The following is a 144179-nucleotide window of genomic DNA, read 5'->3' on the forward strand; positions in this document are numbered from 1 at the left end:
GACCCAAGGTGTTTGTGTCACTCCCAGTCATTTGAGTCTTCCCAGCTGTAGCTCCAGATATTGCAAAACACAGAAAAGCCACACCTGCTGTGCCCTGTCCAAATTCCTGATAAACAGAATCCCGGAACATAATAAAATGGTGATTGTTTTATATCCCTAGTATGTGGTAATTTGTTATGCTGCAATAGTAATTGGAACAGTGGGTCACAACTCATTAGTGTGTTGTAAAATGAATTTAGTGGGATATCAAAATTTAACTAAAAATTAAAAATATTATATTCTATATCTTGAGATTTTTAATGTAAATATAAATTTTCTGTTAAAAGTGATTGCATTTTGTCTCTGTGGTTTGGAAGGCTGTGTTAGAAAGATTATTGTTGTTGTTTAGTCACTAAGTTGTGTCCACTCTTTGTGACCCCATGTACTCTAGCCTGCCAGGCTCCTCTGTCTATAGGATGTTCCAGACTTTTGAACTGTGGTGTTGGAGAAGACTCTTGAGAGTCCCTTGGACTGCAAGGAGATCAAACCTGTCAATCCTAAAGGAAATCAGTCCTGAATATTCATTGGAAAGACTGATGCTGAGCTGAAACTCCAATACTTTGGCCACCTCATGCGAAGAACTGACTCATTGGAAGAGACCCCGATGCTGGGAAAGATTGATGGCAGGAGGAGAAGGGGATGACAGGGGATGAGGTGGTTGGATGGCATCACCGACTTGATGGACATGGGTTTGGGTAGACTCCAGCAGTTGGTGATGAACAGGGAGGCCTGGTGTACTGCAGTTCATGGGGTCGCAAAGAGTCAGACATGACTGAGCGACTGAACTGAACTGAACTGAACTGAAGTTATGGTGCCAACTAGGATTGCCAGTACATCAATAAGTAATATCAGTGATAGTGGGACTCCTCTTTCTAAGCTCAAATGGAAGCTTTGAATTATTTAACACAAAATGTAGTATTTACTATAGCTGCTGGTGGTGAAAGTTGCTCAGTCATGTCTGACCCTTTGCAACCCCATGGACTGTGGCCCACCAGGCTCCTCTGTCTATGGAATTTTCCAGGCAAGAATACTGGAGTGGGTAACCTTTCCCTTCTCCAAGGGATCTTCCCAACCCAGGGATCAAACCTAGGTCTCCCACATTTTGGATGGATTCTTTACCATCTGAGTCAAATTTCTTTGTCAAAATAATGGAGTTTATTTCTATTTCCAATTTGTTAAAATATTTTTTTTTAATCATGAAAGAATGTTGGACTCTATTATAATCTTTTCCTTTATCTACTGAGATGGTCATAATTTTTATTCTTTAATCTTTAAATGTAGTATATTATATTATTTAGTTTTATAATGTCAAACCAACCTTGCATTCCCTGGATAAGTCCTACTTCATCATGACTTTAGACCATTTTGTTCCATTTATTCCTTTCTCTCCCAGATTTATTTGCTATTATTGTACTGTATTTTAGTTTTACCCTTTAAACATTATAGAATATTATTATTATTAATAGCTTATAAACTCAGTATTCCTTTGTTTACTCACATGTTGATCACTTTCTTTGTTCTTCTTGGATGTTTGTCCTTAAGAAATCATTTTTCCTGCCTCATGTGCATCCTTTAAAATTTTCTTTAGAGTGAGTCTGCTGCTGCTGCTGCTGCTGCTAAGTCACTTCAGTCGTGTCCGACTCTGTGTGACCCCATAGACAGCAGCCCACCAGGCTCCACCGTCCCTGGGATTCTCCAGGCAAGAGTACTGGAGTGGGGTGCCATTGCCTTCTCCGTAGAGTGAGTCTAATGGTGGTAAATAATTTTTGTTGGCTTAATCTATCTCTTTCTTTGAACAATACAATATTATTTCTGTGTATAGAAATCTAGCACAACAGTTATTTTCTTGTAGAACATTCGAGAACCCATTTGTTGGTCTTTTGACTTCTACTATGGCTGTTGAGAAGTCATGAGTCCATATGCCACTCTTTTAATGATAACCTCATTTTAACACACTTTTTGTCACACTGTCTTTGTGATTGAGAATTTGGGATTGGCATGTACACACTGCCATATTTAAAATAGACTATCAATAAGAACCTACTGTACAGCATAGACAACTCTGCACAGTATTCTGTAATAACCTAAAAAAAAAAAAGACACTTTCTTTGTCTTTGAACTGCACATCCATAGGGTGTATCTGGATATGGATTTGTTTTCATTTAACTTGTTTGAGATTTATTGCAGTTCTTGAAGCTGTGGATAAATATCTTTCATAAATTTTTGGAAAACCTCATCCCTTATCAATAAAAATATTACACTTGCCCTGTTTTCCATTTCATTGTGTTCTGGAGTTCAAACTGGATGGTTGATAAACCATTTCACTTTATCCTACGTTTCTCAATGTTTAGTTTACATTTTTCACCTTTTTTTCTTTCTGTTATGCATTCTGGATACTATCATCTGGACTATCTTATTCACAAATTCTTTTTCCATTTGTGTCAAATGTGTTTGTTGTGTTTTTAAACTCAATTATTTTAAATTTCATTTAAGAAATATTACTTGATTTCTGAATGTCTGCTTTGTTATTTTTCAATCAATTCCTTTTACCTGCAAAAATATTCCAGTTTTCAGACTTTCCTTTTATGTCCTTAAACATAGAGCATGTTTTTTCATAATTTGCATTAATAATTCTATTCTATTAGTTACTTAAGGTCTGTCTGTGCTGTCTGTTCTTTCAGGTGACTGTTGTTCACAGTGCCTTATTTCCTTCTGTCCTAATTATCTTTGTGTACTGTTCATTTCTTCATGGAAAATTAGTTGTGGTGATGCTTTGTATCATAGGATAAGGGTGCCTTCTTCCAGGGATGATTTGGTTTTGTTTTTTCTCTGTGCCTAGGAGCACTAGGACTGGAGACTCATTTTAAGCTAAATTCATAGTTTGAATTTTATCAGTTATATAAGTGATGTATGTTTTCTCTCATACCATGCTTTTTAACTTTGTTTACAGTGTTTTTTCTTTTTAAACTAAAGTGTTTTTTTTTTTTTTTAATCTTCAGGGGATCATTATATTTTTTTTGTAGTTTTATTTTTATTCCTTAACAGCTCCTTTCCTACTCCAAGTTATGTGTTGTATATTTTTATCTAAAACAATAAAAAGTTTTGATTTTCCCAACTATAGATTATTTTAAAATATTTACTTAAATTTACCTATTTGGCTGTGTTATATCTTGGCTGTGTCATGGGGGATCTTCCATTGTGGTGCACAGACTCTAACTGTGGCACTTGGGCTCCATGCCCTTGGGAGCATGCAGGTTCAGTAGTTGTGACGTGGGGGCTTAGTTGCTCTGTGGCATGTGGAATCTTAGCTCCCTAACCACTTGAAAAGGTGTCCTTATAGATGTAATTACATTAAGCATCTCGAGACAAGATCATCCTAGATTAACTAGAAAAGCTCTCAATTCAACGATAGTCCTCCTAAGAGACATACAGAGGTCTTCTCCTTGTCTGTATCAGATATCCACAAGTCAAGGAATGCTTAGAGCCACCAGAAGCTAGAAGAGGCAAAGGAGGATTCTTCACTAGAGTCTTCAGAAGGAGTATGGCTCTATGGACACTTTGATTTTGGACTTCTGACCTCCAGAACTGTGAACTAATACATTTCTATTGGGGAAATTTGTCATAACACCTCTAGAAAACTCACAATATTCTGGTTACTAATTCTTTTTCTATTTTCTTTTTTGCAAACCTCTTCTATGAGCCTGTCTCTTGTCCTTTAGTGGAATATGGGTGACCATCATCTTTTTCCACACAATGACTCTCATTGTCTTCCAAAATGTCTCTGAGTTTGTTTTTTTTTTCTAGAAAGATTTGAAAATATTTTTCTGAAATTATGGTAAAAGTATCACAGTGGTCACTTGGAAAGGTCTGTTTCTTCTTAGAGGCACTGACAGCAAGAAAGTTAAGTTGTCTCCTGACAAAAATACAAATCAGCTTCATAGTCAATATAACATTATCGACAGCTGTTGTTCAGTCGTTCAGTCATATCCAACTTCTTGCAACCTGATGGACTGCATGCAGCACACCCTTCAGGCTTTCCTTCAATTTCTCCTGGAGTTTGCTCAAACTCATGTCCATTGAGTCAATGAAACTATCCAACCATCTCATCCTCTGCCACCTGCTCTGCCCTCAATCTTTCCCAGCATCAGGGTCTTTTCCAATGAGTTGGCTCTTCACCTCTGGTGGCCAGAGTATTGGAGCTTCAGCTTCAGCATCAGTCCTTCCAATGAATATTCAGCGTTGATTTTCTTTAGGATTGATTGGTTTGATCTCCTTGTTGTCCAAGGGACTCTCTTAAGAGAGTCTCTTAAGTCTTTTCCAGCACCACAGATCAAAAGCATCAATTCTTCAGCGCTCAGCTTTCTTTATGGAGCGACTCTCACGTCCCCACATGACTACTGAAAAAACCATAGTTTTGACTATATGGACCTTTGTCGGCAAAGCGATGTCTCTGCTTTTTAGTACATTATCTAGGTTTGTCCTAGCTTTAATTCCAAGGAGCAATTGTCTTTTAATTTCATGGCTGCAGTCACCATCCTCAGTGATTTTGGAGCCCTAGAAAATAAAGTCTGTTACTCTTTCCATATTCTCCCCATCTTTTGTCATGATCTTAATTTTTTGAATGTTGAGTTTTAAGCCAGCTTTTTCACTCTTCTCTTTCACCTACATCCAGAGGCTCCTTAGTTCTTCTTTGCTGTCTACCATTAGGATGGTGTTATCTGCATTTCTGAGGTTATTAATATTTGTCCCAGAAATCAAGACAAAGGACTGTACTTTCACATGGCATATGTAGGCAACATTTTTATTAACCTAGAAGAATCAGAGAGGGAAAATAAATCTATAAAAGTAGCTGAAGTTTCTACATTGAGCATGTGCTCAGGTGAACAGTTCTGTGTGCATTCATGTGTGTGTGTGTGTTCGTTTTAAAGTGTGATGGTTTACAGTATTCAGGATGTAGCCTTTTGTAATTTCCTGTGCATTACTTTTTAAAGTCTGAGATACAACTGTTTTTTTAATAAATATTTCCCTTTAAAATGACTTAAATTTGCAAAATCTCGTACAGATAATATGGTACCACTATTAACACGTGACTGTTCATCAACTCAGAAATTAAGTATATTATGTATAAGTAGAAAATTATTTTTACGATTTCTAGGATGGTATTAAATTGTCATTACTCTCTGAAAGCATGGATCTTCTGCTACTTTAGATCACCAGTATAGGTCCTTCCCATGCATTCCCAACAATAAGTATTTTTCTCATTGACTAAGAAAATTGATATTTTGGGTGAGTGCTTTGGAGAGAAGAAGCTGGAGTCTTGTAGCTCTGCATATTATACAGTAGAGCTCAGAGACAGGTATGGTCCCCTCAAGTACTTCAGCTTGACCTGAACTACTGGAGTTCAGCTTCAACTTAATTGCAGCACAGCAAGGAGTCCCTTCTGGAAACCAGCTGCTTGATCAGGGATTCATTTATCAGGAGGATTATGACTCCAAACATTTTTCTAAACTGTTGTGGCCATTTAAAAAGGGAAAAAAAGAGGAGTCTGGGGAACTAATTAGGAAGGAGTGGCTCCCCTCTGAGTCTTGACCTTAACCCCACTGAGAAAGTGTGGGATTTACTTTACCTAAGTAAGGAAAGAATATAAATAGTTGGCAAAAATGCTTTGTGGTATGAGTTCCAGCAAGTCATGAATTGGCCTGATACAGAGATGGAGAGAGGTAACAAAATACAAGAAAAACTCCAAAAGCTTTAAAAGTAACAATTAAATGCACCATTGTAACACATCATTATTTTGTGCTTTCCTGATTACAGGAAAATAAAATAATTTGAGTCTGTGATTAGTATATAAAATACGAAAACATTTTTTTTGGTTTTTGTCAGATTATGGAGTGTTATCACAGTAAGTCTAGGTGTCACTTTCTATTATTCCACTTAGTATATTGTGTTTTCCTATCTGCATTTTAATGGTTTTTATTAATTTGGAAAATGCTCGAGCTTAACCTTGTAGAATTCTTCCACATCTTCTCTTCTTTCTCCAACTCTTTGTTACACCTTATTTTTTATCTTCCATGTTTCTTAATCTTTCTTTCATTAAAAAAAAATCTCTTGGTATATTTGAGTTACATTCTGAGTAATTTCATTATATCTATCTTCCAGTTACTGAGCTGTTTCAACTGGCCTTGATTTTACACTGCTACTACTACTACGTAATCCATTCACTAAGATTTTCATTTCAGTGATTGTAATTTTCATTTATGAAAGTTCCATTTTAAAGAAAAGCACTGTAATTTTTTGAAAGTTTTTAGTTTTATGTTGTGAGGACTTTATACAGTTTGCAAAGCTGCTAGGAGCAAATATTCACCCTTTTTCAAGTTTATTTCTGCCATACTAAGTAAACTGTAGGAAAAATGTAGATATAATAGCTAGGAAGCTGAAATGAAAAAATGAGTACCTCCCGGTATAGTCTGAAGAGTTCTTCAGATTATCGGCATTTAATTTGGTCAAAGTACCCTTGTGAGGTGCTTATTCTTATTTCCATTTTATGAGTAACAAAACTGAGACTTACCCAAGGCCTCCAAGCTGGTAATAAGTAGAGCTGAAATTAAACTCATATGACTCTCATTTTATTCTATATTTCTTCCAATATTTATCCTTAAACATTTTTTACATGTATGCCATGGGTTATTAGAGTGTCGAGTAAGTAGGTAAAGGTGTACTATATTTCGCTATGACACAATTAAACTTTCTTTGAGAAAAGCTACTTAGGCTCAGCCTAAGGTAACTCAAAATGCTTCCTGAGTAAATAACAATGGGTTTTCAGAATAATTTTTTTCCCATCTTTTTTTTTTTTTAATTTCCTTACTTCCTACTTTGCTTTTCTACATTTCTACCCTCTTCCTTAAGCAGGGTCTTATATTCTGTAAGGCAATTTATAATTTGTAATTTATAATAATTTAAAGTGAAAGAAAGTGAAAGTCACTCAGCCATGTCCAACTCTTTGCAACCCCAGAGACTGTAGCCCTTCAGGCTTCTCTGTCCATGGGATTCTCCAGGGAAGAATACTGGAGTAGGTAGCCATTCCCTTCTCCAGGGGATCTTCCTGACCCAGAGATAGAACCTGGGTCTCCCTGATTGCAAGCAGACTGTTCACCACCTGAGCCACAAAGGGAAGCCCATAATAATTTGAGATCTACTACTTTTTAGCTTGCTGGATCATTATGAGGGTGAAATTAGATCATGTATATTCCTGTTCCTCATAAAGTATTTGGTTCATAACAAGCACTCAAAAACAGAGAAATTCTTCTATATGCAAAGGTAGCATAAAAAGTAAACCATAGAGCCTATTATACAGAGTGATGTAAGTCAGAAAGAGAAAGATAAATGTTGTATACTAATGTATATATATGGAATCTAGAAAGATGGTACTGATGAATTTATTTGCAGGGCAGCAATGGAGAACCAGACATAGAGAACATACCTATGGACGTGTGGGTGGGGGGGAGGAAGGAGAAGGTGAGATGCATGGAGAGAGTAACATGGAAACTTACAATACCATGTGTAAAATAGATAGCCAATGAGAATTTGCTGTGTGACTCAGGGAACTCAAACAGGGGCTCTGTAACAACCTAGGGGGTGGGACGGGGAGGAAGATGGGAGGGAGGTTCCAGAGGGAGGGGACATATGTATACCCATGGCTGATTCATGTTGATATTTGGCAGAAAGCAACAAAATTCTGTAAAGCAATTATTCTTCAATTAAAAAATAAATTAAAAAATGAGTAATCCAGTGAAGTCATAATTCCATCACATGTCAGGGTTTCTGCAGAGAAACAGAACCATTAGAGAGTGTGTATATGTGTGTGTGTAAAGAGAGAGACAGAGAGAGATGAACTTTATGGAATTGGTCCACTTGACTGCGTTCGACTGGCATGTCTGAAATTTTTCAGATGGGTTCCTTGAAAGAAAAGTCATGACAAACCTAGACAGCATATTAAAAAGCAGAGACATCACTTTGCCAACAAAGGTCTGTACAGTCAAAGCTATGGTTTTAGCAGTAGTCATATATGGATGTGATAGTTGGATCATAAAGAAGGCTGTGCATTGAAGAATTGATGTTTCCAAATTGTGGTGCTAGAGAAGATTCTTGAGAGTGCCTTGGACTGCAAGGAGATCAAACCAGTCAATCTGAAAGGAAGTCACCCTGAATATTCATTGGAAGGACTGATGCTGAAGCTGAAGCTCCAATACTTTGGCCACCTGATGCGAAGAGCCAACTCATTGGAAAAGACTCTGAAGCTGGAAAAGATTGGGGGCAGGAGGAGAAAGCAGTGACAGAGGACGAGATGGTTGGATGGCATCACCAACTCAATGGATATGAATCTGAGCAAACTCTGGGAGATTGTGGAGGACAGAGGAGCCTGGCGTGCTGCAGTCCACGGGGTCACAAAGAGTCAGACACGACTTAGTGACTGAACAACAGCAGCGACAAAGCAGACTGGAAACTCAGGCAAGATTTCTACATTTCAGTCTTGAGGTAGAATCTCTTCTCCAGGAAACTAGTTTTTCAAAATTAATGGTCACACAGAATGTAGTATTAACCCATGGCTTTTCACATATAGGGACTCTATCACATTTTATTGAATTCAGTTGTATTTTTAGAAACGTGTTTCTCATGTATTACCCCAAACTTTAATTTATTCATATTTAGTCAGAAAGTTTATTCTCTGTTTACTCAGCTTCCAAAAAAGATATTTTAAAAATATTACCATCACTGGTTTAACTGTATAACTTGACTTTGATTTATTGGCAAAACTCATTTGAATATTTATATTCTAATGTGCTTAAAGTGAAAGTGTTAGTCACTCAGTAGTGTCCAAGTCTTTGCGATGCCAAGGATGGTAGCCCGCCAGGCTCCTGTGTCCATGGAATTCTCCAGGCAAGAAGACTGGAGTGGGTAACCATTCCTTTCTCCAGGGAATCATCTTGACCCAGGGACTGAACCCAGGTCTCCTGCATTGCAGGCAGGTTCTTTACTGCCTGAGCCACCAGGGAAGCCCAGTAAATAAAAATGTGCTTATCTGTTTCAAAATAAGACACTTTAATAATAGGGTCTAACGTAGATTTACTGTTGTACTAAGCATTGTTGTTGTTCAGTCGCTAAGTCGTGTCCGACTCTTTGTGATCCCATGGACTGCAGCACGCCAGGCCTCCCTGTCCCTCACCATCTCCCAGAGTTCCCCCAAGTTTAGGTCCATTGTATACATACATACATTGCATTGTATACCTACATATAATGTATGTATGTATAATATTGACAAACCCTATGAAGAAAGAATATTACTATAATCTCTGTTTTATAGATGAGGAAACCGAAACTCATAGAATTTAGATTACTTGTTCAAGCCCGTAAACTTGACCACAAATGAAAATTAAATCTCTTTGACTCTAGGCCAGTGCTTTAACCACTGTGCTTGAGTAGATCTTCATGTCCTTACGATACGAATTTATTTGAGTTATAATTGCAAAGGCACTGAGAAAACTTTAAATACGTTCTGAATCAAAACATTTATCAGCAAATCGAAGTCTTCACATGTGTAAGGAGAAACTGAAATCTTTTTAATATGAATTTTGTATAATAGAGATATAAGTATTGAAAATCACTTGCTTAACTGCTTTTAAGATTTCTTTATTGGAATTTTTTAGTTTTGGGTTTTGTTTGATGTGGACAGTTTTAAAAATCTTTATTGAATTCATTACAATATTGCTTCTGTTTTGTGTTTTGGTTTTTGGCCATGAGGCATGTGGGATCTTAGCTCTTCAACCAGGTATTGAACCTGCACCCCCTGCATTAGAAGGTGAAGTCTTAACCACTGGACCATCAGGAAAGTCCATAGTTGTAGAGTTTCTGAAATAATGTTTTATACAACATTAATTCTATGCAATCTCAGTACAATAGAACTTTGGTCAAATAAGTTTGGGAAATTTGGGGTTAAAAAAAGTCCAAAAGAGTGCTTTTGGCAATATTCTCAGAGTCTGTTATGCTCACGTGCACCATCATGTTACAAAAGTGGGGTAGCTATAGCTGTTTGCAAACTTTATTTGAAAAGCAACTCATGGGACTAGTGTCCCAAAGAACTTGCCTTTGGAAAATGCTATCCTGAAGGCAAGATAGTGTTTTGTAATACCACCTTACTTGTCTGAATGTCTGAAACCTAATTTCAAAAACATAGGTAAACTGGAAATCCAGATGATGCAGCTAAGGGGAGATTACAGGTAAAGCAGTTATGCTATATAGAGGAAAGCTGAGGAAAACAAGGTTTCTGAAGGGATCAAAGCAAAGGATATTATGTCTTGAAGAATATATGTACCACTGCCAGTGCATGGAATCTGGAAATTCAGATTTTCATTAATACTCATGGAGTTCTCTATGCTAGTTCTTGATGGCCAGGGAAATACCCATCCCCAAAGCTCCCACATTCAAGTTCCAGGTAGTATTTTGCATTTATACTGCAGCTTCTAATTTTTTTAGGATGTTTCAACATATATTACCTTATTTAACTGTGCCAGACTCACTGGTAGGTTGTAATAGGTCTGGTTTTCACAGCTGTGGAGGTGATTTGAGAACTCTCCTGCTTTACAAATTTTGGGTTTTGTCTGGAGCTTTGCTTTAGCATTCAATGAAGCACGTCCCCAAGCAATGAGGCAGAACTGTGGACAGCTGGGAATCTGCAGCTCACACACCAGCCTGGGGTTCTCTTACAAACAAGATTTTTTTTTTTCTTTTCAAACAAAGGCTCTTAGATGATTATGAAACTAACAGGTTTTCTATATTAGTGGAATCTTCTTGTCACACAATAAAGTTCTCATCTGCCCACAGTGAAAAGGGTTGTAGGTAACTATTTAATCTTTTGTTGTTATTGATGTATTTTTGCATGTTGTTTTTCTGACTGCAACATACATTCACATTTACTATAAAAAATTCATAAAATACAGAAATATATAACATGGAAAATGATAGTTTTCTATAATCTTGCTACTATTAATGGCTATAAATAACTTGGCTTAGAGTCTTCTAGATTTAGTTTTACTCTACATTTGCTATTAACCATGTATGTGTATCTTTATAATTTTTTTTTGGCTGGGCCACGCAGCTTATGAGATTTTAGTGTTCTGACCAAGGATAGAACCTGGGCCCTAGGCAGTGAGAGTTTGAAGTCCTAACCTCTGGACTGCTGGAAATTCCCCAGTATCTTTATCTTTTTAAGAATAACATACAAAAAATTGCAGTAATTTTTAAAAATATACCTAAGTGAAGTATGAGAAACTGGACAAACCAGTAGGCAACCCACCAGCCAAGTAAAAAAAAGAGAGTGATACCAGCACTCTAAATGCCTCTTTTGTGCCTTGGTCTTCATCATTACCCACTTCTTCCTCCCCAGAGGTAACCATTATTCTGACTTCTAATACCACAGGGGTTTTCTTCAACTTTATATAAATGGAACCATGGAGGATGTACGCATTTGTGTCTGGATTCTTTCATTCCACATTGTATTGATGAAATTCTTCCATATTGTAACATAGCAATTTATTCATTTTAATTGCTGCATGATATCTCATTATGTGAATATGTCACAATTCAATGGTTGATGGACATCTGATTATCTTCCAGTTTTGGAGCACTGTGAATAATGCTGCAATGAACATTCTCGTGCATGTCTTTAGATGCATCTTGACTGCATAGAGAAGGGGATGACAGAGGATGAGATGGTTGGATGGCATCACCGACTCACTGGGCATGAGTCTGAGCAAGCTCTGGGAGTTGGTGATGGACAGGGAAGCCTGGTGTGCTGCAGTCCATGGGGTCGCAAAGAATTGGACACAACTGAGTGACTGAACTGATTGGACAGATACTAAGAAATGAAATTTTTGGACTATAAGTGAAGAGGAACTAAAGAGTCTCTTAGTGAGGATAAATGAGGAAAGTGAAAAAGCTGGCTTAAAACTCAACATTAAAAAAACTAAGATCATGGCATCCAGTCTGACCACTTCACGGCAAAAAGAAGGCAAGAAAGTCGAAACAGTGACAGATTTCATTTACTTGGGCTTCAAAATCACTGCAGATGGTAACTGTAATCATGAAATCAAAAGACACTTGCTCTTTGGAAGGGAAGCTATGACAAACCTAATTGTTGTTTGGTTGCTAAGTTGTGTCTGACTCTTTGAGAGTCCATGGACTGTAGCACACCAGGCTTCCTTGTCCTTCACTATCTCCTGGAGTTTGCTCAAACTCATATCCATTGAGTCAGTGATGCCATCTAACCATCTCATCCTCTGTCACCCCAAACCTAGTCAGTGTATTAAAAAGCAGAGACATCACTTTGCCTATAAAGTCCTGTATAGTCAAAGCTAGGGTTTTTCCAGTAGTCCTAAATGGATGTGAGAGTTGGACCATAAAGAAGGTTGAGTGCTGAAGAACTGATGCCTTTGAATCATGGTGCTGGAGAAGACTCTTGAGAGTCTCTTGCACTGCAAGGAGATCAAACCAATCAATCCTAAGGGAAATCAACCCTGATTATTCATTGCAAGGACTGATGCTCAGTCTGAAGCTCTGGTACTTTGGCCACCTGATGCAAAGAGCCAACTCTTTGGAAAAGACCCTGATGCTGGGAAAGATTGAAGGCAGGAGGAGAAGTGGGCAACAGAGGATGAGATGGTTGGATGGCATCATCGACTCAAAGGACAGAAGTTAAAGCAAACTCTGGGAGATATTGAAGTATATAAAGCCTGGCATGTTGCAGTCCATGGGGTCACAAAGAGTTGGACATGATTGAGTGACTTAACAACGACAACAAGAAGGTCATATATGTCCAACTTTATGGACAACCTGAGGCCTAACAGGTTGCTGAAGGAGTTACAGAAATTTATGCTTAAACCAGCAGTGCATATAATGCTCCACATTTTCAACACTTGGCAATGTCAGTCTTTGCAATTTTATTCTGGTGAAGGTATAGTGGTAGCTCATTGTGGTTTTCCTTTATATTTATCTGATTATTAATGAAGTTAAGATTTTTTTTAACATTATTGTCTATTTTTTGAAATGTCTATTCAAGCCTCATGTCTAATATTCTATTGATTTATTTGTGTCTCTTTCTTTTTGAACTTGGTTGTTGTTGCTTAGTTCCTAAGTCATGTCTGACTCTTTTGTGTAAACCTTTTCAATTCTAGATACAATTCCCTTATGAGTTATATGAAATGAAAATATCTTCTTCCACTGGTAGGGTTTTCATTTTTCATTTCCTTAAAGATTTTTTTGATGAACAGAGTTTTAGAATTTTAGTATAACTCATTTAATTAGCCTTTCCCTTAATAGTTGATTGGTTTCTTTTGCATTTTCTCTAAGAAGTCTTTGCCTACCCCAAGACCATGAAAATATTTTTTCTAATCTATCTTTTCAAACCTTCCTTATTTTTAAACTTAGCTTTATAAAATGCTCGGAATTGCTATGTGAATATGGTGTAGAATATAAACTAGGGTTCATTTTTGTTTTATATAAATATCCAGCTGATCCAAGATTATTCACTGAAAAGAGAGTCCATTTTTCATTGCTCTGAGGTGCCACCTTTGTGGTGCAGCAAGAAAAAAATTATCTCTTGGAACTCCAGTTATATAGTTTAAAAGTATTCTGTATATCTCTTATGGTCTTTTCTGTAATTTCCTCCCCACTGTGTTTGTGTCATTCATTTATTTTCTTCTGAGTTATCGTCTGCCTTATTATTTCTCTCTTTAACTGTGTCTAATCTGCTATTAAATTTACTCATTGGGATTATTTCTGTTATTGTATTTTTTATTGGTACTTTCCACTTGGTTCTCTTACATTTTCAACTTCCCTGACCAAATTCTCTAGCTTGTTATATAAGTCCTTTCACATATCAGCTATTTAACAACCATATTTTATGTGTCCATTATCTGGATGTCTGTGGGTTACTTCTGTTGTTCACAGTTTCTCTTGATTTTTGGTTACAAAGGTTTCGACTGAGTGCTAGATATTGATAGTGAGAAATTGTAGAGATAATTTGACCCTCCTAAAGAGAGAATAGGACTTTGTTTCTAGTACTCAGGGGCATCAGCATCTCAGTTCAATGAAGAATGAGGTAACACAAACACTGGCTTCAGTTTCTTTGGAGGTGATCTATTTCCAGTTCATCCACCCTAACTCTTAAGATATAGCTTTTCAGGAACTTCTTAACCTGAAAAATGGGGACTGGTTTACAAACGTTCCTCCTTTGTGATGTGCCTTGACCTTCACTGTTTCTATTTTATAGTTTTAATTTATTTTTGGTTGCACTGGGTCTTCATTGCTTTGTCAGGGCTTTCTCTATTTTCTGGAGAGTGGGGTCTAATCTTTCTTGTTGTGCAAGGGCATCTCATTGAGGTGGCTTCCCTTGTTGTGGAGTACAGGCTCAGGGTGCTTGTGCTTTAGTAGTTGCAGCACTCGGGCTCAATAGTTGCGGCTCACTGACTATAGGGTGTGCGGGCTTTAGTAGTTGTGGTACACAGGCTTAGTTGCTCTGAGGCATGTGGAATCTTCTTGCCCCAGGGATTGAACCCATGTCCCCTGCATTTGTAGGTAGATTCTTAATCAGTTTTGCCACCAGGGAAGTCCTCATTGTTTGTTTTTTTTTTTAATTTGGCTCCGCTGTGTCTTCATTGCAGTGTGCTGGCTCTTCGTTGTGGGCTTTTCTCTAGTTGTGGTATGCTGGCCTTACTTGTTGTGGAGCGCAGGCTCTAGAGCACGCAAACTCGGTAGTTGTGGTACACTTAGTTGCACTGTGGCATGTGGGATCTTAGTTCCCTGACCAGGGATTGGACCTGGCTCCCCTGTATTGCAAGGTGGATTTTAACTCCTGGACCACCAGGAAAGTCCTGACCTTCACTGTTTGCACTTCTTCTCCCAGCTCTATGAGACTGTTAAAGTGCTACTTATTCTCTCTCTTGACTCTAGTCTTGAATCAGCAAGTACCTCCTGGGGAGAGTGGGCCTTGGTGCTTGTTTTTGATCTTTGGGCTTCCTTCCTCTGAGCTCTATAATTACCCATGTCATAATCTGGTAATTCTCTGATAATGTCAAATAGATTTAAAATATATTATGTGTAACTTTTCTAATTTTCCTCATCTATTTTTTTTTTTTTGGTGGAAGCTTATATGATCATAATGGCATTTTTTTGCCACGTAAGTATTTAAAATTTTATGTACACCTAAATATGTAATTTTTTTTTTTTTCTTATAAATTTATTTATTTTAGTTGGGGGCTAATTACTTTACAATATTGTAATAGTTTTTGCCATACATTGACATGAATCAGCCATGGGTTTACATGTGTTCCCCTTCCTGGACCCCCCACCCACCTCCCTCCCCATCCCATCCTTCTGGATCATCCCATTGCCCCGGCCCTGAGCCCTTGTCACATGCATCGAACATGGAATGGTGTTCTGTTTCACATATGATAATATACATGTTTCAATGCTATTCTCCCAGAACGTCCCACCCTCACCTTCTCCCTCAGAGTCCATAAAATTGTTCCATGCATCTGTGTCTCTTATTCTGTCTCGCATATAGGGTTATCGTTACCATCTTTCAAATTCCATATATATGCATTAGTATACTGTATTGTTGTTTTTCTTTCTGGCTTACTTCACTCTGTATAATGGGCTCCAGTTTCATCCATCTCAATATGTAATTTTTTGACTGAGCTTCATGCCATGCCTATATGAATTATTTCCACTCCATGCTATAAATATTTACCTATTTTTCTAGTTTGTTATGGATTCATTAAAAATATACTTATTTCATGTGGAATTTATTTTGGAATAAAGGAGGAGGTGGACTTTCAGTTTTAAAAATCAACACTTTGAGTGACACTATATTTTCCCCACTGATCAGCAACACCCCCCTTTGTTGTTGTTCAGTTGCTCAGCCACGCACGACAGTTTGTGAGCCCATGGACTGCAGCACACCAGGCTTCTCTGTCCTTCACCATCTCCTGGAATTTGCTCGAATTCATGTCCGTTGAGTCTATGATGCCATCCAACCATCTCATCCTCTGTTGCTCCCTTCTTCTCCTGCCCTCAATCTTCCCAGAAAATCAACTTGAAGAGTTTTCTTTGGAATTGGGAAGTTCTGTCTTATTCCAGAAGTCATACTCAATACCATTGGCTGGAATTCTTAGTGAGAGACTTCAGCTCATCTCAGAAAGAATGTATTAATAACCAGTCCCTTGGACTGCAAGGAGATCAAAACAGTCAATCCTAAAGGAAATCAATCCTGAATATACACTGGGAGGACTGATGCTGAAGCTCCAGTACATCGGCCACCTGATGCGAAGAGCTGACTCATTAGAAAAGACCCTGATGCTGGGAAAGATTGAAGGCAGTAGGAGAAGGGGACGAAAGAGGACAAGATGATTGGATGGCATCACCTGAGTTTGAGCAAGCTCCAGGAGATAGTGAAGGACAGGGAAGCCTGGCGTGCTGCAGTCCATGGGGCTGCAAAGAGTCGAACATGACTGAGCGACTGAAAAACAACAACAAATCTGTCCAAAGTCCAAGTTGCTTCATGAGAGAATAAACTCCTTGAATCAGGATATATACAACAAAGTTTGGTTTGTCATCTGTTAGGGATATTAGAAAAGATATCTTAAAATTCGGTGGAAAGGCGGTTTTACAGATAGCAGACAAGTTTATGTTGTATAACTACTTTTACCTCTTATCTAAAGAACCTCAGTTTTTTGAAATTTCTAGAACCCCTCTTTAAGCATTGTTTAATGTATTCATTTTGAGACCACTTAGAAAGACTCCCTTAGTGTGTGACCCTGTTGTGTGCATTTACAGAGGCTCCACAGGGACATTCTTTCCTGTGCAGCAGTTCTGTTTCTCTTTAGAATGGTAAGGCATCCTACCAAAGCTTTCAGTGCTAGCTAGCATGGTCTTCCACATAGGAGGAATACTTTTTCATACACACACACACACACACGGCTTCAAGTCTTTAGATCTAATTTGCAACTTGGAATTTTGCCACAGATATGGTCACTGAAAGAATACAGTTGTTTCATGCAGCAATACTGTCTGAGGGATGAATCCATACCCATATAAATGATGTCTCTCCAACAACGCAGTTGTCTAGGAAACTGGTGACTAGAAAATGGCAAGTTTGATCAAAATCCAAGGGCCTTAACTAAATCAGGTTTTTAACCAAAGTACTGGTGCCAGTTGAGATGTTTTTTTGTGTGCAAGTAATGGAATACATCACTTAAGTATCTTAGTATTATTCCACAAAATAAGAAGCCTGGAAGGTAGAGTGAAGAATACTATAGCAATTCCAAGCATTATGTCTTCATCCAAGTATGACAGCAAAGGAAGGGGGTGGGGATAGCCTGCCTTCTGCATCTCTTTTCTTATTTCTCCTCTTCTTTTTTTTTTAAATCAGAGGGAAAAATCTTTCCTAGATGTCTCCCAAAGGATATCCTTCTGTCTCATTGGCCAGACTGGGTCATGTAACCATTTCCATTAGATAGGAGTGGGGAAGCCAATTGCAGCCACATTAGCAGACATCATGGACAAGAGGGGCTAAATTTGTCCTCATCAGAAACAGATCCCTCAACCTAACATTTACAAAGGACTTGCAGAGCTTTTTCACTTACCTTTTTCTCCTAATTTTCATGAACACACCTAGTGATGTAGACAGTTGGTAGTGATGGTGGTGGAGTGGAAAAGGGAAAGAGTTGGGGACTAAGAGCAACTGGGCAGTGACTATTGCGGATGGCTCTATCTACAGGTGAAGGGACTGAGGCTCTACATTGGCGCCCTGGATGTAAGGTAACATGAGTAGAAAGCAGTGACGCGTCGACATGGACCATATCTAATGATGTCGAGGAGGGTGATACTGGTTAGTACTGAGTGCCTATTATAAGCCAGCCATTATACTATGTTATTTTTGTAGTGGTTACTTTAATTCTCAACCCTACGAAAAAGGTGGTGCCTCTCTTTTATAGATAAGGAAACTGAGGCTCAAGGTCACACATCTAGTGAGTGAGGGTCTGTGATTAGAAATTCAGTTCGGCTGCCAGCATGAGTACTTCTTTACTCTGTACTGCTTTCCCATTTGAATTCCCATATTCTTTGAGAACTACTGCCTCTGAGCTAAGTTTTTTGTGACTTAAGCTTCCTAATCTGTAAAATGAGATAATTCTACCTAGTTTATAGGGCTCCCAGGAAGAGTGAATGTGATAATCCATGAGAAGTAATTAACAAGGAGACATAGTAGGCCGGCATTAATATTGTGTAGTTTATCTGAAACATTCAATTATGTTCTTTACCTACTCTAATGGACTGAGATCCTCCATTCAGAATAGCAGTTCTCCAAATTTTGAGGTTCAAGGCCCCCCTCTACCCTCTTAAGAATTATTGTGGAACTCCAAAGAGTTTTTATGTTAAGTTATAACTCTCATTATTGCACTGAAATGGATACCGAGGAACTTCTGCCCCTTTAGCTCTCAGTGGTGATGCCATACAGATTATGCATCCTCTGGAAAACTTCTAGGTATATCTGTGAGCGCACGAACGTGAAAAAGGAAAGAAAAATGAATTATTAGGAAAGTAGTTTTGACTTTATTGGTACTCCCGCAGGGTACCCCGGACCACACTTTGAGAACTGTGGCTCGAGCTTAAGCACTTCGTGAAGGAACCGTTTGGCTAAGAAAACCCAGGGTCTGAAAGGCGGAAAAAACAAGAAGGTAGCGCCAAGCCGACATTTCACTCTCGCAGCATCACTCCGCGGCAGTTACAAGACCTTAGCCGTCGCTTGCTCCTTGACGGCAGCGCAGTTCTTCCCGACGCGCGACCCTGAGGACCCACCCGGTTCCGAGGCCCCTCCTCCTCTGCGCGCGTTCCTCCTGGCAACCGGCGTCCCGGGCGCCCAGAGACAGGCCCCGCCCCGCTGCCTCGCCTCCGGGTCCTGGCTTCCATGGCAACCGCGGAGCGCAGCCTCGGTGTCACCCCACCCACCCGCCTTGTCAGGCTAGACCATTCGCTTCAGGGATCTCCACAGGGGCAGATGATGGAAACAGGGGGATTTCACAGAAAGTCTATGCGCTACTCTGCTCCTGTTTTTTCTACCTAGTTTAAATTATAATTTTTTTTCTCTTCATCTCGCTACTCCTTGCGAGGGGTAGTGTCGCGTCTCGCCTACTCGGTTCGAAGGCCCCTCGGCCCAGGCCGGCACTTCGGCCGGCCCGCCAGGGAGGCTCGCGGTCTGCGCGGGTTGGCGCAGAGGCGGGGCCGAGCGCCTGACGTAGCGCGCGGTGGGGGCGGGGCTGCGCATCCGACGTAGCGCGCAATGGGGGGGCGGGCCCGCGCGCAAGGGGCGGGGCGGCGGGCAAGACGGTGTCCGGCGAGTGATTGCCCTCAGTTACCTCCAGCGGCTTCTGAGACACTGGGGCCGGGGGTGGGGGGAGTCTGTCCCCGCTGCCGGCCTTCCTCCTCTACCCCGCCTCCGGAGATCCCCCTCCTTCCCTTCCTCCTTCTACTTCGCGGGGGTGGGGTCGGTGGGAGGGAGGGGAGGCGGGCCTCGTTCCTGGGACACCATGTCGGACTCTGAGGAGGAGAGCCTGGACCGGCAACTGAAAATCGTCGTGCTGGGGGACGGCACCTCCGGGAAGGTCAGTCCTCTGGTGCGCCCGCCGTGCCAGGCCTGCAAGGAATCCCGGCGCGGCCCCGGCGCCCTTCAAACCTCCTCCTCCTCCCCGTCCCCCCGGGCGTCGGCTTATTTCCGCGAGTGCCGGGGCGTCTGGGCTCAGGCCCGCCAGGAGGTGGCTTGGGGCCCGACACAAATTAGACGCTTGAAGTCCGACGAGAGCTGTCCAGCTCCCTTAAAAAAAAAAAAAAAGTCATTTCCTAATCCCTGCCTGGATCGCGAACTCCTACTTCTCTTCAAGACCTGAGCCAGCATCGCCTCCCTGGGAAGCTTTCCAGCTTCTCGCCTCTGAGAACTAGCAAGGATCTGCCAAAACATCTTACCTGTTTTTCCTTTAGTCCAGGTCACACTTTGCGCCTTCCCCCCACCCGTTTACCGTTTCTGATACCTCTGCTGCACTGGGAAGCTCCCAAGAGCTTGATTCTGGAATCAGGCTCTCTGGGTGAGAGAATTGGGGCTCCCGTCACTTTACTACTGGTTGGGTCACTGGAGGGCAAATTTCTATCCCTATTTGTGCTTCATCTATAGGATGGGTTTGTTGATAGGGGTTCCTTCGAAGGGGTGAAGTGTGCGAATCCGCATTAAATGTAAACATGTACAACCACACAGAGTGCACGCAGTAAACGTTAGTTGCTGTGTTAGAGCATCATACCTGTTCATCTCTGTTCCCCAGCACAGCACCTGTCAACACAAACATTCATTCAATAAATACCTCTCGAGCTCCTCTTCTGGCCTGGGTGCTGAGGGCAGGGCTGCTGGCATGACATATGGCATCCTTGCCTTAAATCTGTCCTGTGATGACAGTTGATTGAATGACGTGAGTGCGTGAGAATATCTGGCCGCCAGTCCCCTTTATCTCCGAGGCAGGGTCTTTAACCCAGGGTTGTGGAGCTCCTGAAACGGGGTAAACATTGCCCGGTCCTTGCTCTTTGAAGACCATCCGTAAGATCTTGAAGGATTCTGGATCCGCCCCGCCCCCCAAATAAGGAGCAGAGCCTCTGCCCAGGGAACCTTCACACCTGTCGTTTCTGTCAGGGGCGCCAACGCTGTCTCTGGTCATACTGCTAAAGTTTGTCTCTCTTCTTCTCCCGTCCCTTTTCCCATCCAGAGGCTCCAGAAACGCAGGTTTATTATTGTTACCAGTGTTCTGTTTTCCACTCGATGTTTCCGTGTGTCGGGTGTAGTTTGGACGCTGGTTTCTGTGGTAACCACTGCTCGATACATCTTCCCTTGGCAGTTGGCACTGCACAGCTGTTCGCCTCTTTCGTGCTGAGATTTCAGTTCCTAGGGAAAGGTGTCATTCATAGGCAGAGTTTGGAGAATTCTGTTCATTTCTTTCTTGCCATCCGTGATACTTTGTTACTGATTTTTACTGTTGAGAAGCAATTCAGTATGCTCTGATTACTTTTAAACATTTTGAGGAAGAAAAGAACTTGGGATCACTTTTCTTAGTCAAGTATTAATTATATGACTTTTTGTACGTTTATAACAAGTTTTTGAGTGGGTGAATTGTTTTAAATAAGTCAACATTGTTTCTAACACACTCAATAAAACCTTTAAGTTCTATTTTTATAGTTTTTCCTCATCATTCCTATTTTGTTTTGAATGCCTTCTAATTTTTCACTTCCTAAATCTTTTTATCGTTAACTCATAAAAATTTATTTCCTGTTTAAAGTGATAATGACTATAATACTAATACATCTCAAAAAAGACAAAAATTGTCCATTATCCTATATTCTATCATAATTCTTTAACATTTTGTCAATTTTTTCTCCCAGTACTCATCTGTTATCAATGCATGCATTTCTCAACTGAAATTTGTTCGTAACTTTCTACCTAGGTTTTTCATCTAGCCTATCATGTATTGTCCTCTTTTTGCTAATTTAGTGTGAATAATTACGACTTTACATATCTGTCTAAAATTTCTGTCTAATGTGTGACAAAGTGTATTTTTTTCATTCTACATTATGGAATTAGGGATATTATTCTGCTCCAAAGGATAATGGTATTCTTTTAGTCTTTGTCATCTTGACTCATCTGTTTTAAAATTGTAAAAATTTTTTTTCTCTCAGAAATTTCTGGATGCCAGCATCAGACATCTTACCTTTTTTCATTGTTCATGTATCAAGCTGCTATTTTTTTCCATGCCATATTCAGTTTTCAGATTATTGGCAGCTACCAACATTCCCATTCTGTTTCTTCTATTGTCTTTTTCTTTTATGAATTCAGCCTCTCTTTCATTCTTACTTGTATCCTGATTTAACTCTTGTCCATTTTTTCTAACATGAGTGTTTTTTTTTGCTAGTTCTAATCAGGACATTTTTATATACCTTTACAAAGCAATAGAGTATTGTGATGACCACTCACAGTTTATGCAAGAGAAGTTTAGCACCTCCTTCCATTAACACATTTTTCTATTTCTTTCCTGTTTTGATTCATTTGATTCATACTTTGAATTTTATTATATATTAAGATTTTTTTTGAGGCAAAATATCCTTTTATGGTGTCTTTTCAGTATTAGTAAAGGTAATATGGTTAAAAATTGTTAGCAAGTGTTCACGAAACAAAAAATAACTATAAAGAATCAGAAAAAAAAGTTGCAGATTTGATAGATGGTTGCTCACTTCATAATTGTTTAAGAAAGGTATTTCTACGATGACTTCGGAGAAATTATTAAATGAGACAGATAGCATGGCATCTAGATAATAGGAGAGGAAGTACTTCTTTCCCGCTGATTCAGATGCTCTTCTTTACTTTTTGTAGTAAGATGTCTGAAGATGATGTAAGAACCCATTTTAATATTCGTTGTTCCTAATGACCTACACTTTTGACAGATCATACTTTATTCCAGTTGAAAATTCTAGTTTTATATGTCTCAAAAGTGTGAGGGTAGGGCTTTCAAAATCCATAAGTCCTATTTTTAGGAAAAGAAACACTCTGCTGAAGTTACATGTGCCTTGAATTCCTCTTAGACTATGAAAGCGTGTCAGCCATCCGTATATTAAACATTTTGAAATCTCTGTAATAGTATATGTAGTGTTAATTGTTTTTCTTTAGAACCCTTAGCCTGTTCATAGATAGTTTTGTGCTCTAAGTTAAATGAGTCCAATGGCATAAACAAGGCTAAATAAAAAAAAAGCTTTAGAAAGGAATGCTTACATTTTTTTTCTCCTGATCTCTTAGTTTTTATATTATCAAGGAAGCCAAATGAATTTTCATTTTGGTGTAGTAAGTTTATTTCTCAGAGTATAGCAGAACATCTTTCTTATGGTGCTCAATATATATTTGACCAAATATTTTAGCAATTTCTTACAAATGCTGATTATTTAAGTATTAAATGAATTGGAATTAGTGTGTGCAAATTGCCATTTATCTCAAAAATATGGTTCTTATGTCAAAGGAATTTTAGGGTTTTTTGAAAGAATTAAAGTTTGGCCCAGTTTTCTTTTGCACTACTGTACTCATATCATAATTATAATAAGCTATCTTGCAAATATTAGGTTTCATTATTTTAGGAGTTGACATCTAATTTTACTTTTAAAATAAAAAGAGTTATTTTTCTTTAACTTTGAGAATTTGTCTTGAAGAGCAGAAAAGCTTCATGACGCTCCCTTTCTCTTCTTTTAGGGGATGTTTACAAATAAATAGTGCATTACAGATGTTTAAGGAGCTTTTTAGTTATTTCACTAGAATGATTAATTATTTGTTTGCATTGGTAAGAAATGGTACTGTAAAGAAACTCTAGAATTTTGAATGTAACTTTGAGTTATTATTTAAAAAATGTAGATTTACATTTGTTCTAGTTATAATATTCTTGTGACTGTTAAGCTTTCTAGTTCTTGAATGGAATATATTTATTTTTGCCTGATTAATATTAATCTTAAAAATTTCAACTTCTTACTTTAAGAGATAAATATTATCAGTTCTATAGAATCATTTTCATTTACCATTTTTAATGTAGAGAAAAATTAGACATGTTTCTTAGGGGGGAAAAAAGAAATTGTATAAACAGGTTCTCCTTTCCTTAATTAGTTCTACTTCTTATTAGCTGAGGACACAAACTACTCAGATGTTTGACCTCAGAAATGAAACATCTGTGAAAATTGTGTTGAACTGATATATAGGGACACATAAGATTCAGATATTTAATCATGTTGTTTTAGTTTTCTCTGTTGATAAATAGAAATTCTAATTTCTAGCAAGGAATAGGAGGTTGACAGTCAGGAGATGAAAAGAGATTTAAAGAGATTTAGCTGATTAGTCTGTTGTTGCCATTGATAGCTGGTTGGCAAGTGAAATATACCTGGTGGAATGAAAAGTCCCTCTTCCCCTTGTAATTGATTAGAACTGCTTAAAGTTGCTTGTTGGTATAATGGGAGTATAAATATTAAGATTACTTAATAAGATATAGTAGTGATTTTGTTTACATTTCTAAAGCCAAAGGCATTAATTTTGATATTCTGTGCATCAATTTTTTAGACCTCCTTAGTTACCTGTTTTGCTCAAGAAACTTTTGGGAAACAGTACAAACAAACTGTAGGATTGGATTTCTTTTTGAGAAGAATAACATTGCCAGGTAAGAGACTAAAATGTCTTAACATATAAAGTTGTTCATATCTGACGATAAGAGACATAAGCAGAAATGTGTAACATTTGGGTACTGTTTCTGTGTGAAAATATATGTAATCAGTAAATGTGTCTTAGGGAGGTTCTTTCATCAGCATCTATCGTGAAGACATACTGTCCATGTGTGTAAGGAAAAAGTTTATATACTCCCCACTCTCCACTGTTTTTGACTGTTGCACATTTTTTGAGGATAAACAATAGTTGCTTATAAAATTCTAACCTTAAAAACAAAATCAAATGCCATATAATTATCAACAGATATTGTATAAACTAAATGTGAGAGGACTGGAAAGGATTATTTTTTTAAATGTTATTTTGATTAGCCTCTGCTTCAGTTTTTTGTTTGAGAGAAAGTTGGAACAGAAGTATAATGTAGCTATGGAACTTCTGTGCTCTAATATGTGAATGCTGTTTTATGCAAGGCAGCATGAAATTGCTGGCATTTAATAGACCACTAAAATTTAGGGTCCCTAGGCACTCATAAAAATACAGTTTGAGCATTCAAGATGTTTCAGTTCACCATGCAAAGAAACTATTTAGATGCCAGTTGCAGCACATTTTGTGGGAAATACAGGGAAATAATAACAAAAAAAGAGTGGTTTCTGTTTTAAGTTAGTTTCTGAACAATTGGGGCTTTAAAATGCTCTGTCCATTCACTTGTGCTTAAATTATGTGTTTAAAGTATTTTATTAAAAGCAGTTTGTCTTGATTGACTTCATAACCAGTCCATCTCTCTCTCTTCTCTGAGGAAACACATTTGAATAAAAACAGTTGCAAGTGTAGTGTCAGATTCATATACTGGAACGTGAGTGATATAGTGGGAAGGGGTTTAATAAATTCTAATATTATTGAAATATGTTAGTCTCTCAACTACTCCATCTATTAGACAACTCTCTATGAATATTTTAGAACAGCTAATGAAAACTCTTGGTAATTGAAGGTATTCTGCATATCTCACTAGTAATATACTCTGTTATATTTTGATGGTTGTTATTCGACTACCAATGAAAAGAAGATATAGCTTCAGAAAAGAATTCCAATTACCTATTACTAAGTTATTGTTCAGAAAGAGGTTTAATGAGAAACATGTGTGTATTTTGTTTCATTTGTATTTTTGTATGTATTAAAAACTGAAAATCTCCGTTTTATTAATAGCTTATTGATAGGTTAATGCTGATATAAATAGAATATTTACCCCAATCACTAGCAGAATACATGTAGAAATCAGATAATATATTTACTGAAAACTTATTTTACAACAGTTTCTTCAGAGATGCCAGCTGTACACAGAGAACCTCAGTATGTATTTAATTACTATTTTGTTTCAGTGCTAACTAGCAGAAGCACTAACTTTCTGTATTATGAATATTGTTTAATTTTTCTGATTTTTCTGTTCAAAGACTTAAGTAAAGGAGCAAGCACCTATTCAGACATTAAAAACATTTTAAGGCTGATTCTAAACATTTTATATGTGTAATACATGTTGATGATTTCTAGTTTTTTGCACAATACCAGCCATTTTTGAATTTTGATAACTTTGTAAAAAGTATTTGTTATTTTTGAAATCCAAATTTATAATATATTTTAGAGTAGAAAGTAGTTAGGTTAAAGAAATGACACTAGGAAATGCATACTCTTATTGAATGTATATTTTAATTTTCCTGATTAAGCTTTTATTTTGATGGGCAGAGTTCCAGAAAAAAAAATTTTTTTATATAAAGCAGTTGGTTTTATTCTGTTTAGTGGATTTAAAGTTATTGTATAAATATTAGTAGGAAAAAGTTGTAGCTTGATTTGATATTAAAAGGTATATTAAGAAATAATATGAATAAATTAAAGGTTTATAGTATACCCTTTGTATAGTTTAATTTTAATTCATTGTGCCCAGTGATTAATATTTGTATCATTTGCTGAAACATTATAGGCAGCATTATTAAATTTATGGTATAGCCGCACAGGAGGCAAATCTAGTATTTGTTAGTATTCTAGTGAGTCTTCTATCCGTTCAGATCGTTAGAGGTGTAATACCTCCTGTCCATCTATTGACATTCTCTTCATGCAAGTTTTCAAGGTCATTACTTTGCAGATACTCATCCATGTTAGTATATTTCATGATCTGGTATGCTGTATAGTCTGGATGCAACCACTGTGCAGATTTTACTGCTTAAAATAGTGTATCTGTTAGTCAGAGATTCTGCTGATAGAGCTTCTTAAGAGCCTTAGTCAAAATACTTTCAGGAAGCTTGTGGGTACAGTCCAGTAAACAGCGTTCTACTGTGAAAAGGATTTCTAAGTCTTTAGCACAAGAAGTGGGCAGACTTGTGTTTTTAGTTCCATCTTGACTATGCGGCACTTTAAGTAAGGTTAACCGAGGCACCAAGTGTACTTTTACAAGGTCACTGTTGAATCCTCTTGGTGGCTTTGATTCACACCAAAAGCAGCTTACCTGTATTTTGTCACCTCATTTATTTATTTTTTCCCCTAGTTAAATGTCATTTCTTACAGAGCAGCAGGAGTAGCATTTTGCATTTAGGATTAGATTGCTGACAGTTTCCTCCTTAACATTCTTTATTAGTTAGAAATTTATTTTAATGGGTTCTTGGTTTTTAAAAATTTTGCAATGTTGATCATTTGAAAATTCTTATTTAGCTTTATAGGCTTATCATTTTGAAAATATACTAGAAGACTTCATATGTTTTTGCTTGTTAGAACTAAAGGGAATATTAATTTGAATGTATTATTTTGTTTCCCAAATAGAAGGACCTCTGATTTATTTTTATGTGTTACTAAGCCTAAAATTCAAATGTGGAAGTTGAAAATACATTTCTAGATACATGAAATAACCATGAAGTTAATATCATTTGTTGAAGCTGTAACAAGAAAAGTTGTTTGTTTTTTGGTTAGCATTGTATATTAGTGGGTTATTAGTAATACACAGCTATTTTTATCTGAGGCACTAGCATATGTATAAAGAAAAACAAGCTAAGAACAACAAATAGTGTTTATTTGGAAAGGTATGGATTTAACAAATATTCCCTCAATACAGGAATATAAACCTCTCAGGTGGGAGATAGTTGAATAAATGATTTCAAGTCTTGAAATTATATTGTCAGAATTTGAAAGCATGTAGTGAAGATGATGTTTCTAAAGTTATAGATAGGATAGGGTCTAAATATCAGAACGTAAAGGAAAAAAGCTTCATATTTCTTGATACGAAGTTAAGTTTATTGACTTTGAAGAAAATGATATTAATGCCCTTTATTAAGTGTTGCCTAAAATCTTTAAAAAGTTAACATTGTTGAGAACTGGTTTTTGAAGTAAACATAACTAAAGAGTTTTGTTACTAAAGTGAATAGAGTACTGCCTGTTTATCTAGAGGCTCCTGAAACTATTTGACATACTTCTAGTGTCAACTAGCCCTTTCTCCCCTGCTTAATTTGAGACAGCATTGTAGGAGAGTGAATTTTGAATTTAGATTTCTTAATTTTCTTAGAATTTAATTTTCTTAATTAAGTTTTCTTAAAATTTCTTAAAAATTTAGATTTTTAAGATACTGGCTTTATACAAGTTGTTGGGTAAGTCTTCATCTGTGACGTTTAGGTTTTTGTATTTGTAGAGCTCTAAGAACACTTTAGTCATTACTCTGTGAGGGTTGAAAGTATGTATATGTGGGAAAGATGACGGGTGATAAACTTCAGTAGCTCTCATTAATGCTAATGGAAGTTCCTCATGTAAATCCTGCAGGTTGGCAGATGGAACAGAACTACATCCAGATAATGGAAAGATTGTAATACAGACCCTACAAAACTTAGAGTTAAGGGTAAAAGTTGACTGGTTAATCTAGTATTGTACTTACTTTCCAGTTGCAAAGTTGAATGGTGTCACTAACATTCTCCAATTTTAGTGTTATGCATTGGTATAAAAATTCATATCTATATAATCTTTTTTTGGTTTGTTTTTGAAGAGACTAGTCTTTTAGTATCTAAGTTTTTGAGTTTTCCTGATTTGCAAATCATTCAGGAAGATACATTTTTGGTGTGGGGGCTCATTTTGAAGGTGCTGATTGAGATTCTGTCTACCTTTGGAGAAAACAGCATAATTTTATTAGGAGAAACAGTCTGAAATGTTAAATTACAAAGCATATTGAACTGGTCTTTAAATTTTATTGTTTAGTCACTGATTGCATTGATAACAGAGAATAACGTTTCATAAATTTTTTATCAAGTAAGTATTTTGCAAAATGGATGAAAGAATTTTAAAGATTGCCTTTTAGTAATTTAGAATGCTTTTATAATGTTTGTATGAGGAAGAGATTTGTTAAATCATCAAATAGATTTACTCTATTTTATGAGGACTTTGAAGCACATCTTATAATTTGTTTCAGTGGAATGCTTTGAACAGATATAAATGCATCATAATAATTTGTGATATACTGGGTATGTATCCTACATCAGTTCTGAAGACGGCCGTCAAAATGTTTATATTTTATAGGTTAAATTTGAAGACATGTAATTTTAAAATTATGTTCACTATTGTATATAGTAGCTGACATTCAAATTTAAAACTGCATTCGAATTGAAACTTTGAGACCATTTTTGTAGTCTGTTGGTAATTTGTGAGTTTTATTTAGAACCTGTAGAGTTTAGAAGTTACAGCAAAATTCATTGTATGCAATAAGGTAGATTAGTATATAAAGTTCAGTTTTAATTTTTAAATTATATATCTTATTCCACATTCAAGTGCCTTATTGTTTTAGTCTCTGTTTAAGAAAAACAAAAATTTAAGGTTTAAGATGTTTGTGAATTAAAACTTTATTTATTTTCTTTTGTTTTGAAGGTGATTATAAATGTGGTTGCATGGAACTGGGGTAAAGTGTAAACCTAAATTCCCCACTATTAATCTCTTTTGACAGCATTATTTCACAGTTCCAATTATGTGACCATGCAGAATAAACATGCGCATTAGGTTCAAAGTTTATCACTGTGACTTAATGTTCTGTGAAACTGCATTCGGTTGTTGTATTGTTCCTGTTTTTGTTTTCTTATTTTTATATTCTGTTTTATATTCTAGGAAGCTTGAATGTTACTCTTCAAGTTTGGGACATAGGAGGGCAGACAATAGGAGGCAAGATGTTGGATAAATATATCTATGGAGCACAGGTATGAAATGAATTCTATGATTATTCCAATACTGAATATACTCCCCTTACAAGCACACAGGCAGGTAATACACACACCACACACACATATGCTGTTTCTACCTTGATTTTTATATCATATGTAGGGAGACCGATTTTACATTTGTGCTAATCCTTTGATTTCATCCTCCCCAAAGTCGTGTTTGGAATGATTTGGGTCAGGGAACTGGGTAAATCTTAATAGATTTCATATGCTACTTGTATTACTAATATTACTGTCAGAAGTTTAATACATGTAGTAATAAATGATATTTTGATATTTAGTAACTGATTTTGGTCATATTGACCACTTACAGGATATATAAATTGAATGAAAATTATTAGAGAGGAAAATTTGATTTCATTTTAAATTGTAAGGACAAAAACCATACATATATATGTATGTATTTTTTATGCTATGAATTAGTTTATTAAATATTTATAAGTGTTCAGATTTAATAGATATATTGTATCAGAAAACTAGGTATGACTAATTATATATATGAAGCACATACAGTTTTTTAACATGATAGTCATGTGTAGTGTCTTTTCAGAAGAAAGTCTATGTAGAGTAAGAAAAACTACTTGAATAATTACATAACAAAAATTCTTTGGCAGCATGAGCTTATTATATAGATATATAGATTTTAAAATTAAATTATGCTAATAGAAAATATACATAGTAGTAATTAATGTACTTAATTATTGACATGCTGTTTTTTTTGCTTTTTCTTCCACTTTGAGTTAGTGTGTATCTTTCATATCATCATGAGGCATTGGGGGGATAATATTCATGATCCCCATTTAGTTCTTTGTTGGAGTCCTTTGATATTTTAAGTGGAGAATCAAAACTTGGTTATGTGGAACTGTGTTGCTCATAAAAAAATGAATCTAGAAAATGAAGGCAGAGTATTAAGTGCTCTTCTATATGAAGTTTGATGCTTAACAAATACCATTGCCTTAATTTTGGATGGAAAATAGATTCTGAGTTATTTTCTAAAATATGCAGAGAAGGCTGAGGTTCACATGGTTCTTGATTATTTCTGAAGGCCCTTGAGCTGTGTGTTTGCATTGTTGATGTATAGATCAGGCTCTTAGGACTCCTCTTCACCTTTTCTTCTACATGTTCTTTGTCTCCTGGAAAAAATTTCACCTGTAACCATATGTCTTAATATTTTATGCCTGTTCATTTTTCTCTTAAAAAATATGTCTCAGGTTTTTGTGTCTGGCTTTTTTATTGTTGTTTCTTTCTGTTTTAAACTGATTATGTTTAAAGTAGATAGTAAGGTAAAGAAAAATTATTGGGCAAAGGTTTGTGGAAAGCCATAGTTCCTGTTTCATTCACCTAGTTGGTAAAATAGGATTTGAAAAATGACAGTTTCTTTTCTCTTTGCTCCATTAAAATCTATCTACATGGATATGTATTTGATTTAAAAAAATGAGAACTAGATTAGTCAAGCTTCTAATGATCTTTGACTCTGAATGTAAAATAGAATAACTTTTTATGGTTCATAGATATATCTAGAGTTAGTGGTGAATGGGAAGTTTTTATGCATTCAGAGTAAATAATACAACATTCAATTAATAAATTTTTCTTCATTTAAAAATTAGGGGAATATAATGTGTGTGGATTAGACTCTCTTAATTTTACCTTACTCCAAATCATTTAAAAATTTGATATATTTAGTGATGGTTAAAACAAAATTTATCAAATTTATTATGTGATTTATAGGAATTTAAAGTTTATTAATATTATAAAATTCTTATATAAAATTAATATTGGTATGAAATTCACATAGTATAAAAACAAACATTTTCAAAGTATGTAACCAGTGATATTTGGAACATTTACAATGTTGTGTGACCATCCCCTCAAATCTTTATAGTTCTTTACAATGTGTGTTTTATGCTATTATGTAGCTGCTTAAAGTCAGCAGACATTAATGGGCAAATCTATAGAAATTTTAAAAACTTCCATCATTTTTGAGAATAGTTGAGTTTAGTAAAATGTCTGTATTCATTTCTAATGTAATTCATATTTTGAGAGAAAGAGAATGTGATCAGAATCATGAGATTCCTGTTTTGAAGGTACTTGTTGGTTTTCTTTTTTGACAGTGCCTTACATTGTTTATATATTATAATCTCTGTAAAGCATATACCTTGGTTTATTAAAACAATGCAGGAAAGTATTTCTAGGAAGTACATGAACATTTTCATGAAATCATTTTAGGAAAGTAGGAATTCTGAGATGATAAAATGAATTGTCATAAATTTTCTCTGCTTTCCAGAGATTCTAAGTTAAATGCTATATACAAATACAATAAAGTACAGTAGTTTCTTTTGTTAAAATATGTGTAAACTTTTTTACCCAGACCAGAGAAGCTCTGACTACAGTTCTCTACTATAAATTGGGGGAAATGTTACTTTTAAAAACAATGCTTTCATAAACATTTTAATAGTGTTTAATAATTTTATATAATTATATAACTATTCTTCAAAGTAGATTTGTGTTTAGAATCATTGTGGATGCTGTATATTGCCCATCTAATGAATACTTCGGATTTTTGTGCACACATGCTACAGGGTAGAAATCTTTGAGAAATGTTTTGACAAGCTGTTTTGAGGACATCGGTATAATGTATTATTTAGGGTTTTATTCTAGGTTCTCTAACTTATGTAATGTGAATTATACATAATTGGGCTATTAAGGTGTGAATCTTTTTTAAAGCATTTCTTATCATCCAGGAAAAAGCTTATTTGTAGGCTAGGAATTAACTTAGATTCAAATCAAACAGATTGTTTTACCTTCTTCACTTTTTACAATCTTTACTTTTTGTCAACCAGTAGCATTAAATTTTAGTGATAGTGTATTGAATAGTGTTGGTTAAAACAAAACTGAACTGACATCCATGAAAGAACTCGTGAGGCAGTTTGTCAAAAACTAGTTCTAAGAATTGAAGTATGTCCCAGTTAAATTCCCCAATTTTAAATTAACTTAAAATTTTCTAGGAGTCTTCAGAAAGATGTTATAGGCTATTTTTCATAGTGGTTGCAAGCAAACACACAGCACATAGTGTTTAGTGCCGTGTAACCGGTGGCTAGCAGAGGCTAATAACAAACCTCAGAGAAGGACTGGATGTTTCGTTTTTGTAGCTCTTTCGTCCTGGAATCTAAGTGGTTTGCAAACACTGCTCTACTGAGTATAAACTCCATGAAGTGCAGTCATTTGTGAGGTAGAACATAACTACTATTGTGTGCCAATGCCCCACGCAGATGAGCCACCTTGTTAGCCACCAACAAAAGGATATGGTGCTTGTATGACAGCTAGGGAGAGAACAGATCTTGAAGTTGGACTCCCTGAGACTCTGCTGTCTTTTACTTTGAATTTTTTTTAGTTGGGTATTTGCCAACTTGTAACTGATTATATTTATAGTCCTTTCTTGCATTAGTGTTCCTTCTTACAGGTTGTACTTATACAGTAAAATATATGTTGTTACGACTATTGTATAATCTATATGATTTAATTCATTTCTATAATTAAAATCTAAAGTAGATTATTTGTTGTACAAATAAGCAAGAAAAAAATACCTACATTTTGGGAGTGAGGAAACTTTCATTAAGTTGTATATATTGTATCTGTTAAATTTTAGACCTAAGTTTTGAAATACCTTATAATATTTTTAAGTGCTGCTATGGTGTTTGTTACTTCAAGACTGCTGTTGGTTATTCCTTTGAAAATGGTGTCCATTTGATTTACTGACTCATCATACTTACTTGATATAGTGATAAGTGAAGCAGATGAAAACGAAGTGCTATCTAATATATAGTTACCTACTAAAAGTCTTAAGGTTTGTAGAGAGAAGAGTTTTTTTTTTTTTTTGACAATGGTGAATAGAGGAAATTTTTATGAAGGGTTCATTAAAATGTAGAGGATTGATTAAACTAAAGAGTCTGATTTCCAGAAGTCATGGCAGAAAGATTTGGAAAGAGGAGGAGCATTTGGAGGGTCAGTAGGAAGAGGAAGCACAGGGCAGTACAGGGATGAAAGCATACATAGCAGAAGGGCAAATGGTGGGTAGACGTTTGATTGAAGAGGGTATCAGGGACATGAGACATGGTGGTGGCTTTAGATGGCTGCAAGGTTGCCAAGAGACAGTTATTCCCAGCAGTTCCCTGGAGATTCTTCTCAGACTTCAGTTTTTGCCAAAATGTGTTGCATTTCTGAGGGAGTTGTACTTTCTGATAGTTTTCTGGAAGAGGGCAGGATTGATTGATGTGATAAGAGACTAGAGGCTTTGAGGTGCTTGTATTATAGGCTCCCAAAGAGGTGAGTACTTAGAGGTCTGGCTTTGGTGTGCTGAAGCTGGTGGGTAGAAGCTCTGGGAGTCTGTGGCAGCTTGTATGAGTTTTGGGAGTTTGTGTGTTTCAAAGAATTGGTTCATTTCATCTGTGTTTTCAAATTTTTGGCTATGAAGTTATTCATCTTATTCCTTCATTATTCTTTTAATGTCTCTGGGAATCAGTCATGACCCCTCATTAATTTGTGTCTCTCTCTTTCTGTCGCTCGCTCTCTCTTCTTGGTTAGCCTGGCTAGAGGTTATCAGCTTTTGCCTTTGTTAATTTCTCTATTGTTTTCATCTTTTCAATTTCATTGATCTCTGCTCTGATTTTTATTATTTTTTCTTCTGTTTGCACTAAGTTTACATTCCTCTTTTCCCTTAGTTTCCTAAAATGGAAGCTTAGATTTTTGATGTTTCTTCTCTTGTGATATATCACAAGATATATGTATCACATTCAGCGCTCTGTATTTTCTTCTAAGCACTGTTTTTGCTGTATCTTAAAGTTTTGATAGGTTGTACTGTATTTAAGATATTTTAAACTTCTCTTGGGACTTCTTTTTTTTGACCCATGTGTTATTTAGAAGTATGTTTAATTTCCAAATATTTTGAGTTTTCCCAGCTATCTTTCTATTATTGATTTCTGGTTTAATTCCATTGTAATCTAAGAACATGCTTGGTATGATTTCTATTCTTATAAATTTTGTTAAGTATGTTTTATGGCCCAGAATGTGAATGTTTGATGAATGTTTCATATAAACTTGAGAAGAGTATACATTTTAATGCTGTTGGATGGACTTTTTTATAAATGACGAGATTAGATAAAGCTGATTGTTAGTGTTGTTCAGGTCAACTTTCTGACTTTCTGCTTGCTTGGTGTATATCAATTAATGAAAAGAGTTATTGATATCTCCAACTGTACTAATGGATCTGTGGGTTTTGAATTCCATACAGTTCTGCCAGTTTTGGCCTCCATATTTTGATATTCTGTTGTTAAGTGTATATACACAAAGGATTATTATGTCTTCTTGGAGAATTAACCCCTTTATCATTATGCTGATCTTTATACTCATGATTTCCCTTATTCTGAAGTCTGCTTTGTCTGAAATCTATATAGCTACTGCAGCTTTCTTTTTGCTAGTGATTTCTTTATCCCCTAACTTTTAACCTGTATCTTTATATTTAAAGTGTGTTTCCCGTAGTCAACATACAGTTGAGTCTTGGTTTTTTGGAGTTTGTGTCTTGCAGCTCTTTCAAATGCAGCCTTCTACTCATACTGGAGGCCTTTTGGTGTGTGGTGAAGTATGGAGGAGGGAAAACATTCTGTACTCTTATGATTAAGTCACAGCCTTGTGTGACTTAAGCGTTTGTGTCCTTGAAAATGTCTTTTAATTGGTAGATTTTGACCGTTCACATTTAAAGTGTTTACTGACATGTTGGGTTTATAGCTTTCATGTTTGTTTTCTGACCTTGTGCTTATTTCCCTCCCCTCCTTTCTCTTTCTGTCTTTTCTCGTTTTAGTTGAGCATTTTATCTCTTCTCTTAGCCTGTCAATTATACTTAAGCATTCTTTTTTAAGCAATTGCTCTAGAGTTCACAATATACATTTTAAACTAATCTAAGTCCACTTTCATACAATATTACATTGCTTCCTGTGCAGTTCACAAAATATTTCATTAAAGAATATTCTCAGTTCATCTCTCCTGTCCCTGATGACATCAGTGTCTTTCATTTCATATGCTATAATATAATCACTCAATACATTATTACTGTTATAAAATAGTTATATTTTAGATTAATTAAGAATAAGACAAATCAATGATTTTATTTTACCTTTTCTTGTTCCTTCTCTGATATGCTTCCTTTCTTTATATGGAACTGAGTTTCTGACCTGTATCATTTCCTTCTTCTTGAAGAACCTCTTTTAACATTTCTTCCTAGGCAAGTCTTTTGTGAATTCTCTCAATTTTTGTCTGAGTAAGTCTTTTTTCTTCCTTACTTATGAAAGATGATCTTACATTTGGAATTTTAGATTGATCCTTTTCTTCCTTTCAATGCTTTAAATATTTTACTTCATTCTTCCCTTACTTGCGTGGTTTCAGATGAGAAATTCTGTATAATTCTTATCCTTGTTCTTCTACAGATAGGGTATTCCCTCGTTGCCCTCAGCTTCCACCTTCTACCTATTCTGAAGATTTTCTCTTTGTTTTTTGTTTTATGGAGTCTAAGTGTATGATGTGCCTAGGTGTAGATGTTTTTATATTTATCCGACTTGGTGTTTTCTGAGATTCTTGGCTCGGTGGTTTTGTGTCTAATTAATTTTGGCAATTTCTTGGCTGTTATTACTTCAGATATTTCTTAAGTTCCATCTTCTCTTTCTGATATTCTATTCCCATGTATGATACACATTCAGAGTTGTCCCACAGTTCTTTGATATTCTATTTTATTCATTCTTTTTTCTCTTTTCATTTCAGTTTTGTAAGTTTCTGTCATGTTCAAATTTGCTGATTCTTTCCTAGGTTGTGTCTAGTCTACTGATGAGCCCATCAGTGGTCTTATTTCTTTTATAGTATTTTTGATATCTGGCATTTCCTTTTAATTATTCTTTAGAGTTTCCATCTCTTTGTGTACTTTACTCACCTGTTCTTTCATGTTTTCTACCTTTTCCATTAGAGTCTTTAAAATATTATTCCCAATTATTTTAAATTCCTGGTCTGATCATTCCAAAATCTGTCTCATGTTTGACTCTGGTTCTAATGCTTGCTTCTCTCTTCAAACTGCCTTTTAGTATACCTTCTAATTTTTTGTTGAAAGCTAGACAAGATGTTTGGAGTATTCAGTTCAGTTCAGTCGATCAGTTTTGTCCAACTCTTTGCGACCCCATGGACTGCAGCATGCCAAGCTTCCCTGTGCATCACCAGCTCCTGGAGCTTGCTCAAACTCATGGCCATAGAGTCAGTGATGCTATCCAACCATCTCATCCTCTGTTGTCCCCTTCTCCTCCTGCCTTCAATCTTTCCCAGCATCAGGGTCTTTTCCAGTGAGTCAGTTCTTCGTATCCAGTTGCCAAAGTGTTGGCGTTTCAGCTTCAGCATCAGTCCTTGCAATGGATATTCAGAAATGATTTCCTTTAGGATGGACTGGTTGGATCTCCTTGCAGTCCAAGGGACTCTCAAGAGTCTTCTTCAACACCACAGTTCAAAAGCATCAGTTCTTTGGCACTCAGCTTTCTTTATGGTCCAACTCTCACATCCATACATGACTACTGGAAAAACCATAGCTTGGACTAGACAGACCTCTGTTGATAAAGTAATGTCTCTGCTTTTTAATATGCTGCCTAGCTTTGTTATACCTTTTCTTCCAAGGAGCAAGCGTCTTTTAATTTCATGGCTGTAGTCACCATCTGCAGTGATATTGGAGCCCCCCCAAATAAAGTCAGCCACTGTTTCCATGGTCTCCCCATCTATTTGCCATGAAGTGATGGGACCGGATGCCGTGATTTTAGTTTTTTGGAATGTTAGGGTTTAAGCCAGCTTTTTCACTCTGCTCTTTTACTTTCATCAAGAGGCTCTTTAGTTCTTCACTTTCTGCCAGAAGGGTGGTGTCATCTGCATATCTGAGGCTATTGATACTTGACCTGGCAACCTTGATTCCAGCTTGTGCTTCATTCAGTCCAACATTTCGCATAATGTATTCTGCATATAAGTTAAATAAGCAAGGTGACAATATATAGCCTTGATGTACTCCTTTCCCAATTTGGAACCAATCTGTTGTTCCATGTCCAGTTCTAATTGTTGCTTCTTGATCTGCATACAGTTTTCCCAGGAGGCAGGTAAGGTGGTCTGGTATTCCCATCTCTTGAAGAATTTTCCACAGTTTGTTGTGATCCACACAGTCAAAGGCTTTGGTATAGTCAATAAAGCAGAAGTAGGTGTTTTTCTGGAATTCTCTTGATTTTTCTGTGATCCAACAGATGTTGGCAGTTTGATTTCTGGTTCCTCTGCCTTTTCTAAATCTAGCTTGAGTATCTGGAAGTTCTCAGTTCACATACTGTTGAAGCCAAGCTTGGAGAATTTTGAGCATTACTTTGCTAGCATTGAGATGAGTACAATTTTGTTGTAGTTTGAACATTCTTTGGCATTGCCTTTCTTTGGGATAAGAGCTCAAATAAATAGACTTTTAATTAATTTGAGGTTTTATCTTAATGTGGCCAGGAGTTGGCCTGTGTTTAATGCTTACTGAAGCTTTAAATGCCAGAGACATTAAATTCTTTTAGTGTCTTTGTTTTTTTCCCCTCCCCTGTCTTTTTGGACATCTTGAACTCTTCCTTAGTTGGAGTTTGTGTCTTGCAGCTCTTTCAAATGTAATCTTCCACTGTTATCCTGGAGCCCTATTGATGTGTGGTGAAGTATGGAGGGAGGGAAACATTCTGTACTCTTATGATTAAGTCACAGCCTTGTGTGACTTAAGGATTTGTGTCCTTGGGCTATGGCTTTCATAGGTATCTTTTAGCTTTTCTCATTTATGTGAGATAGGTGGGCTAGATGGGGCTGAAGTTAGAAAATGCATGTGATAGAAGACTCTGATTAAGCTTTTTACCTGGAGAGTATGCCTTTTTTTGGACAATGCTGTGGGCATATTTTATAATGGTTACTTTCTCTTTCCTCCTACCAGAGCTATGAGGGTATTTTTCTTGATTCTTCACCAATAGGTAAAACCCATGAAAGTGTGCTGCTAAGTTGCTTCAGTCGTGTCTGACTCTGTGTGACACCATAGACGGCAGCCCACCAGGCTCCGCCATCCCTGGGATTCTCCAGGCAAGAACACTGGAGTGGGTTGCCATTTTCTTCTCCAATGCATGAAAGTGGAAAGTGAAAGTGAGATTGCTCAGTCGTGTCCGACTCTGTGCGACCCCATGGACTGCAGCCTACCAGGCTCCTCTGTCCATGGGATTTTCCAGGCAAGAGTACTGGAGTGGGGTGCCATTGCCTTCTCCGATGAAAGTATGAGGGTATCCCAAAAACTATGTCCCCCAGGAGTTTCTGATCCTTAGGCTAGACCATGCTCAGCCTTCAGCAGTTTGTCAAAATTACCATTTAAGTATTTCTACCATTTACTGGTTCTAGTGACCTTTGTTCCAGGTAAGTGGGTTTTTGATGGTGACTCTCTGAATTCACTCCTCTTTCTCTGGGTTTCAGGGTGTCAGTTTGCCCTACAAACTCAGCTCTCCGTTTTGTCCAAAAAAAGTCTTTGATTTTTCATTTGTCTGGCTTTTTTCTTAACATAAGGACAAACGTGATGACTTCCAAACTCTTTACATGTCTGAGCTGAAACCGAAAGTCCTAGAACTTCTCTTGCTTTAATGTCTTTGGCTTTCTCATTTTCCTTTTTCAGTTTTTCACTACATTGATGCAATTCAAAACTGGTGCAAAGTTGTCATGTTAGGAGCAAAGATAAAAATCATAATTTTTCATTAAATGATATTGAAAAAGGAATATATGAACTGATAGATATTTGGGTTGCTAGATTAATGGAAAGGTGTTTATCCTTCTATCTTTCTTATGAGTCCTGGACCAATTCATAGGTATTGCCCATTGAAGAATATTGGGATACATCAGTTTAGATGAGAAATTGGCAAACTTCCTTAAGGAACCAGATAGAAAATATTTTAGGTTTTACAGGTCAGACTCTCTTTGTTGTGGCTACACAATTCTGCCATCATAGTGCAAATCAGCCATTGATAAACAAGTGAATGTGACTATGCTTCAATAAAACTTTATTTGCAAATATAGGCTGTGAGCTGAATTTGACCTTAGGGCCATAGTTTACCAACTCCTAGTCTAGATCAGTTATAATTTTTATTCTTTGGCTCTGGTCTAGTACTGATTATCAAAAGATACTGGCCGTATTTTAGTTTGCATATATTCTATTATGTTCAGATATTGACCCATGTTGTGATGACTGTTTTAATATATTACTTAGAAGAGTTCTAAAAATTTTCACATTTAAGAGGCATCATAGGTCAAAATCAATGCAGATCATGACTGCAGCCATGAAATTAAAAGATGCTTGCTCCTCGGAAGGAAAGCTGACGAACATAGACAGTGTGTTAAAAAGCAGAGACATCACTTTGCTGACAAAGGTCCATACAATCAAGCTATGGTTTTTCCAGTAGTCATGTACGGATGTGAGAGTTGGACCGTAAAGAAGGCTGAGCACCAAAGAATTAATGCTTTCAAATTGTGGTGCTGGAGAAGACTCTTGAGAATCCCTTGGACTGCAAGTATATCAAACCAGTCAATTGTAAAGGAAATCAACCCTGGATATTCATTGGAAGGACTGATGCTGAAGCTGAAGCTCCCAAAGTTTGGCCACCTAAGGCGAAGAGCATTTCATTGGAAAAGACACTGATGCTGGGAAAGGTTGAGGACAAGAGGAGAAGGGGGCCACAGAGTATGAGATGGTTAGATAGCATCACCTACTCAATAGACATGAATTTGAGAAAACTCAGGGAGATAGTCACCCCACTCCAGTACTTTTGCCTGGAAAATCCCATGGACAGAGGAGCCTGGTAGGCTGCAGTCCATGTGGTCGCTGAGTCGGACACGACTGAGCAACTTCACTTTCACTTTTCACTTTCATGCATTGGAGAAGGAAATGGCAACCCACTCCAGTGTTCTTGCCTGGAGAATCCCAGGGATGGTGGAGCCTGGTGGGCTGCCGTCTGTGGTGTCGCACAGTCAGATATGACTGAAGTGACTTAGCAGCAGCGGCAGCAGCAGCAGGCAGATAGTGGAGGACAGGGAAGCTTAGTGTGCTTCAGTTCATGGGGTCACAAAGAGTTGGACTTAGTGACCATACAACAAATAGGTCAAAGCTCAATTTATGGGAGTGAAAGCTACCTCAAAGTTACCTTGAAAATGATTCATATTCATTCAGAATAATAATAAAAATGTTCCCAGTGATTGTGTAGTATCTTATTTTTAAAATAAGTCCGTTTTTATTACTTCACTTAATCATGACAGGTATTATAAAGGTGGACAATAGAAGCATTGCCCAAGATCAGTAGATGGTAGGGCCAGGACTATAATCCAAAGGTGATCTGACTTCCACGTCAGAGCTCTTTAAGCATAATATATTGTATCACTCATGTCAACTGGAGGTGGAGTCAATGGATTGAGTAGTAGCTTTGTTCAGAGGCTGTTTCTGGGAAGTTACTTTTAATAAGAAAAGTTGGATTATACTTATTGTTTCAAATAATTCTGTGCTGAGCATTTAGAAATATGGAAATAGGTTTGTAAGTTACTAAAATAAATCAGACACAGGATTTTGCATAAAGATTATAGAGTCATTAAACTGAAAAGGACCATAGAGAGTGTTTAGGCAAATAACCTGAGACTCAGAGAAGCTAAGTGACTTGGGGGAGCCAATGTAGTTTAACGAACGACTGTGCAATATATGTAAATGAAACCTTTATGCTGTACGCCTTAAACTTGTACAGTGATGTATGTCAACTATTTTGTGATAAAACTAGGGGAAAAAAAGAGCATAGTACTGAAAAGTCATAACAGTAGTGAGCTAGATCTGGATTGGAAGAGTCAATTGTTAGATTTTTAGGAATTTTTTTGAGCCGATTGTTGGAATACATTCATGATTACAATATATATATATATACACACATATATATATACTCATAAATTATATTAAAAACAAATATTTATATGATCAAAGTGTATCACTTACTGATTATTTTACTATATATTTCTGTTGTTTGTGCCCTTAAAGTTATTTATATCTAGTGTATCAAGTGTATCTGTATAGTGGAAATGCTATGTGGTGATGTCCTACCCAGCTCTGTTTGGTGAAGTGACATTGATAGATTTTAAATGACCACAGGAGAGTATTTACACTACAGAAATTGGCAAATTCTACAAATCACCCTCTCTCATCCTTTCCTCTCCTTACCGTGCCTCCAGCTGGTTAATTAATATTTATCAGCATACCATTGCTGATGAGTTTTGTGTTACATACTTGTCTGTTTGTGTGCCTGGCTTTGTTGCAGGGCTTTGAGCTCCTTGAAGCTGGAATTTATGTCCCTAGTACCCAGCACAGTGCCTGGCATATAGCTGACCGACAAATGTTTAGAGAGTAAATGAGTGGACTTTATATTCAGTCCTTGATTCAAATTCTGGCTCCCTGTGACCTTGTGTTTATTAGTGAAAATGAGGATAATACCATTCTTGCATGATTTTTTGTGAGGATGAATGAAAAGATCCAGATATCTCTCTGGTACATAATAGGTGTAAGAAGTTGTCAACATTTATGATTATAACTTGAGAAGGAGGAGACATAAATGCCATTAGGGTCCAGACTTATATATGCAGAGCTTTGTATTAAGTGTTTGACCACAAATTGGATGAGAATCAAGAATGTAGCAGTGTTATTTTTGTGTGTGTACATACTTCTTCTCCTTCCCACACAAAATAATGGGATGTATTAAAACGAATATGATATATAAGAGACAGGAAGCAATCCCTCTGTTATATTTGGCTTTGTTCAGACTCTTATTACAGTATCATGTCCAGTTTTACATTGCTCATTTTAAAGAGGATGTCAAAAAACTATATGTAGCATGCCTTGGGAAGAACAAACAACTATGATTAAAAGGATAGAAAATAGGTCCTTTGAGGGAAGTTTAAGGAATTGAGTTTGTTTATTCTGGAAAGGAGATGGTGAAGGAGTTACTTAACTATCTTCAAGTACATGAAGGGTTATTACAAGGAGGGTACTCTCATGTTGTTCTCCTAATGCACAGAGGACTGAAAGAGGAAGTCGACTTATTTCATTTAAAGAAAATTGTGTTAAATGCTGAAATTGACTATCAAGGGATGTCATGGGATCTCCATTTTTGAAAATACTTTAAAAGAGCAGCAGCAGATGGTTATTTATTAAAAGGTTTAAATGTTTGACCTCATGAAAGTGACAGGCAGAATTGTAGACCTTGCAGCTTTTTCCACCTCTATAAGATTTTCTTACATTTATTGAAACTTATCAAGTGTATCCCAGATATCTTATTGGGAAACCACTTACAGTTTGATAAAATCTTTCTTTATCTTGCTTTGTATCTTAACATCTTGAATGAAAACATTTAGTATTATCTGTCTGCTAATAACAGAATTAAAGTCAGATACACACAGTCCTTGCTTGTATTTTTTATACTCACATATCTATTACTTACGAGTATTTAGTATTAATATTTTTTAAAGCAGTATATTACAAATGTTCTGTAACTCTTTTGTAACAGGGAGTCCTCTTGGTATATGATGTTACAAATTATCAAAGCTTTGAGAATTTAGAAGATTGGTATTCCGTGGTGAAGAAAGTGAGTGAGGAGTCAGAAACTAAGCCCCTTGTTGCCTTGGTGGGCAATAAAAGTAAGTTACAAATGTTTATATGTAGTAAATTTATTTGCCTATTCTATAGTTTTTATCTCGAAAAAAATGATTTTTAGAAACATAAGTAGCTTTTCTGGAAAAACAGCTTTTCTGGAGTGAGCAAGTTGAGAAAATTCGTAAAGATGTGTGCAATCTTTTCAGTAACAGTTTTGATGCTCGACCTGTCGTAACTGCTCTGCTGCTTTGGCCAGTTCCTTGTTAAGGTAAGTTGTGTTCTGACAGTGTGTGTGTTTTGGCTTCCTGTGGTCTAAGAATGCAGCGTGGACTATTAAGAACGGCAGCACAGCTGCAGATTTTTATGATATTGCACTGCAGCTTTAGCTCTGCCCCAGAGATTTTGAGAGATACATTTCATTAAATGGTACCCTGTTCAGGGGAAGGAAGAGGTGTCTGCATGGAATTCTGTGTGTATTATTCCTTGCCCTCATCGCTCATAGACTTTCTTTTTCTAAATTTCTGAGGTTTGTTTTTACATTGTAACTTTTTTTTTTCTTGAGAAAGTATATTATTGTGGGGAAAGAGTGGTGCTTTGTAGAAATGATGATAATTTTTGAAATCTGTCTCTTGGGCTATGATATACAGCATGTAAGAATTATAAGACTGAATTCAGTATAGGATTGTTACTTGGTTTGTAGTCCTGCAATTAATTTATCCTGGAAAAGGGAACCTTAATAAGAGTTTTCAAGTAGATATGATATGACCCAATCTTCTACAACTTATTTGAGGTCAGAGAAAGAGAAAATGAATTTAAATTATACCATGGAGGATTCAGGTCAGGAACTGTTTCCTGACTATAAGCATTGTTAAATCAGTACCCAAGTGTACTACCAAGAGAATTATCTCCTCCAGAAGTCTTTAAAAATATAGTTCATTTTTTGGGGGGGGTGTAATTTTTTAGGAAATAGTACTTCCTGAAGGACCAAACCATGGCTTCTTCATTATGTGGTTTTGCACACTTAGATGAACATTTAATAAATCCAAGCCTTGCTTTAAAACCATTACAAAACAGGTGTGAATATAATTTCTCTGAAGAGTTAAAGATATAAATTTTATACTACTTTCTAGAAAACAGTATACCATATCACAAAATGGATGAAAACAGTTTTTATTAAGCTTTGATTAAATTTTGCTCATCTATTTTATAAATCTAAGTGAATCAGATGCTTTTCACCTCATTGAAAACTCATTTTACAAATCATAAGTTTTGATGAGCTTAGGTTCTATTTTTGAGTATAGCTTTTCATTTTAGAAGATCATTTGTTAGTCATTTGTCATGTCACCAAAGCGTTGGCATATGTTATAGTTAATTTGTGCTTTATTAGAGGTTTCCCATCACCTTTTGGGAAATTACAGAGTAAGGAAGTAATGGGAGTTATGATTTGTTTTCATTTCTTTCAGGATATAATCTAACTACATCTGGAGTAATGGTGTGGTGGCGCACAATTATATACATTATGTTATGTGTTTATGCTATCCTGTGAGGCCTTCATCATTGGTCACTGTCAGGATGTTGGACTAGATGGGCTATTGGACTGTGCTGGTGATGCCATTCTGAGTTTTAGAAACAAACATTTACATAAGTTATATGAACTTATGCAAAAAATTGTTACAGTGTTATATTTGAGATTTAATAGCATGAAAATTGAAAGAATTTTTTTACTTTTGGCTTAATCCTTTGCTTGTATTTATATTACTAATATTCTGTTTCAGAATGAGATCATGTAATAGAGTATGCAATCATACAGAATATTATATATATGTAAAATTAAGTGATTAGAGATGAACATTTATCTGGATATTGTTTACTATTATCTGTCACTGGCCCGGTTTCATATGATCAATATGTTCATATAGTGAATGATCTTACAATTTGTTTCTAAGATGTAAGGCATTACATTATAGTAATATTTTCTTTTTGGGGAGCTATAATTATATTAAAAAGCAAAGTTTTTTTTTTGATCAACACTAAGCTAGTTAAAGAGATTTTATTAAGAGTTTCTATATCAAGGGTCTCATGAACATTGGAAAGTCTTCCAAGTCAAGGAAGCAGCTCCCAGATTCAGAGAATGTTCCAGAGGAAAAGACGCTCACAGTTGTTCCGTCCTGCCGTTTTTATTCATCACAGGAGTGTCATATTTGTTCAGTCTGTTGCTTCTTTTTTCTCCTCTTTTTTTTCCTTCTCTTGGTTAATTGATTGTTTATTATTCCATTTTATCTCACTTATTAACTTATTATACATATTATATGTTCATGTATTATATTTTTAGTTGTTTCTTTAGAATTTTGGAGTGGGTGGCCTATCCCTTCGCTAGTGGATCATCCTGACCCAGGAATCAAATGGGGGTCTCCTGCACTGCAGGTGAATTCTTTACCAACTGAGCTATCAGGGAAGCCCAGAAGTTTCAACATACATCCTAATTACTCTACCTTCAAATAATAGTATCCGTCTTCATGTGTAGTATTGTTTAACCCCCCTCCCAATCCTTTGTGTTATTATTGTCAGACATATTTTTAAATATTCTATAAACAACTTTTGCTTTAAATGGTCATTTAGCTTTCAAAACAATTACAAATAAGAAAAAGGTGCACTTTATTTTGGCTTCCCAGGTGGCGCTAGTGGTAGGGAACCCACCTGGCAATGCAGGAGATGAAAGAGATACAGGATCCATCCTTGGGTAGGGAAGAGCCCCTGGAGGAGGGCAATGCAACCCACCGCAGTAGTCTTGCTTAGAGAATCCCATGGACAGAGGAGCCTGGCGGGCTACAGTCTATAGAGTTGCACAGAGTCAGACACAACTGAAGCAGCTTAGCACACACAGCACACACACATTTTCTTTTACCTTTACTTATTACATTGTCAGCACTTTTATTTATCTGTATACATCCAAGAGTCTGATAGCAGATTCTTTCTCTGTGAAGAACTTCTTTTAACATTTCTTTTAGAGTAGATCTATTGACAATGAATTTCCTCAGTTAAAAGCAAAGGTTGTAGATACTGAAGGCAAAGCAAAAGAAATATGGTAGGAAGACATTTGAAGCTTCATGATTATGATTATTATCTATATAGTCATTGTCTGCCTAACTGTGCTTTTAAAAATATATCATTGTGTCCTATTCTGTGCAGCTTGAATAGAAAGCATATATTGAAAAGAAGCATGTGTAGGCTATGAAAATATTGACAGCAGTAGCCAACTTTTAGCCAAAGTTTAGCAAAAAGATGAGATACAGAGAGAATTTCCATGCACAGTATATGTGTGTGTGTGTGTGTGAATTTGTTCCATAGTAAGAGCTTATATTATAATTACTAAGTTATAAAGTCATTAGCTTTTTATTAAAATATGGTAAATTCTCAAAAATTTGGGCTGAGGATTGAGGATAGTCTTAGATAAAGGTGAATTACAGGTTTATTTTTGTAAAAATTGTGTTTTATTATGGTTAAATACAGAGAGTAACTAGAGTGGTTAATGATAACAGCCAGCAGAGGAAGGGACTTGCTTTAATGAAATAGAGTGTTAATTATTAAGTTAATTATTTCAGTATATACTAAAAAGTATGTAATACATTTGACCCTTGAACATCACAGGGGTTATGGACATAGTTCCTTCCTGCACTTAAAAATTCATGTTTCACTTTTAGCCAGCCCTCTGTAAACATGGTTCCTCCATATCTGTGGTTCTGCATCCATGGATTGAACCAGTCTCGGATCATGAGGTACTGTAGTATTTACTACTGAGAAAAAAATCTGTGTGTTAGTGGATCTGCACAGTTCAAACCAGTGTTGATCAATGGTCAGCTGTACATAAAACAAACTATTTTATTTTATATTCAATTCTAAAAGGCTATGAAATACTAGTTAATGTTCTTTCTTTGTACTGTTTAAGACTGAAAATGAAGTATTGAGTCGTGGTTTAAGATCAGAAGGTTTTAAATTGAGACAGACTTTCCTTACAAGCCCAATTTTTTCCCTTACTAGCAGTGTAATATCATACAAGTTACTTTATATCTTTAATTTCTTCATCTGGAAATAAGGATAATAGTTTCTGTCTGATAAAGTCAGTTTAATGATTAAATGGGCTATTACATAAAAACACTTAGAACACATTTCCTATATACTGTAAGTGCTTGATAACTATTCAGTTCAGTTCAGTTCAGTTGCCCAGTCGTGTCCGACTCTTTGCGACCCCATGAATCGCAGCATGCAAGGCCTCCCTGTTCATCACCAACTCCTGGAGTTTACCCAAACCCATATCCATTGAGTCGGTGATGCCATCCAACCATCTCATCCTCTGTCGTCCCCTTCTCCTCCTGCCCCCAATCCTTCCCAGCATTAGGGTCTTTTCCAGTGAGTCAACTCTTTGCATGAGGTGGCCAAAGTATTGGAGTTTCAGCTTCAACATCAGTCCTTCCAATGAACACCCAGGACTGATCTCCTTCAGGATGGACTGATTGGATCTTCTTGCAGTCCAAGGGACTCTCAAGAGTCTTCTCCAACACCACAGTTCAAAAGCATCAATTCTTTGGCGCTCAGCTTTCTTCACTGTCCAACTCTCATCCATACATGACCACTGGAAAAACCATAGCCTTGACTTGACAGGCCTTTGTTGGCAAAGTAATATCTCTGCTTTTAAATATGCTATCTAGGTTGGTCATAACCTTCCTTCCAAGGAGTAAGCGTCTTTAATTTCATGGCTGCAATCACCATCAGCAGTGATTTTGGAGCCCCCCAAAATAAAGTCTGACCCTGTTTCCACTGTTTCCCCATCTATTTGCCATGAAATGATGGGACCAGATGCCATGATCTTAGTTTTCTGAACGTTGAGCTTTAAGCCAACTTTTTCACTCTCCTCTTTCATTTTCTTCAAGAGGCTCTTTAGTTCTTCTTTGCTTTCTGCCATATTATTAATCATATACCCTTTTAAAAGCATGGACTATAACTTCAACTTGAAAGACCATAAATTGCAGATTAGTAAAGCTGAAATAGAAATTTTACAAAAGTAGCCTGAAGGAAATAGTTCTTAAAGAATTCTTTCATAATCATCTTTTCTTGTTTTTTACTATGATAGTTCTCATACTATGTGTTAGGTAAGGCTGTTCATTCAGCAGACATTCTCGAGTGCCAGCTCCGTGTATTCAGGTAGTCGTTATTATTTTGCACAAAAGTAGAACCAAAGAGAATGCTTAAGCAGTGTTTGGGACCTGCTAACCTGGGTCTTAATTATATTCTTTTTCTATACCATCTTCAAGTTTTCTAGAAATTTGACCTTCCTTTGCTTTGTTTGGTTGTTGGGGTTAATAAATACAGTTATGTTCAAATTTCCACAGAAGGCCCTACTTTTCCCTAGTGAGATTAAAAAAATTCGTTTGGAAGTAGTAACTTTCAGAATGGGAAAGAGGATAAGTCATCTACTTATTCTGTGTGTTTTATGGAAGTTCGGTTGAAGTTTGATGATGTTTGCAGCTGCAAGTGCAGTGAGATGTCTCATAGGCTACAATGACTTTAGCCACATAAGCACCTGGAAGCAATTATATTACCATCTAGGATAACTTCTACAATTTGGGGAGCCAGATGCACCAGGCCTAGACCCTGGTTTCCTGGCCTTGAAGGTCTTGCTGTCCCAGCATCGGGGCACTCTCAGTTGACCAGAGCCTGTACTGCAGAGCCTAGGGATTTTCAGTTTATCTCCACTTACTACAGGCTTGTTACAAGTGGACCTGACCATCTTTTATGTGAACTATGGCACTAGCTTCCTAACTGTTCTTCCTGCTCCTAGCTTTTCTCTCCTACGATCCAGCTCCCAAACGACAAATTGTGTTATATGACTTTTCTGCTTAAAACCCTGTAGTGCCTTCTCATCACACTTAGAATGAAATCCAAACTCCTTATCCAGTTTCTCAAGCACAAGGTAATCTGGCTTCTACCTACCTCTCAGACTCATTTTCTACTAAATGCTCCCTTGTCCACTGTATGTGTAAGGCACATTTGTCTTTTTTTCTGTTCCTATAACATTCCAAGTTAATTTGTACTTTAGGGTTTCTTCTGCTTGATAGACTTTTCCTTCTGGCCTCTGCTTGGCTGGCTCCATTTTGTCATTTGGAACTCATCTTAAATGTCATCACCTCAGAGTTGCCTTCCTCGACTGCTGAAATCTAAAGAAATCTAAAGTCTGTCAGGATGTTCTGTTTCAGTTATCTGCATAGTCTCATTGTCATCTGGTATCATTTCTTGTTTGTTTCTTGTCTGTCTAAACTCTGTGAAAGCTAAGGATCTCATCACTTAGAACAGTGCCTGAATGAATGAATACTGAATGAATGAATAAAAGCCTTTTCATGAAGACTCTGTTGAAATTAGAAGTGTTTATGGCCCGGGATATGTTATTCAGGGAAAATGGTTTCTTAATGAGGAAAAATACATATGTAGATACAGGGAATCTGTTAGATGGCCTTCAGACCCAACTGCCCTACTGAATTCCACTCTGGTAAATAATGTCAGAGTTTCTTAGGAAACACATCGAGGTTATATTATGCTGGATCATGTTTGAGATAAAATGTCAGATTTTCTGTCATGATTTTAGATTAAATAAATGTTAAAAAATTCAGATTTTTGCTCCATTTTTTAAACTTTTACATATTGGTAGAACTGTACATTTTCAACTTTTAATTTACAGATTAAAAATTTGTGTGTTTAAAAATCATAATCTGCACTCAAATACAATTTTAGTTTTTCTTTTAGTGTTTCAGGGAAGGTTCAAATTAAAATGAAATGAACATCAGGAATATTAATTTTTTTAAAGATTAATTTTATATTCAATCCATGTTTTATAACCACATGACATTTTAATTTGTCATTTTGTTATTTTCTATCTTTAAGCTGTTATGTTTTCCTACTATCTGATCCATCACCTAGTTTCTCCCCTGACTCGCTAACATTATCAGTTGGATAGATTGTAAACAGAAATTAACAGGGTTGCATAGAGCTGCCCCCTTCCTGATTTATAGCTTCTTAGTTAGTGGAGGGGTGGTGGCTATCAGTAACTTGTATTGGGAGTAGGAATTATCACGTTCCAGTATAGAGTGAATGGATGAATGATTTCTACTCTTAAAGATATTAAACAGATCCTTTCCCAAATAAAGACTAATAACTCAGATTTTTAAACAATCTTCATGACAGATGAGGGCATAGAGAAGAGTGCATCTACACTAATTAACAATGTTGAGTGTATATTCTTCTTAACAGTGATTGATTGTTCTTGGAGTACTATCTCTGCCCAGGAAGTGATGTTTTACACTGTGAGGTTCAAAGGTTACATTTTAATGTACCCTGTAAGTTGTGTTCCCTGAACTCCATGGAAATGTATTAGTAAAACAAGTAAATTTTAAGTTGAAAATTTTACTGATCTTCTCAATAAAATTATCACAAGGCTTTTAGAGACTATTCTTTATTCTTAGTAATAGAGGAGTAAAAGAGAAGGTTATAAGTCCAGCTTTAAGAACATCATGGGAATTTACATGAAAATGCTTGCCTATACTGTGACTCTTTTGAGTCTTCAGAAATTCTTATTTTATCTGGAGAGTGGAAATGTGAAACTATGAAGTAAGTAACATTTACTTTGATTCCTGTTTTGAAGGATTAATATCAACTTCTATAAAAATTGTCATCTATAATATTATAACAAAGTGAACAAATGAGTCATCATTACAAATTTGCGTAAGAGTTTACAATTTATAAAGCATAAACAAAAGCTCTTTTGAGGATTTAAAAAGTTCATTCTGTTTATACAGTCTAAATTAAAAGTCTGCTCCTTATCCATTTATTTTAATACTTTGGTTCTTTTTGTTCCAGTAATAGTAATCCCAAGGTATCAGATCCAAGTGTCTTTTTCAGATGGATCTATCATTTCTGTTTCTGTGGCTTTATTATATGTCTATTGCTTTCTCCTCTGTTTACATGTAAATTGTTAAATAGAGCTATGCTTATGTACTTACTGAAGGATGATGATAGCATCTTATTCTGACACTGGTAGCATCGGTATTCTGTATACTGAGTGAGAGTATTTTAATATAAACACTTATAGCTGTTCCTTTATGCGATACTTCACACTACTACTGTACTTTTAAGAACATTTTGATAATATTTCAAGTTTAATTGATGGAGTAGTTTCCTCAAATAAATGCATGAGCTTGCATGCAGACTGGTATAGTGACTGATATATTGGGGGGGAGAAAATGTCATATGAGTGCTTTTTCATAATACTTATCAAGAAACATTTTTCACTTGACAGTTGTTACAGTTATTATGTCATTTCATAGTTACTTTTTTTTTTTTAGATGGCCTGCTTTAAACCATTTTGGCAGTATTATGGTTTACTTAGCTTGGAAAGTTTAAGGACTTTGTGGTTTTGTTTTTTCTTTTTTTTTTAATTGGAGGATAATTGCTTTACAGTATTGTGTTGGCCTCTGCCTTATGTGGTTTTGTTTTGTTTGGGAGGAGCTGTGTAAGGATTTTGGGCAGAGCAATCTGTTTATATAATTTCTGTCTATCTTTTATTGTCATGATAAAGAAAGTTTATTAAATGCTAAAGAAAGCATAATCCATCTTTTGTTTCTTTTATGATGAATCTTGGAGTTTAATTTTTAGAAGAAAATTTAATTACTAAAAATTAAATTACTATTAAGTATTAAATAAAAGAATGCAGCTATAAAAACAGATTTTTTTTGTGTGAAAGGATATTTGAGATTTTCATCAATGTAATTTAAGCCCCTTTAAAGTTTGCCTTATATTTTCAGTGATTATGTTATAAATCCAATATGCATTAAAAGAATACTAGAGTGGGGATCAGAAAACTTTGTACTGCTGCTGTCATTTTTTCTAACTTCATTACCTTGGCAATTTATTCACTTAAGATGATCCTTGTGTATAAGATGAGGGGACTGTACCAGACAATCATAAGCACCTTCTATTTCTAAAATATGATGACCCTAACTGTATTTAGATGTACATCTGATTAATTGAACATATTTGTTGCTGTACAATTTTAAGAGAGTTTAACTTTACATGTAATTGAAATCCTGTCTTATCCTTGCGGAGATGATTTTTTAAGCTCATTTTATCATTCAATTATTAGATTATTAAGTATCCATTTTCCATATATGTGAATAGATGCATATACCTAAAACAACAGTAACGATAAATCTTACTGTTGAATTCCTAGCTGTCTTTTTTGTTCCATTGATCCATGTGTCTTTTTTTATGCCTGTACCATGCTGTCTTGATTACTGTAGCTTTGTAGTGTAATCTGAAGCCAGGGAGCTTGATTTAAAAAAGCATTTCTTTTTAACTGAAATTTGTTCTTGAGTTTAGAATTTAGTTAGTTTTCATTTTCTGTAACATTTTCTAAAATTTCATATGAATGTCTAGTTTCTGCAGTAAGTAAAGCAATTCAGCAGATATTTTCTTTGTCTTTTTTCTTAAATCTTTTCTTATTCATTTATTTCATTCATTCAGCAAATTGTCATTGAGCGCATACCTGTCTAGGTGTTCAAGTAGAGGAAGATAGGCAATAAATCAATAAGTAAAATACATAATGTATTAAATAGCATTGTGTTGTTAGGTAGATAGAGCAGGAAAGGAGAAAAAGGAATTCTTAGAAGAGAGTGTTAAGATTTTAACTATGGTAGTCAGGGAGAGTCTGAGAAGATGACATCTGAGTAGAGGCATAAAGGAGATGAGAGAGAGTGCCACATAGAGACCTGGCAGGAGAGTTATCCATGTAAAGGGAAAGAGTAGGTGCCAAGGCCTCCCTGAAGTATTTGGTTGTTGTTTGTTCTCTTAGAAACTGTGAGGGGGCATGCATGCGTCTGTGTGCACGTGAGAGAGAGAAGGAGAAGGAGACAGGGAAGGGGAGAGAGTTGGTAGCTGAGTGTGTAGCTATAAATGGGGAATGGTAACTGAAAGACTAACGTAGGATTGAAGCGCGATAATAGAGAGAGAAGGGGAGGACAGATCAGGAAAGACTGTTGGCTGTTGTAAGGAACTCTGACTTTTATTTGCATGAGATGAAAAGCCACTGAGGGGTTTGAGAGAGTGAAGTGATTTAACTTGAAAGGATCACTACAATTCCTATTTTGAGAATATACCATAGTGGGTAAAAGTGGAAGCAAGGTAAATAGAAACTTTTTGACAATCCAGGTGAGAAATAGTGATAATGATGAAGTCCTAGGTGGCCCTAGTGGTAAAGAACCCACTTGCCAATGCAGGAGACCTCAAGGGCACAGGTTCGGTCTCTGGGTCAGGAAGATCCCCTGGAGGAGGCCATGGCAACCTACTTCATTATTCTTTCCTGGAGAATCCCATGGACAGAGGAGCCTGACAGCCTACAGTCCATAGGGTCACAAAGAGTTGGACATGACTAAGGTGAGTTTAGCATCCATGAGAAATGGTTGGCTTCTGGATATATTTGGAAGGTATTGATGGATATTTTCGTAGATTGGTTATGGAATAGAGGGGAGAAGAGGCCATATAATGCCAAGATTTTTGGTCTTAGCATCTGGAAGGTTAAAGTTCAGTTTACTGAGATGAGGAACAGTGTTGGAGGAGCAGATCTGGATAAGATTGGTTTTGGACATGTTAGGTTTGATGGACTTATTAAGCCTCTATGTAGAGCTGTTTAGTAGTTGGACATACGAGTCTGTCATTCAGTGACAAGATGAAGACTAGAGATAAAAGTCTGGGAGTCAACACCATATTGATGATATTTAAATCCTTGAGACTGGATGAACTTTACATAGAATGAGTATAAAAAGAAAAGAGGTAAAAAGATTAGTCCTTGAGTTAAGTCATGTTTTAAAGTTGGGAAAGTGAAGAGAGATTAGCAAGGGAATTAAAGTGTGGCCAGTAAATGTAGGAGGAAAATCAGGAGAGTGAAGTGTCCTGGGAGCCAAATGTACAGGATTTTTAAGGAGAAAGGAGTGATCAACAGAGCAGGTCTGAGGATGGTTAGATTAAGCATTGCAGAGGCAGTTGGTGGTGACCTTGGCAAGCAGGTTCACTGGAGTTGTGGGACTGAAAGCTGAGTAGAGTGAGTTCCAGAGAGAAGGGAAGGAAATGAATTGTAGACAGTAAATGGAGGCAACATGTATATGTAATGCCACTGAGCAAGGGAGTCGATGAATGGGGTAGCAATGGGAGGGAATGTGAGTGAGGACTCACATTAAAGGAGGGGAGGTAGTACAGTATGTACTCTATGTTCCTTGGAAAAGAGAGAGACAGATGTGGAGGGGAGGGAGTTGTGCAGACACCTGATGATATAAAACGGATGTTTAATTTTTTTTAATACTTGTTCTGATTTTAGATATAGTTTTAAATGTCATCTCCTTTCTTTACTCTTCAGTTTGTTGTATTGATTCTCATTAAGTGAAAAAGTAGAACATGAAGGGTGTGTGTGAGAACTTTCCCAATTCTCTTTATGGAGGGTTGAGGGAAATAGAAAAGGACTAGGTAGGACAGAATAGTAGATAGTTTCTCCCTTGATTTTAATACTTAATAGCTGTTTTTTTCTTTTTAAACTGTGTCATTTTTCTGAAAAAGTATCACCTTTTTTTAGAGCAAAGTTTGTTTAGTTTTTCCCTTTGGAATCATGCAGGCGTTCTGTGACTAAAGCTCCATGAAGTTGTTCACTGCTGTCTCTCTAGGATCCAGTTCAATCCCTGGCCACAGGAAGTGCTCAGTAAATACTAATACTTATTATGAATGAGTACAAAATTATTAATTCTCAGCCTCAGTAAAAGATAGAACGTTGGAACTTTTGAGATGATAAAGAGAAAAAAATAATACTTTTTTTTTTTTCCTAGCTTTTGTAAAACTCTGAGGCTAGATTTTTCATTTGGAAGAGGCATTTAATAACAGCTTCACTTGGAGCTTATGACTTACTGTTACGTAAGATCATGTAAAAATTCCTTTGTATTACGCACATAGTTTTTTGAAAACTAAACTCTAAGCCCTAATCGCTTAATTTTCATTCAAAATTTTTATTTTAAAAGATGAGAAGTTGTATTTATTTCCCTTTATTGATATTTATTTTGTAATGTGTTCTAGCACTTTAATATCTTTATTATAAAGGCAGTAGGAGTAGTGGTCAAGGACAAAGACTTCTAAGTAAGATCACTTAGGTCGGATATGGGCTCACGTATTTAAACCTGTGACCATGGGGAGGTATTCACCCTCTTGTACCTCAGTTTTGTCATCTGTAAAACAGAAATGACAATACCACTTACCTTGTAAGGAGGTTGTTAAAAGGATTAAATACATAGAAAACTCCTGGAATGATGCCTGGTATTTAATAGGTGCTATATGTGTTAGTTGTTGCTTTATTTCCCACTGTCTCTCAGAATCCTGTCTTCTAGTTATGGGTAATGGGAAGAGATATTGCTCAGTCCATGTAGTTTTTTAACTTAAGGATTTAAAAATCAAAAACATCAAAATTTTTATGAAATATCTTTGACTGAATTTCACATAATTATTAAAGTTTTAGTTTTAATTATTGTTTGGAAGCCACCCTTCACTTGTACTTTAGAAGTACATTTTTTCTGAAAAAATATTTAAATTCAGTTGATGGAAGTGTTACAATTTTGATATTCAGTCTGAATGGTGAAAGCTGGTATACAGTTGCCATGATTTTTTATCTCAAGTTTATTTTGCTTTGTAGACATATGTCTAATAAAAAAAGATGCTACATAAACCATCGTTTGAGTTTGAATGTTCTTCTGTTTTTGGTTGAGGTATAAATGTTATTTCTGGCTGTGTCCTTCATACTTAGCTCTTCTTACAACAAATGGAAAGGCCTTAATTGTGCCTAAGGGAATAGTTAATCCACAGTGGACATATGGTGGACAAAAGCCGAGTCTAGTAAATGAAATAAAATTATAAATGGTAAACATTTGAATGCTTACAAAGTCTGGCAGCTATAAAAGATCATGTATTGTTTGAGATTAACAAATTTTGTGTGCAGCATAATAATTCTTTTCTTGGCATGTTTGTGTTGTGTAGGTGTACGTAAATTCAGTTGAAAGACATATTCTTAATTTATGTATAAAGCGTATTTGTCTCCTTTTAGCTTTGTGACTTTGACGTCAGCAATAAAGGCTGATGATCTCACAATTTTGGAAAATTACTGCTCTTTTGATTGGGGGAAGTTAATTAGCATTAACCCAGAACAGCTCTTGGACTTCGTGGATCTGAGTATTATATGGGGTTGCACTGCTCCAGCAAAAGGTTAAGTATTAATGGAAAATGGTCACAGCCCTTTTACTTAAAGAAAACATGTTACTTGTAAGTTTTCTTTTGATTTTACTTTTACAGTTGCATTGAATGTCTTCATTCATTTAGCCATCCATAAAGCAAATATTGTTGCACATGAGGTGGATAATAAGTCTTTTTAGGACTACTTGTGTGGCATGTCACAGATCATTAACTGCAAGTAACCACCTGACTTGAGGGAAGCCTGGAAGCATCATTATAGTGAAATAAGCTTTTATTTAGGTATCACTGCAGCACATTGATTTACTGAAATGTCACCAATTGCTACTGTGAAAATACATTCTCATTATCATTCAGGGAATGGTTAAGATTAGCCACTGTATACTGTAAAAGATGTATTTTGCTAACAGTGGAAAAAATAAGAATAAATATTGTGGTCTGTATGTCTCTAATAGTTACTTTAAATGATTAATTAGATGGTTAATTAGGATAAATTAGGTAATTCTTGTGGGGCTTCCTTGGTGGCTCAGTGGTAAAGAATCTACCTGCCAATGCAGAAAATGAGGATTTGATCCCTGGGTCAGGAAGATCCCCTGGAGAAGGAAATGGCAGCCCACTCCAGTATTCTTGTCTGGGAAATCCCATGGATAGAGGAACCTAGAGGATTGCAGTCCATGGGGTCAGAAAAGAATTGGACATGACTTAGCAACTAAACAACAACAACAACAAAGTAATTCTTATACAATGCTTTAATATCTGTGTGATTCTATATATGTGTTAAATTAAAGACATGTTCTGAGTTCTTTCTAATTTGAAATACCTTAAAATCAAGTAGCATAGAAAGATAAAAGCAAACTTAATGTAACTGTTTAGTACAGTCAGTCCATAAAGTAACAAGTTCTTTTTGTGAGCACATGGCTGCTTCCTGGGCACATGTATCATGAATCCAGCCTTCAGGAAACTTGTCTTGTTGTGGAAGTAAGATTAACGTAATGGGCAAAAAGTACAAAAGAAAAACAATTTATTACTTAGCTCTCCTTTATCAGTGGAAGGGAAAGGATTAAGAGGAATGTGGAACTCAAACTGAATCTTTGCAAAACTGTTAGGTTTGGATACATCTTGTTATGGGTAAGTCTTGAGCCAATTCAAGGGTATCTCTCCATTTGGAATTTAATGTTGGCTTAAAATTTTTTTTAAAATTTATTTTTATTGGAATATAGTTGATTTACAATGTTGTGTTATTTTCGGGTATATAGCAAAGTGAATCAGTTATACATATATATATATGTGTGTGTATATATATATGTACACACACCATTTTTAAAGATTCTTTTCCCATATAGGTCATGGCAGAGTGTTGAGTAGAGTTCCCTGAGCTATACAGAAGGTCCTTATTAGTTATCTGTTTTATATGTAGTAGTGTGTATATGTCAGTCCTAGTCTCTCAATTTATCCCTAGCCCCCCTTTGTCCCCTGGTGACCATAGGTTTGTTTTCTACATCTGTGACTCTATCTTCTGTTTTATAAATAAGTTCCATTTTTTTTAAGATTCCATATATAAGCAGTATCATAAGATATTTGTCTTTGTTTGACTTAATTCACCCAGTATGTCAATCTCCAGGTCCATTTGTGTTGCTGCAAATGGCATTATTTCCCTCTTTTTTATTGCTGAGTAATACTTCATTTTTTATACTACTGTATGTACTACATCTTTATCCACTCCTTTGTTGATGGAAATTTAGGTTGCTTTATGTCTTGACTATTGTAAATAATGGTGCAGTGAAGATTGTGGTGTATGTATCTTTTTGAATTAACGTTTTCTCTGGATATATGCCCAGTAGTGGGATTGCTGGATCATATGATAGTTCTATTTTTAGTTTTTAAGAGGCCTCGATAGTGGCTGTACCAATTTACATTCCCACTCACAGTTTAGGAGGGTTCCCTTTCTCCACACCCTCTGCAGCATTTATTGTTTGTAGATTTTTTGATGATGGCCATTCTGACCAATGTGAGGTGATACCTCATTGTAGTTTTGATTTGCATTTCTCTAATAATTAGTGATGTTGAACATCTTGTGCTTTTTGGCCATCTGCATGTCTTTTTTGGAGACCTCCTGGACTAATGGAAATAAAAACAAAAATAAACAAATAGGGCCTAATTAAACTTAAAAGTTTTTGCATGGCAAACAAAACCATCAACAAAACAAAATGACAACCCAAAGAATGGGAGAAAATATCTGCAAATGAAGCGACTGACAAGGGATTAATCTTTAAAAATAGAGAGCTCATGCAGCACAATGTAAAAGAAAAAAACAACTCATTCAGAAAATAGACATAAGATCTAAATGTTGGCTTTAAAAACAATAACAACAAAATTCTCCTATGAACTCATTTTTGAGTTTCTTGCAATATGAATTCCATGTCCATATTTGGTGTTTGTTCCCATGCTAGGAGGATCTAAATTACTGAACAATATTAGAGCTTGTATTAGCTTGCCAGGGCTGCCATAACAAAGTACCTCAAGTTGGGTGGTTTAAACAACAGAAATTAGTTTTCTCAATTCTATATTGGAAATAAAAGCAAAAATAAACAAATGGGACCTAATTAAAATTAAAACCTTTTGCACAACAAAGGAAACTATAAGCAAGGTGAAAAGACAGCCTTCAGAATGGGAGAAAATAATAGCAAACGAAGCAACAGACAAACAATTAATCTCAAAAATATACAAGCGACTCCTGCAGCTGAATTCCAGAAAAATAAATGACCCAATCAAAAAATGGGCCAAAGAACTAAACAGACATTTTTCCAAAGAAGACATACAGATGGCTAACAAACACATGAAAAGATGCTCAACATCACTCATTATTAGAGAAATGCAAATCAAAACCACAATGAGGTACCATTTCACACCAGTCAGAATGGCTGCTATCCAAAAGTCTACAAGCAATAAACGCTGGAGAGGGTGTGGAGAAAAGGGAACCCTCTTACATTGTTGGTGGGAATGCAAACTAGTACAGCCACTATAGAGAACAGTGTGGAGATTCCTTAAAAAACTGGGAATAGAACTGCCTTATGACCCAGCAATCCCACTGCTGGGCATACACACCGAGGAAACCAGACTTGAAAGAGACACGTGTACCCCAGTGTTCATCACAGCACTGTTTACAATAGCCAGGACATGGAAGCAACCTAGATATCCATCAGCAGACAAATGGATAAAGAAACTGTGGTACATATACACAATGGAATATTACTCAGCCATTAAAAAAATACATTTGAATCGGTTCTATTGAGATAGATGAAACTGGAGCCCATTATACAGAGTGAAGTAAGCCAGAAAGAAAAACACCAATACAGTATACTAATGCATATATATGGAATTTGAAAGATGGCAGTGATAACCCTATATGTGAGACAGAATAAGAGACACAGATGCATAGAACAGTCTTATGGACTCTGAGGGAGAAGGTGAGGGTGGGACGTTCTGGGACAATAGCATTGAAACATGTATATTATGATATGTGAAACAGAACACCATTCCAGGTTCGATGCATTAGACAAATGCTCAGGGCTGGGGCAATGGGATGACCCAGAGGGATGGGATAGGGAGGGAGGTGGGAGGGGGATTCAGGATGGGGAACACATGTAAACCCATGGCTGATTCATGTCAATGTATGGCGAAAACCACTACAATATTGTAAAGTAATTAGCTCCCAACTAAAATAAATAAATTTATTTAAAAAAATTTTTTTTTCTCAATTCTAGAGGCTGAAAGTCTGAGGTCAAGGTGTCTGCAGGGTTGGTTTGTAAATGGCTTTGTCTTCACATTGTCTTTCCTTCGTGCATGTCTGTATTCGAGTCTTCTCTTATAAGGTCACCAGTCAAATTGGATTGTTTAGTGTAGCCACCTTTATCAGTTAATGTAGCTCTATCTTCTCGCAATTTCCCACAACTTTTCTATGAGCGCTTGCTGGTTCACCTTGTGCTTTCATGTTGATGGAGCATGGTTCCATCTCCAAGGAGATGGCTTCTTTCCCTGGACCTTATTAATCAACTTTTGTTAGCTCCAAACGTTTCTTCTGCAGGTTCCTCACCTCTCTCAGCCTTCGTTAGTTGAAGAGAGTGCATTGCTTTAGATTTTGCTTTGACTTACGGGAATGTTACAGCTGAATCATTTTCTATATTGACCTCTAAAACTTTCTCTGTATCAGGAAAATATTTGCAAATGATGTGACTGACAAGGGCTTAATTTCCAAAATATACAAACAGCCCCTACAACTCAATAACAACAACAACAACAAAACCAATCAAGAAATAGGTAGAAGACTTAAATAGACATTTTTCCAAAGAAGATGTAGAGATGGCCAGTAGGCATGTGAAAAGATGCTCATTATTGGTAATTAATAAAGTGATGCAAATCAAAACTGCAGTGAGGTACAGATGTACAGTGGAATACTACTCAGCCGTAAAAAAGAATGAAATAATGCCATTCATAAAAAAGAATGAAATAATGCAGCAATACTGGTGGACCTGGAGAAGACTGTACTGAGAGAAGTAAGTCAGACAGTCAGACAGAGAAAGACAAATATCATATAATGTCACTTATATGTAGAATCTAAAAAAATGACACAAGTGAACTTACTTAGAAAACAGAAGCAGACTCACAGACTTAGAAAACAAACTTATGGTTACCAAAGGGGAAAAACTGGCGGGGGGGCGAGATGAATTAGGAGTTCAGACTTGGTGTGTACATATATATACACACATACATATACATAGACACTACATACAAAAGAGATAAAATAGATAAAAACAAAGACATACTGTATAACACAGGAAGCTCTACTCTGTATTCTGTAATAACCTAAATAGGAAAAGAATCTAAAAAAAATGTATATGTTTATGTATGACAGAATCAGTTTGTTGTACACTTGAAACTACCATAACATTGTAAATCAAGTATATAAAACAAAAATTTTAAAAAGTAGTAAAAGGTTATTTTAAAAAGCTACCATGAGGTGCTATGTCTATCAGTTAGAATGGTCATCACTAAAAGGTCTAAAAATCATAAATGCTTGAGAGGGTGTGGAGAAAAGGGAACCCTCTTACACTGTTGGTGGGAATGTAAATTGGTGCAGACATCACAGAAAACGGTATGCAGGTTCCTCAGAAAACTAATAATAGTGTTACTGTATGATCCAACAGTCCCATTCCTGGGCATATACTCAGAACTATAGTTTGAAAGGATACATGTACACCTGTGCTTGTAGCAGCACTATTTACAGTAACCGAGACATGATCAATGCAAAGAAATAGAGGAAAACAATAGAATGGGAAAGACCAGAGACCTCTTCAAGAAAATTAGAAGTACCAAGGGAACATTTCATGCAAAGATGGGCACAATAAGGAACAGAAATGGCATGGACCTAAGAGAAGCAGAAGATAGTAAGAAGAGATGGCCAGGATGCACAGAAAAACTGTACAAAAAAGATCTTCATGACCCAGATAACCACGATGTTGTGATCACTCACCTAGAGCCAGACATCCTGGAGTGCAAAGTCAAGTGGGCCTTAGAAAGCATCACTACGAACAAAGCTAGTGGAGGTGATGAAATTACATTTGAGCTATTTCAAATCCTCAAATGTGATGCTGTGAAAGTGCTGCACTCAATATGCCAGCAAATTTGGAAAACTCAGCAGTGGACACAGGACTGGAAAGGTCAGTTTTCATTCCAATCCCAAAGAAAGGCAGTGCCAAAGAATGCTCAAACTACTGCACAATTGCACTCATCCCACTTGCTAGTAAAGTAATGCTCAAAATTCTCCAAGCCAGGCTTCAGCATTATGTGAACCGTGAACTTCCAGGTGTTCAAGCTGGTTTTAGAAAAGGCAGAGGAACCAGAGATCAAATGGCCAACATCCGCTGGATCACTGAAAAAGCAAGAGAGTTCCAGAAAAACATCTATTTCTGCTTTATTGACTATGCCAAAGCTTTTGACTATGTGGATCACAATAAACTGTGCAAAATTCTGAAAGAAATAGGAATACCAGACCATCTGACCTGTCTCTTGAGAAACCTGTATGCAGGTCAGGAAGCAACAGTTAGAACTGGACATGGAACAACAGACTGGTTCCAAATAGGAAAAGGAGTACGTCAAAGCTGTATATTGTCACCCTGCTTATTTAACTTATATGCAGAGTACATCATGAGAAACGCTGGGCTGGAAGAAACACAAGCTGGAATCAAGATTGCTGGGAGAAATATTGATAACCTCAGATATGCAGATGACACCACTCTTATGGCAGAAGGTGAAGAAGGACAAAAGAGCTTTTTGATGAAAGTGAAAGAGGAGAGTGAAAAAGTTGGCTTAAAGCTCAACGTTCAGAAAACTAAGATCATGGCATCTGGTCCCATCACTTCATGGCAAATAGATGGGGAAACAGTGGAAACAGTGTCAGATTTTAATTTTTGGGGCTCCAAAATCACTGCTGATGGTGATTGCAGCCATGAAATTAAAAGACGCTTACTCCTTGGGAGGAAGGTTATGATCAACCTAGATAGCGTATTTAAAAGCAGAGACATTACTTTGCCAACAAAGGTCCGTCTAGTCAAGGTTATGGTTTTTCCAGTAGTCATGTATGGATGTGAGAGTTGGACGGTGAAGAAAGCTGAGCACCAAAGAATTGATGCTTTTGAACTGTGGTGCTGGAGAAGACTCTTGAGAGTCCCTTGGACTGCAAAGAGATCCAACCATTCCATCCTAAAGGAGATCAGTCCTGGGTGTTCATTGGAAGGATTGATGTTGAAGCTGAAACTCCAGTACTTTGGCCACCTCATGCGAAGAGTTGACTCATTGGAAAAGACCCTAATGCTGGGAAGGATTGGGGGCAGGAGGAGAAGGGCACGAAAGAGGATGAGATGGCTGGATGGCATCACTGACTCGATGGACATGGGTTTGGGTAAACTCCGGGAGTTGGTGGTGGACAGGGAGGCCTGGCGTGCTGCGATTCATGGGGTCAGAAGGAGTCAGACACGACTGAGCGACTGAACTGAACTGAACTACAGTGAATGGTGTCAGATTCCTGACCTCTGAAGAAGATTTAGCTTTGGGACCAGGGACCAGGCTTGATCACTCAAGAGCTTTTGTATAGCAGAGTTTTATTAAAGTAAGAAAAGGGACAGGGAACGCTTCTGACAGAGACATCAGAAGGGAGTCGGAGAGTGCCTCTCTGGCTAGTCTAAACAAGGGGGTTATATACTTTTTAAATTAGTTATTACAATAAATCAAAAGACTGTCTCCAGGTTGTAAAGATCTTACTAGACCTACTCCCATAATTTACAATTTAAGATAACAGGATTAGCCAGAAGGTTTTCAGGAAGGAGAAACTGTCCTCAAGCAGGATCAGTTCAGTTCAGTCGCTCAGTCGTGTCCGACTCTTTGCGACCCCATGAATCGCAGCACGCCAGGACTCTCTGTCCATCACCAACTCCCGGACTCCACCCAAACCCATGTCCATCGAGTCGGTGATGCCATCCAGCCATCTCATCCTCTGTCGTCCCCTTCTCCTCCTGCCCCCAATCCTACCCAGCATTAGGGTCTTATCCAATGAGTCAACCTTTCGCATGAGGTGCCCAAAGTATTGGACTTTCAGCTTCAACATCAGACCTTCCAATCAACACCCAGGATGGATCTCTTTTAGGATGGATTGATTGCATCTCCTTGCAGTCCAAGAGACTCTCAAGAGTCTTCTCCAGCACCACAGTTCAAAAGCATCAATTCTGTGGCGCTCAGCTTTCTTCACCGTCCAACTCTCACATCCATACATGACCACTGGAAAAACCATAGCCTTGACCAGACGTAATTTCGTTGGCAAAGTAATGTCTCTGCTTTTAAATATGCTATCTAGGTTGGCCATAACCTTCCTTCCAAGGAGTAAGCGTCTTTTAATTTCATGACTGCAATCACCATCAGCAGTGATTTTGGAGCCCCCAAAAATAAAGTCTGACACTGTTTCCACTGTTTCCCCATCTATTTGCCATGAAGTGATGGGACCAGATGCCATGATCTTAGTTTTCTGAACGTTGAGCTTTAAGCCGACTTTTTCACTCTCCTCTTTCACCTTCATCAAGAGGCTCTTTAGTTCTTCTTCACTTTCTGCCATAAGGGTGGTGTCATCCGCATATCTGAAGTTATTGATATTTCTCCCGGCAATCTTGATTCCAGCTTGTGTTTCTTCCAGCCCAGCATTTCTCATGATGTACTCTGCATATAAGTTAAATAAGCAGGGTAACAATATACAGCCTTGACGGACTCCTTTTCCTATTTGGAACCAGTCTGTTGTTCCATGTCCAGTTCTAACTGTTGCTTCCTGACCTGCATAGAGGTTTCTCAAGAGACAGGTCAGATGGTCTGGTATTCCCATCTCTTTCAGAATTTTCCACAGTTTATTGTGATCCACACAGTCAAAGGCTTTGGCATAGTCAAAAAAGCAGAAATAGATGTTTTTCTGGAACTCTCTTGCTTTTTGGATGATCCAGCGGATATTGGCAATTTGATCTCTGGTTCCTCTGCCTTTTCTAAAACCAGCTTGAACATCTGGAAGTTCACGGTTCACGTATTGCTGAAGCCTGGCTTAGAGAATTTTGAGCATTACTTTACTAGCAAGTGAGATGAGTGCAATTGTGCGGTAGTTTGAGCATTCTTTGGCACTGCCTTTCTTTGGGATTGGAACGAAGGCTGACCTCTTCCTGTCCTGTGTCTACTGCTGAGTTTTCCAAATTTGCTGGCATATCGAGTGCAGCACTTTCACAGCATCACCTTTGAGGATTTGAAATAGCTCAAATGTAATTCCATCACCTCCACTAGCTTTGTTCATAGTGATGCTTTCTAAGGCCCACTTGACTTCACATTCCAGGATGTCTGGCTCTAGGTGAGTGATCACACCATCGTGATTATCTGGGTCGTGAAGATCTTTTTTGTACAGTTCTTCTGTGTATTCTTGTCACCTCTTCTTAATATCTTCTGCTTCTGTTAGGTCCATACCATTTCTGTCCTTTATCGAGCCCATCCTTGCATGAAATGTTCCTTTGGTATCTCTAATTTTCTTGAAGAGATCTCTAGTCTTTCCCAATCTGTTGTTTTCCTCTATTTCTTTGCACTGATCGCTGAGGAAGGCTTTCTTATCTCTCCTTGCTATTCTTCAGAACTCTGCATTCAGATGGGAATATCTTTCCTTTTCTCCTTTGCTTTTCGCTTCTCTTCTCTTCCAATGTATCTGTAAGGGCTCGTCAGACAGCCATTTTGCTTTTTTGCATTTCTTTTCCATGGCGATTTTCTTGATGCCTGTCTCCTATACAATGTCACGAACCTCTGTCCATAGTTCATCAGGCACTCTGTCTATAAGGTCTAGACCCTTAAATCTATTTGTCACTTCCATGGTATACTCATAAGGGATTTGTTCTAGGTCATACCTGAATGGTCTAGTGGTTTTCCCTACTTTCTTCAATTTAAGTCTGAATTTGGCAATAAGCAGTTCATGATCTGAGCCACAGTCTGCTCCCGGTCTTGTTTTTGCTGACTGTATAGAGCTTCTCCATCTTTGGCTGCAAAGAATATAATCAATCTGATTTCGGTGTTGACCATCTGGTGATGTCCATGTGTAGAGTCTTCTCTTGTGTTGTTGGAATAGGGTGTTTGCTATTACCAGTGTGTTCTCGTGGCAAAACTCTGTTAGCCTTTGTCCTGCTTCATTCTGTACTCCAAGGCCAAATTTGCCTGTTACGCCAGGTGTTTCTTGACTTCCTACTTTTGCATTCCAGTCCCCTATAATGAAAAGGACATCTTTTTTAGGTGTTAGTTCTAAAAGGTCTTGTAGGTCTTCATAGAACCGTTCAACTTCAGCTTCTTCAGCATTACTGGTTGGGGCATAGACTTGGATTACTGTGATATTGAATGGTTTGCCTTGGAAACGAACAGAGATCATTCTGTCGTTTTTGAGATTGCATCCAAGTACTGCATTTCGGACTCTTTTGTTGACCATGATGGCTACTCCATTTCTTCTAAGGGTTTCTTGCCCACAGTAGTAGATATAATGGTCATCCGAGTTAAATTCACCCATTCCAGTCCATCTTAGTTCACTGATTCCTAGAATGTCGATGTTCACTCTTGCCATCTCCTGTTTGACCACTTCCAATTTGCCTTGATTCATGGACCTAACATTCCAGGTTCCTATGCAATATTGCTCTTTACAGCATCGGACTTTGCGCCTGTCACCAGTCACATCCACAGTTGGGTATTGTTTTTGCTTTGGCTCCATCCCATCATTCTTTCTGGAGTTATTTCTCCACTGATCTCCGTTAGTATATTGGGCACCTACTGACCTGGGGAGTTCATCTTTCAATGTCCTATATTTTTGCCTTTTCATACTGTTCATGGGGTTCTCAAGGCAAGAATACTGAAGTGGTTTGCCATGCCCTTCTCCAGTGGACCACAATCTGTCAGACCTCTCCACCATGACCCATCTGTCTTGGGTGGCCCCACACGGCATGGCTTAGTTTCATTGAAATAGACAAGGCTGTGGTCCGTGTGATCAGATTAGCTAGTTTTCCCTGTCGGCGGCCACCCCCGGCCCCCAGGCCCCGGCCCGGCCTAGGCCCTGTAGGCCACCGCCCCTGGCCCCCAGCCCCCGGCCCGGCCTACCCCCTGTCGGCCGCCGCCCCCGGCGCCCGGCCCGGCCTAGGCTCTGCCGGTCGCCGCCCCCGGCCCCCAGCCCCGGGCCCAGCCTAGCCCCTGTTGGCCACCGCTCCCGGGCCCCGGGCCCCGGCACGGCCTAGGCACTGTAGGATACATTGTTATATAATCCTTAGTACAGAGTTTAAACTGAGTTGTTGGTTGAGTAATCATCAGTTCCAGGCTTAAGAAAACAAATGTTTTATGAGACTAAGACTAAGGAATGTAGAGAAAAAAAGACATTTGTCCTTTCCTCTTCCTTGAGAATCCCAGACCCCTATCTCCTCTTCGAGAGCCCCAGACCCTTCTCTCCTTTTTGGGGATCCTGGACTTGTTATGAACCTACCTAGAAATTGACTCACTCAATACCAGACCACCTTACCTGCCTCCTGAGAAATCTGTATGCTGATCCAAGAAGCAACAATTAGAAGCAGACATGGACTGGTTACGAATTGGGAAAGGAGTATGACAAAGCTGTATATTGTCACCCTGCTTGTTTAACTTATATGCAGAATACATCATGCAAAATGCCAGACTAGATGAAGCACAAGCTGAAATCAATATTGCTGGGAGAAACATAAATAACCTCAGATATGCAGATGACAACACCCTTATGGCAGAAAGTGAAGAGGAACTAAAGAGCCTCTTGATGAAAGTGAAAGAAGAGAGGGAAAAAGCTGGCTTAAAACTCAATATTCAAAAAACTAAGATCATGGCATCTGGTCTTATCACTTCATGACAAATAAATGGGGAAACAATGGAAACAGTGACAGACTATTTTCTTGGGCTCCAAAATCACTGCAGATGGTGACTGCACCCATGAAATTAAAAGACACTTGCTCCTTGGAAGAAAAGCAATGACCAACCTAGACAGTATATTAAAAAGCAGAGACCTTACTTTGCCGACAGAGATCCATATAGTCCAAGCTGTGGTTTTTCCAGTAGTCGTGTATGAATGTGAGAGTTGGATCATAAAGAAAGCTGAGCACTGAAGAATTGATGCTTTTGAACTGTGGTGTTGTAGAAGACTCTTGAGAGTCCCTTGGACTGCAAGGAGATTCAACCAGTCCATCCTAAAGGAAATCAGCCCTAAATATTCATTGGAAGGACTGGTGCTGAAGCTGAAACTCCCAGTATTTTGGCCACCTGATGTGAAGAGCTGACTCCTTAGAAAAGATCCTGATGCTGGGAAAGATTGAAGGCAGGAGGAGAAGGGGATGACAGAGGATGAGATGGTTTAATGGCATCACTGACTCAGTGGATGTGAGTTTGAGCAAGCTGTAGGAGTTGTTGATGGACAGGGAAGCCTGGTGTGCTGCAGTCCATGGGGCCACAAAGAGTCGGACACGACTGAGTAACTGAACTGAACTGTGACATGGACACAAGCTAAAAGTCCATCAACAGATGAATGGATAAAGAAGATGTGTTATGTGTGTGTGTATATATGTGTATATTCTACACACACAATAGAATATTACTCAGCCATTAAAAAGAATAGAATAATGCCATTTGCAACAAAATGGATGGACCTAGAGATTATCATGCTAACTGAAATAAGTCAGAAAGAGAAAGACATATTTTATATATAATATGATGTCTCTTATATGATATCTCTTATATGTGGAATCTAAAATATTGCACACGTGAACATATCTACAAAATAAAAACAGACTTACAGATATGGAGAACAGACTTATGGTTGCCAGGGGAGGAAAGAATGGGGAATTTTTGGTTAACAGATGCAAACTATTATTTATAAGATGGATAAACAACAAAGTTCTTCTGTATAGCACAGGGAACTATAGTTAATATCCTGTGATAGACCATAATGTGAAATGATATGAAAAAGAATATATGTATAAAGCTGAGTCACTTTGTTGTGCAGTAGAAATTAAACACTACATTGTAAATCAATTATACTTTAATGAAACAAAACAAAACAAAACAACTTTCGTCATGTTAGCAGCGAGGCTATTTTGGTTTTTTTATCATTTGTGTGTTCACCAGAGTAATTTGCAATCTTATATGGGCTCAATTTGTGATACTGATACTGTTAGTTTTTCAGTCGTGTCTGACTCTTTGCGACCCCATGGACAGAGTAGCCTGCCAGGCTCCTCTGTCCATGGGATTCTACAGGCAAGAGTACTGGATAGGTTGCCATTCTCTTCTCCAGGGGATCTTCCCAACCCAGGGATTGAACTTGGGTCTCCTGCATTGCAGGCAGATTCTTTATCATCTGAACCACCAGTGATGCTCCAAAACAATTACAATAGTGACATCGAAGATTACTGATTATAAGTCATCATAACGAGCTTCCCTGATAGCTCAGTTGGTAAAGAATCTGCCTACAATGCAGGAGACCCCAGTTCGATAACTGGGTTGGGAAGATCCCCTGAAGAAGGGAAAGGCTACCCACTCCAGTATTCTGGCCTGGAGAATTTCATGGACTCTTATAGTCCATAGGGTCGCAAAGAGTCGGACACAACTGAGCAACTTTCACTTTCACTTTTTATTAACATAATAAAAATGAAAAAATTTGAAATATTGTGAGAATTGCCAAAATGTGACACAAAACCCAAAGTGAGCAAATGCTGTTGGATAAATGGTACCAATAGACTTGCTCAGTGCAGTTTTCCCTCAACTTTCAATTTTTAGAAAATGCAGTACCTGCGAAGCATGGTAAAGTGAAATGCAGTGAAATGAGGTATGCCTGTATCTAACATTCAGGTGAATAAAAAAACAATATATCTGGCTCAATTCCAAAAGATTGGCTGTTTTACCTCTTTTTGTGCTAATAGTTTTCTGTTGACTTTTTTCAAGTTTAATAAATATAGGAATGTCAAGAGGGGTTCTCTAGACTGAAACTAAACAATCAGATGCACTGTTTGAACTGTTCAGGTTGAGTTTTATCTCAAGATAATCCCCAGAGATAATAAATTGGTAATATGATAGTCATAAAATTTAAAATTGTCAATGTGACATTTTAAATAAAATCTTAAGTTTAACCTAAGCTTTATTTTTCTTCATTATTTCACTGCTATAGTATTAATAAAGCAAGTGTTGAGAGGGACTGCAAGGGGAGTAGTACCTCAAAGTGATAATCCTATGAGGACAGTCACTTGTGTGTTGTTTAGAACTGATGCTGCTCCAGAGTATAACTACTGTACTGTCTTTCTTGCCGCAGAACTCCATGTGCATGTGTTTAAAGAAAAAAAAAAAGGAACAGTTGAACAGAATTCCTGAAATTGCTAGAACCTATAAAAGCCAAGAACTTTGTCAGAGGTTAAAGTTTCTATTAATTCTCCAATAATGCTGAATTTATTAAGATCTTGAAACAATATATATGGACCAAATTTGGCTTTTTCTCGGAATTCCTCCTGGTCTTTTGCATACACACACACAGGCATGCGTGCACGCGCGTGCGCACACACACACACACACAGCACTCTAAGGTAGAATCTTGAGTGCTTTTCGTGATGCTGGAGATTGACTTTGCTAGTGTTGAGATTTCTGAGATAGAAAAATCTGTGTTAAATTACCATGAAGGATTAAACTATTTGAGGAAAACAGATTTGTTGACATAGTTTTATATGAGGTTCAGTCCTTAATTTTAGTAGTAGCCAAGGGAGCTTAATTCCAAAACCGACTGCCTGCTTACTGATATTTAAAAATTAAAAAAAAAAGTTATTAGGACTTTGATTTTTTTGAAGTAGTTTAAGATTCGCAACAAAATTGAGGGGAAGGTACAGAGCTTTCTCATATTCTCCCTACCTGCCCCCCCCCCCACCATGCATAGCCTTGCCTCATTAATAAGCTCCTGGGAGTAGTTCTTTTGTTAACAGTTGATGAACATGTAATGGTACATCATAATCATCCAGGGTCCACCGTTTACATTCTGATTCACTCTTGTTGTTACATATTCTGAAGGTTTGGACAAGTGTATGATGCCATGTGTGTCCATCGTTATGATAGCATTCCGAGTATTTTTACTGTCCTAGAAATCCTCTGTGCTCCCCACCTGTCCATCCCCTCTCCTCAACTCCTGGCAACCACCAGTCTTTTTACTGTCTGCATAGTTTGCCTTTTCCATAATATGATATACTAGTAGTTTGAATCATGTAGTCCTTTTCCATAATATTATATATAAATAGTTTGAATCATGTAGTATGTAGCTTTTTCAGATTGTCTTCTGTCACTTGGTATGTGTATTTATAGCTCCTCCATGGCTTTTTCATAGCTCAATAGCTCATTTCTTTTTAGTGCAGTTTATTTATTCATTCACCTACTGAAAGGCATCTTGGTTGCTTCTAAGTTTTGGCAGTTATAAATAAAACTGCTGTAAACATTGGTGTGCGGAGTTTTGTGTGTACATATTTTCAAGTCATTTAGGTAATGACCAAGAAGTGAAATTGCTGGATCATATAGTAAGAATATATTTACTTGTGTGAGATACTGTCATGCTGTCTTCCAAAAGTCCTGTGCCAGTTTGCATTTTTACCAGTACTGTCTGAGAGTTCCTTGCACTCTGCATCCTCGCTAAAATTTGGTATTGTCCGTATTCCATTCCAGTAGGTTATGTCATTTCATTGTTGTTTTCTTTTCCGTTTCCCTGATTGACAGTGTGATGTGGGACATTTTTTCATATGCCATTTGCCATTTGTGTGTCTTCTTTGGTGAGGGCTGGCTCGTCTTCTCATTCTTTAGACATCATCTTTCCTGGAGTAGTTCTTAGTTTTGACAAAGCTTTATCAACTTTTTCTCTCATGAATTGAGTGAGCCTTTGGTGGTGTATGTAAAAAGGTATCACCATACGCAAGGTCATCTAGGTTTTTTTCTGTTATCTTCTAGAGTTTTATAGTTTTTATAGTTTTATAGATCCTTTTGGGGTTAATTTCTATGGAGGGTGTAAGGTCTGTGTCTAGATTTTTCTTTTTTTTTGCATATGGCTATCCTTTTTTTCTAGCACCAGTAGTTGAAAAGACTACCTTTGCTCCACTGTATTACCCTTACTTCTTTGTCAGAAATCAGTTGACTGTATTTATGTGGTCTATTTTTGGTCTCTCAACTCTGTTCCATTGATACATTTGTCTTTCTTTTGCAATCCCACATGGTCTTGATTATTGAAGCTTTATAGTAAGTATAGAAGTTGGGTAGTGTCAGTACTCTGTTTTTCTCTTTCAGTATTGTTTTGACTCCTCTGGGCCTCATGCCACTCCATATAAACTTTAGAATGAGTTTGTCAATATCCACAAAAGAACTTGTTAGAATTTTGATTGGGATTGCAAGGACTCTGTAGATCAAGTTATATAGAACTCACATCTTAAAAATAGTGAATCTTCTTATCTATGAGCATGGAATATATCATCATTTATTAATTTTCCTTTGATTTTATTAGAGTTTTGTAGTTTTTCTATACATGTACAATTCCTTTATAAGATATAGATCATATACATGATTTGTTAGGTTTATACCAGGGTATTTTATTTGGGGGGTATTAATGTAAATGGCAGAACGAAAACCACAATCATAGAAAGCTAACCAAAATGATCATATGGGTCATAGCCTTATGTAACTCATTGAAGCTATGAGCCTTGCCATGCAGGGCCACCCCTTGCCCTCGAGATGGACCAGTTATGTTGGAGAGTTCTGATAAAACATGGTCCACTGGAGAATGGAATGGCAAGTTCACTCAGTTCAGTCACTAAGCTGTGTCCAACTCTTTGTGACCCCATGGACTGCAGCAAGCCAGGCTTCCCTGTCCATCAGCAACTCCTAGAGCTTGCTCAAACTCACATCCACTGAGTCAGTGATGCCATCCAGCCATCTCATCCTCCGTTGCCCCCTTCTCCTCCTTCCTTAAATCTTTCCCAGCATCAGGGTCTTTTCTAAGGAGTCAGCACTTCAAGTCAGGTGGCCAAAGTATTAGAGGTTCAGCTTCAGCATCAGTCCTTCCAATGAACATTCAGGGCTGATTTCCTTTAGGATGGACTGGTTGTATCTCCTTGCAGTCCAAGGGACTCTCAAGAGTCTTCTCCAACACCATAGTTCAAAAGCATCAATTCTTCAGTGCTCAGCTTTCTTTATGGTCCAGCTCTCACATCCATACATGACTACTGGAAAAACCATAGCTTGGACTATATGGACCTCTGTTGGCAAAGTAAGGTCTCTCCTTTTTAATATGCTATCTAGATTTATCATTGCTTTTCTTCCAAGGAGCAAGTGTCTTTTAATTTCATGGGTGCAGTCACCATCTGCAGTGATATTGGAGCCCAAGAAAATAAAGTCTGTCACTGTTTCCACTGTCTCCCCATCTATTTGCTATGAAGTGATGGTAGTGGATGCCGTGATCTTAATGTTGAGTTTTAAGCCAGGTTATTCACTCTCCTATTTGACTTTCATCAAGAGGCTCTTTAGGTCCTCTTTGCTTTCTGCCGTAAGGGTGGTATCCTCTGCATATCTGAGGTTATTGATATTTCTCCCTGCAATCTTGATTCCAGAGTCATCCAGTCTGGCATTTTGCATGATGTACTCTGCATATAAGTTAAACAAGCAGGGTGACAATATATATCCTTGTTGTACTCCTTTCCCAAGTCCTCTGTTCCATGTCTGTTCTAACTGTTGCTTCTTGATTGGCATACAGATTTCTCAGGAGGCAGGTAAGGTGGTCTGGTATTCCCATCTCTTGAAGAATTTTCCACAGTTTGTTGTGATCCACACAGTCAAAGGCTTTAGTGTAGTCAATGAAACAGAAGTAGATGTTTTTTTGGAATTCTCTTGCTTTTCTGTGCCCCAGCAGATGTTGGCAATTTGATCTCTGGTTCCTCTGCCTTTTCTAAATCCAGGTTGAACATCTGGAAGTTCTTGGTTCACATACTGTTGAAGTCTAGATATAGAATTTTGAGTGTTACTTTGCTAACATGTGAGATGAGTACAGTTGTGTGGTAGTTTAAACATTCTTTGGCATTGCCTTTCTTTGGGATTGGAGTGAAAACTGACCTTTTCCACTCCTGTGGCCACTGCTGAGTTTTCCAAATTTGCTGGCATATTGAGTGCAGCACTTGCTTGGAGAACCCCATCCACAGTATGAAAAGGCAAAAAGATATGACAGTGGAAAATGAGCTGGATTTAGAAAAGGCAAAGGAACCAGAGATCAAATTGCCAATATCCGTTGGATCATAGAAAAAACAAATTCCAAAAAAGCATCTGTTTCACTAACTACTTTGTGGTCAATGCCTTTGACTATGTGGATCGTAACAAACTGTGGAAGATTCTTAAAGAGATGGGCATACTAGACAACCTTACCTGTCTCCTGAGAAACCTGTATGTAGGATAAGAAGGAGCAGTTAGAACTGGACATGGGAACAACAGACTGGTTCCAGATTGGGAAAGGAGTACATCAAGGATATATATTGTCACCCTGCTTATTTAACTTATATGTAGAGTACATCATGCGAAATGCCAAGCTGGATGACTCACAAGCTGGAATCAAGATTGCCAGGAGAAATATCAACAACCTCAGATGTGTGAATGATATCACTCTAATCACAGAAAGGGAAGAGGAACTAAAGAGCCTCTTGATGAGAGTGAATAAGAGTGAAAAAGCTGACTTAAAACTCAACATTGAAAGGAACTGAGATCATGGCATCTGGTCCCATCACTTCATGGCAAATAGAGGGGAAAAAGTGGAATCTGTGACAGATTTTATTTTCTTGGCCTCTAAATCACTGTGGATGGTGACTTCAGCTATGAAATTAAAGAGACTTGCTCCTTGGAGAAAAGCTATGACAAACCTAGAGAGCATATTAAAAGGCAGAGACATCACTCTGCTGACAAAAGTCCTTATAGTCAAAGCTATGTTTTTCCCAGTAGTCATGTATGGTTGTGAGAGTTGGACCATAAAGAAGGCTGAGCACCGAAGAGTTGATGCTTTTGAATTGTGTTGCTGTACTAGACCCTTGAGAATCTCTTGGTCAGCAAGGAGACCAAACCAGTCAATCCTAAAGGGAATCAGTCTTGAATATTCATTGGAAGGACTGATGCTAAAGCTCCAATACTTTGGCCACGTGATGCAAAGAGCTTACTCAGTGGAGAAGACCCTGATGCTGGGAAAGATTGAGGGCAGAAGAAGGAGGCGAAAGAGAATGAGATGCTTGGATGGCATCACCGACTCAATGGACATGAGTTTGAGCAAACTCCAGGAGGTAGTGAAGGGCAAGAAAGTCTGACGTGCTGCAGTTCATGGGATCAGAAAGAATTGGGCATAGGAATATAGACCTCTACCTATACTGTATTTGATGTATAGATCTGGAGACATGTAGACTGTCTCTTGACTATTTCTAGCTTCTCAGTGAAGTGGGAAGCACAGTCCTAGTGGTTTAAATTCTTTTCTCCTAAAAAATATATTGAAATCTTGATCTCTAGAATCTGTGAGTATGAGCTTATTTGAAAATATGGTCTTTGCAGATGTAAGCAAGTTAAGATGAGTTGTACTTGATTAGGGTTATCTGTAAATCCAATGACTGGTATCCTTACAAGGACAGAGAAATTCAGACAGAGCCACAGACACTTAGGGAGGAAAGTCATGTAAAGATGGAGTCAGAGATTGGAGTCAGGGAGCTACAAGCTTTGCCAAGGTTTGCTAGTAACGATACGAGGCTAAGGACGGGCAAGAAAGGAGTCTTCCCAGTAGCCTTCAGAGGGAGCTTGGTCCTGCCAATAATATGACTTATGACTTCTTGCCTCTGAACTCCAAGAGAATACATTTCTGTTATCTTAAGCCACCTATTTTGTGGTGGTTTGGTTTCAGCAGTCCTTGGAAACTGATACCAGTCTTCAACTGCTAGTAAGAATAGGGGAAGACTTGATGTTTTGATTTCTCTTGGATTTTTTTTTTAAGTTTTCTTTCTTTGACCTAAGACTTCACATGATATCAAGCTTCCTTGACACTTTCACTGGCTGGTCCGTAGAATGTTACTAGGCCAGTTTTTAATGGACAGAGCATGTCTTCAAGGCTACAGTCTTGGTGGTAGTTTTCTCACCTTTTTGCATTTCCAAGCATGTGACATCTTGCAGGTAGGATTTAGAAAAGCTGATTGCCACACTTAGAACTGATTGACCCTTCTCCTCCCAATAGGCCTCTGTTGAATCAGTTTATGATTATTTCTTTGTTTGTTTTTTTTTAATAAATTTATTTATTTTAGTTGGGCATACACACTGAGGAAACCAGAAGTGAAAGAGACACGTGTACCCCAATGTTCATCGCAGCACTATTTACAATAGCCAGGACATGGAAGCAACCTAGATGTCCATCAGCAGACGAATGGATAAGGAAGCTGTGGTACATATACACAATGGAATATTACTCAGCCATTAAAAAAAAAATACATTTGAATCGGTTCTATTGAGATGGATGAAACTGGAGCCCATTATACAGAGTGAAGTAAGCCAGAAAGAAAAACACCAATACAGTATACTAATGCATATATATGGAATTTGAAAGATGGTAATGATAACCCTATACGTGAGACAGAATAAGAGACACAGATGCATAGAACAGTCTTATGGACTCTGAGGGAGAAGGTGAGGGTGGGATGTTCTGGGAGAATAGCATTGAAACATGTATATTATCATATTTCTTTGGTTTTTTTTTTAACATTCTTATAAAAATTTTTAACATACAGGGAAGTTGAACTTTACAATAAACACCTATATACTCACTGTCTAGAGGAAAAGTTTGGCAGACTTTTTCAGAAAAGAGCCAGATAGTAAATATTTTAGGCTTGGCAAGACATATAGCATCTGTCATAAACTATTGAACTGTCCCATAGTGGTTCTTTTCCAGCCATGAAAAATTTATGAATGAATAAGTGTGACTATGCTTTATTTATAGACACTAAAATTTGAATTTTGTATTTCTTATGTCAGAAATTATTCTTTTCATTTATTTTCAACTGTTTCAAAATGTGAAAACTGTTCTTAGCTCATGGGCCCTAAGAACAGGTGGCAGACCAGTTTTAACCCACATGCCATATTGACTCCAATCTGGGAGTTTATTGACTCCAATCTGGGGTTTGCAATGAATATTCTGTTTTGCTTGCTTGATCATATATCTATCCATCTATCCATCCCTCTATCAGTCTAGTAGTTCATCTGTATTTTGATGCATTCAAAATTAGTTGTAGGTAGTACCTTTTAGAACAGGCAGAGGAACCAGAGATCAAATTGCCAATATCCGCTGGATCATCGAAAAAGCAAGAGAGTTCAAAAAAAACATCTATTTCTGCTTCATTGACTATGCCAAAGCCTTTGACTGTGTGGATCACAATAAACTGTGGAAAATTCTGAAAGAGATGGGAATACCAGACCATCTGACCTGTCTCTTGAGAAACCTGTATGCAGGTCAGGAAGCAACAGTTAGAACTGGACATGGAACAACAGACTGGTTCCAAATAGGAAAAGGAGTCCGTCAAGGCTGTATATTGTCACCCTGCTTATTTAACTTATATGCAGAGTACATCATGAGAAACGCTGGGCTGGAAGAAACACAAGCTGGAATCAAGATTTCTGGGAGAAATATCAATAACCTCAGATATGCGGATGACACCACCCTTATGGCAGAAAGTGAAGAAGAACTAAAGAGCCTCTTGATGAAGGTGAAGGAGGAGAGTGAAAAAGTTGGCTTAAAGCTCAACGTTCAGAAAACTAAGATCATGGCATCTGGTCCCATCACTCCATGGGAAATAGATGGGGAAACAGTGGAAACAGTGTCAGACTTTATTTTTTTGGGCTCCAGAATCACTGCTGATGGTGACTGCAGCCATGAAATTAAAAGACGCTTACTCCTTGGAAGGAAGGTTATGGCCAACCTAGATAGCATATTTAAAAGCAGAGACATTACTTTGCCAACAAAAGTCCGTCTAGTCAAGGCTATGGTTTTTCCAGTGGTCATGTATGGATGTGAGAGTTGGACGGTGAAGAAAGCTGAGCGCCGCAGAATTGATGCTTTTGAACTGTGGTGTTGGAGAAGACTCTTGAGAGTTCCTTGGACTGCAAGGAGATCCAATCGATCCATCCTAAAAGAGATCCATCCTGGGTGTTCATTGGAAGGTCTGATGTTGAGGCTGAAACTCCAATACTTTGGCCACCTCATGCGAAGGGTTGACTCATTGGATAAGACCCTAATGCTGGGTAGGATTGGGGGCAGGAGGAGAAGGGGACGACAGAGGATGAGATGGTTGGATGGCATCACCGACTTGATGAACATGGTTTTGGGTAGACTCTGGGAGTTGGTGATGGACAGGGAGGCCTGGCGTGCTGCAATTCATGGGGTCGCAGAGAGTAGGACACGACTGAGCGACTGAACTGAACTGAGTACCTTTTATATCTAAACACTTTCATTGTACATATCATTACTTGGAGGTCAAATTTGGGGGGAGTGTGGTAAAATTTTCTTATAGTGAAATGAAAAAAATCTTAAGTGTATTATGTATTGACTTTGTCAGGTCATGCCCCTCCATAACCTTTATCTTTATAAAAATATTGAACAGTATCATCTCAGACAAGCCCCAGCCTTCCTCCCTGCCCTCCAGGTTCTGCTGTAGCCATAGCTACAAGCACAAAGCTGACATATTGGAATCAGAAGTAGCTGTTGCCACTGCTGTACCCTCCACTGCCAGAGTGGGAAGAGATGGGTGATGACAAGAATGGGATGTTTGCATTTTTTTCATTGTCCTTCATTTCCAATATTGGCTGTTTTCTTGAGGGTTAACAGCTCTATGTCCTCCCATTCATGCTCTTGATTTCTTAAGATCTGTAGACTCTTGCTTGTTCCTATTTAAATATGAATGTAAAATTGAGTAGTATTAGTAGCTGATCTGGGCTTTTCTGGTTGGTAAAGAATCTCCCTGCAGTGCGGGAGACCTGGGTTCAATCTTGGGGTTGGGAAGATCCCCTGGAGGAGGAAATGGCAGCCCACTCCAGTATTCTTGCCTGGAGATTCCCATGAACAGAGGAGCCTGGCGGGCTACAGTCCATGGGGTCGCAAAGAGTCAGACACGACTGAGGGACTAAGCACACACACAGTAGCTGATCTAGGTTTTAAAATTTATGATAAAGGTCATTATTGGATTTTCTTAGTAGTTCTTACCTTGAAGATGAGGACAGCCTCCAGAGCTTACAATATATTTCACCCTGACTTTAGAGTATTGGTAATATATTGACAATCAGGCTTCTAACATAGGTGTGTGCTGCTGCTGCTGCTAAGTTGCTTCAGTCGTGTCGGACTCTGTGCGACCTCAGAGATGACAGCCTACCGCGCTCCTCTGTCCCTGGGATTCTCCAGTCAAGAACCCTGGAGTGGGTTGCCATTTCCTTCTCCAATACATGAAAGTGAAAAGTGAAAGTGAAGTCGCTCAGTTGTGTCCGACTCTTCGTGACCCCATGGACAGGCAATATTGGAGATCCCTGTCCATTGTAGATGTTAGAAAGGAATTACTTTGGACTGACTTAGAGGAGTTCGCCACTCTGTAAGACTGTTCTTCCTTTCTCTCTTTATACCTTCTGGCAGTTTAAGGATAAGTGGGTGTCCTGCTGTTTTTCTGATGGCATTGTACTAGGTCAACTTGTCTAAACTGGAAATATATTTCCAAAATTTCCTTTCCCGTACTGGTCAGTTAGCATTGGTTACAAAAGACATTTTGTGGAAAAGCTGTAGGCGAGAAGTGAAGTGGCGAGGATGCTTTGTGGCTCTCTGAGGGTCAGTGCTGTGTACCAGGCACTGTGGCAGCTCTCACACCACAGCGCTGATTTGCTAGCTCACCTTATAGGTGTGGGATGGCAGGTGGACCTGCAGTTCCTTCAGCCTCTGTCAGATTTCCCCCTTCAGCATCTCTGAGTACTTGCCCTGCTTGTGTAGCTCCCTAGAGAAGGGTGTGTGTTTCTCCTTTTGGTCACCCTTGGCATCAGGATTGGGTTGCTGAGACATGCGAGTTCAGTTTGTCATTACTGTCATCCGCACAGGTCCCAGTTAGTTCTTGCAGACTTCATTTCTCCTTATCAATTCCAGCTTATCCTGACAGGTTCCAGTTTGTCCTTGCTCTTTATCCAGTTGTCTTCCTGACTGCTGGTCTGGCTGACCTACAGCGTGACTTCAGGCTCAAGACCGGATGCAGGGGTAACAGCCTGTACCTGTTGCTCAGCAGCTCCCACAATTTTGTAGTCTGACCACTGTAATAAACCTTTTTTCTTATCATCTATACTGTTCTGCTTCATTGATTGAACCCTAATTGATACACCTTGGATATTCTAGGGTTCACAAATTTTTAATATTAGATCCCATATTTGGAGAGTTATTTCTACCAGTTTATTTTATCTTCCAGAATTTTTTCTGTTTCTCTTCTCTTCTTGGCACCTTTTCTTTATTTTTTGTTTCTAATGCTACCATGTATTCTCATTTGTAATGCTTCTTCAGCATATCAGTGGGATTTCAAACCTTTAATAGTTTGGATTTAAAAATCCTTATTGTGCTTAAATATTATTTTTAAAAAAGTTTAAACAGCTGTAACAGTCTTTTAAAAACAGCTGAAGTCTTTTTACCGTAAAGACCCACTTAAAACAGTGAGCTGGGAGTATACCAAGAACCCAAAGAAGTTTTTGCATATAAATGGCCTAGAGTGAGACAACAGTGTCAGTTTAAATCAGCACTATGGCAAAGCCACAGTGAGAGCTGTTTGACAACCAACATTGAGACCTATTTTCACATTATGCTCTAGACATGTAATATGTGATTGATGTAATATATGATGTGTTTTCTTTTTGGCAACTTTAAAGTTTGATCACCTGTTTCAGTGACATGTGATTCTTCATTGGAATCGATTTGTGTATCTTTTATTTTCAACGTGTTTGTTTATTATCAGTATATTTTTTATTTCTGAGGTTGATGTTTTTTGTTGGCAGTAGACAGAATTATTTAGCCATTCAGGTTAATTGATGCCACTTTGGCACCAAATGAGATTTTATTATAATGCTTTATTTTTTTCTGAGACATATATAAAGGACTATAAAATAAATAATTGTTAAATGAATTATGCCAAGTCGAGACATTCAAAAATATTATTACATTTTTATAAATATATTATTAAATATTGGTGAAATAATTTTGCAAAGTACAAGATTATCCTTGATGCCAGTGAGTAGTACCAATGAAGTTGCTCAGTTGTGTCTGACTGTTTATGATCCCACAGACTGTAGCCTTCCAGGTTCCTCCATCCATGGAATTTTCCAGGCAAGAGTACTGGAGTGGGTTGCCATTTCCTTCTCCAGGGAATCTTCCCGACCCGGGGATTGAACCCAGGTCTCCTGCATCGCAGGCAGACGCTTTACCGTCTGAGCTACCAGGGAAGCCCATTATTTCCATGTATTTATATCTCATATTCAAGTATTAGCATACTGAATTATTTAAAACTTATCACTTGTGTAATGTAAGACATTGGCTTAAAATTGAATACCAAAAATTGTTGTATAGTTTTAGTTTTTTTTTATTCCTACTTCGTCCCTACCCCTACCATTTATATAGAGAGTTAATATTTGGATATGCTAATATATAGAAACTGTGAACTGAATTCTTAATCAGTGGAGATGAATGTTTTCTGGGCTTGTGCTTAAGCTCACTCTTTCCTTCAGATCTTTTTTTTTAACCTTTGAAGATTACTGACAGCTATTCTTTACTTTAATAAGAAATGGTGAAAGTTGATGAAGTTTTATGTTTAGTCTTAGGTTCAGAAATGATGTTTTCCTCTTTTGAAAAGTTTTTTGTTAGGAATTATCTGTACTTGTGATTTTTCTTAAATAGTTCCTTTTTTTTTTAAGAGGAAGCATTTTTTAAAATCAGTTGTCTTATTATTTATTTATTTATTTCTTGGCTTATTGACATATCAGGCTAGCACCATCTTCTGAGAGTTCATTACATTACAGTTTAATACTAAAGTCTAAGAGGTATTTTATAATTAAGAAAATGCTTTCAATTTTTGTGAGAATTTAAGAATTTTTTTTTCTATAATCAGTTTGGTTAAAATGTGTTTTGATGATCATGAAAACATAACTACCTGTTAGAATTTGACTTTGTTCTTATTATTGTGAGCAATTCAGTTTCCTCTTACAATATTTTAAAGTATTCATTCGGTCAGTCATTCATTAATGAGTGCCTTTGACATTCTAAGTGCAATGGTAGTGGAGTTGGTATGATAGTACTGTCCTAGCGTAGTGTACTTGGTGTCCAGGAGGACTTGATGTACAGGTGCACAAGCAGAGTCTTAAGGGATATGCAGGAGTGTGCCATACGGAGAAGGACAAGAAAGAACAGTTCAGGAACAAGTAAAAGAATGAATAAAGCCTCAGAAGCTAGGATATAGCCTGAAATATTAAGGGAAATTGGCAACATTTTGTTGTAGCTGGAGCATAGGTTGTAAGGCAGGAAGAGTTGAGATACAGAGACTATATTTTAAGGGGTTTAGATTTTCTCCTAAGGGCTATAGAAAGTCCCTCAGGGATTTTAAGCAGAAGAATGATTTGAGCAGTGATGTAGAGCAAGGGTCAGCAAACTGCAGCTTATGCTGCTTTTTTGTGTGGCCAACTACCTGAGAATGGTTTTTACATCTTTAAATGGTTGGACAAAAATCAAAAGAAGGATAATATTTTCTGACACCTGAAAATTATATGAAAATCAAATTTTAATGTCCATAAATAGTTTTATTGGAACAGAGCCACACTCATCTGTTTACATCTTGTCTATGCCTGCTTTTTCACTACAACGACAGAGTTGAGTAGCTGCTGTAAAGAACATATGACCTGCAAAGCCTGAAATATTTACTGTCTGGCCCTTTATAGAGAATGTTTGCCAACGCCTGTTCTAAATACACCAATTAAATTATAGAGATAGTCAGAATGGGTAGAAAAGCAAGACCCAACCATATCCTGCAGAGAACGCAATGGCACCCCACTCCAGTGCTCCAGCAGCAGCAGCAGCAACCATATTCTATCTATAAGAAACCCACTTTAAATATGAAGATTCAGATAGGTTAAAAGTAAAAGGATGAGAAAAGATAAGTTCTGTAAACCCTAATCAAAAGAAAGTTTAAGTAGTTTTGTTAATACCAGAAACAAGGAATTTAGCAGGGATAAAGAAGGCTTATACAATAATGATCAAAAGGTCAATTCAATAAAAAGCCATCACAATCCTAAACATACATAAAGTCACCAACAGAAAGAAACTGATAGAGCAGAGAAGAGTAATAGACAGATCTACCATTGCAGTTAGACTTCAATGCTCCTCTCACTACTGATAGAGCAGGTAGAAAATAATTAGTTAAGGATGTAGAGGTGTGAACAACATCAACCAGCCAGATCTAACTGACGTTTACAGTACATTTACTCTGACAACAGCAGAATACACGTTGCTTTCAGTTGTATATGAAACAAGGCTGTATTCTGACCTATAAAAACAAATTGAAAAGAATTAAATATATTCTCTGACAGTAATGGAATTAAATTAGGAACCAATCACACAAATATATTTGTAATATCTCCAGTTATTTGGAAATTAAACAACTCACTTCTAAATAACCTGTGAATCAATGAGGAAGTCATAGAAAATTAAATATTTTGAATTGAATAAAAATGAAAGCACTGCATATAAAAATTTGTGGGATGCAGCTAAAGTAGTTGTTTAGAGAGAAATGTTTAGTGTTACTAAATGCTTACATTTGAGAAAAAAAAAATCCTCAAAGTCCATAATCCAAGCTTTCATCTCAAGAAAATAGAAAATGAAGGGCAAATTAAAGCAAACAGACGAAAGGAAAATGTAACGCTAAAATCAGAAATAAAAGACAGTAGAGAAATCAATGAAATCAAAAGCTGATCCTTTGAAAAGATTGATAAAATTGGATAAACGTCTAGCCAAACTGACCATAAAAAAAGAGAGAAGATACAAGTTACAGTATCGGGAATGAAGGAGGAGAATTTGTCATAAATCCTGTGGATATTAAAAGCAGAATGGGGAATATACTGAGAAGTTTTATTTCCATAAATGACAATTTGAATTAAATGAGCAAATCTCTTTAAAGATATAAACTACCAGAGTTTACTCAAGAAGAAGTAGATAACCTGAATACTGTGATATTTATGAAAAACAAATCAAAACTAAATCCATAATTTAAAATGCTCCTACAAAGAAAACTACTGGCTCAGATGGTTTTACTGGTGAATTCTGCCAAACACACATGGAAGAAATAATACCAATTGTATGTAAACCCTTTTAGAATACCAAAGAGGATGGAACACTTCTGAACTCATTTTGTGACAGCAGTGTTAATCTGATACTAAGCCCAGGAAAAGATAAGGTGACTACAGACTAATATCCCTCATGAACATAGACACAAAACATTCTTAACAAAATATTAAATGAGTTGAATTTAGCAGTATATAAAAAGGATACTACATCATGACTGAGTGGTGTTTATCAAGGAGATGCAAGGCTGTTTTAGCATTCAGAATCAATTAATATAATTTACTATATCAATAGGCTTAAGAAGAAAAGGCATATTATGATCTAATAAATGCATAAAAAGAATTTGTTAAAAGTTAACATCCATTCATGGTATCAAAAAAGAAAACTGAACAAACTAGGCATGAGGATTGACTTCTTTAACCCGATAAATGGCATTTATGAAAAACCTACAGTTAACATCATACTTGATAACAAATGAGTGAATGCTTCCCTACTAAGACCAGGTATAAGGCAAGGATGTTCACTTTCACTGTTCACCATATTCAACATCATTCTTGAAGTCCTAGCTATTGTAAAACAGTAAGAAAAAAGATATATGACATACCGATTAAAAAGGAAGAAATAAAACTGCAAAATTCTCAGATGATATAAATAGCTACTTCAGAAATCCCTGTGTTGAAAAAAGTGTACATTTTAATATAAGGTGTAAATATAAGACCCAAATAAAAGATAACTCCCATGTTCAAGGATACAAAGACTCAATATTATAAAACTAATATTTCATCTCAAATTGGTTTACTGAGTCAGCATAATTATGTGTGGTATATAAGCAAACTGACTCTAATATGTATATGGATGGAGAAAGGGGCCAAGGATAGTTAATATGTTCCTGAATTACAAGGTGAGGACCATTTGCTATGCTAGTGATAAAAATGTTTATAAACAGCTTGTAGTAAATACATTGAGGAATTCACTCAAGGAAATAGAGTGGAAATGCTAGAAACAAACCCTCATATAAAGGGAACTTTGATGTTATAATGGAAGTGATATTGAAGATCTTCTGAAAGGATTGTTATTGTTCAGTTGCTAAGTCGTGTCTGACTCTTTGTGACCCAATGAACTGCACCATGCCAGATTTCCCTTCACTACCTCCCAGAGTTTGCTCGAACTCATGTCCATTGAGTCGGTGATGCCATCCAACCATCTCATCCTCTGTCGCCCCGGTCTCCTCCTGCCTTCAATCTTTCCCAGCATCAGGGTCTTTTCCAGTGGGTTGGCTCTTTGCACCGGGTGGCCGAAGTATTGGAGCTTCAGCTTCAGTCCTTCCAATGACTAATTCAGTCAATTCTTTAGGATTGACTAGTTTGATCATTTAAAAGGATGATATGTTTAATAAGTAGCCCTGGAATAGTTTGTTTTTATGGAGAAAAAGAAAATGGTGCCTATATTACTCTCATATACAGTTCCAAATGGGTTAAAGGCTGTAATGTAAATCACACAACTCTTGTAGAAGAAAAAAATGAAAGAATATCTTTCATACCTTGGGATGTGGAAAGATTTTTTGCTAAATTTAAATGTTGAATATATCAACCACATAAGATAAACAGGTTTGTTTCTATCAAGTGACACATTAAATAATTCGAAAAGATAAACCACAAACTGGGAGAAGGTATGTGTACCCCAAATACCTGAAAAAAAGATTAATACACTTTTACAAATCTATAAGAAAGACAACTTAGTAGAAAAAGGGACATAAAACATGAGAAATTTCATAGGAAAAATGGCCCAAAGACATTTGAAAATAATCACTAATCAAGGAAATGGAAAATAAGACCACAGGTAAGTAATAATGTGTGTGTGTGTGTGTGTGTGTGTGTGTGTGTGTATGTGTTAAGTCACTCAGTCACGTTCGACCTTTTGCGACCCCATGGACTGTAGCCTGCAAGGCTGCTCTGTCCATGGAATTCTCTAGACAAGAATACTGGAGTGGGTTGTCATTCCCTTCTCCAGGGGATCTTCCTGACCCAAGGATTGAACCTGGGTTTCCTGCATTGCAGCCAGATTCTTTACCTTTTGTGCCACCAGTAATAACGTGCCCATAAGTAATAATGTACACATATCAAAAAGCCTAAGAAGTGACAGAGACATAATATGAATCTACAGGAATTCATGGTCATTGCTAGGTGGATTGTAAATTGATAAAATGACTTTGAAAATAATTTGCCATTATTCTGTAAAGTTGAACATTCATAGACCCTAGGATTCAACAGTTTTATGTCTTAAACAGACTGCTATACATATGTATCGGATGACATGCACTAAGAGTAGTCATGCTGCTTCATTGTTGATAATAGCTAACGATTGGAAGCAATTTGAGTGTCCACTTGGAGAAAAGATATATAAATTGTGGTATGTTCATACAAAGATATGTTATATGGCAATGAAAGTGAATGAAGTAATCCACTTGGGATAACATGAATGAAACAATGTCATGGGGAAAATGAGAGTTGTAGAAGATTGTCCTGCCTGAGGAGAAAGCTGAGTGAGAGTTAAGAATGCAGACTCTGGCTGCGAGGGCCTTGAGTTCTGGCTCCTCTCCTTACTAGAAATGTGTCCTTATATAAGTCATTTATCCTCTCTATGCTTTATTTTCTCATCTGTCAGCTAGTGGTTATTGTGAGGATTAAATAATTTAATATGTGTAATGTGCCTGTAAAACACTTTGGTGCTATATAAATGTTAACTATTCTTATTATTACTCTGGATTCTGTTGCTATTGGGCAGTTTTGTCTTTACTGTTTACTTTTTGTTGTGATTTTAAATCATGTTTTATCATTCCCCTTCTCCCAGTGGATCTAATATATGGTAATTGAGGGCAATTAGAAAAGAGAGGAAAATATAAGAAATAATTAAATAACTGTAGTATAATTGCCAATTGAAGCAGTTCTTACTATTGCCTCTGATCCTTGCAAGATCCCAGTCTATACTGGTATCTAGGAAAGACAAATACACTTCTTTTTTTTTTCATGCAAAAAAAAGAAATGCATTTTTATTTTTAAATGAAAGACATAAGTGAGCTGGGACCTTGTTATACTATCCAGCTATCATGCCAATCTTTGCAAATAAACCTATGTAATACTGGCCAGTATGAAATTCTCCAGTAAGAATTCCTATGGAGACTGCCTGAAACATGACTCAAAATAAGAAGAGTCAATATGCAATAAAAGTTATAAACCATCACAAATACAGAAAGAGTTGCTTACTCCATGATATTATGTCCCCATTTAGACCTATTATTACATTTTAACATGAAGTTAGAGGAGAGGTGGTTATCCATTACCTACCACCAGAGAGAATTCAGTTAATGGTACTAAATAAGTTGAAATAATATGAATTTTTACATACTCTCCTTGCTGCCCTCTTGATTCTGCCTGCTGTTAATGTTATTCTGGTGACTCTACAGAATAAATGGTATTTATCATTATCCCCTGAGAATCTTTGTAGGTCTGGTTGTAGATATGTATGTGACTATGTATGTGACTATGCAATAGAAATACAATGCAAAGTAATTGGCAAACCTTATAGCAATATAGAGAATCTATAAAAATATTAGAGAATTACTAGAATCAAAAGTAATTAACAACTGAAGGATCTGGAGGAGTCAGGTAATAAATAATTGAAGAGAAAATCCACAAGATTCATGATGTATATAGAGAGGTTGAAAGAGTATGATTTGATAATTAAGGGACTAAAGAAGTCCTTGGGGAAATTGTGAAAACTATGAATATTTTTGCAGCAGTGACCCTTCTTTATGATAATATGAAAAATTCAGTTTGAAGAGAAGATTGTCATATTAGTGTAATTTTATTAGACTTTTTAATATAATGATATATACATAAGAAAAGTACATAAAATATATGTATAGTTTAAAGAATAGCTGTTCCTGGGTCACAAAGTAGAGCATTGCCAATCACCCCAGATGCCAACCAGGTGCCTTTATCAGTCCTTTCTCTTCCTTCAGAGTTAACTACTATCCTTTGTCCTAATGTTTTACTTGCTGTTCTTCTTAGTTTCATCATCTGTGTATTCTTCACTGATAGCTAATTTTGTCATTTTAAAATTTCACATGAATGTTGTCATTTATGTGTATTTCTTAATGTCTTTCTGTTTTGCTCAACACATTTGTGATACTCATTCTTAGTTGTGGTGTGAGACTCTAGCTCAGTTTTTCAGTCCTGTATAGTATTCCTGTAAAATGAAAGAATACATATTAGTTTAGACACCTTTGATATTTTGTATTTGTTTTAAGAACCTAAAAATGTTTTTCTTTTTTTAAAAATTTGTTTATTTTTTGTTGTGCTGGGTCTTTGTTGCTATGCGAACTTTTCTCTAGTTGTGGCGAGCGGGGACTACTCCCTGGTTCGGTGCACGGGCTTCTCATTGTGGTGGCTTCTCTTGTTGTGGAGCACGGACTCGAGGGCACATGGGCTCCAGTAGTTGTGGCATGTGGACTCAGTAGTTGCAGCTCCTGGACTCTGGAGCACAGGCTCAGTAGTTGTGGTGCATGGGCTTAGTTGCATGCAGGATCTTCCTGGATCAGGGACGGGATTTGTGTCTCCTGCCTTGGCAGGCAGATTCTTTACTACTGAGCCACCAGGGGAGTCCCCCAAATATTTATCTTTATTCAACAAATATTTTTGAGTGGCTATTGACTTTTGTGCTTTTTTAAAAAAAAATTGCTTTTGCTTTTAGCTGCTTATAGCAAAAGAACCAAGAAAGGTAGCTTAAGTAATAATGAGCTTATTTTCTTGGTATATTTGATTTCATAAAATCTTAATTTATGTGAATCTAATGCATCGTGAAAAGGAGAATCCTAACCTGAGGGAAACAAACACTGGAAAAAATATAACAGATGTCTTTCTTATAGAAAACACACACATTAATAGGATAAACACTAAAAACAGTAGAAATGGGGAAAGGAGGGAAAAGGCATTTCACAAAGAAATTATAAATAGAAGTATATAAGAAAAATGTTAAACTGCATTGAGGTCTTTTTTTAAGATTTATAATAGAAATTAGTTTCTTTGATGACACCTTTTTTCTTTATGTATTTGTGGAACCCAGTTTCAGGCAGTTACATTTTTTAAGAAGTTTGGTTTAAGAATCTCCAAAGTCAAATTCTGGTAATTTTTTATTTTCTTGTGTTAGCAATTCTTCTAATACAGTATGATTTACTATGTCATCACAGAAAGACAGCATTAGAGAGTGTGCATGGCAGGGTAAAATTAAACATATGCTCACAATCAAATTAATGTATTTCATCTGTCTTCAACTAATAACAATCTGTCATGTTATCTATCTGAGTAGGGGCATAAACAGTTTATTTTGTGTTTGGAGTAACTTCCTGGAGGTAGTTAATGTGACAAGTAGTTTGTTTGAATTGAGTATAACCAGATCAACACTCTAGATGTTTCCTTGATAACCTAAAAATTACTGTGAAAATCCATACAAGTGCTATATCTGTATTTTGCTTCTTTAAGTTAGGCAGTGACATATTTTGCAAGAACTTCACAGAGAATATTGTTTTTGCCATTATATATGGACTAAGAAGCATAAATAGTTTATACTTTTAATGCTTTCTTTCTATTAACAGGGAACAGACAATAATGTAATAAGTTAGCATCATACAGTACTTTTGCTTTTTTAAAAAACATGAAGTAATACACTCTGGTTTGAATGAAAAAGTCATATTCGTTATAGAATATGTTCTTACAGGATGTCAAAAAGTGAATATTTAGGAAAATAGAAATATCTTAGGCCAATATAAAGCAATATGGAAACTATTGTGATTTTAAAATTTTGCTTAAAGTTTTATATTATTTAGTTTGATTAGTAGCTCTGATTATTATACATTTGGTATATAGTTTTTATACATTTTTATACATTTGGGACTGTATCTTGGGAGGCTGTTCTGTTCATTGCATCAACAATCCTGTAAGTAGATGCAGTGGAGATCCTAAACATGGATGCCCGGATGCCAGTAAACAAAAAGGACTGAAAAAGAGAAATTGTCATATACTTGGCTTATTAGCATTAGTGTGTGTATATTAGAAGTCAAAATATATACATAATTTTAAGCACATGTAAATCAAATTTAATAAATTATTAAGGGTATTTTACTTGTCATGTGTGGGCTAATCATGATGGATCATTTTTAAACATTATGTAATTTCACAATTTGTATGTACAGCTGCAAGTACTTTGTAAAGGACTTTATATAATCAAGTGCTAAGGCAGAGTGTCTTATTTTGTAATGCTGATGGGATCAGTTTTACGATTTACTGTTATTAATGAATACTTTTAAAGTACTAGTAAGCAATAACCAGGTATATAATAGTTCACGTTTTTACAGTAATGAGCATTTAAAGTTTGATGTCTTTATTCTTTTAATTAAAACTCTGAATAAAAGACTGTTACATGATCATCCCTAAAACTGAGGTTCCTTCTTTGTGAGACACTGACTGGATTTGGAACAGGCTGGTTTGGTTCTCTCTCATGCTACAGATGACTAGCAATGGGACTTTGGTTCAGTCACCCTGAACCTCAGTGTTTTGTGTGTGAAGTTAGCTAATGCTTTACCAATTTGTCAAGATTGTTACGAGGCCCCTAAGCATTCTGTAAATTTCGAAATAGATTTGAGGTTCTTCAGGAGTCTCCTGAAGTGGTTTCTCTGCATCTGTCTTGCCCTTCCAGCTCCCTTCTCCTCATAGTAGCGGGAGTACATTTTTCCGAAATGCAAAGATCACACTGTGCCCTTGCGTATAGCCCTCCAGGGACTTGCTTTGCCGTGTTGGAGTGACATCGTTGTGTCATACCACACACACCCACGTGAGCTCAGTATGCTTCTTTGTTTTCCTCAGTTGTGTTCAGTCATTTTCCTCTTTTACCTTGTGTCCTAGTGACAGAAACATTTTTCTCTTCCAACTTCCTCCTAACCTGGTTGGCTTATTCTCCTCTTTCAGATCTCAGACCAAAGAGGTCTTTCATGGCTACCTTATACAATTGTCATAGTTGCTATCTTGCTTCTTGTCACCCTGTTACTCTCTATCCACTCAACAACCCCCCCACACACAATTTCTTATTATAATTGTTATATTGACACTGTGTAGTTAATAGAAATATTTTGAGTACAGCAAGGGAAAGGTGAAGGTTTTCCAGTGTATATCATCACCTGTAGGATTTCCTTTCAGTGCTTATGTTTTTGCTCAGGTCGACTGGAACATGTGAGGTAAGATAAATGAAAGTGTAGTGGTGTATTTGTTATCTACACATATATGAACTTCTTAGTATCATATAGAAGACCCTTATGCATCAGCACTGCTGATTTTACCATCTCTTGGAAGGCAGTTTCTTCAGATGCTTTTGCATACATTCCTTGGTAAAGAATGTGTGTCTCCTCTGTTTCCAAGGTTGTCTGCGTAATTTTTCCTCATCCTTCAGGAGTTAGCTGAAGCATCATCTTCTCTTGTGAAATCTTTCTTGTGCCCCTGTGCAGTCTTAGAATTTTTCTCTATTGCTCCTGTTGTACCTTATCTTATAGAGACCACTGTTGTTCTCTTGGTCTTAGAATTTCATTGTATAACATCTTTCCACATGTGTTCCTCTCAGCCTTCCTAGCAGTTAGCACTTAGAAGGCCCTGGATAAATAGTTCATGAATAAATAGATTAATGACAGTAATACTTATTATATGCCAGTCACATACTGTGTACCTTGCTATGTACTAGTCATTGTTCTGTGTGCTTTATATGTATTTAGTCATTTTATCTATTATATATTAATATGATGTGGTAGGTACTATCGTTCCCATTACATAAGCAAACTGAGAGAGATTGGTTGTTCAAGGTTCCACAAACAGAAACAGAACAAGGCATCAAGCCCAGGCAGTTTGACTCTGCAGTCTGTATTCTTTACTACCATATCCTACATCCTTTCCAAATAAATTGTGAATTATTGAAGAACCATAGTTTCTTCTATTTTTGCCATAATGGAAACATTTGAGAAGTTCAGAAAAGTTATTTCTTTTATTGAGACTAGTGTTTATGTATAACCTACCACTCCAGATAGTAAAATAGTAACAAAGATCATCTATTGGGATATGAAAAATATTGCTGTAATGATACTTACTTTATGATGATATTTGACATAATGTTATTTTTATCAAGGTTGTGTATTGTTTATTAAACACCATTCACTTTCTGTTACTCATCAAAATCTGTTTCTACATCCTGATATAAAGGCCACTTTATCCTGAAAGTTATCAAAATAAGTAAATTTTGAACCATCACATCAGTTTAGGGGATTAGTGGATATGGATGAAACAAGATTAGTCATGACTTGATAATTTTTCAGGTATTTTGTATCTTCCAGCTAAATGTATTAGCAAAAGGAGAATGCACTTTTGTTTTCATACTGTTTTCCATGTACATATTACTTGAACCGTTTAATGGCAGAAGAAAGAACATTTCTCCAGTGGTTTATGTTTGGTTTGTATTTGTTTCCCTGGTAACTAAAAATGTAATTGCTTTCAATTTATAATTAAGTTTAATGTAATTTTTAAACTATTTAGTTGAATATGACATAACCAGAATCTAAGAGACGGTTGTAATGCTGGATTTTATGATCTCACTAATTGTAACTTCAAGTTTTCATTAGTTAATAACTCAAGACCCAATATATACTCAGGAACAGGTTTATTGTTAACAAGAGTGATGAAAATGTATGTTTTATATTAGTTAAGGTAATTAGTGGTCAAGAATCTGTTCAAGCCCTGAGTTGGGAAGATCCCCTGGAGAAGGCAATGGCAACCCACTCCAGTATTCTTGCCTGGGAAATGCCATGGACAGAAGAGCCTGGAGGGCTACAGTCCATGGGGTCGTGAAAGAGTTGGATATGACTCAGCAATTAAACAACACCACCAACAGTCTGTATTAGGTAATGCTAAATGCTATAAACAGACAGTCCCTGAAGTTTCAATATCTTAACACAATAACAATTTATTTCTTACTTACATAAAGTCCAAACCCTGGTACTGCTTATCAGTGGCTCATCTCCCTTTCAGAAACCTAGACTCTTTCCATTTTTCTGGAACTGCCGCTTTCAACAGGTGTCTTCATAGGTTACTGTGAAAAAGGAAAGTAAGGACTATCACACTAGGGGTCAAGCCTAGTAGTGATCAGTGCAGTTCAGTTCAGTCACTCAGTCATGTCCGACTCTTTGCGACCCCATGAACTGCAGCATGCTGGGCCTCCCTGTCCATCACCAACTCCCGAAGCCTATCCAAGCTCACATCCATTGAGTTGGTGAGGCCATCCAACCATCTCATCCTCTGTCGTCCCCTTCTCCTGCCCTCAATCTTTCCCAGCATCAGGGTCTTTTCAAATGAATCAGCTCTTCGCATCAGGTGGCCAAAGTATTGGAGTTTCAGCTTCAACATCAATCCTTCCAATGAACACCCAGGACTGATCTTTAGGATGGACTGGTTGGATCTCCTTGCAGTCCAAGGGACTCTCAAGAGTCTTCTCCAACACCACAGTTCATTAGCATCAATTCTTTGGCACTCAGCTTTCTTTATAGTCCAACTCTCACATCCATACATGATTACTGGAAAAACCATAGCCTTGACTAGACGGACCTTTGTTGAAAAAGTAATGTCTCTGCTTTTTAATATGCTGTTTAGGTTGGTCATAACTTTCCTTCCAAGGAGTAAGCATCTTTTAATTTCATGACTGCAGTCACCATCTGCAGTGATTTTGGGGTCCAAAAAATAAAGTCAGCCACTGTTTCCACTGTTTTCCCATCTATTTGCCATGAATTATAGTAAAAATTGTACGTATTAATTTTTCAAACAGCTTTCCAACTTCTTATCCAAATTATTCTTCTTAGCCAAAGTTAATTGGCTTCTAAGACTTCCATCTCATGTACCATGTGATTTTTAAGAATATGGCAGATTTAGTATCTTGATAACTTACTTTCTTTCTTTCCATTTTAATTTCCAGGTTAAGGTGAGTGAGCTAAGGGATTTTTGGGGGGGCGGGGCACAGTTGGTTTTGATAGTGAAAAATTTGGATTTTCTTGTCTAATACCATCTTAGAATTTTTTCATCTCCTGTTTTTTTAATCTCCATTTATGTCAGCTACACAAGAAAGCCTTTGACATTGTTATTATTGATTTGCTTCCTGCATTCTTATCCTATACAGTTCTGTCCTTCGCTTTTCAGACCCCTGTTTCTGCCCTTTCTTAACTTCTGAGATTCTTCTTTTGGGTCTTCAGGAACTTACAAATAAGATATCAGTAAAATTCCTATACTTTCAACATCTTCCTTGAACCAAAGTTTTTAAACTACTTCTGTCACTTAGCTCTCCTGTAAGGACAGCGCTGCTGTCTGCTGAAGCTCTTTCAAATGTTGACGTTCCCTCCTGTATCTGCCTTATTGCTGATACTGGAGGGTGGGTAGTGACCTTCTTGTTATTGCTCTTTCCAGATCATTCTTCTTCATCTTGCCTAAAAACCCTTAGATTTGACTATCAAGCTGTATGATTGTACGTCCTGCTATTTATATTTGTTGACGTTATCAGCCAACCTCTGAATCACTCACTACCTTGAATTTCTTAAAGATTTTGGTTCAGTCACTGCATTACTGTTGCTATCCTGATTAGCAATTTTAGTTGCATACAGATTATCCTTTTAATACTTTGGTCTCTCAATTCCTTGAATTCATCATCTGCTATAATGTTGCCACCTACCAACACTAACATATATATTTTTTTAATTTATTTTTTTGTCGAAGGATAATTGCTTTACAGAATTTTGTTATTTTCTGTCACACCTCAACATGAATCAGCCATAGGTATACATAGTTATTCTGAAGACTTACTCTCTTCATAATATTAATTATCAGTTTCATGTGTCCCAGTTTGTCTATTATCTCTCATCTTTGATAACCCAATTCCAGTAATTTTTAAACCCACTTAAGACTTTAACATCGCTTAATCTTATCAATTTTTCATTTTCCTGATCCCCCTTCTTACCTAACTTAAATTCCATGCTCTTTTCAATATAATCTACTCCTTAACATTTTTTATCTTCAATTACCTGCCCTTCTTTTCAGTAATTGCACATGATTGGGAAAACTCCAGCACTACTTAACTGCAAATCTTTATCTGCTCAGCACCTCCATCCATGCAGCTGTGTGTGCCTGGAACAACACCTACAATACACTGTTTCATTTAAAATCCAGGTTAAACTATCTTTAAGTGATTTCTCTTTATCTTATACATCCATGTCAAATCCATTAGTATTTCTTACTCACTTTTTATTCCAAAAATATGTTGAGAATCTGCCCTACTTTTTACCATATCTCTTGCTCCCACTCTTGTCCAAACTACCATCTTCTCTTTCCTAGAGTTTTACTGTAATCTAACTCAGTGTCTTCTCTGCTTTACAATTAATTACAGTTTATTTCCCAGTAGCTCAGCAGTAAAGAATCCACCTGCAGTGCAGGAGATGCAGGTTTGATCCTTGGGTTGAGAAGATCCCCTAGAGAAGGGAATGGCTACCCACTCTAGTATTCTAGCCTGGGAAGTCCCATGGACAGAGGAGCTGCATGGGCAGTCCGTGGAGTTGCGAAAGAGTTGGACAGGACTTGATGACTAAAAACAACAAACAGTGGTTTATTCAACAGCCCCAACCTTTTAAACTGTAAGTCAGATTACATCTTTAAAATTTTTTTTCCCTTACAAACCTCCCACTGGCTTCGCATCTCTCTTTCAGTGACCTATATAGTTCCTGGCTTTTCAGACTTCATTTCCTGCTGTTTCCCTCTCTTGCTAAGTCATCAGCCACTCTGGCCTCCTGGCTTTTCTTTGTGTGTGATAAGCGTGGTCTTCTCCTTAAGGGTCTTTGACTTACCTGTTTGAAAGAGTAATTCCTCTCAGGTATGCTTTATTTTTTTTCAAGAAGATATATCAACATTTTGCAATACTCTGTAATTTACTTGTTGGTCTGTTTCTCTGAATTAAAATGTAAGGTCTTAAGACAGTACCTAGCCATGTTTGTGTGTGTGTTAGTCACTTAGTTGTGTCCAACTCTTTGCGACCCCGTAGACTGTAGCCCGCCAGTCTCCTCTGTCCATGGAATTCTCCAAGCAAGAATACTGGAGTGGGTTGCCGTTTCCTTCTCCGTGCCTAGCCATAGTAGGCACTCAAATACTTGTTGAGTAGAGTTAGTGATCAGTAAACTGGTTATCCATTGAAATTGTTAAGCATACTTTAAGCAGGGTATAGTACGGTAGAGCTGAAAGAAAGTTGCATATTGCAATGTTAATGCCCTTGTCCTTCAGTTGTTTAGATATTAGAAGGCTATACACCAAAATGTTAACAATAGTTGTCTCTAATTAGTGACATTTTTTATATCGTTTTGATAATTGTTTTTCTGAATATTTGGGAAATGTTTATGTATTAATGCTATTGGGAGATTTTAATTCTGTTTTCAAAAATAAAATACAGTAACTAGCTGTATTAAAATAAAAAATAATAAGAGTAAGAATTTAATTAAAAAAATTAAAATTTAATTTAATTAAAAAAAATAAAATACTGGTTCACTGAAGCAGGGTCCCCTTCCCCTGGACCATGGACTGGTACCAGTCTTTGGCCTGTTAGCAACCGGGCCATACAGCAGGAGGTGAGCGATCGACGCTTCATCTGTCATTACAGCCATTCCCCATTGCTCGAATTACCTCCTGAGCTCCACCTTCTGTCAGATGAGCAACAGGCATGAAATTCTCTTAGGAGTGAGACCCTACTGTGCTTGAATTGGTCATGGAAAAATTGTCTTCCAAGAAACTGGTCCCTAGTGCCAAAAAGGTAGGGGACCACTGCACTGAAGGGTATAAAGGAAATTAAATCATAGCAGTAAGATTGTTACCACATGTATGCTAGATGAATACTGGATAATAATTTAAAGGATGGTTTCAGAAATCGAAGAAATGAAAGAATTTACCAGTATCTCATTGTAGTTTCATTGTCAGAATTTATTTCTGGATTATTTAGAATGAAGTACTCTAGTAACTAGGGCTTTCCTGGTGGCTTAGCAATAAAGAATCCACCTGCCAATGCAGGAGACATGGATTTGATTCCTGGGTCGGGAAGATCCCCTGGAGAAGGAAATGGCAACTCACTCCAGTATAGTTGCCTGGGTAATCCCATGGACAGAGAAGTCTGGCGGCTGTAGTCCTTGGGGTTGCAAAAGAGTTGGATACAGCTTAGCAACTGAACAACAACAAACTCTAGTAATTAAGGCCTTTTAAATTTTGCTCACTAAATTCTAACACAACAGAGGAAAGCACTGGTCAAATTCTGTGAGGACCTTTTCTATATCTGCTGTGTCATTCTCAGAATCTTGGTTATTTAAGATAACTTTTATGTTTCTTAACAGTCTTTTATATTCCTAATACTGGTGGTAATTTTTTTAGGACCTGGATTGTATCTTTTTTCTCTTTGGGTTCTCACTGCCTACCATAGTGCTTGGTATATAATAAATACTCAATAAACATTTATTGAATAATTTTTTATCAATTGATTAGTAATAATTATTAGTCTCTAATGGTTATCTTTGTTAGGAAAAAAACTTTTGGCTAGTAAATCCCCCAGTGCTTTATAGATAAACTTATAGTAGTTTATCTACATAAGTAGTTGAGGAGTTATCTGGTAGGGCAAGTGGAGAAGGGAGAGAAGAAAGAAAGGAAGAAAAGACACAACCATGGCAGACTGTTCCTTTAGAAAAGACAAATGCACATACATGTTGAATGACAGACTTTATTTTTTTAATTGGACAGTGATTTCACTGGGGAATTTTCCTAGTGACATGATTTGTTCTTACTCTTGTTGAATTAGGAAAGTATTCTAACTTCAGTATTATGGTAAACTAGATGTACAAATGTCAGTGCTAATAGCTTAGTATTTTAGTCATCAACAAATTGATGCCTGTGGTATCTGGACATTTTTTGGCCTCTTCTTGTAAATAAAGTCTCAGTGATGTTTAAGGAACAGCAAGTTGTGGCCAGAAAAGAAAAAAGGTGCATATTATCCAAGCTAAGCAGTATAAATGGGGCTCAGGAATCCCCCAGTAGATCAAAAATCTCCTAGAGAAAGATGTCTTGAGTTTACAAACTAAAGACCTTCAATGTAATTTCAAATAAAGCCTTTTACGTAGTATGAGAGCATTTTTTAGTTGATAATCAATTGCCACTATTATGTAAGCTTACTAGATTTGCAAATTTACAAGTTTTTACAAGTCAGTTGGGTCCCTTCCTCAGGAAATCAGTTTAAGTTTTTTTTTCCTATATTGACTCAAAGAGCCTAGTTGTCCTTAAATCCTGTGAATATATTTGCCTTATAATTTGCCGGCATTGAATCAACACCCTTATAGGGTTTGTAGTGTTGTAAAAAGAGAAACTGTTCAATAAAAGATCACATTTGAAAAAATTAGACTGTGTTGGATAAAACCAGTATTGGATATGAGTACTGTGCTTTGCTTTAAAGCACCTACCACTATTCAAGAAAATATATCCTGGCCCATTACTGCTTTCAAAATGGACACTTTTAGAATTGGAAAGCAAATGAGCTATGTCTTTGTGAAATTAAGCCGTAACTGTAAATAAAATAAGTAGACAATGAAATATTGATATTTTTTGGCAGAAAATTAATAATGTGCTTGTGTTAACATTAAAGTTTATACAAATTACAGAACTATTGTAATTAATGTATTAAAGTGATTAAACTTTCCAATCAAATATGCTGTGGTAAGTATATGTTACAATTAATCACTGTGTTTAAATGCATCATAGTAATGCATATTTTTGAGTATCATCAAATGTGCCTCAAGCTATATAGATAATAGAAATGATAGCTTTTAGTTTTCTGGGCACTTAACATGTGCTGGTCATTGTGGATGAAAGTGAAAGTCGCTCAGTGGTGTCCGACTCTTTGCGACCCCGTTAACTATACAGTCCGTGGAATTCTCCAGGCCAGAATACAGGAGTGGGTAGCCTTTTTCTTCTCCAGGGGATCTTCCCAACCCAGGGATCGAACCCAGGTCTCCTGTACTGCAGGCGGATTCTTTACCAGCTGAGCCATCAGGGAAGCTCCATTGTGCACTAAACATGGATTAATTCTCAAAGAATTTTGTATATGATAGATCCATTTGTTTTTCCCAGCTTTTAGATTTAGAGGCGGAAGCATAAAGAGATTAAAAGAATTGCCCCAAATTACACAGCTAGTGTCTAAGCTGGGATATAATACTGGAAAAGAAATCACATTTAAACTTGTTAAATATTTATTGATTGACTTTATTATTGAATTTTGTTCTCTGTTTGTGTTCACCTTTCTAGTTGATTTGGAGCATATGCGAACAGTAAAACCTGAGAAACACTTAAGATTTTGCCAGGAAAATGGTTTTAGTAGCCACTTTGTGTCAGCAAAGACAGGAGACTCTGTAAGTAAGATAATGAATGCTGAATATTATAAGTGATGCTTTACTTTTATTTACTAATATTCATAGGAAGTATACTTCCATTACTTAACTTTTAAATTAAATTAATTCCTATTGAAAACATAAAATATCTTAGGTTATATACAACATGCTTATTCTATTGATACTTCTCTTATAATTTATTTAACATAATTTCATGGTTCTTTTAGAATTAAAAATACAAAATTTAAAAAGAATGTAAATCACTCATAATCTCAGCATCCAGAGATGATCATTCATAACCTCATATGATAGTCTCGTTTTCTGATGCTGCTGCTACCACGGCTAGTGGACTGCATTTACTGAGTGCCTACTTTGTGATAGACATGTACTACTTTGATTATCTCTGTTTAGTTGTTAATTAATTATTTTGTATTTGATTGGATGCTTATTCTGTAAATCACCATAACCATTTAAATAAGAAGTTTAGAATGATGTTAAAATATTTTTGAATTAGTCCAAAATATCTTCACATATAAGTCAGATTTATTTTCTAGCAATCATAAGTAATTATCTCTGTTTTACAGAATAGTCTTAGAGAGGTTATGTTGTGGGGGTTTAGGGTACACAGAATAAGTGGTGGAGGTAGGATTTGTAAACCTAAGGATTGACATTGCAGGGCTCACCATATTCAGTTCAGTTCAGTTCAGTTCAGTCGCTCAGTCCTGTCCGACTCTTTGCGACCCCATGAATTGCAGCACGCCAGGCCTCTCTGTCCATCACCAACTCCCAGAGTCCACCCAAACCCATGTCCATCGAGTCGGTTATGCCATCCAACCATCTGATCCTCTGTCGTCCCCTTCTCCTCCTGCCCCCAATCCTACCCAGCATTAGGGTCTTTTCCAGTGAGTCAACCCTTCGCATGAGGTGGCCAAAGTATTGGAGTTTCAGCTTCAACATCAGACCTTCCAATGAACACCCAGGATTGATCTCTTTTAGGATGGATTGATTGGATCTCCTTGCAGTCCAAGGGACTCTCAAGAGTCTTCTCCAACACCACAGTTCAAAAGCATCAATTCTTCGGCACTCAGCTTTCTTCACTGTCCAACTCTCACATCCATTTATGACCACTGGAAAAAACCATGCTAAATGTTTATTTTTTTAAAAATTGAGATCATAATATAGAAATAGTTTTGTGTTTTTTTATTTAACATGTTTATCCATAGAAAATTTTCTTGTATCACTTAATATTACTAAATAGATTAAAAACCCATTAGATTTAATAATCCACTAAATAAATGTTCAAATTTATTCAACCAGGTCCCTATTGTTGGATATATAGATTATTTCCAAGTTCAGAACATTGTAAAATTTTGCAAAATTTCTAATGTAAAATTTTTTCTGTAAGTTTTGATTATTTCCTTGAAAGGGAATTGAAACCTTTTGCCAAATTACCCCCAGAAAGCCTAAGTTAATTTATATTACCATCAGCATTGTATGAGTGCCATATCACTGTCATCTTTTTTAACATTCAGAATTTATTTATTTATTTTTAAATCTTTGTCAGATTGGTAGACAAGGGATTAAAAGGTATTTTACTATTCAAATTTAAATTTCTTTGACTGCTATTGAGGTTAAAATTTTTAAAATTTTTATTATCTACTTTCTGCTTATTATCTGTTTATAATATTTATCATATACTTTTATAAATTTATTTATTGTTAATTTTCTGCTTATTACATGTTTATTATGTTTTTATTGCTTTGTAAAATTTTCTATGACCATTTTTGTGTTAGGGATAACATAACAGCCATTTGTCATAATTTTTGCAAATATTCTCTTTCCACTGCCCAGATTTTTGTTTGATCATTAATTTTCTTGACATTTTCAACTAAAGGACATTTGAATTTTTCTGTGGTTTAATCTTTTTGATGTTTTTTCTGTATGATTTCACTGATGGTTTTATGCTTAGGGTAAATATTAAATAATATAAAAGGTATTTAATCTTTTGAGGAATCAAGCTCATTTAAAAATATGATGTGTTAGAACCCTTTACCCAGGATAATGCTAACGTGGGACACCTACCTACTTTAAAAATGTATACAGTATCAATATTCCTTGATAAACCCATCCATGGATTGGGCTTTTACCCTCACTTATCTTCCTGGGGGTCTCTTGTCATTTTAGAATTATTTTAACTTCCAGTATGTTAGCTTGTGTTTAACCACTTAGTATTTTTTGTGTACTTATGTTGAATGACCTTTAAAAATCCTCATTGTTTTCTTTTTAAATGCAACTTTGAAATGATTTGTTCTTGTGAAATCACTTTACGTCATCTCCAATCACAGGTTACTTACTTCCCTTCATTGCTTGAGAATTTGATCTCCGGTCTTACTGTACTTTCTCTGATACTACCTTTGTCATAATTCTTAGTGGTGTCAGTATCCTTGTTCACCACCCCCCCTCAGCCATGTGCCCCCATGCACTGCCATTACAGATTACTGTAGCCCTTCTGTTATCTCATATCTCGGTATCAGGCACGCTAATCACTGACCAGCTTGAATGCCCTCGTCTAGTTGGTCTGCAGCCCCAGCAGGGCCTACATGACATTGATCCTAACACTTGCCCCTGACCTTTCATGTCCTCATTTTCCTTTCTTCCGTACTCATGGTCAGTCAAAATCATTACCATGCAATACTCTTGTCAATTCCCTTTCCCCTCGGTCACTTTATCTGACTTATTTGACTAAACCTTGACCACGCCCCATTATATGATTGCACTCATGTATTTGAACATAAGAGAAAAAAGCCCCGAGGCTTGTTGGAGGTTTCACTTACAGTCCACAGTCAACTCACCTCAAGTGGGCCTTAATGCTGCTTAGTACTTATGTCCTTAGGCCATTGTCTCTCTCCTTCACCTTGATGACTGTTTCATAGCTTCTCTTCTGAAATCTTCAAACCTTCGTCATCCATTCTCTTAACTGATTCCCTTGTTTCTTATTTTATAAAAAAATATTGAAACAAAGGGAAGACAACTTTCACATACTTTTGCCACCTCGTCTCCCCCAACTCTCCTTCCCACCCACTGTCCATTCCCGTGTCTCTGTCTCCTCTGAGATTCCAGTGGGTTGAGCTGTCTCTGCTTGTAACTAGGCTCAACTCCTCCCTTGTGCATTAGTCCCATGTCTCTTTGCCTAGTAACACACACGGCTTAAAATTCTCACTCCTGCATGGTTTTTTTCCTGTCTACTGGATTATTGTATCAGCACACGAAATGTTATGACTTCTGTTACCTTAAATACAAGAAAATGCTTGATCCCACATTGTTAGCTGTTTCTTACTTCGAGCTACTTACCAGTGGAATGTTTTCCAAGAGCTGTCTCCAGTTCTGTCCTCCTGGTTCATCTTGAATAGTTCCAGTCAGACTTTTGCCCCTAATGTTTCACCCAAAAATGCTCTTATTAAGGTCATCAGTGGCCTCCTTTTTGCTAAATTCAGTGGCCAGTTCTTAGTCCTCATCTTACTTGATTTAGTTGCAGCATACAAAATAGTTGATCACTCGCTCCTCTTTGAAATACTTTGTTCACTTAGTTTTCAGAATACTACATCTTCTGGTTTTCCTCCTGCCTTGCTAACTACTCTCTTATCACCTCTGCCGATTCCTTCATTGAATGGCCCTAGGCACAGTCTTTGGATATCTCTCTTTTTTAAATTTATTCCCTTTGTGACCTCATCTAGTGTCATGGCTTTGGCCAGATCTCTTCCCTGAACTCCAGACTCATATACCCCAGCACTCCTGCTTAAGTGTCTTAAGAGTCAGTCTCAGTTTAATTCAGGATTCAGGTCCAGAACTGAGCTCTTGACATTTCTTCCTCAAATCTTTTCCAGTCTTCCCCACTTCAATAAATGGTAGATCTCCTACTGGTTGCTAAGACCAGGAAAATTTTGGAGTCATCCTTGACTCTTGTCTTTGACATACCACAACTCTCACCAAGTCCTGATGGTTCTGCTTTCAAAATGTGCCCATAATATGATGACTTTTCTTGCCATCGTCACTGCTGCCACTTTGTTTCAGGCCTCCGTCATCTCTTACATTAGTGTTCTTTCCAATTTCTCTTTTTTACCCTTGATCTTCTATAGTGAGTATTCAATACAACAACCAGATTGACCTTGTTTAAACAGAAGTCACATCAAGCCACCCTCCGTTTCACTCAGAGTGAATGAAAGCCAAAGTCCTCCCCATAACAGCCCACCAGATCTTACCTGATTTGTATACTCTTAGTCACTCTGCTGTTTTTCTTTTACAGCCCTTGTTTTCTCTCCATTTCACCACACTAGCTTGCCTGTTTCTCATTTGAACTTTGACCATCAGTGAACTATACTATGTAATGCTCTTTAAGGTACAAATGACATAGGCCTTTTAGGGACATCACCTCTTTTTGATTAGAAGTCAAAATTAACTTATTGAAAATGAAAGTCGTTCAGTCATATCCGACTCTTTGTGACCCCATGGACTGTACGGTCTGTGGAATTCTCCAGGCCAGAATACTGGAGTGGGTAGCCTTATTGAAGTTGTGATAAATATTTAGTAAGTAGTCATGAGTAAGTAGGGGTCAGAATAAACTAGGATATATAGGGAGCAAAGACAAGTTATGCAGACAAGCAAAGACTAGATTGGAGCTCCAGGAATCGTAGTGGACCCCATATAAGCTATCTGTGTACGAAAGGATGTTTATAGAAGCCTTTGCAGATTTTTGTTTCATGATACTGGATTATGAAAGTGAAAGTGAAAGTCAGTCAATGGTGTCCAACTCTGCGACCCCATGGACTATACAGTCCATGGTATTCTCCAGGCCATAATACTGGAGTGGGTAGCCTCTCCCTTCTCCAGGGGATGTTCCCATCTGAGGGATCACACCCAGGTCTCCCGCAATACAGACGGATTCTTTACCAGCTGAGCCACAAGAGAAGCCCAAGTATACTAGAGTGGGTAGCCTATCCCTTCTCCAGTTCAGTTCAGTCAGTTCAGTTGCTCAGTCATGTCCGACACTTTGTGATCCCATGAACTGCAGCACTCCAGGCCTCCCTATCCATCACCAACTCCCTGAGTCCACCCAAACCCATGTCCATCGAGTCGGTGATGCCATCCAGCCATCTCATCCTCTGTCGGCCCCTTCTCCTGCCCTCAATCTTTCCCAGCATCAGGGTCTTTTCCAATGAGTCAGCTTTTCACATCAGGTAGCTGAAGTATAGGAGTTTCAACTACAACATCAGTCTTTCCAATGAACACCCAGGACTGATCTCCTTTAGGATGGACTGGTCGGATCTCCTTGCAGTCCAAGGGACTCTCAGGAGTCTTCTCCAACACCACAGTTCAATAGCATCAATTCTTCGGCGCTCAGCGTTCTTTCTAGTCCAACTCTCACATCCATACATGACCACTGGAAAAACCATAGCCTTGACTAGACGGACCTTTGTTGAAAAAGTAATGTCTCTGCTTTTTAATATGCTATCTAGGTTGGTCATAACTTTCCTTCCAAGGAGTAAACATCTTTTATTTATTTATTTATTTTTTATAAATTTATTTATTTTAGTTGGGGGCCAATCACTTCACAACATTGCAATAGTTTTTGCCATACATTGACATGAATCAGCCATGGGTTTACATGTGTTCCCCTTCCTGGACCCCCCACCCACCTCCCTCCCCATCCCATCCCTCTGGGTCATCCCATTGCCCTGGCCCTGAGCCCTTGTCTCATGCATCGAACATGGAATGGTGTTCTGTTTCACATATGATAATATACATGTTTCAATGCTATTCTCCCAGAACGTCCCACCCTCACCTTCTCCCTCAGAGTCCATAAAATTGTTCCATGCATCTGTGTCTCTTATTCTGTCTCGCATATAGGGTTATCGTTACCATCTTTCAAATTCCATATATATGCATTAGTATACTGTATTGTTGTTTTTCTTTCTGGCTTACTTCACTCTTTAATTTTATGACTACAATCACCATCTGCAATGATTTTGGAGCCCAGAAAAATAAAGTCAGCCACTGTTTCCACTGTTTGCCCATCCATTTGCCATCAAGTCATGGGATTGGATGCCATGATCTTAGTTTTCTGAATGTTGAGCTTTAAGCCAACTTTTTCACTCTCCTCTTTCACTTCCCTCAAGAGGCTCTTTAGTTCTTCTTCACTTGCTGCCATAAGGGTGAGTCGTCTGCATATCTGAGGTTATTGATGTTTCTCCTGGCAATCTTGATTCCAGCTTGTGCTTCTTCCAGCCCAGCGTTTCTCATGATGTACTCTGCATATAAATTAAATAAGCACGGTGACAATATACAGCCTCGATGTACTCCTTTCCCTATTTGGAACCAGTCTGTTGTTCCATGTCCAGTTCTAACTGTTGCTTCCTGACCTGCATGCAAGTTTTTCAAGAGACAGGTCAGATGGTCTGGTATTCCCATCTCTTTCAGAATTTTCCACAGTTTATTGTGATCCACATAGTCAAAGGCTTTGGCATAGTCAATAACGCAGAAATAGATGTTTTTCTGGAACTCTTGCTTTTTCGATGATCCAGCGGATGTTGGCAATTTGATCTCTGGTTCCTCTGCCTTTTCTAAACCCAGCTTGAACATCTGGAAGTTCACGGTTCACGTATTGCTGAAGCCTGGCTTGGAGAATTTTGAGCATTACTTTGCTAGCGTGTGAGATGAGTGCAATTGTGCGGTAGTTTGAGCATTCTTTGGCATTGCCTTTCTTTGGGATTGGAATGAAAACTGACCTTTTCCAGTCCTGTGTCCACTGCTGAGTTTTCCTTATTTGCTGGCATATTGAGTGCAGGACTTTCACAGCATCATCTTTTAGGATTTGAAATAGCTCAACTGGAATTCCATCACCTCCACTAACTTTGTTTGTAAGATCCCTTCTCCAGTGGATCTTAAAATTGATTAGAACCTTAGAGATTATGAAAGAGTGGAAAGTAAGACCTTTCAAGATAGGCTAATGCCATATCAAAAGATCAGTGTAAAATTGGCAGTGAAAAACTTTACCCAGGTACTAAAGTATAGACTACTTTCATTTTCTTTAGGACTTATAGCAGTTTATTATTTGGCTAGTAGTATTTTTTTTTCAACGTGGTAGCTGTAATAAATTATGTTAACTCTTTAATAAAAGTGTAAATTTTTCAGGACAAATGTGTAAATTTAGACCAGTTCAGTGAAGTGTATGAATTTTCAAATTACGGTTTAATCATTTAAAAAATTATACTTAAAATGTTGCTGTATTTGACAAATAGAGCTATTTTTGGAATAACCTGGTACATCATATTTTTTGCAGCTCTTGCTGTTTATCATTTTTTAGAAAGTTCAATTTGTTTGAGGGTAACTTAGGCATGCCTGTTTTAAATCATTTAAACCTGTTTTTGTTATGCAGGTCTTCCTGTGTTTTCAGAAAGTTGCTGCTGAAATCCTTGGAATCAAGTTAAACAAAGCAGAAATAGAACAGTCACAGGTGATTATATTGAACTGTGTACTTAAAAAATATAATTTATTTCTTAAAAGACATTAATTTTCACTCTGAATCCTTTTACATTTAGGCATTCTATGTACATATCCCTAACAGCCTTAAAAATAGATTGTATGTATGAGTCAGTGTTTATTGCAGAAGATGAAGGATGTTAACTTTTTGCCAAATGATGATACCCTTGAAACCTCATTTTGTCCTTTTTTGGTTGGAAAAATGAGATTAATGTAATAAAAATTTCATCAGCGGTTAAATAATGGCTAAGGAACAGACCATATTATTTTGTACTTCTTTATTTAAGTTCTTCTTCCATGATTACTATATAATATCCTTTTTATGTTTTATATAAAATCCCAACTATTCATTAAAGTTTAGTCTTAAGTAGTAAAAGTTTACCCTATCTGGCATCTTCTATGTTTGCTTTGGTAAAACACTATTTTTTCTAAAATGTTGCTCTCTGTTCTGTAAAATGTCCTGCATTGTAATATTAATTCGTGATGTTATTTTATTGTTAATTTAATAATGGTGTTAATTATTGAGGATTTCTGAATTCTTTCACTATTCCTAGACAGTCCTCTTAGACCAAGAAATAAACATGAATACCAGTAGTCAGCCGCTTAAAGATACAGTAGCACACTACTTCACATGTTTGATTGAATAAAAAAATCAGAGCAAGAGCCTGTAGTTTAAAATCAGATTTCAGAAGTGGTTTGCTTAGAAGCAACATATATTGATAAATTACATTTTCCCTTGACCCCCTCTACTTTTTCCCTGCTTTGTGAAGCTACAAAGGTATAATGATCTTTCTCTGTCCTTAAGTTTTTCTTTAATTCTTTTTGAGTTAATTCTGTGTCTTCTTTTCATGGTCACTCTTTGTGTGTGCTTGTGTGCATGTTTTTAGACAATTTGAGCAAATATCAATTGAAAATTGTTATGCTGATATGGCTGTTTCTAGAACTTAATTAAAATATTTGAACTCTGCAAATCTACTTTTACTTCTCACTATTCAAAAGACATTTCAGCACTTACTGTGGCCAGACACAGTGTTTAGCTATTTGTGCCTTATAAATTGTTCCCAGACACAAAGTAGTTACTTGATTTTGGCCTAGGAGGATGGATACAAGAGGAGAAATCACTGATTTGCTTGACTGTGCAGAACTTGGCAGATCCGAGAAGTCACGTGACTCCTCTGCTTTGTAGCTTCACTTTCTAAATGATGTTTGTGCCTCGTTAACTAGGTAGTCCATAAATGATTTTCAGAGGATCATAAATGATTAATTGATCATGTAAGTGTGATTTAGTGGTGGATCCAGAGGAGATTTAAGAGTTTAAGATACAGTGAAGAAAATTAATAAACGTGCCAGCTACTGTTATATCATTTAATCCTTACAGTAACTCTGGGGCAGGTAGCACTCCATCATTTTATGGTTGGAAAACTGAGACTGCAGAGAGGTGAAGTAACTCGATCTCCTTATCTACAGCTGGGCAGTGGTGGAGCCAGGATTTGAACTCGGGTCTGTCTGATGGCAGTGCCCCTAATGTTTCCACTCTACCATATTGGGGGAAGATTTACTGGGTGGTTTGGAGTAGGGAGTTGAAAAGGAAGCTGGCACGAACAAGTTGAAAAGTTTAGATTGTATTTTGGAAAAAGAAGAGCTGTTTGGTTAAAATAAATGACCATTTGTGTTGGAGTGTGAAGGATATTTGAGGAAAGATTATGGAGATTTATGAATGCCAAGTTGATAAATTTTAATCTCACATATTGACAGTGGAAAATAATTTTAAGCAGGGAAAAAAAGAAAGCAGTTTTTAGATGGGATTAATATAATGGAATTTGTATATGTGTGTGGATTGGTGCCAGAGAGGTTGAAGCAAGGAGACTGGGTTACTGCCCTCATGTGATAAGGACCAGAATCGGGTGAAAGGGAAGGGATGGATGTAAGAGACATTTCACTGAAGAATCAGTAGGACTTGTGGAATGACCGGATAAAAGGGAGAAGTCATGCCATCATGTTGAGGTTTCTCAACTGGAGGAATGGAAAACGGGAGACCCAGTGATGAGCCCCTCTAGAGGAGAAGGTGTGCCTGTGCAGTGCTGACGACCCCACGGACAAGGGGGTCTGTACTTGCGTGAGCCCCCAGCAGTGCTCAGGTTCTAGGGTATCTCCAGAGAGGTGGAGTGACTGGGATACTGCTAAAAGGCAGAATTCTAGGGATGCTTTATTCGTATTTTTAGCTCACTCTTAGTCACCAGAGACAGAAAGTTACTATTTGGACTTTTAGAGATGAACTTAACAGCTAGGCACATTTTAACTAAACCCATGGCAGGTGTGTTCACTACAGAGCTCCTCACCCTCCCTGTACACTCCACCTTGTTTGTAAGTGCACCCCACCTTCTTAGGCCATGAAGTTTAGTTCTCTTTCCAACTTGTTGGTGTTTACTTTGAATGCATTCATTTGAAGATGAATTCAAGCTACTAAGCCCTCTTTCACTGGGTCTGTCAGAGCCTTTCTGTAGGGAAACCTCATTCTCCATTTCTTAGACCAGTGAATTTGGTGCCTTTGCCAGTTAAATTATGTATTTCACAGTTAAGTTTTCTCAGTGGAAGGAAACATTTTTGAAAGTTCATTATTTTTAAAAGATGTTTCTAAGAACATACTTGCAAGCTATCTTGAGCACAGTATTATTTTTTATTGAAATATATTTGGCACAAAATATTATGTAAATTTAAAGTATATACCATGTTAATTTGATATCTTTATATGTTATAATATGATTTTGCAATTATACCAGTAATTAGTACCTCTATCATGTTACATAAGTATCTCTGTAAGTTCAGTTCAGTTCAGTTGCTCAGTCGTGTCCGACTCTTTGCGGCCCCTTGAACTGCAGCAGGCCAGGCCTCCCTGTCCATCACCAACTCCCAGAGTTTACCCAGACTCATTTCCATTGAGTTGGTGATGCCATCCAACCATCTCATCCTCTGTCGTCCCCTTCTCATCCTGCCTTCAAACTGTCCCAACATCAGGGTCTTTTCAAATGAGTCAAGGTGGCCAAAGTATTGGAGTTTCAGCTTCAACATCAATCCTTCCAATGAACACCCAGGACTGATTTCCTTTAGGATGTTCTGGTTGGATCTCCTTGCAGTCCAAGGGACTCTCAAGAATCTTCTCCAACACCACAGTTCAATAGCATCAATTCTTCGGTGCTCAGCTCTCTTTATACTCCAACTCTCACATCCATACTTGACTACTGGAAAAACCATACCCTTAACTAGACAGACCTTTGTTGACAAGTAATGTCTCTGCTTTTTAATATGTTGTCTAGGTTGGTCATAGCATTCCTTCCAAGTAGCAAGCATCTTTTAATTTCATGGCTGCAATCACCATCTGCAGTGATTTTGGAGCCCAGAAAAATAAAGTCAGCCACTGTTTCCACTGTTTCCCCATCTATTTGCCATGAAGTGATGGGACCGGATGCCATGATCCTAGTTTTCTGAATGTTGAGCTTTAAGCCAACTTTTTCACACTCCTCTTTCACTGTCACTGAGAGGTTCTTTAGTTCTTCTTCACTTTCTGCCATGAGGGTGGTGTCTGCACATCTGAGGTTATTGATGTTTCTCCCGGCAATCTTGATTCCAGCTTGTGCTTCCTCCAGCCCAGTGTTTCTCATGATGCACTCTGCATATAAGTTAAATAAGCAGGGTGACAATATACAGCCTCAACGTACTCCTTTTCCTATTTGGAACCAGTCTGTTGTTCCATGTCCAGTTCTAACTGTTGCTTCCTGACCTGCATACAGGTTTCTCAAGAGACAGGTCAGGTGGTCTGCTATTCCCATCTCTTTCAGAATTTTCCACAGTTTATTGTGATCCACATAGTCAAAGGCTTTGGCATAGTCAATAACGCAGAAATAGATGTTTTTCTGGAACTCTCTTGCTTTTTTGATGATCCAGCGGATGTTGGCAATTTGATCTCTGGTTCCTCTGCCTTTTCTAAAACCAGCTTGAACATCTGGAAGTTCACAGTTCACGTATTGCTGAAGCCTGGCTTGGAGAATTTTGAGCATTACTTTACTAGCGTGTGAGATGAGTGCAATTGTGTGGTAGTTTGAGCATTCTTTGGCATTGCCTTTCTTTGGGATTGAAATGAAAACTGACCTTTTCCAGTCTTGTGGCCACTGCTGAGTTTTCCAAATTTGCTGGCATATTGAGTGCAGCACTTTCACAGCATCATCTTTCAGGATTTGAAATAGCTCAACTGGAATTCCATCACCTCCACTAGCTTTGTTCATAGTGATACTTCCTAGGGCCCACTTGACTTCACATTCCAGGATGTCTAGCTCTAGGTGAGTGATCACACCATTGTGATTATCTGGGTCATGAAGATCTTTTTTGTATAGTTCTTCTGTGTATTCTTGCCACCTCTTCTTAATATCTTCTGTTTCTGTTAGACCCATACCATTTCTGTCCTTTATTGAGCCCATCTTTGCATGAAATGTTCCCTTGGTATCTCTAATTTTCTTGAAGAGATCTCTAGTCTTTCCTATTCTATTGTTTTCCTTGATCTTTGTTAGTAGTTGGAATAATTAAGTTCTAATATGTAGAGTACATCATGAGAAACGCTGGGCTGGAGGAAACACAAGCTGAAATCAAGATTGCCGGGAGAAATATCAATAACCTCAGATATGCAGACGATACCACTGCCATAAGGCAGAAAGTGAAGAAGAACTAAAGAGCCTCTTGAGGAAAGTGAAAGAGGAGACTGAAAAAGTTGGCTTAAAGCTCAACATTCAGAAAACTAAGATCATGGCATCTGGTCCCATCACTTCATGGCAAATAGATGGGGAAACAGTGGAAACAGTGGCTGACTTTATTTTTCTGGGCTCCAAAATCACTGCAGACAGTGATTGCAGCCATGAAATTAAAAGATGCTTACTCCTTGGAAGGACAATTATGACCAACCTAGACAGCATATTTAAAAGCAGAGACATTACTTTGTCAACAAAGGTCTGTCTAGTCAAGGCTATGGTTTTTCCAGTAGTCAAGTATGGATGTGAGAGTTGGACTATAAAGAAAGCTGAGCACCGAAGAATTGATGGTATTGAACTGTGGTGTTGGAGAAGACTCTTGAGAGTCCCTTGGACTGCAAGGAGGTCCAACCAGAACATCCTAAAGGAGATCAGTCCTGGGTGTTCATTGGAAAGACTGATGTAGCTGAAACTCCTATACTTCAGCTACCTGATGCGAAGAGCTGACTCATTGGAAAAGACCCTGATGCTAGGAAAGATTGAGGGCAGGAGAAGAAGGGGACGACAGAGGATTAGATGGTTGGATGGCATCACTGACTCAATGGACATGGGTTTGGGTGGACTCTGCGAGTTGGTGATGAACAGGGAGGCCTGGTGGGCTGCCGTCTATGGGGTTGCACAGAGTTGGACACGACTGAAGTGACTTAGCAGCAGCAGCAGCAAGTTTGATGATTCTAAACCAATATTGCTTTCTGTATTCACTGTACTGTGCATTATTTCTAGGACTTATTTACTAATAATGGTAAGTTTGTACCCTTTAGAGGACATCCTTCCTGTCCCCTCATCCTCTGGGAGCAACCATTTTATTTTTTTATTATTTTTTAAATTTCATGTCTGAGTAGTATCATACAATTCTTGCCATTTTCTGTCTGATTTATGTCATTTTGCACAATGTACTCGAAGTCTATCCATGTTTTCACAAATGCAGACTGTTATTTCTCATGGCTGAATAATATTACACATTGTGTGTGTACATATATTTATACCCACATTTTCTTTACTCACCTATCAACAGGCAGTTTGCTGTTTCCATATTTTGCTTATTGTTAATAACACTGTAATGAACATGGGAGTGCATATATCTTCAGATAAATACTCAGAGATGGAATTGCTGGATGGTATGGTAGTTCTATTTTTAAGTTTTTGAGGAGACTCCATACTGTTTTCCAGTGGCTGCACCAATTTACATTCTCATTCAGGGTTTCCTTTTTTTCCACATCCTCTGCAGTACTTATCTCTTATACCCTTGAGGACAGCCATTTTAAAGGTGGGAGGTGATATCTCACTGTAATTTTAATTTGTTGACTAGTGATGTTGAGCATCTTTTCATGTACCTATTGGCCATTTGATGTCTCTGAAAGTTCATTTAAAAGCAAAGAAGTTCAGATTATATATAATTTATATACAGAAAATGGAGGAGTAGGGCAGAAAGGAAGGGGGGCAGAGAAAGAGGGAGAGCTTGTGCACCTGCCTTCTGTGGTTTATGTCATTCGAAAGAGTCCTGAAGGAACTCAGCATCACAGAGTGATAAAGGGTTTTGTATTATTTTAAACAGAAGAAGCTAGATTGTTGGCTAACCAGTCACATGGAAATTGATGCTATAGTAATTTTGTTTGTGACAAATATTTATAATAAGGCCTTAGTCTTAGTTCCATTCACTGATTATTTAAAAAGATTCTGCTATTTTAGTTTTAACCTAGATTATTCCCATTTGAGAGTTATATAAAATGAGTTATCAACACACTTTACAAGCTGTTCAAGGAAGAGAAGAAGGAGAAAAGAAGGAATGTGGTTTACTAAGACAGCAGACATCTTTTGAGGGTCTTTGTGCCAGAACACTAGAATCTGGGGATACAGAGATGAGTCAGTTACAGTCCTTATCCTCACAGAGCTCCCAGATTACAGGAGGGCAGACAGATGTGTCAGGTATGCTCTAGACCCATTTCTTACAATTGCCTGTTAGTGACATTTTCACTGGCCAATTAATAAATTATGACTTTGCTTTAAACTAGGTATGTGTTAATTTTAGTGTTCCTGTATTTTTATAGATTATACTGCATATACAGTTATTAAAACTAGTAACTGTACATTATATCCTTGTATTGTATTTATTTTGTCCCTAGTAGGCTGTACCTCTTAACCCACTTCCCCTATCTTCCCCTTTGCTCTTCTCTCGACCCGCTTGTAACCACTAGTTTGTTCTCTGTATCTGTGACGCTGTTTCTGTTTTGTTATATTTAATTAGTTTGTTTGTTTTATTTTTTAGATTCTGCATGTAACTGAAGACACACAGTATTTATTTTTCCTCTGTATGATGTACTTCTCTAAACATAATAACCTCCAAGTCCATCCCTGTTGGTGCAAATGGCAACATTTCATTCTTTTTATGGCTGAATGTATTCCATTGTGTGTGTGTGTGTATCACATCTTTATTACCCATTTTGTGCTGATGGACACAGGTGACTTCCATATCTTGTTTATTATAATTAATGCTGCTGTGAACATTGGGGTGCATGTATCTTTTCAAATTAGTGTTTTTGCTTTCCTCAGATATATATACCCAGGAATGGAATTACTGGATTATATAGTATTTCTATTTTTAGTTTTTTGGGGAGCCTCCATAGTGTTCTCCATAGTGGCTATGCCAATTTTCATTCCCACAACAGTATTGGAGGGCTCCCGTCTCTACACATTCTGGCCAACACGTGCTATTTCTTGTCTTTTTGACCATAGTTATTCTAACAAGTGTGAAGTGATACCTCATTGTGATTTTGATTTGTATTTTCTTAACAGTTAGAGGTGTTGAGCATCTTTTTCATGTGGTTTTTGGCAATCTGTATGTCTTTTGTGGAAAAAATGCCTGTTTCAGTCCTCTGAACATTTTAAATTCTGTTTTTCTGTTGTTTTCTTTTTGATGTTGAGTTGTATGAGTTCTTTATATATTTTGTATATTAACCATTCATCATATCATTCGCAAATGTCTTCTCTCATTCAGTAGGTGGCCTTTTCATTATTTAATGATTATTTAATGTGGCCTTTCATTGATGGTTTCATAACCATCACTCATTTTGTTGATGGTTGGTTCCCTTGCCTGAGGAGAAAATTCCAAAAAAATATTGCTAAGCCCTATGTCAGATCATATTCCATTTTTTTTTTCTTTTTCTATTCACTTAAAAAATTTTTTTTTCATATAGTTTCAAAATCAAATGGTATCTTAGCGGCCACATAGATAAACCTTGTGTTTTATAGATTAGGAGAGTGTGAAGACCAAAGAGGTGAATGAAGTAACTTGCCCAGAGTTGCGACTGTTACTGACAGCCTATGATGACATATTATACAGTGTGTGCATATGCCATTACACGGAAGGAAAAGGAGAGTCGCTTTCTTTAAGCTCCTACTGTGTGCGTGGTACCATGCTTTTAAAAAATGCTGTATCTGTGCTTTGAGTGGTAACCTATAATCTTTTGCACGTTGAATTTGTATCAATCATAGTATTCTTTAATAATTTATGCATTTGTTTTCCTTGCTATACTCTGAATGCATCTCAAAAAAAAAGAGAGATCATTATTGTTTGTTGGAACGTTTCCAGTACCTGGAATAGTGGTTTGCTTTGAATGAGTGATAGTGACAGGTGTTTTAGCTGTCAGAGTATGTTTCCTCTCTATCCTGAGGGTGACCAACTATGACTTTTGTAAGGTAAATATGTTTCTACTATCTGGATTAGAGCACAGTTGCAGAATTGACCAGATTTATCTTTCCCGAGTCCATCTCTACTGCTTATACCTTACCACTTCAACTCCTAATTTGCTTTCTTGCTTACCCTAATGGAGAGCTACCACTTCCAGTTCTAGTATCTACTTGCAACTCTGACAAAAACAGGGGTTAAGTGGGTGTTCAACCACACAGTTCCCTTTCTCTTAGGGCCACTGCATTGTTTTCATTCGCTTGACTAATAGCAGAGAACAATTGAGTTTACTCTGTAGCTCCAAACGTAAAGACTGGTGTTTTGTAGGTAACACTTTTCTCTGAAAACATCAATGATTGAATGATTTGTAAACAAGCAACTACTGTGAAGTCCCTACCATGAAGTTTATATCATAGAAATTATGCTTTATTTACTCAGAGAAAGCAAAGTCCTAAATATGTAGAGCTTTGATTCTGGCTTCCAGTTCAGAAATTTTGTACAGAGCTTTATGTCAAACAACCAAGGCCCTCAAGAAAGATGTTGCCTTGTTAGTTCTTAATTAATTTGATGAGAATTAGTGGTGAAAATCCAAGTTGTTTATGTTAGTCAATACTTTGACCAGAATGTCTTGACCACAGGTCAGTGACCTGGTTGTGTTTATAAGATAGGGTTTAAACCATCATTTTGGAGAATTAATGAGTTGCTTTCTGATTATGAAAATCCCTTCTCTTTATTGTAACCCATAGTTTGGCATGAAACAGTTAGGTTTGGGGAGGCCAGATGATGGTGTTCAACGGGTCACTGATGCACCCCCTTCATACATCATGTGGCAGTTGGCAATGCTCCTGTGATAGCATCAGGCTGAGTGCCTAGTAAATCATGAGTCTTGTCCAGAAGTTAATACTGCTTGCTGGAGAACTGGAGCAGAGCCTGTCCAAGGCTAATACACCTAGCTTCCTGTTCATTTACTCTCAGTTGTTTATCCATGCTTTATAAACATTATCACAAGCAGCAGCCTGATTAATATGTTTTTCTCTATGTGCTAATTATTAGATGCTATGATGAAGGAAGATCTTTCTAAAATAAAATATTTGAACTCATTAAAAGCGGGTATAGTTCCAAGTGTGTTATCTCTGTCATATTTGTCTTAAGTGGTCTTCTCTTCTTAAGGGTTATAGTAATCAAAAAATCTAACTAGTTTTGATCTGTTACTTAGCAGAATTCTTTATTTGAAAACATCAGCTGTCATGCTTAAAATATGGTATGTTTTTTAATTATAAAAAATGTATTTTGATCTTATTTCTGTATGAAATTTCAAAACATGGAGCTTAGGGCTGTGAGGGCTGGGGAAGAGAGCGTCAAAAGGAAGTCTTTGACAATAATAAATACGATTAAAGGTAAAAACTGTAAATGAGATGCAACTTCCTCTGATTTATGCATCCTCTCCCTACCTTCAAAGAAAATGAACCACTGTTTGTTCCCACATATATTGTAAATCCACTAGTAAAGTTCTTACCTGATATGACGGTTAGCTGTGTGCATGTTCCTTTCCCACAATAACTTAGGAACAAATCCTGTGCAGTTCACCATTTTTTCCCAGTGTAGAGTGACTGGCCCATGGTAGATCCTCAGTAATGTTTGTAAAAGGAAATTGAATGAGTACCTCTGCTGCACTTTAGTATAGAGAAGCCCACAAATTCTTTGTTGTCTTCCTAAATACTGGGCATTATATGTGTTACATGTAATTGTGATATATCAGAAATAGAGCCCACAGCTTTTCTGGGAGGCTCAGTAGACATGTCCATTTCAGTAATTAAATAGAATTGTAATGCTTCTTGAATCTTTGTTCATTTTCTTTCCTTTTATATGCATATATTCTGCTGTTTCTTTTGTGGCTTGTTTAAATTTATGTGTGTATTTCTTTTTCTGCTTTGGTGTTCCCATCTATTTTCAGTCATTGAACACACTTTCCATTTTTTTCTTTCTTTCTTTTTTTCCCCTTTCTTCTGCATCTTGTTTATGTTATACGGAATTGACAGCGTATTGTCAGGGCAGAAATAGTGAAATACCCGGAAGAAGATAATCAACATACCAACTCTGCTCAGAGCAGAATCTGTTCAGTACAGTAGTGCAGGTATTAATCGATAAACTATTGCAATTTGGGGGAGGATGGTGGGGAGAACTGGTGAATGTTATTTTGTTCTTTATGAATAAGAAATTCAAAGATTTATTGTACATTCTTGGGAATTAATATTACATAAGTCCTGTTCTGGAACTTTGAAAAATTGATCCTTTGCCAGACTTATGACTTAAGGAATTGGGAAAATATTAAAATAACATTTCATTTACTTTCAAATGTATTTGTCTTTATGGTCGTGTTTATTACATGTGCAGTGAAGTGGAGAAATGAAGCAGTTATTTCATTATTCTCTCCTTACTGTTTTTCCTGAAATAGCCTGATAATTGAAAGAGTATTTTTAAAGTTTGCCTTGAATTACCCTTCTTTGTTTGCTTATGTGTGCAGACTTAGTAAGAGTTGAAAACAGTTCAGGATTTGTTTTTCTTTAAATTATTACTTAAAAGAAGAATGTTAGGGCATGTCACTAAATTCATTGTTTAAAATATTCCTTGAAGTTTGTGTTAGTGGGAAGGAAGGAAGAGTTAAAAGTGTCTTTTGATTTAAATTATTTTAAACATATGAATGTGGGGTAATTTTCTAAGTTTCTCATTACTCTATATTTTGTTAAAGTCATTATTCATGACCCAATAGTGAGCCATTTGGAAGTAAGTCAGGGATTTGGGAGAAAAGTTTTAAAAATTGGAAAAGTTCTGTTCAAAACGTTTCTTCTTTATATGTGACTTCTCTTTAACATTTTTATTTCTTCTCACTAACTCACAAATTGATAAACATTTTTAAAAGAGTTATGCCTGAGTATAATAGTATATGGAAATATTAATAAATAATATTTTTTACTTTGAAATGATGAGGCCTTATTTATGAATCAGAACTTATAAATGATAAATTTTAAATCCTTTGCTTTAAATTATAACCAGGGTTTAATTTTTCATATTGATTTGCCAATTTTTTGTTAGACTTGTGATAACCTCATAAATGTCATAAAACCATAGAAGACTAAATAAAAGAATGGCTATTACATCCTTAACAAAACCAATACCTTCCCCACCCTCTACCCTCCCCCCACCCAGAAAAAGAAAGTCCCAGCTTGACATGAGTTGGTTCTGGCTGATTCTTTTAATATCAGCTTCTGCTTCATTTATGATGTCTATCATCAGGAGTTCACGAAAGTTCAGAAAATAAAAATATACTTTAAGGAGCTCTTTCTAAATGTTCTGATGTCCTGATAATAACTCTGTTTTCTTTTATGACAGAAGGTGGTGAAGGCAGATATTGTAAACTACAACCAGGAACCCCTGTCAAGAACTGTTAGCCCTCCTAGAAGCTCTATGTGTGCAGTTCAGTGAGCACACTTTTCTTTGTATTGGTGGTTCTGACTGCCCTTGGCCTCTGTGTGGGCCCCGAGGACCTCTAGGAACTTGTTTTATCAGTGGCCATCTCTGTAGTTCAGTTAGCACTTTCCTCTCAACTCGCTTCATCATTGCCTGTTGCCTTAGCCGCAGGCAGCTCCTCGGACTGGAAAGAATTCAACTTCGGGACCACACACTTTGAATTCAGCCTGGAAGGCCCATTCTCTGGAATCAGACTGCTCCATTGAGAAAGAATAATGTTGGCTCTCTTATGGCCTCACTTCTTTTTTCCATGATGTAAATTTTTTTTTTTAAACAAATGTGAAAACCATCCAGGTCTCGATCATCAGCCAGGATTTGGCTGCAGCACAGTTTCATTCTCTTATCTGAACTCATACCTGGCAAAGTACGCTTCAGAGTGCAAACATCTGAATGAGTAATATATTTTATCTACATATACTTAAGAAAGGATTCTTTTGCTATCTCTTGTGAGTAAAAATATATAAAGCGGTATCTAACTGAAAATGCTTGAAATAAAGCTGTAATAGAAATATTTTCTTCATTTTTTAAAAAAAGAGCCTAACTTGTTTATATTTTAGCTGTAGCTCACAAAGTAGTGAGTATTTGATAGTGTATTTTTATTATTGTATCATGGTCATTATGTCTTGTGTAATACTCTGGTTAGATGGTTTTGTGTTTCTGATGAACGTTCAGCTGATGCTCTATGCGGACTTGCTCCTACAGGCTGTGTGAGAGTCCTCCCAGAATGAGCTGTGATTATTGTTGGATCATTGTGGATAAGACTGTACCTGATGGGCAGATATTTTTCTCCTGCAAATAAATTTATTTAAATTACCTTTAGGGGAGAATTTTCGTTCAGCCACGTTCCCTTTCGTTACAGAAAAAGTATATTTGAATACAAATCAATGGTTGTGTGAAGGCTAATAAACATTCAGTCACTTAGAGTTGTTAGGACTTCCCCAATGGCTCAGCAGGTAAAGAATCCAGCTGCAACGCAGGAGACACAGGAGACAGGGGTTCAATCTCTGGGCCAGGGAAGATCCCCTGGAGGAAGAAATGGCAACTTGCTCCAGTGTTCTTACCTGGAGAATCCCATGGACAGAGGAGTCGCAGAGAGTCGGACATGAATGAGCACACGACACACATTCAGTTGGTAGGTAGGTAGGGTTTGTTAGGTGCTTAAGTTGAACTGATGAAAATCCAGACCCCAAAGCCTGACATTCAGGGGTTTCATGTCAGTCGCATCCTCCCCCCTACCTTTCCTCAGGCTGCTCTTCTGGGCACAGCCTCCCACTGTGCCAGCGGAGTCATGGCCACGTCTGGGTGCTTTGTGACACGCTGCCTTCCTGTCTGCACTTCACAAGTCCCTCTGCCTGGAATTCCTCCACCCTCTCTGAATGTCTCCTTCTGCCATCAGCCTTCAGGCACTGTGAAGGCAGGTAGCTTGGTAGCAGTTGTATTTTTTTGTGCTCAGGCACAGTGCCTGGCATGTGGGTGCTCTGTGTTGGCCACATCGAAACAGGATGAATGCTGCCCCTCTGCAAAACCATTGCTGTGTCCACAGCTATGAATTCCACGTAAGCACCTCCCGGATGGCCATTACCCTCTTCCTGCCTGGGATCACAGTTATTTGTGTCCTTGTGTTTTATTGTTCATAGACCATAAGCTTATTGGAGAACAGATCTCTCTTTTGTTCTCACATCCTTCAGGAGTGCCTGTCAGGGCACCTTACTCATAGGAGACCTGCCAGGGGGTGTGGAGAAATTTTGGACATCTGATTTTACAACTAACAGATTTTAGAAAGCTTGTTACTTCCATCTTGTGTGGCTAAAGAAACTGAAGTCTGGAAAGAAAAAGGAACTTGCCAGAGGTGGGGAAGCCCCTAGGCGTTCTGGCGCTGGGCGAGCAGGACTGCTTCTGATTCTCCTTGCCGTCCCAGCCCTCTGTGTCGGGGCTGCTCCAGTATAATCATATTCAAGAAAAAGAAAAGGAACTTGCCAGAAGTTATGGAATCACAGAGGAAGATTCCATAGGAGATCTTCTGTCTCTCAGCTGGGGAGACACTTCTTCAAGAGTGGTTGGAAATTTATGAAATGTAAAAATTGTGACTGCTGTATTTATTAGGCAATGAGTTCACCTTTTCTCTGCTTTAACTTCTGTATTCATTTTATAGCAACTAAGCAATCTTTTAAGCTCTTTTTCAAGGTGGCATGCCCTTTAAGATAGTTCAATTTATCCTTCCTTTCAACATCTAATATATTCTGGTCAGTCTGCTAGGACCTGCAGGAGAATATAAAGTGAGATAAAAGATTTCAACCCTCAGGGACCTTGCCATCTAGTAGGAGGGATGTTTGTTGTCATTGCTACTGTTTTAAAGCTACGACTGATTGAAGTCTACTATTGAACTAAACTTGCCCAAGGCTTTACATTCAGTAAGGGGTGAGGCCATGCCCTTTTGATCATTTCATGTTATTTATATACCTATGTGAAAAATTTGAGGATTTACAAAAGTGTGTTTTGTTTTTTTTTTCTCAGTCTCAATTATTGTAGTACTAAAATGTGTGAGATGGGGAAACAGTGGAAACAGTAGCTGACTTTATTTTTCTGGGCTCCAAAATCACTGCAGATGGTGATTGCGGCCATGAAATTAAAAGAAGCTTACTCCTTAGAAGGCAAGTTATGACCAACCTAGACAGCATATTAAAAAGCAGAGACACTACTTTGCCAACAAAGGTCCGTCTAATCAAGGCTATGATTTTTCCAGTGGTCATGTGTGGATGTGAGAGTTGGACGGTGAAGAAAGCTGAGCGCTAAAGAATTGATGCTTTTGAACTGTGGTGTTGGAGAAGACTCTTGAGAGTCCCTTGGACTGAAAGGAGATCCAGGCAGTCCATCCTAAAGGAGATCAGTCCTGGGTGTTCATTGGAAGGATTGATGTTGAAGCTGAAACTCCAATACTTTGTCCACCTGATGGGAAGAGCTGACTCATTTGAAAAGACCCTGATGCTGGGAAAGATTGAGGGCAGGAGGAGAAGGGGACGACAGGATGAGATGGTTGGATGGCATCACTGACTCAATGGACATGGGTTTGGGTGGACTTAGGGAGTTGGTGATGGACAGGGAGGCCTGGCGTGCTGCGGTTCATCGGGTCACAAAGAGTCGGATATGACTGAGCGACTGAACTGAACTGAACTGAACACTCATATGTGATGGTACAGGCATCTGGAGGAGACAGAAAAGACAAAAGATCTGTGATCAGACCAAAATACTTGAGTTGTGTGTTTTAAAGTCAGAGCAGTGAATGGGACTGAATGGCCTTCATGGGCTTGCTCTGTCTGGTACACATCCAGGAACTTGTCACAGGAGCTGTTTTATTTGCACACCAGTCACAGTTCCTTTCGTGCACATGAGGATGTGGAAATAGGAAGTGAGTGATTATACCAAGCCCCTCCTCCAGTAAGTGGTAGGGTCAGGATCCACACAAACCATTTCTGAGGTAGGTTGGACCAGGCCAAGCACCGATCTAGGTTACCTTCCATTAGAAAAGATCATGCAACTGGCCTTCCTGGGACTTGACCAGGCCTGGGTGTTACGTTGTTCTTTTGAGAAGTGATGATGGCCAATGCTAGTCCACCCAGTTTCTCACACTGACCATCTAGACCTGCAAGCAGTGCTGGTCGAGAGAGCCTGCTATCAGTTGCTAAGTCGTGTCCAACCCTGCCACCCCATGGACTGCAGCGTGCCAGGCTTCCTTGTCCTCCACTGTCTCCTGAAGTTTGCTCTCAAGTTCATGTCCATTGAGTCGATGATGCCATCTAACCATCTCATCCTCTGCCTCCCTCTTCTTTTGCCTTCAATCTTTCCCAACATCAGGGTCTTTTCCAATGAGTTGGCTCTTCATATCAGTGGCCAGAGTATTGGAGCTTCAGCTTTAGCATCAGCCCTTCTAATGAATATTCAAGGTTGATTTCCTTTAGGATTGACTGGTTTTAGACTAGTGGGTATGTTTGCCCTCTGATCACTGAGATGAGGACAGAAAAATGCCTTCCCTGCATTTGATCTCCTTGGTCTTCAGTCTCTCCCCTCTAAGCCTGACCAGACAGTGAGAGCCGTTTGGCTCAAGGAGAGCAGGCACAGTGAACATGCCATAGAGTACAGGGCCAAAGCAGATTTCTGAATTCCATATTACAATTTTCCCCATACCTCTAGTTTTATTTTTGAAACAGAAACATTGGATTGATGCTTATTTTACTTTGACTGTTACCTCTCCTGTCCACACTTTTTAATTTAAAAAATTACAAGTCTTCCCATCTAGTTTTAGGCACTTTGTCTCCTGAAGACGCATGCTATAAAGTTTCAAACACATTGTGGTCACTTCTGGTGTTTATTGAACTTTTGAAAACACAAAAGTTTTCAGCCAGAACCGGTCATTGGATGCTGTCTTTCAAGTGCACCCTCTATTATGTGTGGCAAACCACTCTGGAGTGGTTTTGGAGTGGCCCAAAGAACCCCTCCTGTGACTGCTTTATTATTCCAGGAGGAGGCAAGCCAGGGCCCTTTAAATTTGATCACTGAAACAGTGTGATGGGGCATAATAATGTGTGTGTGTCGTTTAAAAATAGAAACGTTTTCTGGCCATAACCCACCCTAGTGATGGCTGCAGTGCTGGACGTCCTGAGAAAACGCTCGCAGGATTTGGAGGAAATGGATGCAGACCCACGGAGCATCGTGGCGGACATCTGTCAGCCTCCTCCCCAGCATCACGTCGCCACTGTTCCCGGCAGCAGTCTTCTGGTTTCCTGGTGGAGCCCTCCTCCATTGTCAGCTCCCAGGGCTCTAGGGAGTGCATTCTCATTGGCTTAACCCTATTAAGATATTCATTTCTCTTGGCCTCAGTGATTGGCTCAGAAGTGAGTGGTTAATTCCATCAGAGCTAATGAAACTGGAGAGGACTTTGCTGAAGTTTCTGAAAAAGAGAAACAAGAAAGCTTTCATTGCCTGAAGTTTGCAGACGACGCTCTGCCTGCTGGGCTCAAGTGAGAAAGCTGTAGCCCCTGAGCAGCACTGGCAGCCTTCTGGAGGGCACAAAGGGTGACCCTGCCCAAGTGCAGGGATGAGGGAGTGAGGTGAAAAGTGGGGTGAGGCCCAGTCCCTGACACTGAGCTCCAGATCACACCATGCCATGAATCGTTTCCTTTATCCTTCTTGGGGCAATGTTAGTTCATTTTTTCTGTTACTTCTTACATAAGAGCAACAAAGATTAACATGATCTGTGTTTGGTCCTTAAGATCTTCTTCTAGGCACATGTATAACTCATCAAAATGTGACTAGACTGTTAAATGCTTCCATAAAACTGTAATACATAGGAAGATATGGCTTAGTGAGTGAAACAATGTATTTCAGATAACAGGAATCAGGGTCAACAATATAACTGCCTCTTAAAAGATTGAATCATGTAATCTTTTTCAGTTCAGTTCAGTCTCTCAGTCGTGTCCGACTCCTTGCGACCCCATGGACTGCAGCACACCAGGCCTCCCTGTCCATCACCAACTCCCAGAGTTTACCCAAACTCATGTCCATTGAGTCGGTGATGCCATCCAACCATCTCATCCTCTGTCATCCCCTTCTCCTCCTGCCCTCATTCTTTCCCAGCATCAGGGTCTTTTCCAATGAGTCAGCTCTTCGCATCAGATGGCCAAAGTATTGGAGTTTCAGATTCAACATCAGTCCTTCCAATGAACACTCAGGACTGATTTCCTTTTTACTAATTTTTTTTTTTGCAGTATAGTTGCTTTACAATGTTGTGTTGCTTTCCTCTGTACAGCAAAGTGAATCAACTAAGGAGCAGCGGCTGTGCTTTGCTGGAGCAGCCGTGAAGAGATATCGCACGTCCAAGGTAAGAGAAACCCAAGTAAGACAGTAGGTGTTGCGAGAGGGCATTAGAGGGCAGACACACTGAAACTATAATCACAGAAAACTAGCCAATCTGATCACACGGACCACAGCCTTGTCTATCTCAGTGAAACTAAGCCATGCAGTGTGGGGTCACCCAAGACGGACGGGTCATGGTGGAGAGGTCTGACATAATGTGGTCCACTGGAGAAAGGCATGGCAAACCACTTCAGTATTCTTGCCTTGAGAACCCCATGAACAGTATGAAAAGGCAAAAAGATAGGACACTGAAAGCTGAACTTCCCAGGTTGGTAGGTGCCCAATATGCTACTGGAGATCAGTGGAGAAATAACTCCAGAAAGAATGAAGGGATGGAGCCAAAGCAAAAACAATACCCAAATCAGTGGAGAAATAACTCTAGAAAGAATGAAGGGGTGGAGCCAAAGCAAAAACAATACCCAGTTATGGATGTGACTGGTGATAGAAGCAAGGTCCGATGCTGCAAAGAGCAATATTGCATAGGAACCTGGAATGTTAGGTCCATGAATCAAGGCAAATTGAAAGTGGTCAAACAGGAGATGGGAAGAGTGAACGTCGACATTCTAGGAATCAGTGAACTAAGATGGACTGGAATGGGTGAATTTAACTCAGATGACCATTATATCTACTACTGTGGGCAGGAATCCCTTAGAAGAAATGGAGTAGCCATCATGGTCAACAAAAGAGTCCGAAATGCAGTACTTGGATGCAATCTCAAAAACGACAGAATGATCTCTGTTCGTTTCCAAGGCAAACTACTCAATATCATGGTAATCCAAGTCTATGCCCCAACCAGTAACGCTGAAGAAGCTGAACTTGAATGGTTCTGTGAAGACCTACAAGACCTTTTAGAACTAACACCCAAAAGAGATGTCCTTTTCATTATAGGGGACTGGAATGCAAAAGTAGGAAGTCAGGAAACACCTGATGTAACAGGCAAATTTGGCCTTGGAGTACAGAATGAAGCAGGGCAAAGGCTAATAGAGTTTTGCCAAGAGAACGCACTGGTCATAGCAAACACCCTCTTCCAACAACACAAGAGAAGACTCTACATATGGACATCACCAGAAGGTCAACACCGAAATCAGATTGATTACATTCTTTGCAGCCAAAGATGGAGAAGCTTTATACAGTCAGCAAAAACAAGACCGGGAGCAGACTGTGGCTCAGATCATGAACTCCTTGTTGCCAAATTCAGACTTAAATTGAAGAAAGTAGGGAAATCTACCAGACCATTTAGGTATGACCTAAATCAAATCCCTTATGATTATACAGTGGAAGTGACAAATAGATTTAAGGGACTAGATCTGATAGAGTGCCTGATGAACTATGGATGGAGATTCGTGACATTGTACAGGAGACAGGGATTAAGACCATCGCCATGGAAAAGAAATGCAAAAAAGCAAAATGGCTGTCTGAGGAGGCCTTACAAATAGCTGTGAAAGAAGAGAAGTGAAAAGCAAAGGATAAAAGGAAAGATATTCCCATCTGAATGCAGAGTTCCAAAGAATAGCAAGGAGAGATAAGAAAACCTTCCTCAGCGATCAATGCAAAGAAATAGAGGAAAACAACATAATGGGACAGACTAGAGATCTCTTCAAGAAAATCAGAGATATCAAGGGAACATTTCATGCAAAGATGGGCTCGATAAAGGACAGAAATGGTATGGACCTAACAGAAGCAGAAGATATTAAGAAGAGGTGGCAAGAATACACAGAAGAATTGTACAAAAAAGATCTTCATGACCCAGATAATCACGATGATGTGATCACTCACCTAGAGCTGAAGTCCAGTGGACTTTAGAAAACATCACTATGAACAAAGCTAGTGGAGGTGATGGAATTCCAGTTGAGCTATTTCAAATCCTGAAAGATGCCACTGTGAAAGTCCTGCACTCAATATGCCAGCAAATTTGGAAAACTCAGCAGTGGCCACAAGACTGGAAAAGGTCAGTTTTCATTCCAATCCCAAAGAAAGGCAATGCCAAAGAATGCTCAAACTACCACACAATTGCACTCAGCTCACACGCTAGTAAAGTAATGCTCAAAATTCTCCAAGCCAGGCTTCAGCAATACGTGAACCATGAACTTCCAGATGTTCAAGCTGGTTTTAGAAAAGGCAGAGGAACCAGAGATCAAATTGCCAACATCCACTGGATCATCAAAAAAGCAAGAGTTCCAGAAAAACATCTATTTCTGCTTTATTGACTATGCCAAAGCCTTTGACTATGTGGATCACAATAAACTGTGGAAAATTCTGAAAGAGATGGGAATACCAGACCACCTGACCTGCCTCTTGAGAAACCTGTATGCAGATCAGGAAGCAACAGTTAGAACTGGACATGGAACAACAGACTGGTTCCAAATAGGTAAAGGAGTCTGTCAAGGCTGTATATTGTCACCCTGCTTATTTAACTTCTATGCAGAGTACATCATGAGAAACGCTGGGTTGGTGGAAGCACAAGCTGGAATCTAGATTGCCAGGAGAAATTTCAATAACCTCAGATATGCAGATGACACCACCCTTATGGCAGAAAGTGAAGAAGAACTAAAGAGCCTCTTGATGAAAGTGAAAGAAGAGAGTGAAAAAGTTGGCTTAAAGCTCAACATTCAGAAAACTAAGATCATGGCATCTGGTCCCATCACTTCATGGGAAATAGATGGGGAAATAGTGGAAACAGAGTCAGACTTTATTTTTCTGGGCTCCAAAATCACTGCTGATGGTCATTGCAGCCATGAAATTAAAAGATGCTTACTCCTTGGAAGGAAAGTTATGACCAACCTAGATAGCATATTTAAAAGCAGAGACATTACTTTGCCAACAAAGGTCCGTCTATTCAAGGCTATGGTTTTTCCAGTGGTCATGTATGGATGTGAGAATTGGATGGTGAAGAAAGCTGAGTACTGAAGAACTGATGCTTTTGAACTGTGGTGTTGGAGAAGACTCTTGAGAGTCCCTTAGACTGCAAGAAGATCCAACCAGTCCATCCTAAAGGAGATCAGTCCTGGGTGTTCATTGGAAGGACTGATGTTGAAGCTGAAACTCCAATACTTTGGCCACCTCATGTGAAGAGTTGACTCATTGGGAAAGACCCTAATGCTGGGAAGGATTGGGGGCAGGAGGAGAAGGGGAGAATAGAGGATGGGATGGCTGGATGGTATCACGGACTCGATGGGCATGGGCTTGGGTGGACTCAGGGAGTTGGTGATGGACCGGGAGGCCTGGTATGCTGTGATTCATTGGGTTGCAAAGAGTCCGACACGACTGAGTGACCGAACTGAACTGAACTGATACATATATCCCCTTGTTTTTGGATTTCCTGCCCATCCAGGCCTCCACAGAGCACTGAGTAGATAGAGTTCCCTGTGCTGTACAGCAGATTCTCACTAGTCATCTGTTTTATGCATACTGATGTGTAAATGTCAATCTCAACCTCCCAATTCATCCTACCCTGCCTTCCCCCCTTGGTGTCCATACATTGACTCATGTAATCTTAGGCTATGTCAATACAGAAAGAGGCTCTGTTCTCTGAGTTGGTTTATGCAAATCAACTGAAGAATATTGATTCAGTAGGTCTAGGGTGGAATCTGAGGCTCTGCGTCTGTAACAAGCTGCCAAGTGATCCTAGTGCTGATGCTGGCTTTTGGATTGCACTTTGAATTGCAAGAGATTAGAGCATTCCTGCATTATTTTTCTTCTTATGGGTGCCCCTCTTTTCAGATGCGTGCATGCTCAGTCGTGTCTGACTCTTTGCAACCCCATGCACTGTAGCCCATATAATTTTCCAGGCAAGAATACTCGAGTGGGTTGCCATTTCCTTCTCCAGGGGATCTTTCCAACCCAGGGATCGAACCCATGTCTCCTGCATCATCCTGCATTGGCTGGCAGGCGAGTTCTTTACCACTGAGCCACCTGGGAAGCCCCTCTTTAAGAAGGTGCTTTCTGATTATGGTGCCCTAAGAAACAGATGAAGGAAGACAGTGTGCTTAACATGGAAAAGAGAAGGCCTCAGAGAGACTCTGATGGTGGTTTCCAAACTGATGAAAGAACTGCTTTAGAAAAAGGTTTAACTTCCAATATGGAACTGATAGGACTCTAGATATAGGAGAGGTAGATAGAAGCTATAGAAAGGATTTTGATCCAGCCCAAGAAAGAACCTTGCAAACATCCGCTTTATGCATTATGAAGTGTTATATTGCAGGGTTGCAAACGCATATGGCACCAGGGGCTAATAGGTAAGAAATACAAAGCAGTTAAGAGTAGAAGACAACAGGAAGTTGGCGGGGATATGGAGAGCATATGCACATCTAGAGTCACCCCAATCCCATTTTTAAAGTTACATTGGCCAAATAAAACCTGTGTATGGATAAGGCCACTGCCAGCGTGTATAGAATCGTTGGGTCAACTAGAAAAAAATGTTCGTATGGGAAACAAATTGCCAGTCCAGGTCCGATGCATGATACAGGGTGCTCAGGGCTGGTGCACCGGGATGACCCAGAAGGGATGGGATGGGAAGGGAGGTGGGAGGGGGGTTCTGGAAGGGGAACACATGTACACTCATGGCGGATTCACGTCAATGTATGGCAATACCAATACAATATTGTAAAGTAAAAAAATTAAAAAAAATAAATTAAAAAAAGTAAAAAATGTTCCTTTCTCACATCACTTTATTTCCCTCTTTAAGAAGATTGCCACACTGTTTTGTTAGAACAGATCACTTTATTATCCTGGAAAATGGATGATTGAATCTACAAGTCCTGTGATGTGAATGGCAGCCCTATTGATGGGGGGATTCAGCCCTTGGGATCACACCCTCAGTGTCTGGATGTGAAGCTGATGAAATTGGGAGGGGGAATTACTTGTCAAGCTCTTTCAGAGAGCAGAAGCGGTGTTCAGGCCCTAGGAACTGAGATGCTGAGGGACGTGGTGTCTGCCCTCAGGTTAGCAGGGCACCCTCCCTGGTCTCCGGAGAGGGTCCATCATGGTAAATGGTGGGTAGGGTGCTGAGAGCAGCACCGTTCCTCCAGGCCAGGGTTGGGGGTGGTCAGACAGATTGCACAGGGAAGTGATGCTCAGCTTCACGGCCTTGAGTGAGACAACTCTTTCAGCACCTCCATCCCTGGGAAGCCAGCCTTTCAGTAGAGCAGGGCCTCGGGGCTGAACTCAGAACCACATTCATTCCATCCTGCCTGACCCTTCATTTCATCAGTTTGTCACATTGGAGAGCCGGAAATAAGAGGAAAGCCTCTTTGCTTTAAAACCCTGCTTCCAAGTCGTGCTGAATGTTCTTAGGCCTCTGATGTTGTAGATTGAAGCAGACACAGGGCTGGTGATGAGGGTGAGGGAGGCGTTTATTGTTGCCACTGTGCATGCACTGGCTCAGCAAGCCACCCTCACCTCAGCCTTGCAAGCCGGCCTCCTTCATCCTTCCTTAACCTGCATCCACAGGCTGCACGTGGATAGGACACCTAGACATGGTGTCTCGCGGGCATCCTTTTCCGCAGCTGCCTTCATCCCCCGATGCTGGGAATGTTCCAACAGCCTGCTGAACTTGATGCCCGGGCTTGAATCAAGTCACTCTTGTTCCAAACTCCCCATGGCTCCTCATGACCTTTTCCATCAAAGGAAAATGATCACTTCCTCAGTTGGCCACTCAGAATCCTCTCACAGCTTTCTGTCCTTCCTTCTGAGACGTCTGTTCATCTTCAACCCCGGTGACCGACTTTGTTCTGTTATAGCAAGTGGTTGCTCACTGCTGTGGCTCCAGTGGGATTTCCTGTAGAGAAAGAGTTAGAAACCCTAGCAGAGACGAGTTAGAAAACGTGCTTCTTCTCCCGGCTCAGAAACCCACTGGCTGTATGACTGGTCAAACCACTTAACGTCTCTGGGCCGGTTCACGGGGCTCCTTTGTGAGTACAGTTATATGTTCTTGTTATCGTCACTCTGGCTTATAAAGAATGCAGTGCAGATACTGCATTCACCAAGCCCTTTATAAACATCTCCTCATTTGATGGATGGGTTACTCAGCCTTCAAGACGGCCCCGGTGATCCTTGCCATCAATTTGCCAGCCCTCGGATGCAGTCGGCTTGGAAGTGAACCCTCTGGCTTTATCTGACTGCAACTTTGGCAGATAACTCCAGCTAGAAGCACCCAGCTGAGGTCCCCCCAAATTCCTGGTCCACAGAAACTGTGAGATAATAAATCATTACTGTTGTTTTAAGCCATTAAGTCTTGGAGTAGTTTGCTTTAACTAATAGGTGACTAATACCATGGGTACTTGTATTACCTCTGATAGGGAAACTGAGACTCAGGGCAGTTTAATAACCTAAGGTGGTATACCTGAGGAGTGATGGAACAGCCATCCAAACCCAGGTCTGCCTGGCTCAGAAGCCTGACTTCTTAGCTATCATATTATCCCCCTCACTTAGTGTTATACCATCCCTGTGCCCCCATTCATAGGAGATGCTTATTAAACAGTTTCAAGTGAATGAACAAACTGTTTTCATGACTGAATATATAAATGAGTTACATGAATATACATTAACAAGAGGAGCCTGTAAAAATAAAGAATGAATGAATATTTGCAATCTCTATTAAATCAAGTTGGAATTAGCCTAGTTTCTTCAAACATTTTAATCTCCAAACAAAAATAGCTCTATCATTTGTTCTTACTGTAGAAGCATTATAAAATACTTAATGCAGAGAAAATAAAGAAATTAAAATCACCCCTGCCCTGCTCATTATTGTTGACATTTTGGTGAAAAATAATCTTCTGAATATACATAAATACACATGTCCAGGAGCTATATTTAAAATGCATTGTATTAACTAATTTTGAAATTTGCTTTTCTCAATAAAAGTGGTACAGACATTTTCCAAATCCATAAACAAATGCACATCGTCATTTTTAATGGCTTGAGAGTTTTCAAGTGTAGAAAAGAAAGTGTAAGTTGCTCAGTTGTGTCTGACTCTTTGCGACCCCATGGACTGTAGCCCACCAGGCTCCTCTGTCCATGGGATTTCCCAGGCAAGAACACTGGAGTGGGTAGCCATTCCAACCTAGGGGTTGGAATCTTCCCAACCTAGGAGTTCAACCTGGGTCTCCCACGTTGCAGGCAGATTCTTTACCATCTGAGCCACCAGGGAAGCCTTAATAATAGTGAAAACGTGGGGCAGGGGAAATAGCCATAGATTGTGGATATTGGACTAAATTATCTAGTCCTTTTGCAGCCCATGGACATTTTTCCCCAAAATTTTCACTATTTTTATAATGTCTGCTTTGTCAAACATCCTTTTCTATGTTTTCCTTTATATATTTAGCCTTGAGATAAGAAGTAGAATAGCTGGTTCAAAGGGCATTTTGAAAGTATTTTATGTATTTATATATATTTTTAAATTTGTCAAACCGCACTTCAGAAATATTATACAACTTATCCTGCTGATGGCGAATGAAAGTGTTCACCTCCCCATGGCCTTGGCAACATTAGAGATAGTAAATTCCTCATGCAGATGTAGGGACTTCTCCAACCTGCTCAGCACTCTGCGTGGCCCTGGTGTGGACCGATTTTCATCAACAACCGTGAGCCAAGGCAGATGTACCTCTGGTAGTGAAGACTCGTCCTACAGGGATGTTTTCCTGGTGCCTCTATTTTGGTCTTAACATATTTCAGTCATGTCACATTGTTTCTTATACGCCCAGTAAATAGCCTTAGAAATCTTTAGTTCACCATCGTTTATTCTAACTTGAATAAAGTCACAGCACACAAGCGGCTTATTAAAACAAAAGTAACCCACCTTCCATAAAAGGAGCCTTTGTTTCCCTTATTTTTCTCTCCCTTCCTCTGAAGCCTCAGGCCTACCCCCCACAACTCCCTCCGCCCTCCTAGCCCCCCACCAAGCAGCAGTTACCAAGCCCTCTTGTCCCTTTTGCTCATACGTGGACGTGAATCCTCCAGCTCTCCATCTGACCGCAGCTACACTGAAGGCCCTGAGCTAGAAGCACCAGCTCTGAGCTCCTGGCACCCCCAGGCCACCCAGGATTCTGAGGCCAAGATCCCTGTTGTTTGTGTCTCCCTGGCGCCTGGCGCTGAAGAAGCACTCAATAAAGGTTTATTGAATGAATGAAACCTATCTCTATTGTAGGTTGTCATGAGCAACGAAACAGCCCAAGGAGTGAGCGGGAAGGAGCTCTGTCCTGGAGACTGCCAACCCGGAGACTGACTTTGTCTCTGCAGCCAACTGGCTGTGTGATTAGGGGCTAATTCCTCTCCTCTGTCAGGCTCCGTTTCTTTATCTGAAGTGAATTTGTGAGATGCGATCAGTGGTTTCCAAACCTGTTACCATCAGAGTCACCTGGAAAGCTTAAAAAAAAAAAAATTACTGATTTGGGGGCTCCATCCCCCAATGCAGAGCTCTGGAGGAGACAATGGCAACCCATTCCAGTATTTTTGCCTGGAAAATCCCATGGACAGAGGAGCCTGGTGGGCTACAGTCCGTGGGGTTGCAAGAGTCGGACACGACTGTGCGACACACACTTCTCTCTGTGTATCTGCTTCTCCCTTATGTGACCAAGAACGTGTTGCCAGCTTTGAGGCTTCTGTTTGCAGATCTGTAAAACGCGGATGATAACCATGGAAAGTGCCCTGAGAACTAACTCCATGGGGTTGAAATGAGACTCTAATTATGGGAGGAAAGGACCTCAAAAACTTATAACAATGCCAAACATGTGCATGAACTATTGGCTTTTTCTGTCTGCTTTTCTCAGTGTGACTTGGGGTCCGGTTTTGGATAGCCAAACCTAGGGCTCCCCTAGTGGCTCAGATGGCAAAAGAATTTGCCTGCAATGCAGGAGACCCAGGTTTGATCCCTGGGTCGGGAAGATGCCCTGGAGAAGGAAATGGAAACCCACTCCAGTTTTCTTGCCTGGGAAATCCCATGGACAGAGAAGCCTGCTGGGCTACAGTCCATAGGGTTGCGAAGAGTTGGACACAACTTAGCAACTAAACAACAATAAAAACCCCCATGTTAGATAATGCCTTGCTGAGGCCCCTGTTTTGCTTGTCCCACTGGGAGTCTAGATTCTCTTGAAATCCACACCCCCATTTGTTTCTCACTTGAGAGCAGGGGACTGTCTCTTTCCAGCTTCCCCTAAACCCTTGGCTCTTGAGCTAACTAAACCATGCCCTCTCATCCTGCCTCTACCCCCTGTTCTGTCCCTTATCCCAATCCTCTGACACTTTCTCAGATTTGTCTTCCAAATTGGCAGGTGGCCCACTCCCAGATTGGCTGGCTGCCCTGTGTTGGGGTCAGGGTGTAGGGACGATGCTGTAAATGCTGACAAGAAGTTGAGCAAACCAAGACGTGGGTACCATCTCATTATCCCTCCCGCGACCAGGAATGGAGGGGACCCGGTCTAGTCTTTCTCGTGCTCTCTCTGAAGGTCTGCCCCCGAAGACTGCTGTTGACGAGAAGCAAGAGAAGGAAGATAGAGCGAAGGCATCAAAGATTCATTGAGGAGCTACTCTGTCCCGGGTCCCATCCTCGGCAACTCTGTACATGTTTTTCATAACAGCTAAACTTTGCAGCACATCTCCTTTGCTGCACAGTTTCCTTCAGTTCTGTCGCTCAGTCGTGTCCGACTCTTTTTGACCCCATGGACTGTAGCACGCCGGGCCTCCCTGTCCATCACCAACTCCCGGAGTTTACTCAAGCTCATGTCCATTGAGTCGGTGAGCTCATGTCCATTGAGTCGGTGATGTCATTCAACCACCTCATCCTCTGTCATCCCCTTCTCCTCTCACCTTTAATCTTTTCCAGCATCAGGGTCTTTAGGGCGTCTAATTTAGCCCTCGTCTCAGGCCTGCAGTGGGAGTTGTGATCCTCACCGTCCAGGTGAGAAAGCTGAGCTGGAGAAATGACGAGTCTCAGTCCAACCTCACCCGTATGCAGGAGGCAGAACCGGGATTTGAACCCTGAGCAGGAGACTGACTCCAGGGTCTGCCCTGCCTGACGGGAATGGGTGCTTATTCACGCTCCATGTTTAGCATTTAAATTTCCAGGGAAATACTTGAACCCAGAATGGGATTTAGTCTTAAGTTTTTGGAGCCAAAATTATTTTAATTTTATGGCTAGGAAAAATGTAAACTTACATTTTCAGCAGACCAGAGATGATAAAGTGTGCATTTGTCAAATAAAATTCTTTGCCGTGATAAAGTAAATTATTCCTTGGCCTTGTAAAAAATTAGGCCTCACTTGAACTGTTTTCACTTCAGCCTTTGCTAATATTTCTGTTATCTCCATTAGGGATTACAATGATGAATGCCTTTTATTCGCATCGTTAAGCACTTCAGTGAATGTGTGAGCACACAGAACATCATAAGTCACAAGGAAGTGAAACAACATGGTCTCCTGGAATGAAGGGAAATCTTGAGAGCCTGACAGATTGGGGTTAGCAGCCTGTCTCTGCCACTCACTGGCTATGCAAACTTGGTCAAATTCCTCAGCTTCTCTGGGTCTCTGCCTCTTAAAGTGTAAAACACAGATAACAAAACTTATCTCGCTGGGTAATTTTAAGGATGGAATGAGATGACATACTTATAGCACTTTGCACAGTTCCTGGCATGAAGTAAGTGCGTAATAAATGTCATGGTTATTATTGGAATGGCTCTCATGGTAACTAACTGTTTAATGACACGCCCAGCACTCACTCCAGTTATTAGTCCTTTGGGCAGCAAGACTGAATTTAGGCCTTACTGTCTGATGGACCCCAGCTGCTGATGTACTTCTGCCCCTGTTAGAAATAGGTCAGGCAGTAGGCAAGTGAAGCTCATTAGTGGGTGTTATCTGTTGAGATCCTTTTGGCTGCAAGCAACAGAATATCCAGGATTCCCAGGTGGCACGAGTGGTAAAGAACCCACCTGCCAATGCAGGTAGACATAAGAGACACAGGTTGCATCCCTGGGTCTGGAAGATCCCCTGGAGAAGGGCATGGCAACTCACTCCATTATTCTTGCCTGGAGAATCTCATGGACAGAAGAGTTTGGCAGGCTGCAGTCCATAGGTTTGCACAGAGCTGGACACAACTAAAGTGACTCAGCACTCATGCACACCTGCAACAGAATATACAACTTAAAGTGTCTTAAAAATTAAGAATAGTGGTCACCTCTCACAATAAGAATTCTCAGGGTAAGGTGATTCTGAGGTTAAGTTGCTGAAAGATGCCATCAAGTTCTCAAAGTCTTCCCTTTCTTCTTAGCCATTCTCAGCCTATTGTCTGTTAGGCTGGCTCCCTTATGGTCACAAATAACACCGGCATCACATCTTTACAGCACAAACTCCAAAGGTCAAATGGGTCCAAAGGGGACCCATTCCATCCTCATGCCCCTTTTAAATAAAGAAGAAAAATTTTCTCAAAGCCCAGCCTTCCAGAATATTTCTCATCGCTTTTGTTGGCTAGAGTTATTACTAGACACTCATCCCAGACCAGTGCTAAGGGGAATGGTTCAGGTCAGTGATTCTCAACTCTGGCTGAGATTGAATTGGGGCACCTTTAAAATATCAAGATAAACAGATGTCCAGGTTCTATACTTGGAGACTGATTTAATTGGGCTCAGTTGGGGCCCTGTTGTGTGCACACACATTGTGTGTGTGTGTGTGTGTGTGTGTGTGCATTCCAAAGAGCTCTGATAAGCACCTAGGGTTGAGAATCATTGGCTTAGACTCTCCAGGTCTCTCCCTGTGGGACAGAGCATCCTGGTCTTCAGTGAAGCACATGGCCATAGTACATCTGAGCCAAGTGAAGTTCTAGAAACGTGACTGCGGTAGATGTCCAAATGCATCTGCCAGCACAGGTCCAGGTAGAATATCTGGATGAGGCCCCATGGTATTCTGAAAAAAATACGCTACAATCTGACAGACCTGAGAACTCCAGTTCTACCACTTGCAAATTGCGTCAGTTTGATTAACTTCATCTCTCTGAGTCTCAGTTTTCTTACCCAAACTTCACCCTCTTGGAGAAGTTTTGAGGTTACATGACAGCCAGGCAGTGAGAACTGCTGGAACAGATGAGGGCTCAGCCCATGCTGGTTAATGTCCCTGGAGGCCAGATTTTTCTTTTCCAGACCAGAAAATATAATTGGCCCCTCCCCGGGACCCTTTAGGCCTGTCCAACGTGGTTGTGACCTGAATATTTGACCAAAGCAACAAGAGCAATGTTCCTCTGTGTTGTTTGGATCAGAGCCTTGGCACAGAGTGAGTCAGAATGATGCCTTAGGCAGGGTTGGGTGGAAGGTTTCGGAGACCACGTAGGAAAGAGTGAGGTGTGAGTTCTGGCTGGATTCGAGGCATATCAGAGGCTGCAGAGCCCAGGCCTAACTGCTTAATGGAAGCTCTGGGCCTGTCCAGCCTCCTCCCTGTCAACCTGGTGGCCACTTTATCTGCCTACCAGCCAGGAAAAGAGTCAAGTGTAAACCGGCAGTTCATGGAAATGGGTTGTCAGGTCACTGAATCAATATGTTACCGTTAATCTGTTAGAAACAGCAAGGCTCCCCATTTGTAAACGTCTCCTTGATAAGCCTGTTAGAGCATATACAACTGGGAAAATGAATGGCTTCCCACCAGCAGCCCTGGGATCAGTGTCTCCAATCCTATACACGTGGACCCACCTGAGCAGAGCTCTGTGCTTTTCCACTGCGGACATGGGATCTCCAAGGAGAAGGTGCGGACCTCCATTTCTTAAAGGCTCAGAGAATGGGGATGAAGTAATTCTAGGAGTTTTCCTGGTGTAAGGATGGGATCGTGGGCTGAATACTCAGACACTGGGCTTGGCTCCTGGTTCTCAGCTTGATGCCGTGTGGCTCCAGTAAGCTGCTGAATCACATCCTGTGGGCACCTAACCTCCACAGATATAACTCCACAAACTTGGTAAAACAGCCGGTGAAGAAGGGAGATGGTTATCAACAGTGTGGGTGATTTTGCCTGCCCGTCTACGCAGTGAGCACCTACGCTGGAGTGAGGGGTAGGCAGTATGGATCTGAGCTGTTGAAGTCAGTGTTCGTTTGCTTATCCCCCATGCCACGTGCATCTTACTGTGCTGGGTGTGATTCAAGGATCAAATGTGTCAAAAGTCAAAAGTCAAATGTGTTTGACTGTAGACCTCTTTTGCCAGGCTTGCTAACTTCAGAACCCAAGTCCTGTGCAGGATGGAATTCGTTCTCTCAGGCAACGTGACGGTGGCAGTGCCGAGACTGTGTTACCTCACTTTCCCTTTCAGAGTGGGAGGCTCCTTACGGAGAAATCTGGTTCTTCTCCAGCTTTTAGTCGATCTTGCTTCCTCTCTCTGAGAACCTAGCATAGAGCCCCGCACATAGTAAATACTGAGACTAATGCTTGCATGTATGTGTGTTAAGTCACTTCAGTCATGTCCAACTCTTTGTGACCCTATGGACCATAGCCCGCCAGGCTCCTCTGCTCATGGGATTCTCCAGGCAAGAATACCGGAGTGGGTTGCCAAGCCTTCCCCCAGGGAATCTTCCCGACCTACAGATTGAAGCCACGTCTCTTAAGTCTCCTGCATTGGCAGGCGGGTTCTTTACCACTAGAGCCACACTCGGTGCTCATCTCTTTCCACTTCGTTCTTAAATGGAAACTGAGGCAGAGATACTATTGTGGCTCACCTTCTCTAGCCAAGTCAGTCTCGGTGGTGAGTTCCTGGCACAGACAGACCAGTGAGTTCCTTCTTTAGGATTCCTGCATTTAGGAATGGCACAGTGGCTCAGGAATAAAAGATGGAGGCCAAATTTTTAATGGCATTCAAACCCCTGGTTTCAGTATGTTCCTGGAATCCAAATACTGTGCTTGAGTGAGACCCAGCATCCTTATGAGAAACTTGCCTTCTTACCTAGTTCAAGGTCAGTTTCAGTCACCTGTAGCCAAAAGAGTTTTAAGCAACACAATGAGTTCGATTAGACGATGACCCCTTGTCACTTGGATCAAAAGTTCCAGGTAGGCCCATTGGCAGAGATTCTCACAGGCTATCTCACCTTAAAAACGAACTCTGTTGAACCTGAAACTAATGCAATGTTGTAAATAAACTATACTCCAATAGAACTGTTTAAAAGAGAAATATATATTTGGTCCTTCAGATCATCAAAAACAAACAACAAAAACACAATGAGCTTTGTTGAAGATTTTGGAGTGGCTGCAGGACTGAAGCAATTCATTGATTGTCTCAGCCAAGGACGTTGTGGCTTGAGCCAGAGCTGACATAAGGGGACTCTACAGATGGACATCTCTCAGGCCTACCAGTTAGGAGGCACTGGTTATGTGTCATCAAACATAACTAAGGACTCAGATGAAATATGGAGACTTGGTTTTGCCTTTTCCATGATGACTCTTCCCTCAAGCAACTGCATGTTGGGAAAATGGCTCAGCTTCAATACTTCAGTTCAGTCTGTGAAATGAAAATATCTCCTGCCGTATTAATAAGCAGGAAACGTCACAGCCATCAGCGATTTCTGGCCTCCAAATGCAAATGAGGCTCCCAAACTGTGATCCAGTGGATGCTGCCACCCCCCATGGTGATTGCTGAGGAGCTGGGGGAATGCAAGAATCAAGATGAACAAGGAAACAGGATTGACTCCACATAGATAGCTGAGGAGCATAGGAATGAACTCCATGAGCCCAGAGGCTTGCATCTTCCCACACACAGAATGCTAAGTTCCTTAACTTGATCCCTGATCTTTGACGTTCAGCCTGCCTGCTCCCTTTGTTGCAAACTTGTATATAGCCTGATTCTCCCGCTCCTGCCTCCTTGCAGCAGTTTTCTCAGAGCTCCTGGGATGCTGCCTCCTGCGCTAAACATTCCCACCAAATAAAATAACTTTCTGCTTTCAGGTTGTGACTATACTTTTTAGTCAACAATTCTAACCCAGAACATGGCCTTCCTATTCTGTTGTTTATGAGGAAACTGTAACAAAACTTTCAGGAGGCAGCGTGGGTCTGAGACTTAGAAGACCTGAGTTCTGGTTTTCTGTGAATGATTTGTTTCATCTCTCTGGGCCTCCGTTGACTGATTTTAAAATGAGATTATCAGCCCAGAAATGGGACAGAAGGTTTGTCTTGCCGTCTCCTTCCACACTTGCCAGCTGACTCAACCACTACCTTCTCACCCAAATTAGAAGGTAATGTTCACTGCACAAACCCAGGAATGCAAGATGTATTTATACCTTTGTGTTTTTCTACAGTGAACTTGATTTTTGCCTCAAGCCTCATTTATACCTAAGTGGTCTGTCCCATCTTTCACCAGGGTCATGGGCAACTTCTGGAAATTTTTAAGAGGCTGATTCATTGACCTTTAATTACCCTCTTCATCCCCCGTTATCCTGTCTTTTTCTCAGTCTTTGGTAGTTGCTCTCGCAGAGGTCCCCGCGTCAATCCTGTGGACCTTCTCAGGGTGTATCTTTAGGACCTTGCGTGTCCTCCTGACTTCCTTGGCCTCTGGGATGTCTGTCTATGTCCCCCTCTAAACTCTCCATGTCCCCCAGTCTCCATCTCCTTGCCCTGGTCTGTCTTGCTCATCCCTTGCTTCTTGGTGCGCCCAAGGATCTCATTCTTGGCCTTCTCCTCTTATCACTTTAGAGGCTCTTTCATTCTCTGGAATTTCATTATTTCTCAGTTTAAACCACTCTCAGTGAGTTGCTAACCCCATCAAACCTCTCTGGGTGTGTGTGTCTGCATTCTCAGCCATGTCCTACTCTTTGTGATCCAATGGACTGCAGTCCACCAGACTCCTCTGCCCATGGAATTTTCCAGGCAAGAATACTGGTGTAGATTGCCATTTCCTTCTCCAGGGGATCTTTCCGATCCAAGGATTGAGGCTGTGGCTCTTGAGTCTCCTGCACTGGCAGGGGAATTCTTTACCACTAGCACCATTTGGGAATCAAACCTCTATTCTTATGTTAAACTCCTCTCCTAAGCTTCATTCATTTTTCCATCCTTTCCATTTATGAATACATGTCAAGAGTTTTATGCATGCCAGGATTTGCTCTAGATTGGATTCATAGATGAATAAAGCCCACTGTTCTTTGAAGACATTGGCTGTTGGACATCTCAACTGGGATAACACGCACAACCCATACTGAACTCATGCTATAACTCACTCTCTCACCCACACCTGCTCTGGTGCCTGTGTTTAGTTCAGGGTGTTATCATCCAGCTAGTTGCTCTAGCTAGAAACTCAGGGGTTATCCTGGACCAGCTCTAACCTCAGTCTCTCTGTCCTGTGATTTTTTGCCGATGATGTTTCTGAATCTTTATGCTGACCCTCTGCTTTCTCAGCACAGCTCCATCCCTGGTGCTCATCTCCTACCGATTTATTTGCAAGAAGCTTCTCATAAACCCTGGGGCCTTCAAGATTGTTCCTGAACGCAAACAGGGCTATGTCACCCCCTGGTTAAAACTTCCGAGGGCTCCTCCTGGTGCTTGGAGTCAGCTGCAGACACTCTCCTGTGATGTCCATGTGATATCCTGTGTGTCCTGGCAGCCTTGCTCCCTCCTCTTGCTGTTTCTCTGCCATTCTGTGTCTTGCTTTCAAGCACTGAGCTGCTTGTAGTTTAGCCACCCTAACTGTTTTTTCGGTGCCTGACTCCCTTTTGCTTGTAGTCCCCTACGCTGATTTCTCACTTACCTAGTTCCATTTTTTCTTTAAACCTAACCTCAGGCATCAGCATCTCAAAAAAACCTTTCCTGATCTCTCCCTCCCCACCTCATTGTACTTAGACACGCTGGGTTCTATGCAATCATATCAGTCTGTCCAGGTCTTTCCCACTCCGCATTCCATTGTTTTTATCTGTTCACATATGTCTACCTTAGGAATTGAAATAAATGTTGACAAAAATTAAGTTAAAATCCCATGTATGTGCCTAGCAATTCTATGTTAGTTACTTGATCACCCTGGCTCAGAAGAATTTGTGGGGCTGGGGAAAAAAATGTGTCCACAGGATTGTCCAAAGTGCCCAGCTGGGCCAAGAACTGAAATTTCACCTTAGACCTGCTGACTTTCCATCCCAGGCCCTGACTTTAAGACCACAGAAAAGCTCCCAGAATTTCAAAGCATGGGACAATCTCTCTGCCCCACAGATTAATTTTAGAGTCATTGAAATTCTGCCAGCTCTGGGGGCAATGATTGGGAGCCAGGCTGACAACCAGCAAAGGAGGAAATTACTCTGTGTCTATTTCAAGATGAGGGAGTTGTAACCACTGGTGCCTCCCCCAGTGATGCTGTTCGAAAAAACATAAATTTAATACTTTCATGAAACTCAATCTTCTAACCATAAGTGTTTCAGGGCTCTCTTTGATGTTCAGGAAAAGCTTCCTGGTGCCAATGTCTTTTGCACATATGGTGTGAAAGCCGCATTGCACACGAGTCCAGCATCTTGAGTCCCTGGCTATCTGGAAGGAAGGATTAACACTTGTTTCAATAACTCAACAAATATTTATTCAGTGTCTGCTATGTTCGAACCACACTGTGCTGTAGAAGGATGAACATACATTCTGGGTCAGTCGAAAGGGTGTTCAAATCCTCTCTTGGCCCCTCACTGGCCACGGATCCTTGTCAAATCCCTTCTTCCCTTGAGCTTTGGTCTCCTCGTGTGTGAAATGGGCTTATAAGATCTGTCTTCAGGGATATGAGAAAGATTATATAAGGTAGAGTAAGAAAGAGCCTGCCTAGCACAGTGCCTGGTATCTAAATTTTTATTTAAGAGAAACAAGGAGAATCCAGTTTCCTACAAATATAATTTGAGCTGACAAGTGGTAGCTCTTCTTTTAGGACAAGCAGCATTAAAAACCCTTAGGGGCACATCGATTGAAAATGTATTTGGCTGCAGAGACACAAAACCAGTGGCAGATCAGTATATGATTAACAACTGACTCTGGGGAAAAGTAAAACCCCGATTTGTAGTGTTTGGTGTTTTTCATAGTGGAAATACACCCACCATGGCTTCTTTTAAGCTACCAGTGTGATGGAACTTGATATGGAGTTGTAAATATATATAGTATCTAGTACAGTATATGGAGAAGGAAATGGCAACCCACTCCAGTATTCTTGCCTGGAGAATCCCAGGGACAGAGGAGCCTGGTGGACTGCTGTCTGTGGGGTTGCACAGAGTTGCACACGACTGATGTGACTTAGCAGCAGCAGCAGCAGCAGTACAGTATATACTATGTATATAATATAGAATTGGGAGATAAACAGAGGGATATAGTCTCAGGAGCATAGAGAGTAGTAAAACTTGAAGTGAGTGAAAGTCGCTCAGCCGTGTCTGACTCTGCGACTCCATGGACTATACAGTCCCTGGAATTCTCCAGGCCAGAATACTGGAGTGGGTAGCCTTTCCCTTCTCCAGGGGATCTTCCCAACCCATGGATCAAACCCAAGTCTCCCACATTGCAGGCATATTCTTTACCAGCCTAGCCACCAGGGAGGCCTAAGAATACTGGAGTGGGTAGCCTATCCCTTCTCCAGCAGATCTTCCCAACCCAGGAATCGAACTGG

The 144179-nt window shown here is 38.5% G+C and overlaps 1 protein-coding gene, 2 long non-coding RNA genes and 1 other non-coding gene across 8 annotated transcripts; 2 read left to right on the forward strand and 2 right to left on the reverse strand.

The window, feature by feature from the left end:
- Positions 1-17815: 17815 nt before the first annotated feature.
- LOC145504960 (uncharacterized) lies at positions 17816-19188 on the forward strand. The gene is made up of 2 exons (XR_014052674.1): positions 17816-17980; positions 18721-19188. It is a non-coding gene; the product is annotated as an uncharacterized LOC145504960 (long non-coding RNA).
- Positions 19189-19445: 257 nt separating this feature from the next.
- Positions 19446-120529, forward strand: RAB28 (RAB28, member RAS oncogene family). 5 transcript variants are annotated; one of them, XM_081486248.1, is made up of 8 exons: positions 19446-19751; positions 24266-24362; positions 29483-29571; positions 43230-43359; positions 100088-100191; positions 107603-107680; positions 118227-118321; positions 119578-120529. In XM_081486248.1, the coding sequence occupies exons 1-7, from the start codon at positions 19677-19679 to the stop codon at positions 118314-118316; spliced, it is 663 nt and encodes a 220-aa protein (XP_081342374.1). In that variant the 5' UTR covers positions 19446-19676; the 3' UTR covers positions 118317-118321; positions 119578-120529. The 5 variants fall into 5 exon arrangements, with proteins under 5 accessions (XP_081342374.1, XP_081342304.1, XP_081342476.1 ...); XM_081486178.1 differs by lacking the exon at positions 118227-118321; XM_081486350.1 differs by lacking the exon at positions 118227-118321 and having other exon boundaries at positions 119581-120529.
- Positions 81686-81757, reverse strand: TRNAR-GCG (transfer RNA arginine (anticodon GCG)). The gene has a single exon. It is a non-coding gene; the product is annotated as a tRNA-Arg (tRNA).
- LOC145504997 (uncharacterized) lies at positions 100133-103849 on the reverse strand. The gene is made up of 2 exons (XR_014052702.1): positions 103522-103849; positions 100133-101297 (listed from the first exon to the last, which is right to left on the reverse strand). It is a non-coding gene; the product is annotated as an uncharacterized LOC145504997 (long non-coding RNA).
- Positions 120530-144179: the final 23650 nt, after the last annotated feature.

This window comes from Giraffa tippelskirchi, chromosome 1 (genome assembly GCF_054371585.1).
Source record: "Giraffa tippelskirchi isolate mGirTip1 chromosome 1, T2T-mGirTip1v1.2.pri, whole genome shotgun sequence".
Lineage (NCBI taxonomy): Eukaryota > Metazoa > Chordata > Mammalia > Artiodactyla > Giraffidae > Giraffa > Giraffa tippelskirchi.

Coding starts and splice junctions, on each gene's coding strand:
- RAB28 (XM_081486124.1), top strand. CDS start 19,677: ATGTCGGACTCTGAGGAGGAGAGCCTGGACCGGCAACTGAAAATCGTC. Junction 19,752..24,265: donor GGGACGGCACCTCCGGGAAG/GTCAGTCCTCTG, acceptor TCAATTTTTTAG/ACCTCCTTAGTTACCTGTTT. Junction 43,360..100,087: donor TGCCTTGGTGGGCAATAAAA/GTAAGTTACAAA, acceptor TCACCTTTCTAG/TTGATTTGGAGCATATGCGA.